A 144,179-nucleotide genomic window follows, 5' to 3' on the forward strand; every position below is an offset into this window, starting at 1 on the left:
AGCTGAACCCCAGAAAATGGGTACCATTGCTCAAATTAAGGATTTCTAGCACGAAAGACTAGACACGTTCCATCTCTACAAGTTAAATTCATGTGGCACGATTTTGCAAAATTGAAACAAAATCACGGGCCATGCTCCCTGAGACACGAGCTTCCTGATGACAAGCAGGGTGCCTGTAGGAGGCTTAAGGGAAGGGAAGGGGAGGCAAGTCCATCACTCTCTCCGTGGAAAATGCCAGAAGCAGAGGGGTACCCACTCCACGTCAACCAAAGAGCAAGTCATGGGAGACCAATTTGATTGCGCTTCCCTGATAGAATTTCAAGAACCGCCAATGCTGAGTGCAATACACATCTTCCAGTAAAAGTTTAACAAAGCATTTGACAATAAGATCTATTAGACTGCAGAACAGACTTCCAGAAGAAGTTGTGGGAGTGATCTCTCTAGGGAACTTTCAAATAAAACCAGACAAGCCATTCGAGGATGCATGTTGCAGAGGACAATTTTCTTTTTAATTTTCTGGCTGTGTTGGATCTTCATTGCCGCATGGCGGATTTTTCTAGTTGCGGAGAGCAGCGGCCACTCTCTAGTTGCCACGTGTGGGTTTCTCGTTGCAGCGGCTTCTCTTGGAGCGGGGCACGGGCTCTAGGCATGTGGGCTCAGTAGTTGTGGCTCTTGGGCTTAGTTGCTCTGAGGCATGCGGAATCCACCAGATCGGGGATCAGACCCGTGTTCCCTGCAATGGCAGGCCGATTCTTAACCCCCTGGACCACCAGAGAGGTCTGGCAGTTTCTTTTCACCTAGTTCCTTAATTTAACTGGACCACTTAACATTTTGGGGGTGAAAATATGATAACCAGTCCTCTTACTAAAAGAAAGAGTGATCAGAAATATGGGTTTGTTGAATACTTTTCAGCTCTTATCCCTTGCTTAAACATAGGAAAGTGGGCTCTTCTCAGATGGCCCCGCTTCCCTGAGATAATGAGAGTCAGGGACCACCAGCCATGCACACAGAAGGCAGAGAGAGATCTCACCAACACCAGCCAAGGCCCAGGCCTCTCCACCAGCTACCAAGCGATTTGGCCATGGGACCGCACGCACCACGCCTTCCACCTGCTGCTTCACGGCCAACCCAACAGGAACATTAGCATTTCCGGGTGCTCTCCATATGAAAATAAATAAGAACTGTCACCATACCTTGACAATTCACACAACAGGCACACAATGTTGTCTGAAGCCCCACAAACACCCCTGTGTCCAGTACGATAAAACATATAACAATACATCATTTTCTATCATCCTTTCCTTTAACCAGCCATACAAATATTTAAAAGTCAGAGCACTCCAACACTGTGTTTGTCTAGGATATAAATACTAATTGCTTCCCTAGTTGCACCCTACTACTTTTGAGGAGGAAAAAATGATTTTTTTTTAAACCTTGCTACAAAATATATGCAGAATTTGTTTTCCAATGAACGCCTAATAAGGCTACCTCTTAAGTCGAGATATGTAAAAAATTGCCCTTTTCACAGCTGATAAAATACAAATTAATCCTTAGAGGATTTAATATGTGCCTATTTATTACTTTCAAATCTGAATGTACCGTGGCAATTAATATGGCTTCCATTAGCCTGTGAGGAAATCAGTAACTTTGCCTTTGAAACTAGAAATAAATGCAATGTTGACCCTGTTTTAAATGCCTCCTACCTGTGTGTGTGCACGAGCCAGTGTTTGCTTTCAAATGTGCTACTCGAGGTGCGGTTTGATGCCCTTCAGAAGATCACGATTGCCACGACGCCTCTGTAGTTATAGCATTGCTTCCAGAATCAATTTGAGTTCCAAAAGCTTTAAATTGCAGTGTCTTCAGGGTATGAAATAATGTTGTTTGTACGCAACTGCAAGTTCAGTTTATTATGAGAAATGAAAACATTTTAAAAATTAAAGAAACATTTTTCTTTGTGTTCACAGTTCATTGTGTTAGTTTAACCCCCACACTTAACCTCCACAGTTCATTTTATAAACTCTCCTTTCGTTTGTTTTTGCATGCATGCAGACTTAACCCTTGATTATCCAGCTCTTTTTTCGAATACCAGTAAATGAAGTTTTTGAGAGGAAATGTGCATTTCTCCCATCTCCTGGAAGTGTGTAATTGGTTGGATACAGAATTATGCAATTACATTTGCAGAAATTTGAGTGTTCCTTACTTCTTAACCCACCTTTCTTAGAAAGTCACTCAGATCTATTTTTAGCCTTCGTTTATATAGCATACGTATTTCAATTTTCTCAATTGTATTCAAAGCCTCTGAGGCCATAACAACTTAAAACATAAGCCAGATTGAAGTTGAAATCTGTGTCATAATTTCATCCAATCGCCTTTCTCTACCAGGCATTTTTCAAAATGAGCTCCACGATTTTTTTCCACCTTGGCCTCAAAATTTTAGTCTACAATTAAGAGTCATTTCATTTTCTTCTTTAAAAAGAAACCCTTCTAATCGTCACAGTGCTTATTCTTTAAGTATCTGGCAATCAGGCCGCTTTGACTTACATTGTTTAAGGCTAGGATGTCTGTTTGATATTCTGCTTTTGTGTATTCATCAGCAAAAGTCTATAGAATTTCCTGTAATGGTCTTGGTTTATTTACAGTTTGGCAGTCGTATTTGTTTAGGCTAAAAGAACGCCTCTGCGGAGTTAAGGCAAGCAGCCCTCTTTGCTCTGAGAATTATGTCACCTCTTCTGTCCCATTTCAGCCCATGGAGCTCTTTGACAGACAGCATGAACAAATCTGCATAAGGAAAAGTAAGTGACAGCTGGGGTCAGACTCTCTCTGTTTAATGACACTGCCAGTTACACATTTTGAATTGTTTAAATATGACTCTACTGCTTCCACAATCATCGTTTCACTGGCTCCACTTTTCATACCCAACAGCCAGGAAACTGACACGTAATTACACACTTGCTGATGGTATCGCCGGTGCCGATAATTAAAACTGCCACCCGAGGATTGCGATTGCTAGTCTACAGCTGGGATGTTGTCAGGAGGCAGCAACTCCTGCAGCTTTTAACGCCGGCTCCGTACAGGTGGACCTCTGGTCCGGGCGCTGGAGAACCGGCCAGCCTCTGCACATCATTTGCAACGTCTCACACAAATGAAGAAAATCTATTAGCAATCCAATAAGTGGAATACAAACGCGATGACCCAAGGGTTAAACTGTCTGCTTGGACTCAGGAGTTGGATCTATTAGATATTGTTCTTTCTCCCTCTCCTCACTGCTATATTTACCAAAAAGATCACCAAATGGTCTCCTACATCTGAGAACAGCCTCCAGTTTTCACCTGCGAGGTTGGAGCAGATGCGAAGACCATATAGCTGGGCTTGAATCTGTGGCTGGACCTGAATAAGGAAATAGGGGAGATTCTGGGGGGGGGCGCAAAAAGGGAGCTTCCCAGATGGCTCAATGGTAAAGAATCCACCTGCCAATGCAGGAGACATTGGTTCGATCTCTGTGTCAGGAAGATCTCCTGGAGAAAGAAAAGGCAACCCACTCTGGTATTCCTGCCTGGAGAATTCCATGGATAGAGGTGCCTGGCAGGCTACAGTCTATGGGGGTCACAAAACAGTTGGACATGACTTAGCGACTGAACAACAACTGGGAAAAAAACTTTAAGCCCTTACAAGTTATTAACTAAAAGTAGATTTAATATCTTGGGAGGCAATGAGACTGAGACAGAAAGAGACTGGGGGGGGGGGGGTGGTGGGGGTGGGGAACTTCAAACTTCCTGGGAACTTATGGGTAATTCACACAGTTCTTCCCAAGAACATGGTCTTGCTGATGGCATAGCGTCTGGTGACTTCCGACATTCCAGTTCTTCCTCCACCCCTGCAAGGACACACAGAAGGGGAAGAAGTGTGAAGAGTGGCTAAAATAATCTAAATAGGGCAGGCAGGGTATGCAAAAGAGACAGGAGCCATCAGGAGAAGAGACGGGCTGCAGGTTTATGAATGCTAAACATTAAAATATTAGAAAAAAATAACTGGAAAAGTTAAAGCTGCCACAGACAAGTGATAATCCAAATTTTAATAGGCCCCGACAGCATGACAGAGGCAGCTTTGCCTAGAATGAACTATATTTATTCAATTCAAAAAATGAGCAATTTATTCATTGTATTAAGCCCTAACCTTATCATCACATGGGTCTATGTGTCTTTTTTTTTTCTAATTTTATTTTATTTTTAAACTTTACATAATTGTATTAGTTTTGCCAAATATCAAAATGAATCCGCCACAGGTATACATGTGTTCCCCATCCCGAACCCTCCTCCCTCCTCCCTCCCCATACCATCCCTCTGGGCCGTCCCAGTGCACCAGCCCCAAGCATCCAGGGTCTATGTGTCTTTCGTGGACTGCCTGCCTTTCAAAATAACCTCCCAGCACGGCTGCCCTGGGAAAAGGAAGAAGAGATGGCTCCCTGCTCCCTGAGCTGGACTCCAGAGGAAGAGTCACAAGGCAGAAGGAAACCAACTCGTGCAGTTTTCCTCCCACCCTCTGTAGGCTGACCTGCCGCCCTGATTTGCTGGACTGAGAGGGCTCAAGGACTTAGGACACTCACGCGAACACCAGAAAGTCCCGGTCAACTGCCCACGCTACTCTGTAACATTAAAGAGAAAGTTGGATTGATTTTGTTTTTAACCTTTTCAAACTACTGCAGGGGCACCGCATCACGTATTTTGGGCTAAGGGAGCTAGAGCTGGACATCTTTATCCCAGACGTCACAGATGTGCTGGGCAGGGCTGTGAGCCGGACGTATTCTAAAAGCACCCATTGTAATCTACTGTAATCTGAAGTATCTTAACATTAATTCCACAAAGATAAACTATGCAATGGAAAACAAAATTGCATGAGCTTTTGAAAAGATATTATTAAATCAAGATAATGTAGAATTTTCCTTTTTTTCTTTAACAGTTTTATTTTTTATATATTTTGGCAGTGCTGGGTCTTCGTTGCTATGCAGGCTTTTCTCTAGTTGTGGCGAGCACTATGCATGGTGTGCAGGAGTCTCGTTTGGGGGCTCCTCTTGTTGCAGAGCTCAGGCTGTAGGACTCAGTAGTTGCGGCTCCCCAGCTTTAGAGCACAGGCTCAGTATTTGTTGCTCTGCAGCCTGCGGGATCTTCTCAGATCGGGGATCGAACCTGTGTCTCCTGCATTGGCAGGCAGACTCTTTACCTCCAGGGAAGCCCAATCATGAACTTTTAAGAGGAAACACAGGTCTTCAGAGGGTTTTTGCTCTTTGGGCTGGATGGACAGCCAGGTTTCAGCTCACGCTTGGAGAGTATTTCTGGCTGCATTTGAGCAGAGCAATCCAATCCACTTTCCCCATTCCCCCTTCAGGTCACAGAGAAGGACATGCCCAGGGAAACCACACAACTTCCCTCCTAAAATCCAACCCTCCTCCCTGCATCTTCCCCTTTAGAGTCCAAAGCCTGCCAGGGATTTTCCAAAGGCAGCGAGCATGGCTGGGAGGCAAGCTCAGCCTTTCCCTGCTCTGAGGTCACCAGCCGGCCTGGCAGTTCTTATCTACAAACCGTGATAATGTTGGCTTTCACAAAGCCTGCCATGAGGATTAATGCAGTCTAACGAATGTGAAGTTCATGGTCAAGCCTCTCAGCAACCGGGTGATCTACTGATGGCTTTGTGGTTTAAGAGAAAGAGTGATGAAACTATCTCCTACACAGCACTTCACAAATTTGTAATTTATATCGATCGTGATTGACTCGGAAAGCTCCTTAAGTTCTTACTAATGGGTGTGTTCTTAAAGTGCTCGCACTAGAAGAATCTCCCTGGTCAGTTCTCAGCTAACACTCAGGAAACAGGGCCACATACGTCACCCAGGACGTTTTCAAAATATTTCCATGCTGCTTACATTTTCACATGGATGTTTATTGCTATAATTATGATGTGTTGTCTTCCTAATACCCAAAATATATCAACGGCCCCAAAATTCAAAATAATCTTCATAATTATATGTTAATATTCACTAAATGAAAAGTAACTTTATTCTGCTTTTAAAATAAAGAGTAACTTTAACACCTATCATTGTTTAAACTTTTAATAAGAAAATGATAACCTATTTCAGCACAATAATTGTTGATAATGAGCAGACTCCAACATAAGCACACATTATACACAATGAATCTGCAACAGATGATTGCTAGCAAGCATCCAAAGAACTATTATAAAGATGAGGATTGTCTGAAACTGATCTGCCAATCTGCCCATCCAAGGTCTTTGATAAAATGATCACAATTAGTGGCCTGAAGGCATCAGGGGGTGAAAAGAGACCAAAACTGCAGAAATAGCATTCAAAATCAGGTTTCCTTACAAAAATAGGTCATGCTGCACTTACTGAGAAACGTGTAAATCCGGCCACTAGTTAGACATTATGAGAAGCAGCAATAAGTGAAATTGGTGACACCACCCTGGGATGTCACTGATAGGGCATTATCCTCACCTGTGGGCTTTCCTCATGGCTTAGTGGGTAAAGAATCTTCATGCAGTGAAGAAGACACAGGAGACCCGGGTCTGATCCCCAGGTCCAGAAGATCCCCTGGAGGAGGAAAATGGTAACCCACTCCAGTATTCTTACATAAAAAATCTCATGGACAGAGGACCCTGGCAGAGAGTAGCACATGACTGAGCGACCTGTGCACTTTTATAGGTGTCTTGCCGCATGGTTGGGCCAAACCAACTCTGCATCCGTGTGAGAGATGCGCTGGACAGCAGGCTGCCCCAGAAGACACCACACTCCATTGACAACTTGGAGTCAGCAGGGACATCCTGAGAACTCTTACAGCAGGAGAAGAGATTTTCCATTTATGCAATAATTACCTGGTGAGCAGTGATACAGACCAGAGGAGGAGTGTGGACGCCCTCTCTGCTGGGGTGAACAAGAGGTCACATCTGAAGACTGATTTATATACACCGTTCACTCCTAGGAAACTGGGGACCTCTGTCTTGATTCCAGCTTGAAGAAAATAATAAAAATCATGAATATTATCAAATCACAGAAGCATACCACTTGTGTTATGCAAAGAAATGGACAGCAGGGTCCTGTTTTCCCACACTAGGGGACAGTAAGCTCTTCATGTGCGTTTTCCAAATGATGGTTGAAATAAAAAAAAAAAAAAAAAACCTTTCTTTGTGATATTAAAATGCCATTAAAAACCACTGTTTGCTTTTAAAAAGCTTACTGAAATGACCTAACAAAACAGAGGGATATATTCAGTATTTTAAATAGCTCAAGCTTATTGCTTTAGAACTAAAATTCCACATGTTATTAAAAAAAAAAAGTTAAAATTTCCCAATAAGACCAAACTGAAGGATAAACAGTTTGTCAGAAATTTGAGTCTTTCCAAATACTTGATGCTTTTTTGCATTATGAGAAAAAGAAATTAATGACATATTTTAGGGGTCATATTTTAAAACCACGTGTAAATGTAGAAACAGCATGACAAAATACTTTTCAGATCCAAAAACAACCAGATACTGGGTTTCACCACTATTTTCCCCAAACTGGAGCATTTAATCTTCTACAGGAATACCTCGGAGGCATTGCGGATTTGGTTCCACACCAGCACAATAAAGCAAATATTGCAACAAAGAGAGTCACACAAATTTTTTGGTTTCCCACTGCCATACTGTAGTCTATTAAGTGTGCAATAGGCTTTTGTCTAAAACAACAATGGACATACTTTCCTTTTAAAATAATGCTGTTAGGGAAAAGGCACCAGTGGCCTTGTTCAATGCAGGATTGCTACAATCTTCAATTTGTAAAAGACACAATGTCTGCAAAGTGCAAAAAAGTGAAGCATTATACTATGAGGTACGGCTGCACTTGGGAGAGACACTAGCTCAGCAACCCAGCATCTAGAGAATCTGGGAGTCCTCAGCGAGAAAAAACTCACTTTCCTTCAACTGTCGGGTTCCACGCTCCACCTGACGAACAAACCTATCGTGGAAGCTCTTGCCATCACTGCTCCATGTTACAAGTGTGCCAGTCACTCAGGCGTGTCTGACTCTTTGCAACCCTGTGGACTGTAGCCCTCCAGGCTCCTCTGTCCATGGGCTTCTCCACACAAGAATACTGGAGTGGGTTGCCATCCCTTCTCTAGAGGATCTTCCCAACCCAGGGATCGAACCCAGGTCTCCCACATTGCAGGTGGACTCTGCCAATTGAGCCACCAGAGAAGCCCATGTTACAAGTGAAGGTATTAATATGGCCTAATCCTAACCAGGAGCAATGAACAGCTCATTCCCAACAACTGAAATTGTAGGTTATGTGCATGCCTTCTCAGTTGCTAAGTCGTATCTGACTATTTGTGACACCATGGACCCCACAGACCCACCAGGCTCCTCTGTCCATGGGATTTCCCAGGCAAGAATACTAGAGTGGGTTGCCAGTTCCTTCTCTGAAGGATCTTGCCAACCCAGGGATCGAACCCAAGTCACCAGCATTAGCAGGTGGGTTCTTTACCACTGAGCCACTAGGGAAGTCCAAAATTGTAATTTAAGATTTTCTAATTCAGAATATAAAAGGCTGAGAGAAGAAACTGTCTAAAGAAACAGCCACCTACTGAAGGCTGAGCCCTCTTTGTTACATATCTTTGTTAATACCACCACCCTCACTGATAGGCACAGAGGAAGTGTCCTGGCTAAAAGAAAACATAACGTTTTATAAATTCCCCGATGGTTCAGCAGGTAAAAGAATCCACCTGCAAGGCAGAAGACAAAGGAGTTGCAGGTTCGATCCCTGGGTCTGGAATATGCCCTGGAGAAGGAAACGGCAACCCACTCCAGTACTCAGGCCTGAAAAAATCCCCTGGACAGAGGAACCTGGCGGGCTACAGTTCAAAGGGCTGCAAAGAGTTGGACATGAATGAGTGACTATGCGTGCATTTTCTTTAACCAAAATCCCAGCCCCTTTGCTCCATCATGGAATTGGGATGATCCCCTGCACTGGAAATCTGGGCCCCTCCGAGCTATAAACAATCAAACAGCAAAGATGGGCCCCAGTGCCCACATTTCAGCCACTCTGAGCTGCAGCTGAGCAAAAATGACACATGCGACTATGCATTTGTGAATTTTATGGGCCTTTCCTTCTTGAATCTGGCAGTCAAAGGAGCCATCCCGCCAAACCAAAGGGCTCCTGGGAAAGGAGACCATGTGTGCATGCGCAGGGAGTCCACAAAGCCCAAGGTCTCGGGTTGGATGAGCGGAGCCGGGTCTCTACTGCACCACGCTGAGCTCTCCCAGCTCCGGCCCGTCCAGCGGCCGGCGTGCTGGCCTCTGAGGGGCACAGAGACCAAGGCAGCCACCTTCTGCCTGCCCAGCTGGTCCTGGGATGGGTCGGCCCCAGATAGAGACCCCCCCGCGTGTGAACAATTAAGAGCAAGGGTAACAGAGAACAACAAACACCCCCTCGTCTGTAGGAAAGGAGGAGACGAGAAAAGGGAAGATGTGAGGCCTTTACCCGCGACCCACCCGCCCCGTGGTCAAGCTGTGAATCCTGGGCGGGCAGTGCCTCCCGCTGGGCTTCCCAGGTGGCACTAGTGGTAAAGAACCCGCCTGCCAATGCAGGAGACGTAAGAGATGCGGGTTTGATCCCTGGGTCAGGAAGATCCCTTGGAGGAGGGCAGGCAACCCACTCCTGTATTCTTGCCTGGAGAATCCCATGGACAGAGGAGCCTGGTCGGCTACAGTCCATGGGGTCACAAAGAGCCGGACACGACTGATGCCCTCCTGCCAGGATGCAGGGAAGCCGCCAAGGTTCTAAAAAGGGACCACCCACCGGCCTTGAGTTATTAGAGGCTTTCTTTTTCTAAACTGAGATGGGGGTCCCTGGCTGGGGGTGAGGTGGGCCCAGCCCATTGGCTCCTGCCCCAGCCCTCGCAGGGACTCCTCCTGTTGGCATTAACACTTCTTTCCTGGGGCAGCAACCCTGGCAGGCAGGGTCATTCAGGGGCAGGGATAGGAAAGCAGGAGGGAAATGGGAGGGGGACCATCAGAGCCAAGCCCAGTGCATGCTTGTTCCCAGCAAGGGACTCTGTGATGAGACAACCAGGGCCCCGGCCTGAGGGCTCCAGGTGGGATTCAGTGGCAGAGGCAAGCTGAGGGCCTGAAGAGGCAGTGGCTGTGTGCCCAGGGACCCCTGCGCTGGGCCTGCCTGTCCCCCAGCTCAGGGGTACTACCAGGAGAGAAGCATGACCCAAGAGCTGCTTCTCTGGGGACCCCAGGCCCCTCCTGGTGTCCCGCATGGACCACCAGCGATGAGCAGGAGCCCCATTAGAGGCTCCAGAGCAGACTTCTCCCCTAAGTGGCATTTCCGAGCAGCATTTAGACACCACCCGAAACAGTTTCCTTATGAAACCCAGCTGTGCTCTCCAGAACCAGAGATTCTGGAACAACAGGGACATTTTCTCAGAAGGAAAGTGAAATCGCTCAGTCGTGTCCAGCTCTTAGCGACCCCATGGATTGTAACATACAAGGCTCCTCCGTCCATGGGATTCTCCAGGCAAGGGTACTGGAGTGGGCTGCCGTTTGCTTCTCCAGAGGACCTTTCCAACCCAGGAATCGAACCCAGGTCTCCCACATTGCAGGCAGATGCTTTACCGTCTGAGCCACCAGGGAGTTTAATTATATTTAACATGGTGAGCGCAGTGGCCACTTTGCAGGGAAAGACAGTCCACCCCATTTACCAACAGGAGACGCAAGTCAGAAGCTGGCAGAGCTGGTATTTCAGAGGGTCTGTCTCTTAGGGCCGAGCTTTCTTCACTTGACTCATCTTTTCCTTTCCCCTCAAATAAACTCCATCAAGGTCATCTTTGAAGGAGCAGGGTGCGCCTGCAGCCCCGGCTGGCCTGAGAATTCTGGCAGCATCGCCTCCGCCACAGATGAAGCACCACACGCAGGCAAAGAGCTCTGCCTCTCACCGCCAGCTGCCCTTGAATTAAGGCATGCTCACCCTCATGCTGGCTTTAACCAGATTCTGGCCCCAGGACTCACTCCCCAAAAAGAATTACAACAGGAGGACAAAGTGTCCACGGGATTCTGCTCTTTAAGCCCCTTGTAGAAATTTTGTTGTCGTTGTTGTTCAGTAGTTAACGCATGTCCGACTCTTTGCGACCCCATGGACTGCAGCATGCCAGGCTTCCCTGTCCTTCACCATCTCCCAGAGTTTACTCAAACTCATTTCCATTGAGTCGATGATGCCATCCAACCATCTCATGCTCTGTCGGCCCCTTCTCCTCCTGCCCTCAGTCTTTCCCAGCAAGAGGGCTTTAGCACAAAATAAATCACAATAAATGCAAGGAGGTGTGATCTCAGTCACAAGGAGTGAGGTTTTCTCTTGAATTCTTTGCACCATGATTAACATCTATAAGAACAACAAAGCGTGGATGTGAAGATATTCCACTGAACAGTGGTGCAGGCCAAGGAAACAGTGGAAGGATTGCACAGCTGGCTATGAAGGAAGCTTAGACTTAAGGAAGGAAAAGAGACTGTGTTCCCAGATTCGGTATTTCACACACTGACCGGGCAGCAGAAGTTGGTGGGCCTTCTCCTCACATCCTTCTCCCCAAAAGCGGGGTTTTGTTAGAAGAAACAAACAAAAGTCCCTTTTCTAAAGATGGCTCAGAGTCCCAGACATCTGAAGTTTCCCCTCCTAGTCCTCTCCGGCTGGCCCGCGGCCCCACCGAGACCTGGACGAATCACTGAGGCAGAGAAATCTATGTCCTGAGGTCTCAGACCTGGCCAGCCTCCTCCTTCTCCCTCCTTAACCCACCTCCCGATCTCCTCCACAGGCTTTAGCCATGGAAAACTGCCTTGGGAAAAGTTTTGAAGCTCCTTCATACTATGGTGAAAATAGCTTACATTTTCCCAAATGCATTTACATTTTGGAGGGTGGCAAAATTTTAAGCTAAAGAAGTATGCCCCTAAAATTCAGGGCAACAGTCAGGAGAACATCAAGGCTGTATATTGTCACCCTGCTTATTTAACAGAGTATGCAGAGTACATCATGCAAAATGCCAGGCTGGATGAAGCACAAGCTGGAATCAAGATTGCTGGGAGAAATATCAATAGCCTCAGATATGCAGATGACATCACCCTTATGAAAGAAAGTGAAGAACTAAAGAGCCTCTTGATGAAAGTGAAAGAGGAGAGTGAAAAAGTTGGCTTAAAGCTCAACATTCAGAAAACTAAGATCATGGCATCCGGTCCCATCACTTCATGGCAAATAGATGGGGAAACAGTCGCTAACTTTATTTTCTTGGGCTCCAAAATCACTGCAGATGGTGACTGCAGCAATGAAATTAAAAGACGCTTATTCCTTAGAAGGAAAGTTATGACCAACCAAGATGCATATTAAAAAGCAGAGACATTACTTTGTCAACAAAGATCTGTCTAGTCAAGACTATGGTTTTTCCAGTACTCATGTATAGATGTGGGAGTTGTACTATAAAGAAAGCTGAGCACCAAAGAATTGATGCTTTTGAACTGTGGTGTTGGAGAAGACTCTTAAGAGTCCCTTGGACTGCAAGGAGATCCAACCAGTCCATTCTAAAGGAAATCAGTCTTGGGTGTTCATTGGAAGAACTGATGTTGAAGCCGAAACTCCAGTACTTTGGCCACCTCATGCGAAGAGCTGACTCATTGGAAAAGACCCTGATGCTGGGAAAGATTGAAGGCAGGAGGAGAAGGGGACGACAGAGGATGAGATGATTGGATGGCATCACCGACTCAATGGGCATGAGTTTGAGTAAACTCCAGGAGTTGGTGATGGACAGGGAGGCCTGGTATGCTGTAGTCCATGGGGTCACAGAGTCGGACACGATTGAGCAACTGAACTGAACTGAACTGAAGCAAGTCAGACTTTACTTCATTTACCTGTAATCCACCCAAATGCTCCCAAAAACTCCGTGAAGAAGTGATACTCAGAAGAGACACAGAGGTGGCTGCGATGACCCTGAGGGGCAAAGACGAAGAAAAAGGCTCTGTGACAGGGTCTTCTGCTCTGCCCCAGGCCCTCTCGGAAAGCGTGGCTCACCTTCCAGTGTTCCTGCCACACCCTGGCAGCCCCCAATCCCATGGATCTGCGCTGACCCCTGAAGCTGAAAGACATTGTTTCAAATGCAAAAAGGCCGTCACTTCTGCAGTATTGATTGCCAGCTGCCAGCGTCCGCTTCCCTCAGCCAAACACTGAGTGAGTGACTCTAGTCACAGGCGGTCACGGCCCAGTGGACAAGGGGACAGGGCCTCTGGCTGCAGGCTGGACGCCTGCTGGACAGCAGCAAGTGCCTGCACATCTGGGGGGAGGGCGATCCCGGCCACGGCATGGCACTGCTGGCACCGCCATCTCCCTCCCACGGCTGCTGGAGTCGGGGGTCCCTGTGCACCCCTCCCCAGGATCTCATCCTGAGCTGGGCAAGGCTGAGCTCACCCCGGGTGCTCAGACAGAAGCTGTGGCAACAGCACAAAAGCAAGATCCAGGACCACACCCCCAGCTGACATGGGCTCAGGGAAGACAAGGCAAGGATCTGCCCCGCTGCTCAGGCAGCAAGACCAGCCTGGGGCTACCATGCGCTGGCCCAGGGGATGGTCCCCAAGGCTCGCGGGCTCCCCCAGGGCCAGCAGGAGGTGCTCTGGCTGCCAGAGTACTGATGGGGATGCTCTCACTCTGCCCTGATCCCTCTGGGTCCTGTCACTCATAATCAGGCCCAAATAGTCCCCAGAGAAGCCAGGTTCCGCACAGCCCGGGCCAGCCCTGCCTGTGGTGATTCTCAGACCATGGCACTTACCTGCCCAGGTGCACTCTGCTTTTTCAAGGCCTGTGTGCTCTTCACAACAGAATGTACACTGGTTGCCCTAAATAAAGTGAGAGGCTGAGCATATAGACAGACAAGGGCCAGACGACAGCGGAACTCTGACCCCTGACCCCAGCCGTGGCCAGCCCAGGAAGCCAAACCAGCCACAGTTACATCCCGTGGGATGCTCGGTCTCCAGGGAGCTGCCTCCAGTTTCCGCAGACCAGCAGCCTCACACCTGGAGCCCCCGTGGAGCCCCCGCCCTTTTTCCACCATAAAGCTTTTCCGCTCCTCCTCCTGTGAGTCTCTGCCAAACACGAATGATGGTGGCTGAGCCCCTTGCTAGAGCGAAGTGTGGTCTCTGTTCTTGTTTGAGTGGTCTTCATTTACTTCCAAAAAGGACATGCAAGGACTCAGATAATTCACTTTACTCTCTATCTTAAGAGGATGAGAGGACAAATCCCAAACTCAGAGGAAGTGTTTGCAAATTACATATGTGATAAAGTCCTCTAACCCGAATACAAAAAGATCTCTCAAAACTCAACTGTAAGTAAACAAATAACTCAATAAAAATGGACCAGAAACGTGAACACATACTTCATCAAAGACAACATAGAAATGAAAATAAACAGGCAAACAGATACTCCACATCATTAACTGTCAGGGAAATACAAATTAAAACTACTCTACAGCTATTGGGCTTCCCAGGACGCGCCAGTGGTAAAGAACCTGCCTGCCAGTGCAGGAGACCTGAGAGACACAGGTTCAATACCCAGGTCGGGAAGATCCCCTGGAGGAGGGCATGTCAACCACTCTAGTATTCTTGTCTGGAGAATCCCATGGACAGGGGAGCCTGGCAGGCTACAGCCCGTGGGATCGCAAAGAGTCAGACATGACTGAAGTGACTTAGCATGCATGCATACAGCTGTTAGAATAGCCGAAATTAAAAAAAAAAATGCTGATAATACCACCTATGGGTGGGATTGGAAGTCTGATATGTCACTCGTGGGAATGCAAAACTTCACCCACTTTGGAGAATAAGTTCATAGTTTCTGATAAATTTAAACATGCACTTACCATATGACCCAACAGCCTCAATTCTAGGTTTTTGCCCAAGAAAAATGAAAACAATGTTCACACACACAAAAAAAATCTGTACCCTGATTGCTTGGAGAAACGTATGATTGTTGTTTCCAGTTGTTTCCCAACTGGAAAACAACTGATCCGTCCAAATAATAATAAAACAGCTACTGATAATGCAACCGCAATGGAGGTATCTCAGACGCCAGGGAAAGAAGCCAGACCCGGAGGCCATCCTTATACATTCCTGCACGATTCCATTTATACGATGTTCTGGAAAAGGCAGAACCATGGGGCAGAGAACAGAATGGGAGCTGGCAGGGGACGGGGCACAAAAAGATTTATGACAAAGAGGCGGCAGGAGGGAGTTTTGAGGGGGTCCATGGAACAGATCTGGGTCTCAATCATGGTAGTGCCATGACTGCAAGCATTTGTCACAAGTCAGAATGGTCCAACACAGGAAAGAGTTTTACCGTGTATAAGTTTAAAAGGAAATATGACATTAAAACACTCCTATCAACATAGCTTTCATGTGAGCTCAGTTGCCAAGTCCTGCCTCTGTGACCCTGTGGACTGCAGCCCTCCAGGCTCCTCTGTCCATGGGATTTCCCAGGCAAGAGCACTGGAGCAGGTTGCTATTTCCTTCTCCAGGGGATCTTCCTGACTCAGGAATCGAACCCACATGTTCTGCATTGGCAGGCGGGTTCTTTACTGCTGAGCCACCAGGGAAGCCCAACTTAGCTTTTGGGATGCTCATTCCCAGCAAGGTTTTGAAGCGCAATCCCAGAGCTCTGTAGTCACACGCTGCATGTTTTATGCTAAAATGCCATTAGTAAGTCACTCAAACCACTAAATGCAAAAATGGAAAAAAAACAATAAGCACAACCGCGTCCCGTCAGCGTCCTATCCCATCTTTACCACCACCCTGCAGAACATGCTAGAGCTTATTGATTTATTTGTATTTAGAACACTTGTTGTTTTCTGATGACAAAGGTAATATAGACTCACTGTAAAAACATTGAAAGAGGAAGATACAAATAACATCAACTGTACCGTTACAAACTGACCTAACATAATCTTTTTTACAAAATCCTTCTTTTCTTGAATGAAGTCATTATTACCACTAATGAAACACTAAGGATCACTCACCACAAATAGAAAGCATCTATAAGAACATGATTTAAATAAAATAGTTTATATTTTAAAAGGTTAACATTTTAAATGAAATATGGGTAATGATAAATCTAAATAAGCCCCTAAAACATACCGTAAAGTAATGTCCTTGGTGAAAGGCGTGGGCTTCTCCACCATCAGTGATGAATGATGGGCTGCTCGGCATCCTGTAGGCTCTCCAAGGGGTGGGCTCAGCCCCACCTACCCCCAGGGGGACTTGTGGAAACAGGTGTGGAGTGGTGCCACCCCCTCCCACATTTCCAGTCCTGTAGGCCTGGGGCAAAGTTCGAGAAGTGTTGAGGCAATCTGAGCATGGGTTGGAAAAGAATTTCCAGATACAGCATTGCAGAAAGGAGTGAGTTGATCAAGAACAGAAATAAAGTGGGCATTGAGAGCACAGCAGACTGACAACCCCTGACAGACCAGGGAAAGTCAACAGTTTTTGTGGATTAGGAGCCAGTTTTTATAGCCTCAAGACAAAGAAAACTCCTGCTGGAAGATTGGCATTAGGTGATTGGTTAGAGCGATGTAGGGTGAGCACTGGAGTGTACATCTTTGCCTACTCTGGGGTCAGGAAGCTTGTTAGTGATGATCAGGGGGCTTTTGGCAAGGTTACAGAGGGGCTCAGTCAGCTGGCTCTGCTGCTGGCCCCTTGGTGCAAGACCTCACACCTGTGACCTTGGGGCAGGACTCAATAAGAAGCTGCACTTTTAATAAATTCTCACACGTGGTGGCAGCTGGTGGTCTAAGAACTTTGAAAATCCCTGCTTTGAGATGAATTTCTGTCTTCTAGATGATTCCAGTTTCAGACTGAATGCAAGTTAGTACCAAGACAATCAATTTCCAGTTTTGCATTCTTAGAAATGGTTAACCGTCTCACCTTGGTCAGGTTGGACACCGAGATTGAAATCTTAACCCAGATGATGTAAGGAACTTTGGGTTTTAGGCGACCTCCAGAGTCTGCTCTTCTGAATAACGATTAGCCACATCCTGGAGGTGATGAGAGTTTGTTCTTTGTCCCACTCACCACTCCCTTCGAGTCGGGGACAGTACTCGTGAATACCTTTTAACAAGTCTTTCAAGTGCGTCTTCATCACATTCGAAATACTTCTAGTGGGATCTTCAGATGAGTTCACCACCGGGTCATCTGAACCAGGAAAAGACTCCGCCACCGGCCACAGGCACCTCCTCCTGTCCCACACGTGGAATACTGATGTCAGCTTAAGGCGCCTTCTCAGGATGAGTGTGCATTGTCCACATGAGCTAATATGTCTGGGAGATATGCTAACTTGCAAAGCCAGCTGTAATCGTGCATCTCACAGTTTGGAGATTTCATCCAGAAAGCTCTTGACATACATGTATAGAGTGGGGAATTTTTAAGAAAAGGCCAAGAAGTCTCAGTATTAAAGAGGAGTTGTCTATAGTCAGTGCCGTCTGGCCAGTGGCCTCCTCTTACCACGACTGACTTTCAATGACTTTGCTGCACTCTTCTCTCCAGTGCCCACTCCCACCGGGTCTCCCTGTGGGCTTCATGGAGGAGGCGTCACACCAGAGCATCCTTTCCATGTCTGTGGATCAGAGAGAAGACTGAGACCTGCTCCTGGCATCTAAAGGGGAGCACCCTACTAGAGCTTCACCCTAAGTGAGAATCACTAAAACACCATCATCAGTGAAATATGGTCATTACATAATTTTTCTAAATTCATTACAATACACAGGACTATTAACATATCTTTTGAGCTCTTCACATGTTAAACTCTATTTCACACCATCAGTGGTGGGCAGCAAATCCTCATAGAATTACATTAAAATATGCATGCTTCCGAATAAGAGCAAGCATGATATTCAGGAGTAGCCAGGTCACTGACAAAGATAAAAATGACCCCAGGAGAAGAAAACCTAATGAAGTCATTATAATCGTGTTAGAGAACATTCCATAAAGATGTTCATTTCCACGTTTGTTTGTAATGGATTTGGTCCCTACATTCCTTTGTACATTCTGAGTAATAAGTGATAAATGGATGGATGAATAGAAGGAAGAAGGAGGGAGGGGAGGATGGATGGGTGGATGGATTTGGATGGTGGATGGGTGGGTGATGAGTGGACAGGAGAAAAGGAAAGGAGGGAGGAAGGAAGATGAAGCAGAACCATCATCACCTCTAGAAGCAGGTGGACCTCTCCTGTTTGATCGCCATATGACATGGATCAAGTCATTTTTGTTGAGTTTCAATTTCCCCAATGTTAACAAAACATACAATAATTATAGACCCAATGCCCCGCTGAGGTTTTCCTGAGAACCATACTGAGTAATAAAAAGGAAGGATTATTAAGATATTCAATGGCTTAATTTCTTTTCTTATTTTTTTTATGTAAACTTTGCCTAATGTGAACTCAGCTTTGTCCAATGTTCACAAATGATTCACTACCATATTTAATCCAAGCCACTAGTCAGCATGACAATTTTAGAGAAAAAAAAATCAACCCTAAGGTGACAATAGCTATCGTTTTATGAGGACACCTTTGGTGGCATACAGTGTTCAAAGTGCTTAACTGGTACTGACTTATTTAGTCCACAAACAACACTTTGAAGTATGTTATTGCTAAGTGGCTTCAGTCGTGTCCAACTCTTTGCATCCCCATGGACTGTAGCCCACCAGGCTCCTCTGTCCTTGGGATTCTGTCAGCAAAAATACTGGAGTAGGTTGCTGTGCCCTCCTCCAGGGGATCTTCCCGACTCAGGGATCAGACCTGGGTCTGTTACGCATCTTCTGCACTGGCAGGCGAGTTCTTCACCAGCAGCGTCATCTGCACCATCTTCCATGAAGGACTGAGACACAACCATGTTAAGCAACGTGCCCTCGGTCCCAGTTAGTAACCTCAGAGCCAGGCGCACACCCAGCAATCTGGCCATCGGGAGAATGCAGCGCCACAAGCTCATATTCGGGGTCACGCCGACCAGGATGGAGGACCAGATCTGTAGGACACAAAGCATAACCTCATTTAGACTGTAACCTCCTCTCTCATCTGTGAAATGGGCATATTATCTATATTGCACAATTTTATTGATTAAATGAGATACACATGTAACTTGGTTAACACTTCATGTAGCACCTAACAGCTAAAAAACAGTTTGAATTTTGTTTTGATATTTTTAACAAGCCAATCAGTCCCCTAAATACTGAGCACAGGCAAACCTGTGTGTGTGAACACACACCCAGTCCATCTGTTGTTGAATAAAACTTTGGGAAACTGCTAGAAATTCTGTGTGTACATGTGTGTGAGTGTACGCATGTATCTGTGCATGTGTGAGTACAGGCTTGTGTTGTGCATGTATGTATCAATGTGTGCATGTGAGTGTGTACGTGAGTATATGCAAGTGTGTGTGCATGCGTGTGCATGTGTGTGTGCACGTGTGAATACCGGCATGTGTGGTGCATGTATGTATCAATGTATGCATGTGAGTGTGTACGTGTGTGAGCATATGCAAGTGCATATGCACGTGTGTGCGTGTGTGTGTGTGCATGAATATGTGTGCACGTGTGCCTGTGTGCAGTTTTCTCCAGCTGAGCTACTATCATCACCAAGAAGAAACTTTGAAACCAAAATAAAGATGCAAATTCACTTTTGCAGCTGTGTCAGGAATTTAAATAAAATGTGTTCCATGTTCAGAGAAGAGTCTGAACGGCCTGAAAGCTCTGAATGGAGGGCTGAGGCAGCCTTTTCTCAACTCTTAGCCCACTTCTGCCTGTCAAACTCACCCAAACTGCTCTTGGGGGCTTTTACTGGACTGATGACTCCCGTTTAACGTCTCCAGCAGGTGCGGTCACCAATGAGCAGCCTCCTACACCCGGATGCACTCCCGCTCCCAGTTCAGGCCAGCACAGCGACACCCAGATGCACGCCTGCTCCCAGTTCAGGCCGGCACAGTGACACCCGGATGCACGCCCGCTCCCAGTTCAGCCATCACAGTGACACCCAGATGCACGCCCGCTCCCAGTTCAGCCATCACAGTGACACCCGGATGCACGCCCGCTCCCAGTTCAGGCCGGCACAGCGAGGAGGCCCATGCTTTGCCCCACATGGTCACGTGGGGGTGGGCACCCAGCTGCAGTCCCAGGCTTTCCAGCCGTGTCCTCTTACATGCTGGTTTCACTGCTGCTGTAATTAATCACACAAACCACTGGGCCAAGCAACACAATGGATCCATTTTACAGTCCTATCAGGTTAGAAGCCTTGCACGGGTCTTGCTTAGCTAGAATGGGGATGTCGGCAGGGTTGGGCTCCTTCCTTGCCTTTACCAGCTTCCAGAAGCCACCTTCATTCCTTGGCTCATGGCCCTGAGCTCTGTCTTCAAGGTCAGCAACAGTGGATGGAGTCCTTCTCAAGCTGTGCCACTCTGACCATCTCTTCTGCCTCCCTCTTCCACTTTTACTTTAAAAGTGGTTATCTGGGCCCACCTGGATAATCCAAGATGCTCTCCCTATTTTAAGATCAGCTGATTAGCAACCTTAATTCCATCTGCAACATTAATTCCCCTTCACCATGTAACAATAACATATTCCCGGGTTCCATCTTTGGGGGCCATTACACTGCCAGTAAGAATTTACCCACCTCCTTCAGGTCTTCCTCCTCCCACAACTCTACCTCAAGCTGGAGCTATTCTCAGGGGGAAAGTCTAACACCTAAGAAACACATAACAAAGCGGGTTTGATTACCTCTTCTTGGAGTATCTGCTCTTCACACCATGTTTATGATGAACACTTGGAACCAAATGTTAAGCAAAAGGAATGAATCCTTAACTGTAGGGTTAAGGGTTGTTGTTGTTGTTAAGTCACAACTCTTTCCCAACCCCATGGACTGTAGTCAAGCAGGCTCCTCTGTCCATGGGATATCCCAGGCAAGAATCTTGGAGTCAATTGCCATTTCCTAGGGGGTCTTCCTGGCATATGGATCAAATCTGCATCTCCTTCACTGGCAGGCAGATTCTTTACCACTGAACCATCAGGGAAGCCCAGAGTTAATGGCGGTAGTGTCCTAAAAGAGCGGTGGGCCTTCAGGGTTGAGTGTCCTGAGATCAGAGCCTGCACCGACTTCCCCTGTCATTGATTCATTGTTTCATTCAACCAGTATCTCCTGAGCACCCACAACCTGCAGGATACACTCGGTATTCCATGGAGTGAGAGTCAAATAAGAGGGTGGTCGTCCACCCACGCAATAGCCTGTGGGGAGAAGGGAACATGGACTGGCCCTGAAGTGGAGCCAGGCAGACAGCAGGTCCCTCCACTGCTCCTTAGCGCACCCACAGCCGGGCAGCCACGCCTGCTATGAAACAGGCACGTGGGGATCTGTTTGAAACTGAAATCGCTCAATTGTGTCCGACTCTTTGCAACCCCATGGACTGTAGCCTACCAGGCTCCTCGGTCCATGGAATTTTCCAGGCAAGAGTACTGGTGTTCTGTTTAACTGCTGACAATTCTTTCTACTCCACAGCCTTAACCCATGACTAAGACCACTGGGCACCATCTGCCTGATGTCATAGAGATAAGCCCAGTGACAAACTTTTCATTCACTTAGGCCCTCATAAGGCCAAACATTGCTAAGAAGGATAAGGAATGGGAATGGAGACACCTCAGCACAGAGGACCTCAGGGCTCGAGAGGACTAGCGCATGCTTCAGAATCCAATCCCAGTAGGAAGGCGACCTCCAGAAAGTTTCCTGGGGCACAGAATGGAGATACTAATACCCAGGTAACAGGGTTGTTGTGAAGATTAAATTGAAGGATAACAGATGTAAAGCAATTGTCACCTAGTAGGTATCCATTAAATGTTCATTTTCTCTGCCTCCAGCAGTTACTCACAAATTATCAGCATTTGCTGAGTCCTGAAATACCAGCGAGGTACTCAAAACAAATCATTAAAAACACTATGCTCATGCTGGCTGGAACTTCTTTCCAATTTTAACAAAACCATCTAAGACGCACACAGGGACATATGGATCAAACAAGAGGGGCAGCTGAGCTGGGAGCAGCTCCATCACTGGGTCCCACCCAAAGTCACCTGGACTTCACCCAGCTTTTTCAAAGTTGCACCAATAAAGAGGGGGAAAGTCAGGGTTTCCTTTAGCGGGGCCCAACAAGATCGTCCCCCCTGGAAGATAAGAGGGAAAGTGAAAGTGAAGATAGTTGCCCAGTCATGTCCGACTCTTTGCCATCCTATGGACTCTAGCCCACCAGGCTCCACTGTCCATGGGATTCTCCAGGCAAAAATACTAGACTGGGTTGCCATTCCCTTCTCCAGGGGATCTTCAGACCCAAGGATCGACCCAGGTCTCCTACATTGCAGGCAGATTCTTCACTGTCTGAGCCACAGATGAGCAGCACTCTTCAATAAAGATCTGACAATGACCCAAGTGAAAACAGAAGTGTCAGTGAAAAGGCCAAAAAAGGACATGCTTTCAAAGAATTGCTCCAAAGACAAGGGGAAAAAATCTTCCAGGAAAATGCTGCATTATATTCTCAGATGAATTTAAGAGAAAATGGAATATGGAAGAAATACTTGGGAGAAGAATTATAAGGGATAAAAGAGAATATCACAAAATAGAGATGCATGAAGAATAGCAGAAGGGGATAAACTTTAAGATAATAGGACTGTTACAGGAGTGAAAACCTCAACTAAAGCAGCAGGAATCTGAACAGACAGTGCCAAGCCTGTGGAACCTTCACAGAATGATGTGGAAAGATGGAGAGTCACCAGGAGAAGGCGACGCATGTGAAAGACATCAGGTTCCAATTTAGACTCGGTTCTAACACAGATGCAGTTGCTTCATTCATTCTCCACGTAGCTACTCATCTGTCCCTTCTAAAATCCTTGCATAACTAAATTCTGACTCCGTGAAGACTCCGTTCCAACCCCAGACATAAGCAGTGAGGAAGCTGCCAGCTCCCTAAAACTGTTTATAACAAAGAGGAGGAAGAAGCAAGAAAATGAATCAAGCGCAGAGACTGTCAACTGCTATAAACAAAACCAACCAGAGGAAGGAGAGAGACAGGGACTGGGAGGAGAGGACCCCAAAGGGACAGGACCTGAAGCGGAAGATAATCATCCCAACATACCATGGAAGGGACGTCCCTAAACTAAGGAAAGACCAGAACCCCAAATCCAGGGCAAATAACGATACGAGAATATGAACACTGATGTTTCTGGAGAAAGTAATTAAATTTCAATAATAAATAAATAAGTAACTCTTAAGGACAGGAATCAGAACAAGGAAATCAACTAATAAAGATAAGTTCCTGGACCATCCAAGATTGTGCACAGGTTCAGAGCCAGCGACCCACAGAACAACTCAGGCTGCACTGATCCCAGAGCCTCAGCTGCAGGGGAGAGGGCCTCTTTAAAGAGCAGAGTTCCCAAGACCACATATCCGGAACTTCTGAGTCATTAGGATAAACTTGCTGGTCTATAGGAAACAAATATTTCTGACGTTGCTAAGGCCAGCGGTGTGGAGGGTGGTCCCACCGAAAATCACACTTTGAGATACACTGGTCTCCAAAGTTTAGGGGGATGAAACATGACTCCAAGGATTCACACTCAGCAAATTTGCTTGTGTCTATACTGCATAGAAAACTGTTGATTATAACATACATGAGTCCTTTGTGGAAAAATCTAGGAAAACAAGTAAGGAAATTAGGAGTGAGGATATGAACTGGAGGTGAGTATTGCATATATTTAAATACAGAATCAAGATAAAGTGATCACAAGAATTATGGGGATAAAAGAGAAAGTACATATGGGTATATTTTAATCAACAAAATTATAACAAACTAACAATAATCCAGAGCTAGGGAGGAAAAAGAAAATACAAAGAAATATTTCCCTATGTATCTTGGGTTGGGACAAATCAATATTGTTTTAAATTGATCAAACAAGAGATAGAAATCTCAGCAATTTTTTTTAAGTTACAAAAGTGACCACCATAAAACTAAAAAGAAACTTAACCTTTTCAAGTACTAGACAGACTCTCCTTCTTATCTAGATTTTTCTCTCTGTCTCTCTCACACACTCAGATTGTGTGAGCAAAAGGCAGAACATAAAGGAAGCATGAAAATAGGAGCAATAGCAGAGTCACGTATAACCTCTTATGTCAACTGGATGAATTCACCACCTAAAAAACATTTTATATTAAACTTCAAACATACCCTGTAAGAAACATAATGATGGGAAGTAAAAGTATGCTAACAAAAAGAATATTAATGGTGAGTAAAGCAGCTTTCAGGGCTTCCCTGGTGGCTCAGACGGTAAAGAATCTGCCTGCAACGTGGGAGACCCAGGTTCAGTTCCTGGGTTGAGAAGACCCCCTGGAGAAGGGAACGGCTACCCACTCCAGTACTGGTAGAATTCCATGGACAAAGGAGCCTGGTGGGCTATAGTCCACGGAGTCGCAGAGAGCTGGACACAACTGAGTGACTAACACAGCAGTTTTCAAAGCAAGACACCCTGAAAGACTTCACCTCACGGTGAACGCACATGGCCCCAGGATGCTCTCAGCAATGCCTGGGGCTCCATCACTCCCCCTTCCTCACCGCCTTCAAAGTGCTTTCTACCTCGGTGAACTGTCAAACGTCCTGTTTACTTGTGGTTTCTTGTCTGTGGTGTGTATTGATACAAAAGTAAACTGGGCGAGGGTGGATGGGTTGTCTTCCTGATCCCTGTTGCCTAGAACAGCACATGGATGATGCCCATGAAATATTTTTTGCAAAATATAAATAAAGGATATGATTTCAATTACCATTTACATGATTTGATGCAAGAAAATCTATCAGCCTTTGGTCAGTAGATCAAAGAGAAGGCTGTGAGAAACAGAGCCATGAAGACAGTTTATAAAATTGAAAGTTCTTCTCTGATTTAAAAAAAGCTGAATAGAGGACTTCCTGGTGGTCCGGTGGTTAAGACTGCAGCGTCCAGGGCAAGGGGTGTGGGTTCAGTCCCTGGCCAGGGAGCTAAGACCACGTGTGCACATCCAAAAACCAAAAACCAAAGCATAGAAGCAACACTGTAACAAATTCAATAAAGATGTAAAAAACGGTCCACATCAAAAACACTTTTTAAAAAAGACAATAGATTATATTCCTCCTTCAATGGTGCACACACACACACACACACACACACCCCCAAGTCAAAAGGCAATGAATACCTAAGGGTGACATTTGGGAGCCAATATCACTTATTCAGCATAAGAAATGACTTGTGTGTTCTTAAGTGCTTCTGTCTTTCTGGAGGAAGATAGAAATATACAGGTTTAAAGAGCTGAAGTAATCATCACAATAACAGAAAATGAATGTTTACAAACCAAGAGAGCAGAGGAAAAAACGCTACAAATCAGAGAGAAGGTAAAGAATGAGAAAGAAAAAGGAAATTGTAATTATAAATTTTTATTTACTCATTACTATTTATTATAAATTATAAAAATATTTTAAATGACCAATAAGAAAGAACACATGAAATCGTTGGGGATACAGCTACAGTGGTATTGGGAGATAAAAGAGAGAGTTGAATACGTGTTTTAAAACTGAAGAAGAATCACCTAAATCTCCAACTCAAGAAGCTGGATAGGAACAAGAGAATAAGCCAAACAGGTGGGAGGAAGGGCACTGCCGGAGAGCACAATTTAGTAAACAGAAAGCTTTGGTACGCAACACCAGGCTTCGTCTCTAGCCGTTCCCTTCTCCAGGGGGTCTTCTCAACCCAGGAATTGAACCTGGGTATCCCACGTTGCAGGCAGATTCTTTACCGTCTGAGCCACCAGGGAAGGCCTGAAAGCTGCTTTACTCATCATTAGTATTTTTTGTTAGCATACTTTTACTTCCCATCATTATGTTTCTTACAGGGTATATTTGAAGTTTAATTTAATATAAAATGCTTTTTAGGTGGTGAATTCATCCAGTTGACATAAGACGTTATACGTGATTCTGTTATTGCTCCGACATGGGTTTCTTTGATTCCAGTTTTACAGATGAGAAGACTGGTTTAAAGCCTGTGTGTCACGTGACTGCTGACAAAGCTAGCATCGAACGAGTCTTTTTGTATACAAAATATGCTCAGAAGCAGTATCCTTTGTCTTGCTTTCCTTTTGTTTGCGAAAGAGGAAAATTGGAAACAACTTCAACATCTATGAGTAGAGGAAAAGTTAAACAAAGTTGTTTCTGGAGTACAAGGCAGGCTTCATTTTCATCAGCTTGAAGGTATGGGTAGAAATGAAAAGAAAACGTCCGAGATATATCAGGTGAGAAGAGCAGGCACAGGGTATGTAAGACCCGGTTCCTCTTATGTATGGGCCCTGAGCACAGTTGCGACGGGAGAGAGGAAAGTGCTTGTCACACACCCTCGGGGGAGAGGAGCCAGACACGTGAGAAAGGGCTGGTTGGTGGCAGGGAGGGGCGGGTTTTAATTTAGCCTATTTTGTACTCTTCGCTTCCTTTTATAATGAGCATGGCTTTCTTTTATAGTTTTTTTTAAACTAATTTTGAAATAAAGAATAAACATTTCCTGGATACTTCCCCAGGATATGAGTCTGTTCCAACAGATCCACACCCGAATCAGGAGCGCTGGCAACATTCTGACAATAGGGTTTCTAGAAAGAGGGAGGGGGGGGAACGACTTCAAGATGTGATGCTTCCTCGTCAACAAGGGGCAACCAGAGCTGAACTCCTGGCTTGTGATTGGCGGGCGGGCCCTGCCATATGGGTTCTGGCTGGGGTGAAAGAAAGGCAACTGGAGACAGGCTGCTTCCGGGGCTTCAGCTGGGAGCACAAGTCCTATTTTGACAGGATATTGTGCCAGACTTCTCCCACCCTCATCACTCATTTTCAGCAAGACCATGCCCCACTGCCCACCCCACCCCCAGCTCAAGGAACAAGAGGCAGGGTCACCGCCAGGTACAAGGATCTTGTGTTCTCCTGCTTGGTGTGCTCCCCACTCCTCAGGAGAAATTCTAACCCAAAGACAGGTCTATGTTCCCCCTTGAAATGTGGGGAGCTGCAAAGGGAAAGGTGCAGAATTATATGGGATAGTTCCGCACACACAGTCACCCTTCACTGGGGAGGGAGATTTTCAAAAGAATTAGCCTAGAAACTTCTTGAAGGTGAAAGGGTAATGCTTTGCGGGAACCATCCAACCCGATCTGCTGTGGCATTTTTACAAAAGAAATTAGGATTTCATCACACGGGGCTCGTGAGAACATCCGCTGTGTTTCAACACCGCCTTCCTAACATAAACATCAGCCACGCGGTCATTTGCCTGTTTGTGAATTTCCATTATGGATAATTGAAGAACAAACCCCAGTCCAGTTAGGGAAGATATACGGCTCCTTATCGGAGGACTGTAGATGTTCCTCTTAACAGTGTACAGACACGGAGATTAAATTTCAGAGAGAGATTTATTTTGTGCTATTGTCCTGTTATTCACCAGAGGATTGTGCAATGCAAGTAATCTGATCAGAATAATGCATAGGGACATATTTTCAGAAAACCAATAATTGTGGTAACATTGAGCTCTGCAAGGTGCCAAAATAAAGTCCAGAATGGCTCTCACTCTTTCCCCCCAATTCCTTAATCATCGCGTCATGAGATGGTGCAATGTTGTCCATTACAGCACAAGCTGGCGGAAATCACTGCCGGACGTTTAGAGATTTATTGTAATTTGAGATCTATAGCCCTTCTCTAGATCTAAAATCAAAATGATATTTTATAGACAAGCCCTCGCAGGGTTTTACAGCTTTTTTATCTTAAGAATTCTTTGTCCTTGGCTAGGTACCACAGGTTGTTTTTTTTTTTTAATGACATTCTGAAGCAGTTAAGTCGAACAATAGAAAAATTACTAAAATTGGCTGTATTTAAACTCTGTTTACTTCTTTAACCTTTTGACTCACCTACATAAAAGGTAATCTTTCAAGAACAAGCCCCAAACAGAATCATTGCCTCTCTGCTTTCCCCAAGTCCTTATGGAATAAACAGAATCTGTAATAAGATCCCTTTAACCATTTTTTATTCTGCTCATATTTGCAATGATTTTATAACAGATGGCCGGTTGGCCTCACTCACATTATCACAATCAGTGCATCTTGGGATTAAAAACCATTTAGGGCTCAAGTCTTGAAAGAGACCCCACTTCAGATGCACAGCGGTGCCATGACTATTAGGCTTTGTTTCATTTTATTGTCCTCAGCTTTCCTGGCTCCACTAAGAAGCGGGGGAGACAGCCCTTGTTCTTACACAGGGAGCAACGTGCTCACCACCACGGAAAGTGGCATCAGATGAGACTGCAAGAGCGGCAGGAAGCTAACACATGAGCCCTTGATGGCCAACATCCCCATTTCATCATGAGAAGGTCTCACCCTACGTGCCTCTCTAGAGACTTTTCCTGGAAATACTTTCTTTACAAACACTGACTAGTGTCTGAATTGCTCAAGAACAAATTTGGTGAGTTGCTGAAAAACTGCATTAAGAAGAGCACGGCAATCTAAGAAGTGGCTTAGAAGCTGAATCATGGGCGAAGTTGCAGGCAATTGTGGCGAGGTCCGTTCAGCTGCCCGTGGATGGATGCTAAGTGTGAGTGGGTCCCAGCAGGAGGTGCTGCCCACCCACCTCCACTGGGGTGGCCCACTTGGTAGAGCAGGGTGGCCTTCACCCTGGGCGGGTGCATGCTCAGTCATGTCTGACTCTCAGAGACTCTGTGGACACCAGAGAGGACACCCACCAGGCTCCTCTGTCCAGAGGATTTCTCAGGCAAGAATACTGGAGTGTGCTGTGCCAGGCCCTCCTCGAGGGGATCTTCCCAACCCAGGGATCACTGCTGAGCAGAGAAGGTTATTTACAGCCACACGAGCTCTCCTTCCAGGATCCGCTAGCGTGAAGCAGAGACTGTGCACTCCCTCCTGTCCAGCCACATTTCCCCAAGCTCAAACACACAAAGAGCTCTGCAGAAACGGAATGCTGGATAAGACCTTAAGGAACTCCTTTTGTTGTTACTCACCAAGTAGAGTACACATCCCAAAGATGACTGGGCTTGGAAGCTAAGGTAAACTTGAATTTGATCAAGATCAGAGGATACTTTAATAAGCTCTAATCCTGGTTTTCTGTGCCTACCTAAGAAGGACTCCACCACTTGTAAACAGTTAATAGAGAAGGAAAGAATTCCATCTGGGAAGTCAGTATTAGTTTTCAGTTTATCTGTGAAAACAGGAAATGGGTGGTTTCTGGAGAAACACATGCCTTCTCCATTGTTAAGAATAGTAATCCAGTCTATCTCAGTAATAAATCACATTACCACCTTATATTTATATATTGTTTGACAGTCATTTCCTTATTTCTGTTTCTTAGCCATGTGAACAATGTACATATCATCATCATTATTTTAGATGATAAAACTGAAGCTATGCAAAAATATTTAATTCATTTCCATTAAAATTAGAAATAAAGCAAAGATGTCTAGTAACACCATGTTCTTTTTATTATTGTTCCAATAGATTTTTCCCAATGCAGTACCGTGTGAAAAATGAACTATTATAAATGACAAAAATCTTTATTTGCAAGAAATATATGCATAGAAACTCTTAGAATTAATTCAAGTTTTAAGTAAAGTAGCCAGAAACAAGTTAAATAGAGAAAAATTAATTTCTAAGTTATTAGAACCCCAGAATGGGAGAAGTTACTTTCTTAATAGCAAACAAAATATAAAATACAAGGACAAATCCCAGCAAGAATTGAACAGAATTTGCAACAGGAAAACCACAAATATTTCCTGAGAGACAGTAAAACATTTTATAGAAATAGATCATGGTCATTGATGGGAAGATGGAATACAGTAAAACTGGATATTTTCCCCAATCAGTTTAAAAGAGGAATACGAATGCAGTCGCGATCCCAGAGGGCATTGCTACGGCACCTGACAAAGTCCTTCCAAATTTATTTCAAAAATAAACAACAAGGAAGAACTAACACATTATTGGAAGAGGAGAAGAAGAATGTGGGGAAAACATTCCATGTCATAAAGGCTTAGTTAACTAATGACTTTTTCATCTAAAAGGAAAAATTTTAAAACATGGGAAACAGACATTTAATAAATAGGGTCAGGAAAATGCCTGTGTATGTAAAAAAAAAAATGACATAAGTTACAGGCACACTTCATATGGTATAAAAAATAAATTCCAGATGGGTTTCAGTGAACCCAGTAAGAAAATTTAAAAATAAATATGCAAGTATTTTAAATAATTATATATATATAGATATCTTTCCCTTGTGGCTCAGTGATAAAGAATCCCTGTGCCAATGCAGGAGACAGGTTCAATCTCTGAGTTGGGCGGTTCCCCTGGGGAAGGAAATGGCAACCCACTTCAATATTCATGCCTGGGGAATTCCATGGACAGAGGACCCGGGGGGCTACAGTTAATGGGGTCCCAAAGAGTCGGATAAAAGAGTCGGATACAAGAGTCGGATACAACTTAGCAACTAAAGCAATAATAACCAAAGACTATACATTTATATTTGCTGTAAATTCCATGAGGGTAGAATCTTGTCTGTCTTTCTCAATGAAGGAATGATTGAGAAAACACAAAACAATGGGGGAGAGCAAAGAAAATGTGGATTGCTGTGACGAGTTAAAACATTTTTAAAATAGAAGGCAAATGAATGTGGGAAAAGATTGCAAATAATATGATCAGAGCTTAATAGTCTTAACATAGAGAGATTTTATTTGACATCACCAAATGGTCGACACTGAAATCAGACTGATTATATTCTTTGCAGCCAAAGATGGAGAAGCTCTATACAGTCAGCAAAAACAAGACCGGGAGGTGACTGTGGCTCAGATCATGAACTCCTTATTGCCAAATTCAGACTGAAATTGAAGAAAGTGGGGAAAACCACTAGACCATTCAGGTATGACCTAAATCAAATCCCTTATGATTATACAGTGGAAGTCAGAAATAGATTTCAGGGACGAGATTTGATAGACAGAGTGCCTGATGAACTATGGATGGAGGTTCATGACATGGTACAGGAGACAGAAATCAAGACCATCCTCAAGAAAAAGAAATGAAAAAGAGCAAAATGGCTGTCTGAGGAAGCCTTACAAATAGCAGTGAAAAGAAGGGAAGTGAAAAGCAAAGGAGAAAAGGAAAGATATTCCCATTTGAATGCAGAGTTCCAAAGAATAGCAAGGAGAGATAAGAAAGCCTTCCTCAGCGATCAGTGCAAAGAAATAGAGGAAAACAATAGAATGGGAAACACTAGAGATCTCTTCAAGAAAATTAGACATACCAAGGGAACATTTCATGCAAAGATGGGCTAAATAAAGGACAGAAATGGTAGGGACCTAACAGAAGCAGAAGATATTAAGAAGAGGTGGCAAGAATACACAGAACTGTACAAAAAAGATCTTCATGACCAAGATAATCACGATGGTGTGATCGCTCACCTGGAGCCAGACATCCTGGAATGTGAAGTCAAGTGGGCCTTAGGAAGCATCACTACCAACAAAGCTAGTGGAGGTGATGGAATTCCAGTTGAGCTATTTCAAATCCTGAAAGATGACGCTGTGAAAGTGCTGCACTCAATATGCCAGCACATTTGGAAAACTCAGCAGTGGCCACAGGACTGGAAGAGGTCAGTTTTCATTCCAATCCCAAAGAAAGGCAATGCCGAAGAATGCTCAAACTACCACGCAATTGCACTCATCTCACACGCTAGTAAAGTAATGCTTAAAATTCTCCAAGCCAGGCTTCAGCAATACGTGAACTGTGAACTTCCAGATGTTCAAGCTGGATTTAGAAAATGCAGAGGAACCAGACATCAAATTGCCATCATTGCTGGATCATTGAAAAAGCAAGAGAGTTCTGGAAAAACATCTATTTCTCCTTTACTGACTATGCCAAAGCCTTTGATTGTGTGGATCACAAGAAACTGTGGAAAATTCTCAAAGAGATGGGAATACCAGACCACCTGACCTGCCTCTTGAGAAATTTGTATGCAGGTCAAGAAGCAACAGTTAGAACTGGACATGGAACAACAGACTGGTTCCAAACAGGAAAAGGAGTACGTCAAGGCTGTATATTGTCACCCTGCTTATTTAACTTATATGCAGAGTACATCATAAGAAATGCTGGGCTGGAAGAAGCACAATAACTGATCAGATATGCAGATGACACCACACCTATGGCAGAAAGCAAAGAAGAACTAAAGAGCCTCTTGATGAAAGTGAAAGAGCAGAGTGAAAAAGTTGGCTTAAGGCTCAACATTCAGAAAATGAAGATCATGGCATCTGGTCCCATCACTTCATGGCAAATAGATGGGGAAACAGTGGACACAGTGGCTGACTTTATTTTTCTGGGCTCCAAAATCACTGCAGATGGTGATTGCAGCCATGAAATTAAAAGACACTTACTCCTTGGAAGGACAGTTATGACCAAATTAGATGGCATATTAAAAAGCAGAGACATTACTTTGCCAACAAAGGTCCATCTAGTCAAGCCTATGGTTTTTCCAGTGGTCATGTATGGATGTGAGAGTTGGACTATAAAGAAGGCTGAATGCCAAAGAATTGATGCTTTTGAACTGTGGTGTTGGAGAAGACTATTGAGAGTCCCTTGGACTGCAAGGAGATCCAACCAGTCCATCCTAAAGGAGATCAGTCCTGGGTGTTTATTGGAAGGACTGATGTTAAGCTGAAACTCCAATACTTTGGCCACCTGATGGGAAGAGCTGACTCATTTGAAAAGACCCTGATGCTGGGAAAGATTGAAGGCAGGAGGGGAAGGGGATGACAGAGGATGAGATGGTTGGATGACATCACTGACTCGATGGACATGGGTTTGGGTGGACTCTGGGAGTTCGTGATGGACAGGGAAGCCTGGCGTGCTGCGGTTCATGGGGCACAAAGAATGGGACACGACTGAGGGACTGAACTGAACTGAAGAAAAAGACAATTTGAGAAAAGTGGAGAACATTTCAAAGTGTAGCTCAGGAGAGCTAGGAGTGAACCAGCTGTGACTGTCCTGCAGCTCTGGGTGCACTGTGGTCAGGGACATAATTTACAATAACCTTCATCTGGGCTGGATTTTCTCCAGCAGCCCAGACAGAGAAGCATCGATCTAAAGACACTTTCAACACTTTTACATCATCATTACTTTGGGTCGGTATTGCCTTACCAAGATTCCTCTATAGAGATACATTTCCAGTAGGTTTGATAAAATCTTTACCAAAAAAAAGAATTACTTGCTAATTTGGCTCACAAAAATAAAATAGAAAAGTTTCACTTTTCCGTGAGAATTAATCGATTTATCTTATGCATACGTAAAACATTACAAGAATGATAAAAAAATCTATTCGCTGTCAATTTATATCGTTTAGCCACCAAGAAAAAAATCTATTGCAAAAGTTTCCAAACACACATGAACAAACATGTGTGCACACATATTATAAAGGAAGCCAAACACGCAATCTGACTTCTCAAAACCTGGACACTCTCTTCATGGGTGTACACTACCTTTGTCTTCAAGCATCAAGAAGGAAGACAAAGCCACTTAAAGTGAAAACTGAAAGTTGCTCAGTCGTGTCCAACTCTTTGTGATCCCATGGACACAAAGAGTCCATGGAATTCTCAAGAGTTAATGAAAATTGATGATAGAAGGGAGTCAGGAAACAATAAAAAATTAAATAGACTGTTTTTATAGGAAATTTTTAGGGAAAATTAAAAATATACAATGAAATAGATTAACAGATCCCCTGGAGGAGGCCATGGCAACCCACTCCAGTATTCTTGCCTGGAGAATCCCCATGGACAGAGTAGCCTGGTGGGCTACAGTCCATGGGGTCACAAAGAGTTAGACACGACTGAATGACTTAGTGTACGCAAATGGTGCAATTTTGAAAAAGGAAAGCATGATGCTAATAACAATAATATGAACCAAAAATTCTAAAGTATGTCAACAAAGTATAGGAGATGGAGGAACTGAAATCCTAAAAGCATATCTAGTCATATTTGCGGAGAAGGAAATGGCAACCATTCCAGTATTCTTGCCTAGAGAATTCTGTGGACAGAGGAGCCTGGTGGGTTGCTGTCCATGGGATCGCACAGAGTCAGACATGACTGAAGCAACTTAACATGCATGCATGCATTGGAGAAGGAAATGGCAACCCACTCCAGTATTCTTGCCTGGAGAATCCCAGGGACAGAGGAGCCTGGTGGGCTGCCGTCTATGGGGTCGCACGGAGTCAGACACGACTGAAGCGACTTAGCAGCAGCAGTCATATTTGAGGAAGCTGAAACTTAGACCAAAGAAAAAACAGAAAGAACATTCAAAATAAGGAATTATATTTTATATAAAATCACAGTCCTTTTGACTAATAGTATAAACTCACACACACTGAACAAAATATCAGAACATATACAACAGTATATATATATATATTTATATGTATGTGTGTATACACACATATATAACACAGAATGTATAAAACAGTATATATGTATATGTATATAGAAGAATGTATGAAATATATAAAACAAAAACAGAAAAAAACCAGTTTGTTCACAGAGGGTGAGATTTTAAGTTAACTCTTAAAACTTAAACAGTGAAAAGTAAATAGAGAAAGAAGATTAAAATATCAACTTAAAAGCATGATTGAAAAGGCGTAACTGAGCTTTGCCCACAACGAAGAAAGAATCCGTGCATCTTTCAGATACTTGTGGAATACTTATTTTTAAATTTTCCCCTAGTTTTAGTGCTTAAAGAAAATTCAGTAGATTTCAAAAAGTGAAACTCACAGGGACCACATTCTCTGAATCCAAAGCAATAAAACTAGAAACCAATAACCAAAGAATGGCCCCAAAACATCCCTACTCAGAAACATGGACCAAGAACCTCTGAATAACTTATGAATGCAAGGGAAAATAAAACTGAAATTAAAGCTGCTTAATAATGAGAGTATTCCATGTTGAAATACGTGAGCACAGGCAAAGCAGTCCTCAGAGGAAAATTTACAACTTTAATGGATTTTCAGAAAATAGGAAAGACTAAAAGTAAATTAGCTAAGCATTTAATTCAAGAAGTTAGAAAAATAACAACAACAAAAAAATAACCTCAAGTAAATATGAGGAAATAATTACCGACAAAAGACAGAAGCGCTCATTTCTAGTTTCACATAATTCCATTGAAAACAGCAAAATCGATGAGTAATTTTAGACTCTTTAAGTGCCTGAAACACTTGTCAGTATTGTGAGACATACAGGTGATCAACAGGCACATGAAAAGAGACTCTGCATCTTTAATTATCAGAGAAACCACAACAAGACGTGACACCTCCCACCATGCGCGCTTGTGTGTTCCGTCAATTCAGTCGTGTCCGACTCCGTGAAAATAGCCGCCAGGCTCCCTTGCGCATGGGATTCTCCAGGCAAAAATGCTGGAGTGGGTTGTCACGCCCTCCTCTAGGGGATCTGCCCAACCCAGGGATGGAACCTGCATCTCTTGCATCTTCTGCATTGCAGGTGGTTTCTTTACTGCTGAGCCACTAGGGAAGCCCAATTCTCACAATGGTTATTGTTAAAAAGACAACAAATAAAAAGCGCTGGTGAGGATGTGGAGAAAAGGAAACTCTGTACACTGTTGGTAGAAATGCGAATTGGTGTGACCGCTATGGAAAAATATGGAGCCTCCTTCAGTTCAGATCAGTTCAGTCGCTCAGTCGTGGTGGACTCTTTGCAACCACATGGACTGCAGCACGCCAGTATTCCTTGTCGATCACTAACTCCAGGAGATTACTCAAACTCAAGTCTATTGAGTTGGTGATGCCATCCAACCATCTCATCCTCTGTCGTCCCCTTCTCCTCCCACCTTCAATCTTTCCCAGCATCAGGGTGTTTTCAAGTGAGTCAGGTCTTTGCATCAGGTGTCCAAAATATTGGATTATTGGCCAAAGTATTGGAGTTTCAGCTTCGGCATCCTTAAAAAACTTAAAATTGAACTACCATATGATCCAGCTATTCCACTCCTGGGTAAATATCTGAAGAAAACAAAAATGCTTCAAATAACTCAAATAAATACATGCACCCCAATGTTCAGAGAAGTATCATTTACAATTGCCAAGACTTAGAAGCAAACTAAGAGTCCAACAAGAGACAAATGGATAAAGAAGATGTGATATTTAGATATGTCTGTGTGTGTATAAAATATATATATAATGGAATATTACTTGGCTGTTTAAAAAATGAAAATCTGCCATCTGCAATGGCATGAAGAGACTGGGAAAGAATTACGCTTAGTGAAATATATCAGACCAAGAAAAACAAACACAGCATGATATTTCTTACATGTGGAATTTGAAAAAATAAAAGAAACCAGTGAATATAATGAAAAATGACTCACAGATAGAGGACAGACTAGTGGTTAGCAGAGGGGAGAGGGGAGGACGGATGAACAAAATAAGAGTGGGGCCTAAAGTGCAAACAGACATGTGTAACGCACACTACAGGGATCTGTCGCGCAGCACAGGGAACACGACCAGCACTGTGCAACAGCTGTAAGTGGAGTGTAAACTTCAAAACCTGCGTGTCACTGTGCTGTACACCTGAACCTATATAATACTGTAAATCAATTAGACCTCACTTTTTAAGTAAAATTTTTTTAATTTTGGATATTAGTATAAAATTAAATTAAAATAAAATATTTACTTTGAAATCATTATTGACCCAGATAACCACTATGGTGTGATTACCCACCTAGAGCCAGACATCCTAGGATGTGAAGTCAAGTGGGCCTTAGGAAGCATCACTATGAACAAAGCTGGTGGTGGTGATGGAATTCCAGTTGAGCTATTTCAAATCCTAAAAGATGATGCTATGAAAGTGCTGCACTCAATATGTCAGAAAATTTGGAAAACTCAGCAGTGGCCACAGGACTGGAAAAGGTCAGTTTTCATTCCAATCCCAAAGAAAGGCAATGCCAAAGAATGCTCAAACTACCGCACAATTGCACTCATCTCACACGCTAGTAAAGTAATGCTCAAAATTCTCCAAGCCAGGGTCAGCAATATGTGAACCATGAACTTCCAGATGTTCAAGCTGATTTTAGAAAAGGCAGAGGAACCAGACACCAAATTGCCAACATCCGCTGGATCATCGAAAAAGCAAGAGAGTTCCAGAAAAGCATCTATTTCTGCTTTATTGACTATGCCAAAGCCTTTGACTGTGTGGATCACAATAAACTGTGGAAAATTCTGAAAGAGATGGGAATACCAGACCACCTGACCTGCCTCCTGAGAAATCTGTATGCAGGTCAGGAAGCAACAGTTAGAACTGGACATGGAACAACAGACTGGTTTCAAACTGGGAAAAGAGTATGTCAAGACTGTATATTGTCACCCTGCTTATTTGACTTATATGCAGAGTACATCATGAGAAACGCTGGGCTGGAAGAAGCACAAGCTGGAATCAAGATCGCCGGGACAAATATCAATAACCTCAGATATGCAGATGATACCACCCTTATGGCAGAAAGTGAAGAGGAACAAAAAAGCCTCTTGATGAAAATGAAAGAGGAGAGTGAAAAAGTTGGCTTAAAGCTCAACATTCAGAAAACCAAGATCATGGCATTTGGTCCCATCACTTCATGGCAAATAGACGGGGAAACAGTGGAAACAGTGTCAGACTTTATTTTGGGGGGCTCCAAAATCACTGCAGATGGTGATTGCAGCCATGAAATTAAAAGACGCTTACCCCTTGAAGGAAAGTTATGACCAACCTAGATAGCATATTCAAAAGCAGAGACATTACTTTGCCAACGAAGGTCCGTCTGGTCAAGGCTATGGTTTTTCCTGTGGTCATGTATGGATGTGAGAGTTGGACTGTGAAGAAGGCTGAGCGACGAAGAATTGATGCTTTTGAACTGTGGTGTTGGAGAAGACTCTTGAGAGTCCCTTGGACTGCAAGGAGACCCAACCAGTCCATTCTAAAGAAGATCAGTCCAGAGTGTTCTTTGGAAGGACTGATGCTAAAGCTGAAACTCCAGTACTTTGGCCACCTCATGCGAAGAGTTGACTCATTGGAAAAGACTCTGATGCTGGGGGCAGGAGGAGAAGGGGACGACAGAGGATGAGATGGCTGGATGGCATCACCGACTCGATGGACATGAGTCTGAGTGAACTCCGGGTGTTGGTGATGGACAGGGAGGCCTGGCGTGCTGTAATTCATGGGGTCGCAAAGAGTCAGACACGACTGAGCGTCTGAACTGAACTGAACTGAACGGAAGGCTCCACAATTGCCTGTAGAAATGCAGAAAACCAGAATACACCAATACCCACAAAAGAAATAAAAAAGTAACCCAAGATATGCACCCCACCCTCACCAGCTGGACCCAGTCTCCTAGGTACAGAAGTTTCCTGGGCTATTTAAACTGCCCCTCGGACAGAGGAGATAAGTGTCTGACACCTGTATTTTCATGAGTACTTCTTGGTATTATTTGTTCCTTTCTGGCTTTTTGACTTGTAATATAAGTCACTTGCCTCCATTTTTGGGGATAGAGCTAAATAATGGTATGACTTTCCTCTGCGTTTTGCGAGCTGTATCCCGTGGACCCGAAACACTTAAGGTTTCCTTAGGACGGTTTTAGAAATTCGGCAAGTTTGTTTATTTCCCCTTGACCCGAGAGTTGTTAATAGACGGTTTTGTTTTTCCAGGTGGAAATGCCTTTTGTTTTTTTATTTTCTTATTAATTCTTAGTTTTATTGCATTTAGTCAGTGAGGGTAGCTGGTAATATTTATATTTTGGGGACTTTACTGAGGTTTTCTTTATGGCCTAATAGATGGTCATTTTTTAAATGAATGTGTACTTGGAAAGAAGGCATGCTGTCTATTACAGGGATACAAAATTTGAAATATATCCACAGAGTCTTCCTTACTGGCTGTGTTGTTTGGTCTTTGATGTAATAAGGCAGATAAGTATTTCCCACGCTGATTCTTTTGGCATCGTGATCTGTCTAGGACTGAAAGGGTAAGTTGCCCTCCTGCATATGTCTGTCTTTACGTCCTGCTCCTGGGAACCTCTGTTCATGTTTTCTCTCCTCTCCTATGGTTTCTGTTACACGACAGTCACTTCTGTGTAAGCTAACGCATAGACACTAATAAGTTTTACATCTTCATTGTGAAATGTGGCCGTTAGCATTATAAAATATCCTCTTTTTTTCATTTAAGTTTTATGGGCCCAAATTCTACCTTGTCAAATTGCAACACCTGCTTTCTTTCAATCAGTGTTTGTATTACTGGACTTTTATTTTTTTTCTCAGTTACTTTGATTTAGGCATATCTCCCAGATACAGCTTTGAGTTGTGTTATGCTTTTGAGCCAATCAAATGTAATTTTTTAAATGAGTGAGTTACGTTTATTGATATAACAGTATGTTCAGCTTGGTTCCTTCATATCTCATGTAATATAACACATACACATGTTTATATGTATGTAGGTATGTGTATATTATGTATATTATGATCACACACGTGCATATTTAGTCTTTCACTATGGGGTCCTTTTCTGTGCTATTCTGACATTATTTACCAGAATTGGTATTTAAAAAAGTTTATATTTTCCTTCTCGTGTTTCTCCTGTTACCTTTGCATGCTAGTCCGGTCTCCTCTTTCTTCAATCAGCCAGTCTCAGTATGCTGCTAAGCTGGTCTCAGTATAGCCAGATACAAATAAACCAAACTGAGTATCAGGTTTGCATTAGACTCTAAGGTCTATATTTTAGATTAAAAAAAAAAAACAAACCATCTCTTAAGCATCTAAATGATGCATAGCCAGTTGTGGACTGTAGGCCACCACGCTTCTCTGTCCATGGGACCCTCCAGCAAAAATACTGGAGTGGGCTGCCATGCCCTCCTCCAGGGGATTTTCCTGACCAGAGATCGAACCCATGTCTCCTACATCTTCTGTGTTGACAGGCGAGTTCTTTACCAGTAGCACCACCTGGAAAGCCCTCCTCCATCCATGGGAGAAGAGAGAAAAGCAGATCGTTTTGCATATGGTAAAATTTCTCCCAGATTCCTGATTAAGAATGGGTCTCAGTTATGGGAATAGACTCTTACTGGTAACTCGTAGCTCTGTTTCTTTTCTGCTCCTCTTCCCTGACCAGTGAATTGTTAGATGATGTGCTCAGTCTCAGTCGTGTCTGACACTTTGCAACCCCATGGACTGTAGCCTGCCAGGCTCCTGTCTCCATGGGATTTCCCAGGCAAGAAGACTGGAGAGGGTTGCCACGTCCTCCTCCAATACTCCTAATACACATGATAATATAAGGTGCTACGGCTTGATTTGTCAGTTGCAAGTAATATTTTACTCTTAGCTAATACCTACCCGGTAATCAGTGAGCTGATCTACCCTCCTCTTTCCCCTCACGTTTTTGCTTAAATCTTTTCTATATCGTCAGAACACACAGCACAGGGCAAATTTGTCGTCCTAGACTCATCTTTCAGTCTTAGTCCTGCAGTTAAATACCTTCAGTTCTTTCTGAAACACTTTAGGCTGAGTCTTTTCTAATTGCTTTCTGGTTGTCTAAGGCCCATTCTCATGCAGACTCCCCCGGAAGGGCTCACAGGAATGCTTTCCTTGAGTTCTTGAATGTCCCCTGCAGTTTCTCCATGGTCTTTGTACTTGAAGGAAAGCTGGGCTGCTCACAAAATGCTCCCATCACACTTCCTTTTCTTGACTGTCTTTAAAAGGTTGCTTTCTTGCGTGAAGTGTTTCTGTTGGGAAGACTGACACCACCCTCACTGTTTTTCTATTACTAGTTATTTTGACATGTTGCCTGGATTCTCAAAGAACATTTTCTTTACTTTTTGAAGACCAGTAGCCTTCCTGGGATACACCTAAGGCTTTTCTATTGTCAGCTACAAATTGGCACTTGCCATGGGTGCCAGCCATCTGCCTCTGCAAGAATTAAATCACGGGCTGCTGCAGCTGCTGACCTTCAATGCCCCCTGAAGGAGTTCCGAGTGGAGAGCAGGAATGAGGCACTCTGTGCTCTGCAAAACCTGGCAGAAGAGGTCCTCAGATCATTGGATATTTTCAGAAACCGATTTTATGAGTCCAATTCTTGTATTGCCTCAAATCTAGAAAAGCACTAAAATCTTTCACGGTGATGATTGTTTCTCGTGACTAGCAGGAGCTTCACAAGACCAGCAGAAACTTTCTAACAAATAACAAATAATGTGCTTGATTGCATGAATTCCCCTTCACCAAAATCACGTGTATACTGTCCTTCCCCCCTACCTCTTTGGAGCAGTCTCTCAGAGCCCTCTGAGGTGCTGTGTCCCGGGATGCAGTCCTCATTTTGCTCCCGATAAAATTTTAACTCACAGCTCTCACACTGTGCATTTTTTAAGTCGGTTTGCTCATGTGTAAAACGCCTTTTTCAGTACAGAGACTGAAGTTGCCCTTTTTCTCCAGAAATCATGACCGGCTCAAACATGGCTTCTGTGTGGCCACGTCCTATCTCCACGTCGAGCCTGGTGCTGAGATGTGTCTCACTCCGGTTCTGGGTTTCCTATGGCGCTGCAGTCCTTACCTCCAGGACAGTGTCGTCGCCTGTCGACATTCACAGGGGAGGCTCCCTCCACGCTGCCTGAGCCGTGTCCCCCCGCCCCCGACCCCAGTGTGTCTGCCCTGCTCAGCTCGGCTTCTGACCCCACATTCGCCCTCAGAGTGAGGCTCTGTCCCTCACAGCCTGTCTTCCAGTCATCTGAGAGGCCCAAGTCACCTCTGCAGCCCCAGCGCCCTCCTGCACAACAGTCTCCACTCTCCAGCAGCTCCAGCTGAGAACGGGGCTTCCCAGCCTGGCCAGGTGCAGCCACGCTTGCACATTCAGAGTGAGGCGCTTGACTGGGGGGATACTGTGGTTTCCACCAGCGACAGATGCAGGCCCTCAGTGCCTTTGCTTCCCGGCACCGGCTGGCCAGGACTGATCCCGGGCCGCCTTGGCTGAGGGTGGTGTGGCCACACCTTTCCGCATTCTGGGCTCTGCCAGAGCTTCACCTAGTTTTGGTAGCCTGCAGGGTCACATCCTTCGCTACCCTATTTTGTTTGGGTTGTAGAAAGCATCTTGAGGAGACTCAAATCCATAGTCTAATGCCACAGTCTAATAGATTTGTTAATGTTGATAGATTGAATTATGCGCTAAAAAAGTTTTAATATTTCATAGTTTACTTAAGAAAATACAGAAAAAATGACATATAGCAATAACCATATTCAATCTTCCACCCAGAACCTAGTATGTTCTTTTATTCATTCAAATCTTATTTTTATCTTTCTTGGCAAAATTTTGCAGTTTTGTTTCTTTTGGTTCTATATTAGTCTTCATAATATTTTTCCTAGGTTAGTATTTTATTCTAGTGCTGCTTTGTGAACAGAATACTAGTTACGTTTTGCATTAATGTGCTAACTGCTTATAGATCACATCTAAGGTTATTATTGATTTTTGTATACTTATTTAGGAACAACATACTTTTATGTTTCCTTGGCTAGATAAAAGATAAAATAGATTTTTAACACAAATATTAGGATCAAACATGTTTATTTGTTGAAATGAAATGTCAATGGGGAATTTAGAGAGTATGATTTTAATGACCAATTTTCAAATCAAAAGATCTCTTTAATGGCTTATGGTCGTAGTCATAGATAAATCACAACTGATTTAATCAGTAGAATTTAATCAGGAGAAATATGCAAGGATTTGATCCGCAGGTCTGAAATATCTTTCAAAGTGACATAATTCTTTGTAATAACACATTGTTCTTAGAGCAAGATCTTGTAAATGGCCCCTTTGGAGATGTTCTGAGAAATTGTATCTGTTTATAATCTGGTATTGGAATTTGAACAGAAGTTTGAATATTAGAAAAAGAAACTCCTTGGAAAAATCACCCAGTAGAGTTTTTGTAACAAAAATTCTGCGAATCAAATAATGAAAACACACTTTGGACCATCTGAGTGACCTCTGTCTGTCTAAATAGGAAAGGCCCAGTGGAGACGACTGTGCCTCTCTTTGTCCAACTTTCTGAGAATCGTCCTGGGAGCACAGATACAGCCGGCTCCGCAGGCTCGTCTTCGGGGAAGTTCGGGAGATCTGAGAATAGCAGTTCCCAGGCAAAGAGAAGCTGATTCTGGGGTGGAAAGAAGAAGGAAAGTTAAGGTGGCACCAAGAGGAAAGAGTGGGGACGGAGAGGAAAGAGCGGGGACAGGAGAGGAAAGAGCAGGGACAGGAGAGGAGACAAAGCAAGGCCACTGTGGACCCCAACTTCGGGTACAAAGTCAGCAGTGAGAGCCGCTGAGATGGGATACCCCCGCCAGCCACAGCCCTGCTCTGTCTCCATGGCAAGGGACCTCAGGAGTGAATAAGGCTGTCGGAATGACCCCCACAGCAACAGCTGTCAGCAAACCACCCTGGGAGTTCGGCTCTTGGGGATCATCTTGACAGAAGCGACTCCAAAGGTCTCTGCTGCATGTGTGGCTCCTCTTAGGCTAAGAACACAATCACCTAAACTTGGATTAACCCTTATTTTTGCAAGGTGAGTCCCAAGGACAGAGGAGCCTGGTAGGCTACAGTCCATGGGGTCACACAACAGTCAGACACGATTTAGCGACTAAACCACTGCCACAACCCTCGTGAATTACACAGTGGACAGTGAGCTTCCTCAACTATAGAGTGAAAAGTTTAGACTGGATGACTGTTCCTAGCCTGTTTCAACTCCAACATTCCATAAGGCTCTGGAACCCACAGTGGAAGTTCACACTGGCAAATGCATTCACCTGACAATTACATATTCAGTACAAACCAGCTCCCAATGCAGGATGCAAGCCAGCTGAAGAAGCATACGCAGAAAAGGGGGTAAGGGCTGCAAAGGGGCACAAGCTTTCTTTCTGGGGAGATGGAAATGTGCTAAAGATGGTGATAGTTGCACAATTCTCTAAAAACACTAACAAATCTTGAACTGGGTAATTAAAATGAGCAAATTTTATAGCATGTATGTCTCAATAAATCCATTTTTAAAAAGAAAAAACGACTTCTCCAGTGGTCCAGTGGTTGAGAATCCCCCTGCCAATGCAGGGGACACGGGTTCAATCCCTGTTGAGGAAGAGTCCGCCTGCTGTGGGGCAGTAGCCCTGGGTTCTAGAGTCCACATGCCGTGACTACTGAAGCCCACACACCCTGGGCCCCTTGATCCACCACAAGAAAAGTCACTGCAACAAGAAGCCCATGCACCACAACAAACAATAGCCCCCTTACCATAACTAGGGGAAGACCGCACGCAGCAACGCAGACCCAACACAGCCGATGAATGAAGGGAGAACTAGCGTGGCCTGGCCTGGTTCTATAACGCTCCCAGAAGGAAAACCAAGAGAGGCACGGTGGGGAGTCGGGTGTGACAGCAAAGTGCCGGGGTCCAGCCCCAGCTGATCCAGGGTATTCGAAGGGGAGACAGCTTCGGCGACTAGTTAAATATTCATCAAAGATATAAAGAGTAATAGAATGAGGACAGCTCAGTAGGAAAATTCAGTGGAGAAAAGAGGCTGAGTAGCTTGGTTTACATGGGAGACCAATAAAACTTCAAGACAAGAAGCTTGCACTACTTACGTAGGCCGCAGGCGTCCTTCCATTCTCCCGAAGGAGAGGAGACACTGAGGCCTCCTCGGTCGGATCTTAGAAGCCCAGGCATAATTAGTAAGCATGGCGGGTTCCGCGCTCCAGATGGAGACTCAACCAGAGTGAGAGAGCGAGAGCGACATGGGGAGACCAGTATTTCGAGGAACTGATCCCAATTCTTTATTTTCCATGGTCTACTTTTATACACTGAGATGTTATGCAAAAGTCACGCGGGGTCAGCAGTCCTGACTTTTATCAAAGGCAGGTGCTTCATACAAATGTATACAGAGGTCTTAGGGGTGTTACATCATCTTCTGGCCAGGGGGGCCTGCTGACAATTTATGACCCTCTCCTTGTGACAACAGTCAGTCAACCAGGACACTTATTTCTCCAGGGGTGATTATTCTTAAAACAGACACCACCCAAATAAAGTTACATTCCTATAGGGTGACGGTGTAGTGGGTTTTAGTTAAGGAAAGAATTTACTTAACCTAAGGTCTAACGTGATTAATATCAAAGGTTAATACTTATTTCTTCTATATATTCATTAATGTGTGTAAGGGCAGGGGATGTGGAGACTTAGCAACAAACATTGGCTCAACAAATGAAAAACCCTTCACCAATACAATTTCTAATCAGCCCATTGTACTTATACTAATAGTTTTCTAACTTTTCTAAGGAACCTGTTTTTAGAAGGTTTAAAGCATCTCGTGCCTCTCACGGTTGGGAGGCTGTGAGCAATCACATGTGGCCGGACAAGCCTGTCAGGCAGGCTAGAGAACCATCAGAGGAGTTTGTATGTTGAAACACTCCTATCATGCCCAGGAATTATTATTAACTGGAGCTCTAAGTTAACTCCTTCTCTGAAAGAGGTGGTGGGGGACAGCCCCCTGTAAAGTCAGAGGTGTAAGTGAGAACACAAAGTAGTAAAGTAGGCAGGCTCTGGTTATGGGGGTAGATGCTCGAGGATTTCCAGGGGGACTTCTGAGGCTCGATCCCACCTTTTCGTATGTCAAGCTTCCTTCCTCATGACCTTTGCCACGGGTGGAGTACCACATGGTCCTGCCCACAGCTCAACCTGAGAAGTACCAGCAGGGCCCTGATTCAGTGAGGACTCAGCATCACCCGATCATCCTTTTCCTTCAGCCTCACTCTCTTCCTCTGTGTCAAGGCCTGTGTGGACACTGCCTGGCGAGACAGAAGCTGACATCTGCCTGTGGGCTGGGCCTCGACCCAGGCTGGCAATCATCCAAGAAACCGTCCAAGGTAAGAGGCAATTTCTCTCCTCTACTTCCCTCGCATCCCCCAGGAAAATGATACCAGGAAGGCACCTCCCCTCTGAGGGCAGGATGATGCAGGGATCCTAAGATGGCTCCTCATTACAATGTTTGCAATTATTTCATATTTTGATTTTCATAATAACTCTTCCTGGTTGTGTTGACCAGAGGGAACTTTTATTCCCCAAAGTGCCCATGTCAAATTTGCCATTATCTCCCAGGAAAAAAAAAAAAAATCAAATGGAAAAGCTTTTAAAAAGAGATAAAGTTTACTCATTGGAAATTAGAAATGAATATTTATTGTCAGATCTCTGTCTAGATTAAAACCTTTCATTTAACACCAGTTGAAAGTGTAAACTATTCACATGTTTACATTTCGGTGACTTCTGTTCTCTAATGATTCCATTTTCTAGACTGTGTTACTGGTAAGATAATGAAATGCCTCATCAGCTTGGAGCATTAAGCAAACAACTAACTTCAACTTTTTGAACAATGAATAAAAAAATAGAGTGGGCCCTAACAACTTATTTTCAGTTTAATGCAATAGACAGCTAACTTCCCAAAATGTAGTAATTAAAGAGAGGACTGCCAACAGCAATGGAGATGCATTCCAGTTTCCCATACACATGCAAGGGGGCCATGAGAACACATTCACTGCTCTCACACAAATCATGATTTTTGGCAAGATTCAACTTTACCAGAAGGGAAGGGAATAGGAAAAAAAAAAAGAGAGAGAACACAGTATTCTCCACTTCTCCAGCCAGAAAAGTTGAGCTCTTGCTGTTTGAATGACATTAAAAAATTGTTCACTCCATCCTTCTGTCTTAGGTTATTACCTAAGAAAATGTTATCATTAATAAAATAATCCTTCATCTGTTTATGGTGCTTAAAGGTTACAAAACACTTACACATGTGTTATCCCATTCAAGTGATGCACTCTTTCTGGAACACAGAAAGCTGAATATGCCTGGAGATAAATGAACATACATCTTGAAAGTCAAGATTTTATAAAACAAATCTGTTTTCTGAAACTTTCCATGAGAATGTTTTACAGACCCTTCAAAAGCACCGTTTTATCCATACATTTAAGTGCTAATAATCTATGACCTAGAACTATTTTATCCATCCCTCTATTTTGTAAGTCCCTAAGTCCATGGAAAGGACGTGTTTTTCTGTTGTCATTACGCCAAGCATGCCTGCTGGCCTTGAAGGAGTCAGAGAAATGCTTTCTTTAGAATTACAAAAGGCATTGCGGTTAAAGAATTAAGACATAACACCTATCTGCAAAATATTTACAATCTAATAGGGAAAACAAAATATTCCTAAAACGGAAACTAACAAAACCGATGACTAGGAGTGACTCAGTGCTGAGGGAACACACTAGAAGCATCCCCTGAAGAAGAAGCCCTGATTACCTGGATGAGCAGCGCCTGGAAGGTTGAGGGTTGTTCCGAGGAAGTAAGGAGGGGAGATGCTCTCGCCCCTGCAGGAGACCCTCAGGGCAAGAAGGCGCCCGACATCTACGGGTTGGAGAGCAGAGCCTAGTCCAGGTGGACCATACATTTTGAGCAAAAGGGGTCGTAAAGAATAAAGGTGCCCATAGGTTGGGCCAGATTGTGAACAGCCATGAATTATAGGCTCCAGTTTTTATTTGATCTTGCAGTGAATCAGGAATCAAAAAAAAAAAAAAGGAAATAACCTTTTTAAGCGATATTTTAGCACAATGAATCTGACAATGATGTCTGAGATGAATTGAATGAGAAGGAAGTTTGGGAAGAGGATACCAGTTGTGACAGCCTTCTAATAATTTCAGCATCAGGTGACTGAGACCCCCACTCAGCCAGCGGCAGTCAGAGAATGAGGAGAGATGTGTGGGCAAGGTGTGCACACACACGCGGAGCCACGAGGCCAGGCTGGCGGGGGTGGAGGAGGCCCGCAGGGGAACTGACCGAAGATCCAACGCAGGCGACTCGGAAATAAACGATGGAGCAGGGGGCTGGCTTGCCTGGAGGAGATGAGGCTTCGGGGGCCATTGCTGATCTGAAGGGACAGCCCAACTCTGGGGTAGAAAGGTGCAGGGCAGCGCTCCAGAGGAGACGGGACAGGCTGGGCTGTCGTTAACCACTGATGCCACCTGCACAGAAAAACTGCCAGGCAATGTCCACAACCCGCCCCTAGGGCAGCCACGGACTCCCCGAGCCACTTCTGAGCTTGCTGTCCACACACAGAGCAGGGCCGTCTATCATATTTGCTGTTTGTGTGGTTACTTCTGGTCTTTGCCGTATCTTTGCAAAGATGAGGTCTCACACTTAGCATTACAGAACCCAATCAGGTCGGAGCCAGGAGGAGAGGCCATTCCAATTGTCTTGCATTAAGCCCATTTCATCAGGGAGGCAGAGCTAGAACAAGGACACTTGGCCAGTTGAGTTTTCAAGCATGCCCAGCCCTGCTCTGGGGCTCTCTCCCCTTATACTACTCTGTCTCGTATTTGGGGTGGCCAGGGTATGTAATTTCAGAATTGTTGTAAGGCGATTTGGAAATTTTTATGAGGAAGTCAAGAAAGCAGAACATCTTGGTGGTGTATCGTTCACCAAGAAGGAAACTGCTATTTTTGGACAAGAACTATCTCTAAAGATATAACTGGGTCCACAGGGAACTGCCTCCCACTTCCTTACGCTGACCCTTTGAATTAAGACCGGGGTCGCCCACAAGGTTGGCTTGGGAAAAGGAGCCTGGGTGCCTTTCCATGAACCTCTTCCCTCTTCTCACCGGGGTCATGACCCCTTGTTCCTTCCAGGTCGTAATCCTGCCTTGTTGCTCCTCCCTGGACAGAAATCCCCTTGCTTCCTTCCTCCCAGCTAGGGCGACCCTATGTCCTAATTTGTCAAAGACACTCTTGCTTTTTTTACCCAGTATTCCAGTGTTATTATAAACACAGCCTTTTGCACTCTCAAAACGTCTGGTGTGGATAATAAAATAAAAGACTACCACTTATAGCATATGCCCCCAAAGGTTAAATGTTTGTTAGCTTGTCTAACCAAGAAATTCATAGTAGATATTTTTTCTGCTGCCAGGTCAGCACCCACCCCTGCCCACTGGCCAGTCTGATGGTCTTAGTGGGGACCTCCACCCAACCACGTGGGTCACACAGTAAGTGGAGCCTACTCATTCAAGCCAATAAACATCCTTTATAATGACTCTAGGTCAAGCTGGCCTACCAAAGAGAACCCTACTAACACAAAATGCCTTGGGTACTCACCAGCTTTGATTCCCCACTGCTTCTGGCACTTACCCAGATTTGCAGTTTCATATCGTAACTTCCGTTAGGCCGCTTCTATACACCAGAGTGAATTTCTGTTCTTAACTTTGCTGATTTTTCCTTTCAAATAGTTTCCTACGCTGTCTCATGGCCACCGTCCATCAAAACATAACTTGCTTCACAAACGGGTATGTCCATTCATTCAACAAATATTTACCATATTCCAACGGAACTCTTTGTAATCTAGGAAATACAATAATAAATGAGATGGGCAAGGTTCCTATTTCCATATAAATCTAGAAGGGAAATCTGATTTAAATATATTATTAAGTTACAAGTGTGATCAGAGCTACAAGGAAAAACATCCGAAGTTGTGTGATGGTAAGCATCACCTCCTTTTTGGTGGGGAAGAGGATCAGAGACGTAAAAACTGGGGAGAAATTAGCTTGGAACAAAGGGTGAATGAGGAAGGCATTCAAGAGGAAAGGAGCTCCCGGCACAGCGATGGGGAGATGGGGACCACATCACGACATCAGAGGCATGTAGCGAAGAAAGGAGGGTGGCCAAGGTGTCACAAGGCCAGTGTACGTGGGCAGCAGCAGTCAGGAGACCCAGCTGGAGGCCTGGGCACAGCTGAGTGATGGCAGCAGGGCTGGCAAAATCCAGCCCCCTGGAAACACGCTGAGGATGGAGGCATTCAGCCTTCCAGACGCCTCACCGCCCGGGACAGCTACAAAGGTGGCAAGCGTGATTCCCAGCTGGAGGGCGAACCTGAGCAGAGATGAGGGAGTCAGAAGAAGAGGAGGTGACCGGGGCAAGTCATGAGCTCTGTTCTGACATCTTCAGGACATCGGTGAGGCATCTCCAGGCAATGTGGATAGGATGCTGACATGTGTGTCTGCATCTCGGACACTGTGAACTGGGGGCCAGCAGCTTGTAGACAGGGGAAGCCCTGGGCTTGGATAAGGTTACTCGGGAGCATCTGTGGAAAGAAAAGAGGAAACAGGCCTGAGCACCTTCAATGTTCTAGTAAGGAGGCTGAGAGGTGGAGAAGGACCAGGGAAGAGCTCCGAGGCCAAGTGCTGGAGAAGAGCAGGCTGAGGGTGTCCACTGGGCGCCCCCAGACTCTGCAGGAGAGACTAGGAACTCAGCAGGAGGGACTAGGGACTCAGCAGGAGGGACACCTGAGAAGGAGTGGAGGTGGGATGGGGCCGAAACGTGTGAAGACATGGAACCCCAAGTCCATCGGCAGACGAATGGATAAAGGGGTGGTACATGCAAAACGGAACACTCCTCAGCCATTACAAGGAAATAATGCCACTGCAGAGGCATAGATGAGGCGAAGTAAATGAAATAAGTCTGACAGAGAAAGACAAACTTCATGTGATATCACTTCTACGTGGAATCTAAAAAAATGATATAAATGAACTTATTTGCAAAACAGAAATAAACCCACAGACACAGAAAACAAACTTACGGTTATCAAAGGGTCTACTGGGGTGAGGGGTAAATTAGGAGCTTGGGATTAATATATACACACTACTGTATATGAGATAGATAAACAGCAAGGACCTACCATGTAACACGGGAACTGTACTCAATACCTGGTAATAACCTCTAATGGAAAAGACTAGACAGATGAGAGATAACTGAATTACAACACTGTAAATCTCATATACTTCAAAATTTTTAATGGTTTTTTTAAAAGGGAAAAAAAAACAAAAAGATTGGAATGTTTGAGAGATCCCAAGATTAGCTGCAAAGAGGGCAGAAAGAGGATGCAGGATTTAGGGAGGGTCATTTTGTTTTTGGAGAAGGAAATGGCAACCTACTCTAGTGTTCTTGCCTGGAGAATTCCATGGACAGAGGAGCCTGACGAGCTGCAGTCCATGGGGTCACAGATAGTCAGACACGACTGAGTGACTAACACACACATTTTGTTTTAACACGTGGCTGTGTGGATGGGAGAGGGAGTCTTTTAAATGGAAGGAAATAAGAGTGTGTTTGAGTACTGATGGGAACGATCTAGAGAGTTGAAGAAATAGAAAAGAAGGACTAAGTTTGTGTTTTCACTAAAAAGGTAGAGAAGATTTGACTCAGAATCTTGGATGGGAGGGTTGTTTATTAACGCCCTTATTAAAGGGTCAGGGATATGTAACAGTCACCGAGCAGGCTTTTTAGAGAGTAATTTCCACTTTTTCTCAGCTCTGTGACCACTTTAAATATTTAGAGTAATTTTACCACTGACTCAGGCTATTCCCATTACTACTTTGTTATTTGCATCACACTTAGAAGTAAGAAGCTTTTAAAAACACGACCTCATTCGATACAATAACTCAAGGAAAACACCCTGGGCTTCTGGCACCAACTCTGGTCCTGCAGCTGATCCTGGGTCCATGGGCTCCTACCCGCCTGCCACAGGGCAAAGGTCAACGCAGAGAATGAAAACATGCAGTCCATGGATGCTCCACACTCCGAACACCCATTTCATACCACTGTGATATATGTGTATTCATAAGCACACGTAAATAAATAAATAAAGCATGTTGATGAGGAGAGCGGTTGTATCAGATAAAACAAGGGAAACTTTGTTACCAAGGGGACCATCAGTCATGGTGGTGGAGCCATCGGCTCAGGCTCCGGGGAGGGCACAGGGGGATTTCAGCTTTGCTGGAAGCCAGTGTGGATGAGAAGCAGTCCAAGGATCTGTCAGTGAGATTACAGTGAAACTAAACAAAAGTTATTATTATTTTTTTTCTTTTTGTCTGCACTTTGGAAAACTATTTACACAACTTTTTCTAGATCCAAAAGCAGTTTGGGTATTTAATGTTAATCTGCATCACGGTATAAAAATAGTATTTCAATCAGTAAACAATGCATAAAGATGTATATATTGTGTTATATGTCTGTATAAATTTTATTGTCATGAACATGCTTCCTCTGAGAAAGAAAAAAACAGCACTTGAGGCTTTCAGTGTGTTTTTTTGTTTTGTTTTTTTTAACACTTGAACAAAATAGTTTCATTTATTTTTTTAATTTTATTTTATTTTTAAACTTTACAATATTGTATTAGTTTTGCCAAATATCTAAATGAATCCGCCACAGGTATACCTGTGTTCCCCATCCTGAGCCCTCCTCCCTCCTCCCTCCCCATACCCTTTCAGTGTGTTTTTTAATGTTTCTGAGTAGATATTCATTCTTTGATCCTGACTATTCAGCTGACCTGTAAAGTACCTGAAAGTCCCTTAATACAGAGACGTCTCTTGATTTTTATTTTTTCGGTCATGTCCATGTTCCTTTGTGGGTGAGTTGGGTGATTTGGGCTATGTTTAATCAACTGATAGGGCTTAGTGCAAAAATCAATTAAAGGCAGCCCCCAAACCGATGGATTGCTATGTTAGCGTGGTTTTTCATTAAATAGAGACGGTGACTTTGTAAGGAGTCAAATGAACTCCTCTGCTGTGCAAAGCAGGTCTCACTGACTGAACGTTCACCCTGTCACACCATCTCTCTCCTCCTCCTGGAAAGAAACCCATTTACTTGGCACAATAACTAAACCAATGTTTTACCCTCACACGCGCAGCACTCACTTTTTAATTTAGAAGAATCTTGAAAAACACGAAGCAGCAGAATTTTGGCACGCTCCTCAGAACGCACACAAATAAATCTTTTTCAGCAAATCTCCAAGGGTTTTAGGCAAAACTTCGTGAATGCCAGAGCAGAAAGCTAAAAACAATTTTGGGTTTGTTTGTTGAGCCAAAAAAGTGGACATCATGTCCAAAGTACAATTTAAAGCATTATGTTTTTGTATTAAAGAATCCACTAATGTGCATTTCCAACCCAAGAATTTGTCTGCAGAGTTTCCCAGGCATGGGCTGCTTTTCCAAGTTTTAACTCTTAACAGAGAAACCCAAAGCAGGCGGGCTCCAGGAGATAGCAGTGTTTCTGCGGCAGACCTTGGACTAAACAAGTGGGTCGTGTGTCCGAGGGCACCGCACTCAGGCTTTTCTCTGAGATGATCTAAAGCAGCGGAAACTACCGCCATGGGCACGATTTTCTTTCCGCCCGACTCTCCGTGACCTGTTTCTTCGTGTGACCAGGGGCGAGCACCATCGTGCAGGACGGGACATTAAACCTAATATAAATTCAATAAATATTTGTTGAACCAAAAAATATAAAAGCAGAGATAACAAGCTGTGCTTGCCACTTTTTTTCACTGCTCACCGAGGTCCGAGTGACATACAAAAAGCTGTAGATAATTTAATGTTTACAACTTGATGTACTTGGAGACAACACAACACTGTACACTTAAAAATCTGTGACGAGGATAAATCTCATGTTGGGTACTTGCTTTTCACGATTAATAGAACTTTTCCTTCTCTGCTGTCCACAGTCTACCTGAGCCTCCCTCCTGGCTCCAGCACCGCTACAGCCCCTTCTGAAGTCTGACCTGCCCGCAGAGGGCAGACTCTTGGTGGGCTTCGTCTCCACATCCCTCACTGTCAAGTCCGTGGCACTGAGTACCATGGGCACACCTGGAAGGCACTCAGCAAAGGCTTTGAGTCAATAATCCCATTATTCTAATTTTCCACTTGCACTGGCCAGCACTAGGTGGGAAGGCACAGCCATGTCTAACAAACGCGTTTAAACCCCTCCCTTCGGTGCTTCTGGAAGAATGCAGGCACTCGTGCAAGTACTTTAAGCCTAAGCACCAGGAGGGACCTCCCTCACGCATTTGTGTAACGTGCAGCGGCCACACTTGCCCACTCAGGTCTTTATGTGAACATCTGGTTTTCTGCTGCGAGCCTCCCTGTGGCTGGATGGAAGCCACTTTGAAACCTGGAAGCCATGCTTGATGTTCTCTAATTACCTTTTCCCCTCAAACAGGAATAAAATGGAGTGTAAGAAAACTTGGCAATGACTCGCTCTGTGCATCGCTCTGATAATTCATAATAGCCCAATCTCATCAGTTCTATTTAACGTACATCAAAGAAAGTCTTGATGCTTCAAGGAGAAGCACATCACACACCAAGCTGACTGGTTTCATTTCAAAGCCATTCCTGTTGCAAAAGCTTGATCACAATCTGTAGGGCTGTGGCACCGCGTAGCCCTGAGCTGCCACCCCTGTCTCCCTTCTCCATGCCCCGTCCTGCTCCCTGCAGTCCAGCCACGCCAGTACAGTCTGCTCATCCAACACTCATCCTCTCTGCCCCCGAAGCACACCAGCCCACTATGTTCCTCACCTGACCACACTCCCACCAACCACTACCAGGTTTAACCTACCAACTTGAGAGTTCAGCTCAAGGGCAACTGGCTCCAACAAATGATTCCTTACACCTACTCAAGGTCAAGTTTTTCTGCTGTACATTCCTGTAAAATCAATCACTTCTATTATCTCATTGCACTTGTCTTTCTAGCTTATAATCGTGTTGCATATATTACTGAGATTATTTCACCAATATCTAATGATAGCAAAAGTCTCACAGGAGCATGTCCATGCGTATCTTCTCCCACAAAGGAGATATTCAAATATTTATTGAATTAATGCATGACAAAAGAATAAATGAATGGACAATAAATAAATCTCACAACCTACTTTGTCCTCTAGAAGCCTCACTTTCTCACTCATCACAATACATTTCATACATTCTTTCCTCTCTTCAAACTTCTGACGTTTTTTCCTCCACTGTCCACCCCTGCTGATGATCTTACCACATGCTCCATGGAGAATACAGGGACCAAACTCAAGTCTGTCATCTTCCCACCACCAATCCTATAATCCAATAAATATTCACTCCCACCTAGTCTTCAAAACAGATGGAACAAGCAGGAAAAAATAAAGCAAAATGGCAGCCCTGAATCCAACTACGTAATAGCTACAATAAATGTAAATGGACTAAAATCTCCAACTAAAAAGCAGACTGGGAATGAAAAAGCACCAAGACTCAACTATATTGTGGCTAGAATAGATGTGTTTTTATCTCTCTTTAAAGAGAAGAAGATATAAAGACACAAGCAGCTGAAAATAAAAATAGGTAAACACGAACCATATGATAGTAAACACAAAAAAGATGAACCGACTACATCAGGCAAAGTATCCTTCACTGTATGTTACTTAGTAACATCTGTAAATAGACTCTAAGAAAAGTAATATTACCAGAGACTAAGGAGAACATTTTATAATGATAAAAGTGTCAGCATATCAGAAATACGTAATAATTATAAAGTTGCACGCTCCCAATAACAGCACTTTAAAATATATGAAGCAAAAATTGTGAGAAAAAAAGAGAAAAATAGGCAAGTCAACAATTTCAGTTGAAGGTATCAACAACCTCCTGTCAGTGATCCACAGAACAACTAAACAAAACACCAGTGAATAATAGATCTCACAAGATAAACCACAGAGTGTCATGATGAAAAGCGACTTTCAACTGTATATAGAATTTTCATCAACAGAAACCACATACTGGGGTACAAACAAGCCTTGACACATATGAAAAAGCATCACATACAGTATATGTTTTCACAACAGTGGAATTACAGTGACATGTAAAACCATGTAAGATAGCTTTTTAAAGCCTCAAATATTTGAAAATTGAGCACTACACTTCTATAAAACCTGTGGATCTAAGAAGAAACCAAATGGAAAACTAGAAAACGTTTCAAATTAAATGACAAATAAAATGCAACATACCAAATTTGTAGTTTATAGCCAAGGAAAAAATAAGGAGACCATTTCTAGCTTAAAATGTTGGTATTAGAACAAACTTTAAATGGGATTTAAATCAAGTTTCTATGTTAAAATCAAGTTTCTATGTTACAAAGGTAAAATCAAGTTTCTATGTTAAAAGTTTCTATGTTAAAATCAAGTTTCTTTCTTTCTTTCTTTCTCTCTTCAATGTTAAAAACCTATACAAGTTGAGTAACCTAAAATTAAAGTAAATCAAAAGAAAAAATTCTAAAGAAAAGCATAAAAATCAATAAAATGGAAAACAGAAAAAGCTACAAAGAGAACTAACAAAGTTAAAAACTGATCCTTTGAAAAGATTAATAAAATTGATAAACCCTTCACAAGATTGATCAAGGAAAGAAAAAAGAGAAAGCTAGTTAGCCTTCAGTTCAGTTTAGTCGCTCAGTCGTGTCCGACTCTTTGCGACCCCATGAATCACAGCACACCAGGCCTCCCTGTCCATCACCAACTCCCGGAATTCACTCAAACTCATGTCTATCGAGTTGGTGATGCCATCCAGCCATCTCATCCTCTGTCGTCCCCTTCTCCTCCTGCCCCCAATCCCTCCCAGCATCAGAGTCTTTTCCAATGAGTCAACTCTTTGCATGAGGTGGCCAAAGTATTGGTGTTTCAGCTTTAGCATCATTCCTTCCAATGAACACCCAGGGCTGATCTCCTTTAGGATGGACTGGTTGGGTCTCCTTGCAGTCCAAGGGACTCTCAAGAGTCTTCTCCAGCACCACAGTTCAAAAGCATCAATTCTTCAGTGCTCAGCTTTCTTCACAGTCCAATTCTCACATCCATACATGACCACTGTTAAAACCATAGCCTTGACTAGACGGACCTTTGTTGGCAAAGTAATATCTCTGCTTTTTAATATGCTCTCTAGGTTGGTCATAACTTTCCTTCCAAGAAGTAAGCCCTAGCAGTAATAAAAGAAGAAACATAATAAAAATGCTGCAGACATTACAGGAATAATAAGGGAATGGTATAAACAACTTTCTATTTATTTTTTTTTAATTTAAAAAATTTTATGTTTAATTGGAGCATAATTGCTTTACAATATTGTGTTGGTTTCTGTCATACAGCCATATGAATCAGCCATAGGTATACGTATGTCCCCTCCCTCTTGTACCTCTCTCCCACTTCCCACCCCACGCTACCCCTCTAGTTGTCATGGAGTAACAGTTTGAGCTCCCTGAGTCGTACACGAAATTCCCACTGCCTATCTGTTTTACATGTGGTAATGTGTATGTCTGGGCTTCCCTAGAAGCTCAGCTGGTTAAGGTGAGCAGGAGACTCTGGTTCAATTCCTGGGTGGGAAGATTCCCCTGGAGAAGGGATAGGCTATCCCCTCCTGTACTCTTGGGCTTCCCTGGTGGCTCAGACAGTAAAGAATCCGTCTGCAATGCGGGAGATCTGAGTTTGATGCCTGGGCTTGGAAGGTCCCCTGGAGGAGGGCATGGCAACCCACTCCAGTAGCTTGCCTGGAGAATCCCCATGGACAGAGGAGCCTGGTGGGTTACAATCCGTAGGGTCCCAAAGAGTCGGATACGACTGAACAACTAAGCTCAGCGCAGCACAACATGTATGTCTCCATGCTGCTCTCTCAATCCATCCCACCCTCTCCTTCCCCCACTGTGCCCATGGGTCTGTTCTCTGTGTCTGCATCTCCATTGCTGCCCTGCAAACAGGTTCATCAGTATCATTTTCTAGATTCCATATATATGCATTAATATACAATACGCTAAGTTAGTTAAGTGTTAGTCACTTAGTTGCGTCTGACTCTCTGTGACCCCATGGACTGTAGCCCACCAGGCTTCTCTGTCCATGGGATTCTCCAGGCAAAAATACTGGAGTGGGTAGCCATTCCCTTCTCCGGGGGATCTTCCCAACCCAGCAATTGAACCTGAGTCGCCTGCACTGCAGGCAGATTCTTTACTTATCTGAGCCACGAGGGAAGCCTGTTAATATATGATATTTGTTTCCCAAAACTGAAACTAACACTAAGTGAAAAAGAAATTCTGAAGAGCTTGTTTCAATCAAAGAAAGTAAATTCATATTAAGAAAACTCCCTAAAATGAAAATGAGGCATAGGCATCACAAAGTAAATTATTAGCCAACATCCTCATTAATAAATATGAAAAGTTCTTGAAAAAAGAGGACTTCCCTGGTGGATCAGACGGTAAAGCATCTGTCTGCAATGCTGGAGACCCAGATTCGATCCCTGGGTCGGGAAGATCCCATGGAGAAGGAAATGGCAACCCACTCCAGTACTCTTGCCTGGAAAATCCCATGGACAGAGGAGCCTGGTAGGCTACAGTCCATGGGGTCACAAAGAGTTGGACACGACTGAGCGACTTGACTTTACTTACTGGGAAAGATTGAAGGCAGGGGAAGAAGTGGATGACAGAGAATGAGATGGTGGGATGGCATCACTGACTCGATGGACATGAGTTTGAGCAAGTTCCAGGTGTTGGTGATGGCCAGGGAAGCCTGATTTGCTGCAGTCCGTGGGGTCGCAAAGAGTCGGACAGGACTGAGTGACTGAACTGCACTGAACTGGAGGTGTGGTGGCTGAAAGCAGATCAGCAGTTGCTTGAGACGGAGAGGGGTGTATAAGGGTGGCAGTAGGAAGGAGGAAGAAAAGATGACACAGGTGTGCAATAAACTCAGGAGTGATGGGAGTGTCTGTTATCTTTTTTTGGGCCGTGGGTGGTATCCAGGATCTTAGTTCCCTGACAAGGGATCAAGCCCAAGCCCCCTGAAGTGGAAGCACAGAGACTTAACTAGCAGGAAAGTCCTATGTTCATTATCTTGATCATGATGGGTGTTGACTACACAAGTGTATACAGATGTCAAAAGTTTCAAAAGTTCAATATATGCAATTTGATGTCAGTTACAACTCTATAAAGTTTTTTAATCAATTACTATTCTACATTTTAGCAAGAACAATTAGAAACTGAAACTTAAAAATATAATTCCATTTACAATAGCTTCCAAAATGTTTAATATTTGGGAGTAAGTTTAACAAAACACATGAAGAACCTCTGTACTTAAAACTACAAAATTTTGCTGTGAGAAATTTTTTAAAAACCCAAATATTTGGAAAAATACATCATGGTCATGTATTAAAAGAATCAATATTATTAAGATATATTCTCTGTAAATTCACTTATAGATTCAGTGTAATCCTATTCATGTTCCCCCAGTCTTTTTTATGGAAATCGACAAGATGATTCGAAAATTTATATGGAAATGCAAAGGGCCTAGAAAAGTCCAGACAATGTTGAAAAAGCAAAATCAGGCTGAGGACTTTACTATCTGAATTCCAGGTTTACTATGAGGCTTCAGGAAGCCTGACAGTGTAGTACTGGTACAGAAGCAGACAGATGGAGGAAGCAGAATACAGAAACAGATGAAATGCCTATGGTCAACAGACTTTTCACAAGCACACCAGACAACTCAGAAGGAGAGTTAAATTCAGCAAATTGTAATGGAACAACTGACATCCACATAGAAAAAAATTTATTTTGAACCCCCATGCTTCTGCACAGCATAACAAAAAAATTTCAAAATGAATCACAGACCTATATATCTTTGTATACCACAGATCTATAAAGCTTTTAGAAGAAAATATAAGAGAATATTGTTGCAACCTACAGGCAAAGATTTATTAGACAGAGCCCAAAAAGCAAGAGCCATGAAGAGAAAAATGATGAATTAGACTTACCCAAATTAAAAACTGATGCTCATCAAAAGACACCACTAAAATGAATAGGCAAACCACAAATACTTGCAAAACATTTGTCTGACAAAGGCCATATTCGAAATACACAATGACTCCTACAATTCAATACTAGAAAGACGAATAGTCCAACTAAATTAAAATATGGGCAAAATAATAATTGAATCGACATTTCACAAGCAGAGCAGTATGAATGGTCAGTAACCGCACAAACCAGCGCTCGGCACATCTTGTCATCGAGGAAGTGCAAATTAAAACCGCTATGTGATATCAGTACATGCCCTGCTGCTGCTGCTGCTAAGTCGCTTCAGTCGTGTCCAACTCTGCGCGACCCCATAGACGGAAGCCCACCAGGCTCCCCCGTCCCTGGGATTCTCCAGGCAAGAACACTGGAGTGGGTTGCCATTTCCTCCTCCAATGCATGAAAGTGAAAAGTGAAAGGGAAGTCGCTCAGTCATGTCTGACTCTTAGCGACCGCATGGACTGCAGCCCACCAGGCTTCTCCGTCCATGGGATTTTCCAGGCAAGAGTACTGGAGTGGGGTGCCATTGCTTTCTCCGACTACATGCCCTAGAATGGTGAAAATTAATAAGACTGATAAAACCAAATACTGACCAGGAAATGGAGCAACGGGAACTTTGGGTGAAACAGAAAATATTACAACCACTTTGGAAAAGTTTCAACAGATTTATTTATAAAGTTAAACCTACTCTGTGCATTTGTCTAAGAGAAATTAAAATCTATGTCCCAAAAAAGTGTAGAAGAATATTCATAGCAGCTTCATTACAGTGACCAGAAGTGACAATCTCCACAAATGACTGCATCTGTTTGTCAAAATTGTACAGTTAAGTGTGTGTGTTTCGATGTCTGTAAATGTCAACGTAAAGAGGAACCATAAGATTTAGAGGTCACCAAGATGGCGGGGTAGGAGATCCCAGCCTCCATCCTCACACAAAGAATCTAAAAAGGATGAAATCATAGGAACAGAGACTAGATTGATGGTTACCAGGGGCCGCAGGCAGGGAAATGTGGAGATGTTGGTCAAAGGGTACATACATTCCAGAATAATAATGTACGCATGGCGACTGTAGCTAACAATACTGTAGTCGCCAAGTTATGCCGTTACACTGTTCTGTACACTTACAGGTTGCTCAGAGAGTAGATCATAAACGGTCTCACTGTACCCACAAAATGGTAATTATGTGAGACAAAGGATGTGTTACCTAACCTTACTGTGGCAAACATTTCGCTGCATGCATCCGATAATCACACTGTACACCTTAAATTTTTCACGTAACTCAACCCTCTGTACTGTCTTCTCTGGAAAAATGTCTCTTCAGGTCTTCTGCCAATTTTGTTTAATCGGGTTGTTTGTTTTCTTGGTATTTTTGTTGTTTCAGCTGTTTATGCATTTTGGTTACTAACCCTTTAGCTGCCATATCATTTGCAAATACGTTCTTTCATTCAATAGATTGTCTTTTGTTGTTGCTGATGGTTTCCTTTGTGTGCAAAAGCTTTCAAGTTAGATTATGTCTCATTTGTTTATTTTTTGCTTTTTTTTTTCCTTATTTTAGAGACAGATCAAAAATATTGCTAGAATTTATGTCGAAGTGTGTTATTCCTGTGTTCTTTTCTAGGAATTTTCTAGTTTCAGATCATGACTTTAGGTCTTTAAGCTGTTTCAAGTTTGTTTTTGTATATGATGTGATCAAACATTCTAATCTTATTATTCTACGTGTAGCTGTCTGGTTTTCCCAGCACTAGTTACTGAAGAGACTGTCTTTTCCCTACTGTATACGCTTGCCTTTGTTAGGTTAACTAATCATGCATGCGTGTTAAGTCACTTCAGTCTTGTCCAATTCTTTGTGACCCTGTGGACTGCAGCCCACCAGGCTCCTCTGTCCATGGTAATCCTACAGGCAAGAATACTGGAATGGGTTGCCATGCCCTCCTCCAGGGGATCTTCCCAACCCAGGGGCTGAACCTCCATCTTCAGCATCTCCCGCATTGGCAGGCAGGTTCTTTACCACTAACGCCACCTGGGAAGCTCTAATTACTCACAGGTGAGTGGGTTTATTTCTGGGCTCTCTTTCCTTCCATCGATCTACATGTCTGCTTTTTGTGCCAGTATCATGCTGTTTTGATTACTGTATCTTTGTAGTGTAGTCTGAAGTCAGAGAGCGAGCAGAGTCAGTACTAGTGATTAGGGACGCGATGTCAGTATTAGTAATTAGGGATGCAATGTATTAGTATCTGAAAAGAAGCCACCAGCAGGCAGACAACAGAAAGCTCTGGAACCACAAGAGCACATAGTGTTTCTTCTGAGTCATTCAGTGCTTCAAAGAATTATTAAGGAATGACCCCAGACCACATCTGCTGCCAGCAAATTTGTCAAGTGGTAGAGAGAAATTGGAGACTTCCACATGCTAAGGTTGAAAAAAAAAATAAAGCATTTTTCTCTCTCCTTTGCCTAAGTATCATTTCAGTTCAGCTCAGTTGCTCAGTCGTGTCCGCTTCTTTGTAACCCCATGGACTGCAGCTTGCCAGGCCTTCCTGTCCATCAACAACTCCCGGAGTTTACTCAAACTCATGTCCATTGAGTCAGTGATACCATCCAACCATCTCATCCTCTGTCGTCCCCTTCTCCTCCTGCCCTCAATCTTTCCCAGCATCAGGCTCTTTTCAAATGAGTCAGCTCTTTGCATCAGGTGGCCAAAGTACTAGAGTCTCAGCACAGCAATAATAACTTTACTGTTAAAATTCTAGCAGGAAAAAGAATTCCTAGAAGCCCACATCTAACCTCTAACTTTTTTCCCCACTGAAATATTTATTGCTACAATGTAAATTTTTAGAAAAACAGTTTTTGGGGGAGAATGCCATTATTCTATCATAGCAGAGGAGAATACACTTAAAATGAAGCAAAACAGACTCCAGGCTACACAATACAAGTGAAAATGCAGCTGCTCACACGCTATCAGGAAGGAAAGTAAACAAGGCTACAAGTTGCCACTGGTCTTGGTCACTGGAAGCAGGGTCTCTGTGGCCTGGGTGGAGCATGCAGGTTTTTTTTTTCTGTCCCTGGTAGGTAAGCAGAGTCCCACCTCACACCTAGTGATGATACCTGGGGGTTTCTGAGCTGCCAAGTAAGTGGGCCTTCATCACACAAACAGAAGTTTTCCCTGATTCCTGAAGGGAGGGGGGTAGTTTAGGACCATGGGGCACTCGGGCGCGTGGGCCTAACCTGGTCTCCCAGGGAAATCAGCAGAGAAAGATTCTGGAGCCTGGGAGAGAGCCCTCTGGAATTCAGAAAACACTGGGTTGTCCTTACTGATGGATGATAACTGGATTAGATGCTCCCCAATTAAATGAGATGAGCACCAACCCTCAGGCTTCGAGCCAGGCAAGACTTGTCTAGAAATCCACTTTTCCAATCTAGCTTTAACAAGAAAAGAAATTTATAAATGGAGATGTCAAAACAATTGTAAAGGAAAATGTCAAATGGAAATTTAGATAATTCTGCTCCTTTAGTGGGAGTTCTAAAGCTACAGATAACACAGCCAAAGCAAAGAGGGCTGGAGCCAAAGTGGACTTCACCGAGATGAGTCATTACTGCAATTTCCAGATCCACCACTCATCCGGGAAAGGCTCGTCACGGAAAAAAGCTCTGCGCACACAGCTGGGCCCTTGGGGTCTACACAGCCCTTGCCCAGCGGTACGTGCTGTGGTCTGAACTATCAGAATGTCTGCACACTCCAGGACAGGTGACACGTGCCATGATCAAAGCCAGCAGAAGAAAGTAAAGCACGGGGCAGACAAGGCAACGCGTCCTCCCAGAAGGGCTGATGGCAATCAGGCGCTAATGAGAGCGTCCAGGTGACTAGGAGTGACATCCCAGGAATATCCGTCCCGAGAAGAGGCCTGAAATGATGAAATTACAGCCTTGGTGGTTGAAGGGAGGACAAATTGGGAGCTTCTTACTTCTCAAGTGTGTCAAACACAAGTTAATAACCAGCAGGGCCACACGTATCTTCACCACCACTGGCCATTACCTCCCCGACGTGCTGTCATTCACGCTGCGTCCACAGTGATTACGCTGTTGAACCCAGCAAGTTATTGTACGAGGAGTCCAACCTCAAGGACACGTCATTTTTTTTTTTTTTAACAGATGCACAAACAGTAGGTCTACATGGCAGCAGTTCCAATATCTGGGAACCGCAGAGACTTGATAATTGAAAATTAGCCTAAAATGTGCAAATAGAAGATAAATGAGGTTAATCTAAACTTGCCCACCATCCTCCTACTTGTTAACCCTGCGACGGGCAGGTCACTCGGCTCCTCAGAGAGGCTGAGGTGGCTCATCTATGAAACGCACCCCTGACACCCGACGGCTGGACCTGGGGCCTCCTGGAGTCCCTTCAGCTGTTCCCTCACTGAGCAGTTATTGTGCCAGGAGCCGGGAGGGGACACAGATGGAACAAGGAGACTTTGTTCCCATCTCCAAGGATCTTACCACCCAACTGGGGCGAACAGATGGTAATAACTATAACAAAGCAGGAACGAGAAATCTAATACAATAGAGAAACAAAATACTAAAGAAATACAAAGAGCCAAGAGATATTAATCCCATATGGCCCATAGGGGCAGTGGCATGAAAGAGGTGGCATGTGAGCTGACGGTTTTAGGAAGGAAGGAGCAAGGGCCCTCACTAGGATGAAAGCAGTAACATGGAGCAGGAGCAACGGGTCCGGTCCGGGATATTCTAGAAAGCCAGGGCGGGCCGGCCTTGATGGGAGGTGGACAGACCACATTCCCTGGCTCCCCGTTCTTAAGCAAATTATTTTCAGCTCAGGGTCTTAACTCCTTAGAATCCACAACTTTGCAAATCAGCTTAGGACAGACAAGCTGAATTAACTCAAAGTAACGTGAAAGTGAAGTCGCTCAGTCGTGTCCAACTCTTTGTGACTCCATGGACTGTAGCCTAACAGGCTCCTCCATCCATGGGATTTTCCAGGCAAGAGTACTGGAGTGGGGTGCCGTTTCCTTCTCCAGGGGATCTTCCTGAGCCAGGGATCGAACCCAGGTCTCCTGCATTGTAGGCAGACGCTTTACCATCTGAGCCACCAGGGAAGTTTGTGCTTTATTTCAGTAATAGTTGTAAACACAGAATTATAAAATAGGTATATAACTAATAAATATAAGTAATTATATATATATATGTGTAAAGTAATATACGTATATGCATAGGTAGATAACTGCTAAAGAATTTAAGAGTAATGAACTCAGGCAATTTAAACTATTTTCTCATGATACTTTAGATGTTTTTATCGGTGTGTAATACTTGAGATTGGAAGATGGGGGACAAAAGGAAAATTCGATGATGACTGTCAGCATTTCAATAAGAAATCATCTCACAGATGATGATGGTAAAAACAATCTTTGAATTATTTGATAGTGAAATATTTGCTTTATTCTAATTTTTCACAGTGCTTCCCATTCTAGAAAAAGAGGACCAATGAGACCTATGATAAAATGAATAAATGGAAAGTCTGCTGGAGTAGAAAGAATAATAATAATAACAAGCAAACAAAAAAAAAGTGCAGTGCTGCAAAGCTGCTGTGCTGCAAACCTACCCTAAAGGAGGCAGAGGGCAGGCAGAGGGTGGGGAGGGGAGTGATAAGCCTCTCTAGAGACCCTCTCTAGAACCATGCAACAGCTCCACCCATTAAGATGAGCACAACTGAAGTCATCTCAGAATGTGATCCAGATGCTTAAAGAGAGGCTTCCTGTCGCCATACTTGTTTCATCTTCATATGACCAGAGGGTCGGCATGGAGACCAACTAAACTCGATCCATGGCCTCATCTAGCAGAAGCAGTGCAAACGAGGAGAAATTAAAAGCAAAGACCCTTCTGTTGAATACTGAAGAGAAATTTCTAGCATCCAAGATTCCTTTCAAGGGAGCAGGACTTTGCAGATGGAGATGTTCAGATAAAGGCTGGACACAATAGATGGTATTTCTCAAGCATTGTCCTGGGTTCTTTACAAATATTAATATATTTAATTTTTATAAAGCCATATGAGGCGAGGACTTTTCTTATTCTGTATTCAAATGAGAAGGGCTTCCCAGGAGGTGCGTTGGTAAAGAATCCTCCTGCCAACGAAGGAGACACAAGAGACACCAGGGTCAACCTCTGTGTCGGGAAGACCCGCTGGGAAAGGAAACAAAAACCAACTTTAGTGTCCTGCCTGGGAAATCCCGTGAACAGAGGAGCCTGGTGGATTACAGTCCATGGGGTCGCGACTTGTCGGACACAACTGAGCATGTGCACAGACGCAGACGATGAGAAAGCTAAGCCCAGAGATCACGTGACCTTCCTAAAGACAGCCAAGTAGGAGGCCACACGGACTGTCCAGCTCCGGTGGCCACACCTGTGATCAGTCTACTGCTGCAGAGCACCCTGCAGAGTCAAACCAGGGACAGACAGTTGACATAAATCAAAGCCAAGACCACGTGAGTCTACAGAAGGATCACAATAGGACCACACGACTCAGGTGTGTTCAGCCCTGTACTTGGGCCTGAGGAATACTCAGAAGAAAAAAAAAGGACAATTCCTTGTATTCATGGGGTCTAGTCAGACTGAAATAGTATGCACACACATATAGAAATCAGATGTCTTGTTTTCTAACAAAAGAGAGTTCTGATCCTATTCCACACCCAGGCTCCAACCACCACCAGACATGACCCTCCCACTGCTGCAAGCACTGCAGAAGCCTGAGGCCCTGGTGATGACTCCTGGAGGCGGAGCTCGGACCACTCACGTGATAACCGCATCCATGTTTCCTGTAGGAAACTGCTTACATGAGGTTCCCCGCCCCACAGGACGCTCCTGAGTGAATCAGACAGATTCCTGACTGGAATTGAATACCCCAAATCTCTACTCCACGCGCCTGAGATTCCCCCATTAGATATTCACTCCTTTGAGTTTTGAGAAATTTGAGAACTGTCCCTCTTCCTTTAAAATAAATAAAGCTGGAAAAATGCGATATCTTAAAGTATGGAAGTGTTTTAAGGGAATTAATTGGTTAAATCTCCATTTGAGCAACTGTTTGAAAGAATGGCACTAGAGAGAAAGAAGTCCTAATGGGCAACCAGAGGATGAGCCAGAGAAAGCCAAAGGGCGCCTATCTTAACCAGGTCCAGCCTGCGGGCTTCACAGTCCACTTGCTCTGTGAGATGCCACATGGCAACCTTCCCTTTGTGCATCGTAACAATCGCTGGTCACTGGCCAAGGAATCTGCTTCAGGTGCTGCACTCAGCCGTGACTCTAAGTGGACCGGCGGGCATCAATCGAAGGCTCGGTCCTCAAAAGGAGTCCTTCGTCCAGGCTCTTTCTTCGTGACAAAGCCACTGACTTTGCCAGGCATTTTTTGAAGCCAAAGGTGCAGCTCCACCCTTCTTTATCCAATTCCTCCTGCTAATTCCCACAGTCAGAAATGCCTCAGCGCTCGTTCAAGAGCGTCCAGGGAAGCACCACGCTGAGGAAGAGTATTTCACTCCAGCGTGAAGCAAGTTTGCCTTTGTCTCTTGTTTAAGCAAATAAAGCAGATTTGCCCACTCGTGTTCCCTTTCACCTTCCCTACGAGTGGGAAGTGGGGTGAATACAGGCCCAATGCAGTGCCCAAGCTGCTGCAAGCCTTCAGCAGACGTCTCTGCCACAGAACTGCCTGGGACACTTGCCGCATGGGACTCAGATTTCATGTCGGGGACCCAGGCACAGGAGAAGCGGCAGCTCCCCCTCTGTGTCCTTCTCCACAGACAGAGGGGGAGCAACAACCACAAGGGTTCTTGTGTATTTACTCAGCACCTACCCTTACTGTGACCTGGATAATCCACAGATTTTATGTAAATAGAAAGTAACTGAGAAACAGAACAAGAAAGTCTTAGAGGGTTGTAGATCATATACTGAACAGAGTGATCAGATAATTGTCTGCCATATGACAACTGCACTTATTCGTTTACAAACTAATTTTGTTTGTGATCAGGACAATTGACATTATATTATTTTTTAGTGAGAAAATCTGGGGGGGAATACAGGGAAAAGGGGGAATTTTATATAAGAAAAGCAATCAAAAATTTTAAGTACTGTGAGATGAAAAGCATCTCCTGAAATGTCCAGCCAGGGTTGAAATCCCGAGACCCAAGGGCCTTTGATTCCCGCTCAGAGTTGGCGAGAGAACTCATCCTTCACGCGAAGTTGAGGGCTGGAGGCAGCAGAGCCCTGATTCTTCCCACCCCCACCCCCACCCCCACCTCTCCCTGCATCTTCAAGGCAGCAAGGAGCAATGGCTAAAAGCACAGGCCCTGGGCCTGTCCGGCACCGCCTCCTGGGCACTGTCGAGGGGGTGCAGAGCAGCAGGCCATGTGCCAGCCACAGAGGGCAGGGTCCTTGCCGCCATCTGGACCAGAAGGTCCCCTGTGTGCAAAGCCGCACATGCCTTTTCATGAAGACAGGTTTCCCTTGGAGGTCAGACCTTCGATTTTTCCATAAGTAACACAATGAATTATGACAAACCTAGACGGCGTATTAAAAAGCAGAGACATCACTTTGCTGACAAAGGTCCGTAGAGTCAAACCTATGATTTTCTAGTAGTCACGTATGGATGTTAGAGTTGGACCATAAAGGAGGCTGAAGAACTGATGCTTTCAAAATGTGGTGCTAGATAAGACTCTTGAGAGTCCCTTGGACAGCAAGGAGATCCAACCAGTCAATCCTAAAGGAAATCAACCTTGAATATTCATTGGAAGGACTGCTGCTGAAGCAGAAGCTCCAATACTTTGGCCACCTGATGTGAAGAGCTGACTCATTGGCAAAGACCCTGACGCTGGGAAAGATTGAAGGCGGGAGGAGAAGGGGCCGACAGAGGATGAGGTGGTTGGATGGCATCACCAAATCGATGGACATGAATTTGAGCAAACTCTGGGAGATAGCAGAGGACAGGGGAGCCCAGCGTGCTGCAGTCCATGGGCTCACAGAGTCGGACACGACTGAGCGACTGAGCAGCAACAAGAACACAGTGAACTTGGTATGTCCTACTCATTGCCCAGACCAGAAAGCGTCCCACCAGGCACAGAAAGCGGGAGCTGACTGCTCTCGGTGGAGTTTCCTAATGAGCAGAGCAGCCAACCCACACCTAGCCTCCCCTTGCAATCGAGGGCTCAGTGAGACCCCATGGGCAAGAGCTGTAAGAGGAAGCCTGCTGCCAGGAACAGGGAGAGGGGCACCAAGGAAGATTTTGTTTTCTGATGAGAGGCAGGCAGTTGCTGGGCCAGCCCCACCCCAGTTCTTCCACTTTGGAAGCCAGAGTGGTTCCAGAACATCTCACAAGCAGTCGACAACCACGGGTCCCTAAGTAAAGAGGGCACTTAGAGTGGAGGCGAAAGAAGGATTAGGGTTTCCTGGTGGCAATAGCAGGCTACGCCAGCAAAGCTAGAGCCCCCACTTCTACACCCCATAGCTGGGTGATCAATGCCTTTCTTGCTTAAATCACTCCGTTATCTCTAGCTGTAAGCATTCCCGATATACCAGCCAGTCTAAGAGCTTGTGTGCATTTTCCATCAGAAAACAATGAAATCTTGATGACTTATGTTAATTAACTGTGTAGTTGTCAGTTACCATTCTACCAATAAATAAATAACAAAAGCAAGAAGTGAGGATCCCTTTAGAAGGAATGCAGGCCTATGCTTTACCCAGTGACCTCGCACTATATTTTGCTAAAATCCAGGAAACAAAGCCTAGATTTTTAAACCTGAAGTTTTCAAGTCCTGTTTCTCTCTTTATATACCAAACATGTACAAAAATATGTACATGTTTTGAGACATTTATACATTTGTATACAAATGTATACATATGTATAAATGTACATATTATAAGACATACTTGTGCCTCTGAGAAAAGGTGAGGTGATGTACCACCTGCAGTTTTCAAGTCTTTGCTAGTTTCCCATGATTCTGTACATTTTCAGGGATTGGTATTTGTAGCAGAGCACCCTTATTACTAATAACATCACCTTAAAATTATACAGAGCTTTACTCGCTATAGCACTTTTATATGTACTGTATTTTTTAAATGTCTGTAAACTACAAAGGGGTTGGTATTTCTTTGATTGAGTGCAGAACAGAGTATGTGAAGACTCAGGAAAACTAGAAGAAAATCATTCATATTCTTTACAGGCATATACAAGATAAGACAACAGGTTAGAAAGGAAGAAGGATGGGAAAATGAAAAAGGAGCTAGATATGAGAATAAAATAATAATACAAACTGAAATGCAATAACTCAACTTAAATGTGCTTTAGAAGTTGTAAAAAAAAAAAGTCATATGGAACGTGCACGAAATTTGATTAATAACATGGAGGATAAACTGGAGAGGCTCCACAATGAAAAGAGGAAAAGGATGACCACAGCCAAGAGAGTGACAGAGAAAACTGCAGTTGCAAAGAGAGTAACGAGCCAATGTTCACAACTCAACGTCCAAAAGGGTCAAATGTAAGAGCTCAGTGATTGATCATATCCTGGAAAATAAGTCAAATCTCAACGAAGTTTGAAATCATTGATTGAAATCATTCAGAGGATATCCTCTGACTGTAGGAAAAAGCATTCTAGAAATAAATAACAGAAATATAACCAAAGAGTCCGCAAGTATTTGGAAGCTCAGCAATATGCTTCTAAATAACCAATGAATCAAATCACAAATTACAGTGGAAATTATAAAATATTTTGTATTAAAGGATAATAAAAATGCAATAAAACACAACGCGTGGGATGCAGCTAAGGGCAAGCTTACAGGGAAATTAATAGCCTAAACACTTGCATAAGAAAATAAAAGAGGCTTAAATGCAAGACTGAATTATCTATTTTGTATAGTTATAAAAAGAAAAGTAAATTAAACCCACATAAAATAAAACAAATTAAGAAAGATACTTTAAAATGTATTATAAATGGACACATCAGTCAAGACGGTGCAGTAAGAAGACGTGAAACTCACCTCACCACACAAACACACCCAAATACATCTGGAAGTGGAGCAATTCTCACTGAAAATTAACTGCAGACTGGCAGAAAGACTCCTGTACAATCAAGGTTGTACGAAAGATCCACAAGTAATCTGGTAGGAAAGGAAGAAAAGTGATCAGGTAGGAACCTGAGCCCCTGGGGTGGAAAGGGAAATTACACGGGGCGGAGAACCGCCCCGGGGCGTGAGCAGTAAGCAGACTGGGCATCCCAGTCCCGGGAGTCCTGCAAGGGAGCGACCAGCCCCACCGTCAGACTGGAGGACCGCCGAGCCTGACGGGAGGCCAGGGCAGGCTGGACCCCGCTCGTGAGGAGCAAACACTCTCACTTGCCCCCAGGGCAGGGCAGAGAGAGCTTTCATGGGACTTTCTCAGCAAGCATGCTGGCCTACTGAATGGGAGAAAATATTTGCAAATGATATGACATATAAGAAGCTAATATCCAAAATACAGAAACAGAAACAGCTCATATAATCCAATATCACAAAAACAAACAGCCTAATCTAAAAAAAAGCGGCAGAAGACCTGAATATTTTCCACACACGCATGCAGCCGGGTAACAGGCATATGAAAAGACGCTCAACACTGCTTATTATTAGAGAAACGCAAGCCAAAGCAATTAGATATCACCTCACACCCGTCAGAATGACCATCACTGAAAAGCCTACAAACAGTAAATGCTGGAGTGGATGTGGATAAAAGGGAACTCCTGTGCATTGTGGGTGAAAACACAAATTGGTGCAACTGCTATGCCAAAACCCTAGGACGGTTCTCAAAAAACTAAAAGTAGAACTACAGGGGAGCCTGGTGGGCTGCCGTCCGTGGGGTCGCACAGAGTCGGACGCAACTGAAGCGACTGAGCAGCAGCAGCAGCAGCAGCAGAACTACCATAGGATCCAGCCATTCCACTCCGGGGCATACAGCCAGAAAAAAAAAAGGAAACACTAATTCAAAAAGATACATGCACCCCAATGTTCATAGATGTTTTATTTACAATAGCCGAGGTATGGAAACATCTAGAGTGTCCAGTAACTGATGAACGGATAAGGAGTGTGTGTGTGTGTGTGTGTGTGTGTGTGTGTGTGTGTGTGTATCCCACTGTATATAGTAGAATATTGCTTAGGCATAAAAAAGAATGAAACTTTGCCAGGTGCAACAACATGGATGGATGTAGAGAGAATTATGCTTCAGTGAAATAAGTAGTGAAATAAGTCAGAAAGGCAAAAACTGTATGATATTACTTATATGTGGACTCAAGAATCAACAAACAAATGCTTATAACAAAATAGAAACAGAATCACAGTTACCACTTGCGAGAAACAAACCAGTGGTTTCCAGTGGGAAGAGGGAAAGGGGGTGGAAGAAGATACAGATAAGGGAGTAAAAGATACAGATCACTGTTTATAAAATACATGAGCAGAAGGATGTATCATATAGCACAGGGAGTTATACTCATTATTTTATAACTTTTAAGGGCATATAGCCTATAAAAATGCTGAATCATTATACTGTACACCTGAAACTAATATAATACTGTGAATCCACTGCACTTCAATAAAATAAATAAAATAAAACATAAAACAAATGAACAGGAGAGAAAAATCAAGGCCAAAATGGCTCTTCTAGAATCTAAGGCCACTGAAACTCTTTAAAAGCAGTGTTCTAAGGAAAAAAGAAATGGAGAGAGAAGGGAGGCAGGGGAGAACTTCTGATTATCAAAATGAAGAATTAAAAAATTCTTCTACAGATATTAAAAATAGGATGAGAGGATATTATAAATAATTTCATGAAGATCAATTTGAAAATTATTAAATAGAAAAATTCCTTTTAAAATGAAGTTTAGAAACTGATTTTAAAAAGGAAACAGAAATACGTGTAATTCTACATTTATTTTAAAACTTCTAATTTTAAATTTAAATCCTCCCCTAAAAACATCTCCTGGCCCAGATGGTTTCCTTAATGAATTCTTCTTAATATTTTGGGGCATAATGGCACACATCTTAGAGAGACTTTTCCAAAAGCTAGATAAGATGAAACACTTTCCAACTCTTCTTCTGAGACCACTTTGACCTTGATTCCAAAACCTGAAAAAGACATTATAAGAAATAAAACCTATGGGCCAACTGTTTCCATGAACATAGCCACAGAAATACTAAACAAAATATTAGCACAAATAATTCAGTAAAATGCCGAAAGGAAAATGCATGAAGCCTAAATTCAAGGAATGTATGGAGTTAAAGTCAACGGATGGGCTTCAGCCTCCCCTCTCCCTCCCTGACCAGTTCAGCCCTATAGCTGTTGGTAGGTCAGGGCAGGCCTGTGGTGGAGGGTAGGAGTCCTGAGGTGGGCTGGACAGGGCTGCAGAGGAGGGTCTGCCTTGAGGGCAGCCTGGAGCACAGGCAGGGTGAGAGTGCACCCACGCAGGGGAGGGAGTGATGGCCAACACGGAGATCCAGAGAATCTTAGGGACCAAATGAAGAAACGTACGAAGAGGAACAGACACACGTGTTCTCACACGGCTGGAGAAGAGGGTTACGAACATGGAAATGGAGAAAACAGAACCCTGAGATGCTGGGTTCGAATGGGATGCATCAGAGTGAACCAGCAGCTTTCAATAGATAGTAGAACTATGCAGATTGTATATACATGGCTTCCCTGGTGGCTCAGATGGTAATGAATTCGCCTGCAATGCAGGAGGCCCAGGTTTGACCCCTACGTTGGGAAGATTCCCCTGGAGGAGGAAATGGCAACCCACTCCAATATTCTTGCCTAGAGAATTCTATGGACAGAGGATCCTGGGGGCTATAGTCCCTAGGGTCTCAAAGAATCAGACACGACTGAGTGACTAACACACACGTACGGATGATAAAAGCAATAGATGGATAAACAGATGGATTAAAATAAATATAAATGTAAATGAATGCATCTGCATATACTTGGGAGTGTACACACAGACATACACACACATGCAAACATATACATACGTATCTTCAGTGTACATTTGTCTCCTAGCTCTGCTTGGGAGGGCTTGCTGGTAGCAACACCCCAACAGCAAAAAGCACATCAAGCCAAGGACCAGAGCTTCTAAACCACTAAGGGAGATGAGAAGTCCCTGGAGAAATGGCTAGGTCTTGAGCAGAAAAAGCATAAGATGAGCCTGCAACCACCATGCCAGAAAGCAAGAAAGTGCTCCAAGAAGAGTGGGGCCAGCAGACACCAGGCCAGAGTGAACGAGCCCTCACTGCGCAGACCGCGTTCAACGTGAGCACTGAGGTGACTAGTGATGATAGCAGGTTATGGTCCACTGAGAATAGCAGAAAGTCCTGAGTTCTTTCAGAAACTAATTAAGGAATCCATGTAAAACTTGATGAAGAACAAGATACACATGGTTCCAAAGTATTTATACCCCCCCCCATAAAAACGCTTATCAATTACAGAGGAGAAGTTAGTAAGTTTACAATGGGGAAAGCTGGCAGGCACCACCTTAATCAAGCACTCAGAGTAAACATCATTAATTATGAAACAAACTGGAGTTATGTGCCACCTGATAGCATACAACGAGATCACAGCAGTATTCCTGTGAAGGACAGAACCTCAATCTATTTATAAGGAAGCAGACAAATCCAGACTGGAGGACACTCCTGGAATCAAATGACTTGTCATCTTCCAAAGTATCAAAGTCACAGAGTCCGGGGAAGACCAGGGGCTGTTCTAGAACAAAGGAGATGAGCAGACAGGCAACGAAATGTAGCATGTGGTCCTGAAAGGCATCTTTGCTACAAGGTATTACTAAACAACTCGGGAAGCCTGAACAGTCTGAGGATTGGACGCTGTGATGCAGCCCATCAGAGCCAGCGTGTTGATTTGCATGGTTACATAGAAGAACTTCCCTGTTATAGAAATATACCCTAAAAACAGTCAGGGATGGTGGAGGGACATGTGGGTAACTTACTCTCAGAAGGCTTAGAAAAAGCAAGTTCCTTGTACTCTACTTCCAAGTTTTCTGTAAGTTTGTTATTGTCTCAAAATTGTTCCAATTTTAGATAAATCACATTATATACACATAAATATACACATAGATGCCTCATGCTACTTTCTCCTTTACTTTGTTGATGTGGTGAAAAATACACAGTACATCTGCGCGCGTGTGTGTGTGTGTGTATTATTCATGATATAAATAAAATACAGAAGCACAGAACACACTTATTTCAAGATGCAGAAAAAGTATTTGACAAAATTTTACATGAATTCATAACTTTAAAAAAAAAACTCATCGGAGAGACCTGCAGCTTCTGCCCTGAGTTGAGAGAGCTGCAAGGAGCATTGTTCTCACCCTTTCAGCAACAAAGGGGCAGACTGACTTCAAACCCACAAGGTCCCAGGGCAGAATCACAGAGCAAGCACAGGGCTAAAGCCTAGGGTGGCACCTTGTCTGCAGGGAGAGGAGAGGTGCCAGCCTGACTCCGCCCCCTGGGCCACACTGTGGGGATGGATTGGTGAGGGTCTTTGTACAGACTGGCAGGCTGGTGGAAGTGTGACAGTTCCAGCGGGGTACACAGCTCGGGGGGTACGCATCTTCTCATAGACTTTTTCTTCCCACAGAAACAACTCGCTCAACAAGCTCTTACAAACGCCCATTGTGTACAAACCTGGGTCAAGAGAACAGTGGAAATGCAAAGGAACAAGGAACTCTTCAGGATCTTTCTCTTCTGTGTCCACTAGGAACAGTTTCCATTCACTGCGGGAAGGGTACAAGCTGCCCCCGTAACATTGGGGAAACCTCTGCACTCGAGGAAAGAAAGGGCTTCCCCAGTGGCTCGGCAGTAAGAAATCCACCTGCATTGCAGGAGCCTCAGATGTGGATTTGATCCCTGGCTCGGGAACATCCCCTGGAAGAGGGCACAGCAACCCTCACCAGTATTTTTGCCTGGAGAATTCTATGGACAGAGGAGCCTCACGGGCTACACTACATGGGGTCGCAAAGAGTTGGACATGACCAAAGCGACTTAGCACGCACAGAGAAAGAAAACAGATAAATAAAAACCCACTCCTTGGGGAAGGGTAGGATTGTACAGCATGGCCCCAGTTAGAGCAGAGAGGGCCAGGAGAGTGAAGCCACACTCCCGAGACCCAGGGACACGGTGTACACCTCAGACAGGCTCCATCAGGACAAACGGCTGCCAACAATGCGAATAATTCAGAGTCATCTCAGTGGATGCAGAAAAAGACTTGAGAAATGCAACATATATTCTTGGCAAATATTCTCAGCAAACTAGGTGTAAAAGAGAACTTCCTTAAACTAATAAAGAGCGTTTTGTTCTTGTTGTTTGTTGTGTAGTGGCAAGTCATGTCCACCTCCTTTGCGACCCCATGGACTGTAGCCCGCCAGGCTCCTCTGTCCATGGGATTCTCCAGGCAAGAATACTGGAGTGGGTTGCCATTTCCTTCTTCAGGGGATCTTTCCAACACAGGGATCAAACTCTAGTCTCCTGCTTGGCAGACAGATTCTTCATCATTTAGCCACCAGAGCATCAACCCTACAGAGAATATGGTGAAAAACTGTTATTGGTTGAAGCATATGGAGCTGCCAAGATTCAGTTCTAAAATGGTGATTTCATATGACTCGATCTACTATTTTGGTTTTGCGTAAGTGTTTATAGATTCTTTTGGATTAATTCGGTTCAAAACATACGATGCAAAATAATGACAAAACCTTTTTTTTCCTTTCCAGTTCTTATACTTAAATTTTCTTCACTGCTACTGCTGTGACTAGGACTTCCAGTACAATGTTAAATGGAAGTACTGATGGTGTTACTTTCACGATTATAACTGGAAAATGTTCACTATTTCACCATTAAGTATGACTTATATAATTGGGTCTTTTGATTCATGAGAAATGATTTAATTTTTTGAGATATAATCCAATGCTGTCATTTTTACTTGTTGCTAAAGTTGTTCAGGTTTAACCATTGAGAGCTTTTTCAAGTTGGTACCTGTGCCCTTTGATGCGGCCCATTCCCGTCTTCCTCCCTTCCTTGAGTACTTCCTTTCTTACATGATCCTTCTGGTTCATCTTGGATTTTCTCTGCCCAACCCCTGGCATCAACTACTTCAACCAATAAAAGTCAAATGCATTTCAATACACAAAGAAAATAATTGGTAAATGAAAATGTAAAATATGCTACTTAAAATAGCATCAAAAATCATGACATCATTAAGGAGTAAATCTAACACAAACATAACAAGATTTCTGCACTGAAAACTTATGAAACTTTATTAAGAGAAAATTTAAAAGACCTGTGCAAATGAGAGCTATAATTTTGACTATTCAGTATTATAAAGTAATTAATTATCCCTGAATTGACCTATATGTTCAATGAAATTCCAATCAAAATCATAACTCTTTCTGTGTAGAAATTGACAAGCTGATGCAAATATTTATTTGGAAAGGCAGAAAGCTAAGGAAAGTCAAAACAGTCATGCAGAAGAAAAGCAAAGCTGGCAGACGCAGCCTCTTCGCTATGAAGACTTTTTATAAAACCACCTTACCTGATACAGTGTACTGTTAGCACATGGGTAAACAATAGAATAATGAACCAGAACCGAGAGTGCAGAAACAGACTCGTCTATGGTTACTGACTTTATGGCAGAGATGACAGCAAAAGTGGGAAGAATGGTCTGTTCAATGGGTACCACTGTATCACCTGCATCTCTGTACAGAAAAAAATAAATCCTTACGCATAGCTCATACCTCACACCACACAGGAAAAAAATCATTTCCAAGTAGTCTTTAGATGTAAGTGTGAAACATGAAACAACAAATCTAGAAAACAGCACAGAAGAATATCTTCAAGATTTTACAGCAGGAAAATATTTCTTCAGCAGATACAACAAAACCCTCAACTTTAAAGAAAAAATTAATGAGCTGAACAACAGTAAACTAGCAACATGAAAATCTTGTTCATTAGAAAGATAATATTGAGTATTTATGAAACTCCTACAGCTCTCATCATACCTAATGACAGAAGATTTGATGATAGTATCAAAAACATGTAATATTTAGGTAGAATTTAACAAAATATGTGCGAGGCTCATTCAATGATAACTATATATTGCCACCAAGGAATTAAAGAATAAACAGAGAGATATGTACTATGTCCATGAATTGGAAGTCTCATTATTATTAAAAATGCAATTCCTTCCAGCTTAAAGTATAAATTCAGTGCAGTACCAATCAAAATCCCAGGAGGTCTTTTCTGTACAAATTGATCAGTTGATTCTAAAATTCATGTGGAAATCCAAACAATCTAGATGAGTCTTGTATAAAAAAGAACAACGCAAGGACTTGCCTTCGCTAAGGATTTACAGAGAAGGAGTCACTGGGCTCTGCAGGCGGACAGGCACACAGGGCAGGGGGACAGAACAGAGAGCAGAACCAGGTCCACACAGAGGTGGCCAGCATGCATTAACAAAGAGGAAAAGATGATTCCATGGAGGGAAAAACAACCTTTTCAAACAATGGTGCCAGAACAAATGGATACGCACATGGTCAGAATGGTCCCGGGCTTCCCTGCTGGCTCGGGGCAAAGAACCCGCCTGCAAACGCAGGAGACTCGAGTTCAATCCCTGGCTCAGGAAGATCCCCTGAAGAAGGAAATGGCAACCCACTCCAATATTCTTGCCTGGGAAATCCTGTGGACAGAGGAACCTGGCAGGCTACAGTCCATGGGGTCTCAAAAGCGCTGAACGCGAGTTGGCAACTAAACAGCAACAGGAATGATCCCTTGCTCTTGTTTAATGCCATAAGCAAAATTAGCTCAAAGTGGATCATATCGCAAACATTTTCAAACTTGAGGAAGGCAAAACTTTTATAGTTAGGACACAAAAGTCACAAACAGTGAAACAAAATGCTAATAAATTAGACTTAACCAAAATGTAAAATGTCTGCTCTTCTAAAGTCCCCATTAACAACATGAAAAGGCAAACCAAAGACTGAGAGAAAATATTTGCCAAAAAAAAAAAAAAATGTGATAAAGAACTTATATCCAGAATGCATAAAGAAAGTTTTCATGCTAAGTCACTTCAGTCATGTCTGACTCTTTGCAACCCTATGGACTGTAGCCTACCAGGCTTCTCTGTCCATGGGAATTTCTAGGCAAGAATACTGGAGTGGGCTGTCAGGCCCTCCTCCAGGGGATCTTGCCGACCCAGCGATGGAACTCAAGTCTCACTATCTTCTGCATTGGCAGGCGGGCTCTTTACTACCAGCTCCGCCTGGGAAGCCCCAAAGAACCCTTAGAACTCAATAACAAAAAGCCTTCCTTAGAAACTTGACAGAAGCAGTACAGAAAACTTCTCAAATGTACAAGCAGTTAGAAAGTGTATTACTTACAAAACTTGGAGAAAAAGACATTCAAAGACATCATCCATCAGACTAAAAGAATCAAAACGCAGGACTAAAATCATACTATAAAAGTACTACTGGGATAAACAATAAAACCTAATCATCACAGAAGTAAAGGTATATTTACAAAAGAATGTAATTTTGAAGACCCAAATACAAGAATAATTTAATAATAAACTTGTTCTAAAAGCTCATAACATAAAACAACAGGAAGTAGCTGGAAGAGGCGGGGAGAATTTAAAGTGTTAATCCCCTCATCTCTTATGAGGCATGTCAACAGACACAAAGTAAGCAAATTGACCAAACACACCAAAGGACCTGAAAACATTTATCATCTTTAGCCGGAACTTTTACTTGCAGGAATTTGTCTTAAGGAAATAACGATGTGCCAAAAATACACAAACGTTGATTGCAGCATTATTTTATGATAGAAAAAATTGGAAGGATTCTAAATGCCCAACAATGTGTGTCAGATGAAAGAACTATGCATATTCACTCATGAGATACTGATTTTCATTAAGTGGTAGGTGGACAAAGAATATTTAAATATTTAATGATGAGGCAAGAATTTCATTATCACTCAGGTATTTTTCTGTCATTCTGGTTACAATCAAGAATTTTGCTGCTTTGTGATTTTTTATTATTAACAGGATTTATTTGGCATTATCTCTGACTTTTTCTTATTTCTTTTCCTAAGTTTTCTGCTTCTTTCAAACACTCTTATGTGGAATACTTCATTTTAGCTTTATCTCCATCAAAAAAAAACTATTCAATGATTTAAATACTAGTGACTTTGCTTCTTAAAATGGCAGTATTCATAATTTATTTTTAAAATGAAAAATAAGGATGCCATCACTTAGAAATGAGTTGGTTTGCAACACCAATGCATATAAATTCAGTGCTTAGTGTCAAACATGACATTACAGTTGTATTTTTGTCTCAATAATTTATAGGTCTGACAGACTTAAATAAAACACTAATTACAACAAAGTATAGTAATTGCATGATATAAAGAACTAAAAAATTTTACCAACTCTAAGAAGCCTGTATTTCTGAAAGGAAGCACACACACACTAGTAGATTAATTCAAACAGGACCTCCCACACATATATTTTCGATAAGAACTCATCTGATCTAGTTATAATATATTCTCCACCACAAATGTGAGCCAAACCCATAATTCATTTATTTCAAGTATGTGAATGCTCCGCCTTCTGGCTCACAGTCAAGCCTCTCAGAAACCCTTGCCTGGGAGGCACAAGGTCTTCCTCCCTGCCTGGGAGCAAACCATTCCTTCAGCCATGGCTCACACAGGCTCGTCGTGGACCGTTCCAGCAACTCTTAAACTAGTCCCCGAAGAGCTGAAGCCAGCAGCTGTTCACGGGCTGACGACAGTGCAGAGAGAGCGGCAGGGTGCTGGGGGGTTCGGGGAGGGCATCTCCCCTCCCAGCCTGGGCGATGCCCACGCAATGGAATTCCATGGACCACATTCCACCTCGTTAACTCTGCTTGGTACCTCGTGGAGCCAGCAGCCCATAGCCAAAACTTTTTGGCAAGATCCTCAGTGGGTTAAGTTCTAATGCAGTCTGCATCACCAAATTAGACAGCATCGCAAAAATATAGAAAACATTTCAGATGAACAGATGATTTCCCAGTCATCCACCCCTCCCACTTTACGCTGTTGGGCAGGACCATTTATTACACACCTCAGCTCTTTCTGAAAACCACTCCAATGTTGCCAGCTCCCAGAGCTTCTTTCTGGCACTCACTCAAGACTTTCTTCCTCCTTCCCTTACAAATATTTCCCGAGTTTTCATTAGAAACAGATTACGAGGGATCTGCTTATTTCAGAGGAAACTTCTCCCTGTCACACACAATGAGCTTTACAGTTATGCCTTATTGAAGATGAACCTGCTCCCCCTTCAAGTTTAATGCTGAGACACTTGAGGAACCATCTCTCCCCACCACGGACCAACGTGCTCCTGTCTTTCTTTGGATTCACCAAGGCAAACCCTCGTTTATCACACCTCCTACGAAGGAAAATTGGATTAGATCAAGTCACCTTCAATCACGCACATGAGAAGTGAGGAAACCAAACATTTGTCCAAAAAAAAATCAAAAAACGGAATGTCTGCTGTAGCCACGTGTGTGCCAGGCACGCACCCTGACGCTGTGCCAGCTTCCAGCTATGACAGGAATTCCAGCTCACCACTGACGGCCCTGGATGGGGTGCAAGAGCCTGCACTTCATGCTGTCCTTGGAAAATCAGCAAAGCACTGCATTCAGAATTCAGGCTTTATAAGAAATTACACAGCTGTTGTTCATAGAAAGGATATGTTTTTAAGCAATTGTTTTCCTTAGTATTTCATTATCAGTGTGCGTCTCAGCGCATTTAATGTGAGTGCTGTCCCGCACAGCTTCTACTGGAGGCTCCGTTTGTCTGTCTTCCCTGGCCTCGGGGAAGTTCATGGAAACTCACATCTGTGAAAGCCCAGGACACAAACTGTGCACTGGAGCTGGCGTTCAAGCCTAACTCAGCAAAGAATCATTTCAGTGTGTTTGGAAACAACATTCTGACTGTGGAGTTTCACTAAGCATCACGCTAAACTTCTCACCGCATGAAAAACGCCTTCTCTGGCAGGTGATGACATGACCCTGGGGAGATAAGTGGTTCTGCTCTCAGACTCACCCGTCTTCAAATCCTCACTGTGTGCAGAGCAGGTGGACGTCACCTTAAAACTGCTGTGTCACGGGGCTTTGCTGGTGGCTCTGTGGTCAAGTCTGCCCGCCAGCGCAGAGGACCTGGGTTCTGTCTTGGTCCTGGAAGATCCCGTGTGCCGTGGGACGACCAAGCCTGGGCACCACAGCTATTGAGCCAGCACTCTGGAGCCCAGGAGGCACAAGTACTGAAGCCTGAGTGCATGGAACCTGTGCTCCTCCATAAGAGAAGCAACCTGCTCTCCACAACTAGAGTAGCCCCCGCTTACCACAGCTGGAGAAGGCCCACACGCAGCAACAGAGGCCCGGGCATGGCAACAGAGGCCCGCACACCGCAACGGAGGCCCAGTGAAGCCATATATAAATAAATCTTAAAAAAAAAAAGTGCTAGGTCAGTAGGCGTTTTCCCTGCAGCTAGCAAAGAGGGATGACGTCACAATAACTTAAGGAAGGGAACAGCCCTCGGCCACCTTGGCTGGGGCCCAGCCTGCCCACCACGAGGCCCTCTGAACAACCAGGCTGGGCCCAGAAGCCACACACTTGCACGCTCTGAAGAGCGTCAATCCTAGGACACCTACAACATGTCTCCTTCTGGGAGGTCCACGTGAACCTCCCCAGGTCAAAGAAGGTCTTTTTCTAAAGAGTCAGTCCACTTAACAATAACAGAAACTAGACCTTTTTCTTTTTTGCCTCTTGGAGTTAAGAGTGCTATATATCATTTCGCATGGGGCTTCTGAGATATTTGAACAAGACTGCAGAATTCACGTAACCATTAACCTACAACTGTTCAACAACGACCCACAAGCTCAAAGACTTGGAGAGGCCTTGAACTTCATGTCAAGTCTTCTGCATACCACTTCTTTCTAGTTAAAAATTAGAAGAAGGGAAAAAAAAAGGTTGGCCTATTGACTCAATAATAAAAATTGGATCACATCTTAAACTAGAGATCATCTGTGTTTGCATTCCCAGATTCTTTATCAGTAATATGTTGATACATGCTTGAAAATTTATTAGAGGCTGTAAAACAAATCATTAAGCAGAGAACAGTTCTGAGCCCTGGCGCTCTCTGACCCTTTGTAACCCTGTTATAGTACCGAAGTGTTTCTAACAAACAAAAGAGAAATTAGCTCTTTTGTTCTCAGGACTGTCAAGCAGGTTAGTTCATCTAACATAGTCCTTTATTAATAAATGGCACAGATTTTCATGCTAGCGTAGCTAAAGCAAATCACATCATCTTCTGAAAAAGACATACCTATTATTTTTCAGTGATATATTGCTTTGCAGTTGTAGCCAAAACAATCTAATAAGCACTATTAGATAAAGGATTCTGAATATGAATGTATTGAATTTGTAGTGGAAGAAAATGAACATATTGCAGCATTTACGTCAGATTGGGTTAAGCGTGGGCATCTCTTTCTCCTTAATAAATGCAGATCGAAAGACTTCTTTTATGTAAAAAATAATAACACAAATTTCAGCAATATGAAATAACACAACCACTTTGTAATGTTAGGAGGAAATCAGTCGGCCGTGTGCTGCACAGAATATAAATTATTTTAGGAGGGCAAACAGATCCTGGGACGCTGTCTCCCATACATTTATATTCATAAAGGGTTCGAAACGCCTAGAACAATAGCAGCGATCTATTTGCTATAAAGCATCCCGCATTTGCCGTGTCACTTATGACAGCTTTGATAGACATGTACTGTGTAAGAAAAATATCTCCAAGCACTCGACTCGTGTAATAAATTGATTAAACTTCTCTTCAACCAATTGTTTTTGTCTTAACTTCCTCTTCAGCCATCACCTGAAGAAGACTGCGCTTGTTTCCAAAAGACGACGTAGAAGGAGACAGTTTAATCGAGGCCTTCACGTTTGAGCACTGTCAGAATTTCCCCTCAAATGATAAATGATTGTATAATGCAACAGTCTACCGCTAGGGCTGAATTATATTAGCCATCAGTGTTCAAAACCCATTTGAAACTTAATTGTGCTGTGATCGTGCTATCCCCCAGTCAGCAGAACAGCAGGTTTATAAAAATCATCTCCTATGATTGTTAAACGCTTTCCTAATGAAGCTGATGATCACAACACTTTGCAATAAACGCTTCTGTCAAGATGTCACAAATGCCTGATACTGGCCTCCACAGTGAGCAAGTGCTTCTGTGATTTGGGTTTATCTTCACTGCACGGAATTCAACAGATCGGTCTGCATATGGAAGATAATCTCCATAAAAAGGCAAAGTGCCGTATATTAAAATGGGATTATCAACTAGCACATGACCATGCCACTGTGTAATTATATAGTACACCATGCGTAGATGTGAACAATCATACAAGAAAATAATTGAGGGCCATAAAACTTAATTCAGAAAAATCAATAGAATATAAAAGCCATCAGATAAGGCCTCTTAAGAAATCGATCAAGGCTTGTACAAAGTCATAATGTGTTTTCCTAAGAGAAAAGGAGCTAAATGAAGCAGAGAAACCTACATAATATTCTACAAGTAGGTTTCTAGAGGTGCTTGTATATTGAAGAGGGAAGAAGAATGGGAAATGCAATTACTTTTTACATTCTAGAGCCACGTGGACCTGGAGCAAAAGGAATGTATGTTAAATACTGCAACGGAAAGGGCTGTTAGAGCAATTATTCCTTTTTGATCATTTATCTATATTTGTGTCTTTTTGTATCTCTCTAGAGTCTAAAAAAGCTATTAGGCTCTGCTCATTGCAACTTTATGTATCTTTATATGTTGTACACTCCATCTGAAACACTCCGAGATTTAAATATTGGGATAACAGGAGCGGACCGCAGGGTGAGAAGTCTATAAGGAAGTGGTCTCCCCACACTCATGAGCCCCCCGGAGCCTAGCGGCGGCTGTAAGTGTCACCCCGTCATTCTTTCTACGGAATTCAGCCACATAATTCGACCAGAACAGTGTGCTAAGCCAAAACTGTTTTCATTACGGAGAGAAAAAAAAGTTTATAAATGAAACATATTTTCCTAAGGGAATACGGCACTATTGGGATATATCCCTAAGGACCTGGAGAAATAAGGGAAAATACACACTACTTTTGAAATATTCCCACCAAAACTCCGCACAATAGTACATTAGCCAGAGCTCTGCGGTTTATTTTGTATGAAAACAAATAACAAAAGCTCATGTAACCTATAGGTGAAATGGATCCCTAATCCCCCAGAGCTCACAAGCTGGCTTCCAGAGGAAACAAATAACTTTTTGTGAAACAGTTAATGTTGCCTTTTTTTAAAAGGAGAGAGGGTAGGGAAAAAAAAAAAAACTTTGCTTCATTTTTTTCCTAGCCCAAATTAGGCATTGCAGGTTTTCAGGGCCTCATGGTTACATTAGCTAAATGCAGCTGGATTTATTGCATGTGCTTTTAAAGGGATGTATATTTACAATTTAGTTGAAAGAATCTCTAATAGGTTCACAGTTTGGGAGAGGGGAGCACAAAGGGTCTTATGTAAAGATAGCCATATGAAGAAATGTACATGTTATCACCGTAATTTATGAAAACAGAAACTCAGATTATTTACTTCAAAGTTTGTTTTCATGTATTTAGAATTTGAGTGGAACCAGCTGCTTTTTCAACTTCTAAAGTCATGTTGTTATAACCCTGTTCAAAAGGGTGATTGTACTGTATTTCTTTAAACAACTTAAGAGGTATTAATTACAAGAGGAAAAGAAAATACTGTAAGTGTCTCTTCTGCTTTGTGAGTCAAACTATAAGCTCAACAGCCGTGTGCATCTCTGAAGGACCCACACCACACGTGCTCAGGGAGCCGGGGCCACAGACACACCCGCAAAATCGCCGTCATAGTCGTCACCAAAACGCTCTTGGAACCTGTGGCCCACCTAAGACAGTGCACAGATGGGGGGTAAGAATGAAGAACGCAGGAGCCTGAGGAAAGCCCATCACTCACACCGGCTTCTACCCAGCAAATGTGGATCAGATCCACACGCTGGGTGTCCCCGACCCTGATCAAGAAAACCCCACCACTGCTCCTTGGCTCCCCAGGCCAGGGGCTTTCATATCAGCCTACATCCCTGCAAGTGACGTGGCCTTCAATTACAGACAAGGAGGTTCTTCTGTGCCCATTTAACAACGCAGATGAGTTCTTTTTTGCCTTTGCACACTGTCCATGCGAAGAGACGACTCGTTAGAAAAGACTCTGACGCTAGGAAAGATTGAAGGCAAAAGGAGAAGGCGATGGCAGAGCAGGAGATGGTTAGACAGCATCACCAACTCAGTGGACAAGAATCTGAGCAAACTCCGTGAGACAGTGGAGTACAGAGGAGCCTGGCGTGCTGCAGTCCATGAGGTCGCATTGTCAGACACAACTTAGCGACTGACCCACAACAAATGAGTTCTACTCCACTGGATGATAGCAAGTTTTTTCCAAAAAGCTGAAAATCTATGACCTCGTCTCTTTTGCCATTAATCCTACTATGAGGGTGAGGCGGTGCAGGGTCAGCAGGTAAGCAGGTACCTGCTCTAATCAGCACCTACATTCAGAAGTCAGAAATTACAATGCAGACAAAGTAAGGGAGTGGTGACTTATTTCTAAGACAGAATCTTTACAGCAGAATTAAGCATGGAATTCCCTGGAAAATCTAATTCCCATCTGGTCATTAAAATGACTGGCTATGAAAATGTGTCCACAACCTCTCGGAAGCCCTATAAATGCATGCGTATTTTATCCCATCCATCAGGCTAGTGAAAGTCAGTCATGTCCAACTCTTTGTGACCTCATGGACTATATATATATATATATATATATATGGAATTCTCCAGTCCAGAATATTGGAGTGGGTCACCTTCCCTTTTCCAAGGGATCTTCCCAACCCAGGGATCAAACCCAGGTCTCCCACATTGCAGGCAGGTTCTTTACCAGCTGAGCCACAAGGGAAGCCCAAGAATACTGGAGGGGATAGCCTATCCCTTCTCCCGCAGATCTTCCCGACCCAGGAATCGAACTGGGGTCTCCGGCATTGCAGGTGGATTCTTCATCAACTGAGCTACCAGGGAAGCCTCATAGCTTCCCTCAAGCTAGGTCAGGTCTCAATTATGAGAAAGCACGAGCACTGGCCTGGTGGGGCTCTTTGCAGTGCTAAGGAAGATCATTCCACAAGCCCGCAGAGCCCCTGATGCAGCCCCCACCGTGGAACAGCTGTGCCTGGAAGTCCTCTCTCATCCACTGGCTGAGCCTGGTCACACCTGCTCCTGAGAGCTGAGAGCTGCTGCCAGACAGGTGAGCCCAAGTCCAAGCGGGTCGAGTATTTCTGGGGGCAGGAAGTCTGGCTCCAAGACGTCCTCTCCCTCAGGGCCCTCATCTCAAGTGCTTTTCTGGGGCTTCCAAGAGAACGCCTCACTACTGTGCTCCAGAGCGGGGGAAAAATACAAGAAATTGTAGTTTTCTTTATTTTCTCTAATCGTTCCCCGTTGTTTTAAAACACACATAATATATTGAGGCAACAGCACAGGTATGTAATTGATAAATAAAATAGGCTTGGGCTGGGGTGGGGGGTCCCTGCTCAGAATTTTGCAGTGGAAATTCTTGATCAAAAAGATCAGAGACCATGTATCCCAGATTTGGGTTGGACTTATTCATAAAAATGGATGGCTGACTTAACCCACCCAGGACTTTTGTATTTTCATGAAGATAATTGTAAAGTCAAAGGGGCTCTACCTAGAGGGTCTGTAGTAGACAGTAAAAGTTCCGAGGGCAGAGACCTGGGCTGGGAAAGACGACTACCCCGTGTAAAGGCAGGACTCCCCCCGGGGTGCCTGCTGACTCTGAGGCACTTTCTCATTGGTTCCCTGCCTTCTTCTACAGCCAGAGAATTAAAAAAAAAAAAAAGGTAAAAGTCTAGGAGTCCTCTCCCCATGCAGCCTGCCCTGATGCCAGCTTCTGGAGAGGAGGGTCAGCTAACAAGGGCACTGCAGCGGCGTCCGACTCCGCATCCTTCACAGGTTAGGGATTTCTCAACAAAGGGCTGCAGGGCTGAGTTCAGACTGCGCTCTCCTGTGCTGCCTGGGCCTCAGGGTGCCTGCCCCCCGCACCGCCAACATCACTGCCACTTACTGAGGCCCTACTATGTGCAGAGCATACGACGTGGGGTTGACACATAATGAACGGGAGATGCAAACCCCGCCCTCACGTTTGTTTATGATCTCGTGGCAGACGAAGAAATACATGCAGCTTATGAAAGCAAGTGAAAGGTGGTCAGACAGGCGTTGGAGGGTGGCAGGAAAGCTGGGTGCGGAGAAAGCGGTCCTCAGGCTGCACAGTGGAATGCCCCCGTCCCCAAAGTTACGCCAGAAAATTCACTTACTCAACAAATTCAGTTATTTTTTTCACCAATAAAACCATTTCGTCTCATCATTAGAAAATGCATGCAAACTAGTCTATTTGGATTAAAGTTGGGAAATTTAGATACCAAAAACTGATAAAAATTGAGTTACCTGAAAAAATCACTTAGAAGATGCTTATTAGTGAAAAGAACGTTTTTCAAAGTATTAAAATGTGCTAATCCTTTTTATTACAAACCAAATGACTTTCTGAGGCAGCAGAACTAAATGATCTGAAAATCAAACATGGATGGCATGTCCAAAACTTCTTTTGTTCTTAGCACGTGTGAACGTTTCACAAACAACGTTATTTCATGGTTCCAAAGAGAAAGTGTGAGATTCTGGAAGGAAATTAACCGTGAGCATGAGAGGGTTCAGGCCTGTGCTGTTGTCTGAGACACCTCCACCAGCTACAAAAATATTCGTTCCTTAAACCAAAATATGTGTAAGAGAAGAAAACAACATGATGAAAGCCAAGTGCTGTGTGGGAAAACAGAGCTGGTAGAGGAAAAAAAGAAACACTGTCCACACTTCAAATTTAAAGAAGGGAAAATGCCTCAAGAAGTATTAATAGACGACTTGAAAGTGGAGAGTGAAAAAGTTGGCTTAAAGCTCAACATTCAGGAAATGAAGATCATGGCATCCGGTCCCCTCACTTCATGGGAAATAGATGGGGAAACAGTGGAAACAGTGTCAGATTTTATTTTTCTGGGCTCCAAAATCACTACAGATGGTGACTGCAGCCATGAAATTAAAAGACGCTTGCTCCTTGGAAGGAAAGTTATGACCAACCTAGATAGCATATTCAAAAGCAGAGACATTACTTTGCCAACAAAGGTTCATCTAGTCAAGGCTATGGTTTTTCCTGTGGTCATGTATGGATGTGAGAGTTGGACTGTGAAGAAGGCTGAGTGCCAAAGAATTGATGCTTTTGAACTGTGGTGTTGGAGAAGACTCTTGAGAGTCCCTTGGACTGCAAGGAGATCCAACAAGTCCATTCTGAAGGAGATCAGCCCTGGGATTTCTTTGGAAGGAATGATGCTAAAGCTGAAACTCCAGTACTTTGGCCACCTCATGGGAAGAGTTGACTCATTGGAAAAGACTCTGATGCTGGGAGGGGTTGGGGGCAGGAGGAGGAGGGGATGACAGAGGATGAGATGGCTGGATGGCATCACTGACTCGATGGATGTGAGTCTGAATGAACTCCGGGAGTTGGTGATGGACAGGGAGGCCTGGCGTGCTGCGATTCATGGGGTCGCAAAGAGTCGGACACGACTGAGCGACTGATCTGATCTGATCTGATCTGATTCACAATGATTCCAGTTGTAAACGATGGGGTCTCAGCTGGTGCGAGCGGGTGTAGGGCCATCAGAGTGGCTTTGGGGCAAATTAAAAGCCAGGTACCAAGGATTCTTACTTAAAGGGGCCTCCTGATGCCCTCAGGGCAACTCTGCTCATCTACTTCTTTGGAATGAGATAAACCTTGGGGTGTATCCCATGAAGGCAAGGTTGGTTTTAACATCTGAAGATCAGTATGGTTCACCATACCAACAAATTAAAAAGGGAAAAGCATGAGATCATCTCAAAACTCAGAAAAAAGCATTTGACAAGGTCTAATATCCATTACTGATAAAAGCTCTCATCAAAGCAGGAATAGAACCTTATAAACCTGAAAAAGAGCATCTCAGAAAAACCAAGAGTCAACATCATGGTCAGCGATGAGAGGCTGAATTCTTTCCCCCATGATCAGTATTGAGAGATGTACACCCAGACTTCCGTTCGATACTGTACTAGAGGTTCTTCCCAGGGTAGTAAGGCAAGGGAAGAATAAATAAGTAAAAGGCATCTGTGTTGAAAGGAAAGAGGCAAAACTCTCTATCTGCAGATTATTTGAGCACCTAGGTAGAAAATCTAGATCATACCAAACATTCCTGTAATTAATATGTGATTTTAGGACAGTTGTACAATCAAAACTGGAAAATCGATTGTATGTCAACATACTAGTAACAATCAGAATTTAAAATAAAAATAAAAGCATCATTTACAATAGCACCAAAATATATGAAATATGTATGGATAAATCTGACAAAAGATTGCAAGACCTGTACACTGAAAGCTGTAAAATACTGGCTGAAAGAAATTAAGACTCAAATAAATGTAGAAATGTAATCCATTCATGGGTCAGAAGACTCCATATTGTTAAGATACCAGCTGTCACCAAAATGAACTATAAATTCAACACAAACTCAACCGAAATTCCCACATGTTTTTGGTGGGGACGAATGAGATAATACTAAAATTTATGTGGAAATGCGCAAGACGTAAAATAGCCAAAACGACCCTGAAAAATAAGATTAGAGGACTAACTGACTCCGGGGGTTATTTTAAAGCCGCAGAAGTCAAGCTGGTGGAGTACTGTCATAAAGACTGACAAGTAGATTGATGCCACCGAGCCCAGAAACACATCTACACATATGTGGACAATTAATCTGCTACAAATTGGCAAAGACAGATCAATGGAGGAAGAATAGCCATATGCACCTCAAACAAAGAAGAACTCAAAATGGAGAAAAAGTCTAAATGAAACAACTAAAACCATAAAACTTGAATAAAACTCAGGAGGAAACTTGGGGCATGTTGAGTTAGAAAAAGATTTGGGTTTCATTCCAGACCACTACAATAAAGCAAATGTTGTAATAAAAAAAAAGAGAGAAAGATTTCTTAGAGACTATATGGAAAGTATGATCCATAAAAAGAATGCAAAGAGCTGACCTGTTGGAAAAGACCCCGATGCTTGGAAAGACTGAAGGCAGGAGGAGAAGGGGCAGCAGAGGATGAGATGGTTTGATGGCATCACCGACTTCAATGGACATGAGATTGAGCAAACCCTAGCAGATAGTGGAGGACAGAGGAGCCTAGCGTGCTGCAGTCCATGGGGTCGCAAAGGGTCAGACGTGACTCAGCAGCTGAACAAGGACATGAAAAGAAACTGACGGTATAATAATCACTTTACTGCAGACCTGAAACTAACACAGTATTGTAACTCAAGTACATTTCAGCTTAAAAGAAGAAACTGATCAAACACACGTAAGGAAACTTAAAAGCTTCAACTCTGCCAAAACAGATGCGTATATCAACACATAAATATGGAATCTAGGAAGATGGAATTGATAAACTTATATGAAGGGCAGCAGTGGAAACACGGACAGAGTTGACAGACTTATCACACAGTGTGAGAAGGAGAGGATGAGATAAGCTGAGAGTGGCACAGAGCCACGTATATCACTGCATGTAAAATAGATAGCCAGTGCGAATCTACTTTCATGACCCTGGGAGCTCAAATCCAGCGCTCTGCGACAAGACAGAGGGGTGGGATGGGGTAGGAGGTAGGAGGGAGGTTCAAAAGGAGGGGACATGTGTATACCTATGGTTGATTCATGTAGATGCATGGCTGAAGCCAACGCAATATGATAAAGCAATTATTCTCCAATTAAAAATACATAAATTTATATTTTTAAAAAAACTCAGCTGAATTAAAAAAAAAAAAAAGCCTCTACTCTGCTAAAGCCACTCTTAAGTAAATGATAGGACAAGCCATAGATTGAGAAAAAACATTTACGAAGCGTATATCTGATAAAGAGCCTTATCAGTTATACACAAAGTACTCTAAAAATTCAGCAATAAGGAAAAAACAACTCAATTTCTGAAACTAGACAAAATATTTGAAAAGACACTCCATCAAAGATACACTTTTGAGAAATAAGCACATGAAAAACAGCTTTACACAATTAGTCATTGGCAAAATGCAAATTAAAGCCACAGTAACTCACTATTACAAGCATATTAGCATATTTAAGTGTTCAAAGACTGACCACACCAAGGCTAGATGCTGAAACGATCCTTCACCGCTGGTGGAAATGGAAATTGTTACAAGCACTCTGGAAAAGTCTGGCAGCTTCAAAAGTACACCTCCCAACTGACTCAGCCATTCCACTGCTGATTATTTGCCCAAAGAAAGCATCTCGACTCTTACTCTTAAGACGTGCTCAGTCGTGTCTGACTCTTTGTGATCCCATGGACTGTAGCCGCCCAGACTCTTCTGTCCATGGGATTCTCCAGGCAAGAATACTGGAGTGGGTTGCCATGCCCTCCTCCAGGGGGTCTTCTTGACCCAGCCGTTGAACCCAGGTCTCCTGGACTGCAGGCAGATCCTTTGCCATCTGAGCACCAGGGAAGTCCTATGTCCATATAAAACTTGTGCATAAATGTTCACAGAAGTTTATTTATAATAGCTATAAACTTGAAACAATCCAAATTTCCATTCTCACGTTAGTAAATGAATTGTGGCACATTCATTGGATGAAACACTATACAGCAACAAAAATGAATAGACTGTGTTTTAAACAAAAAGGAACTATTGCTATATATGCAACATGGATGGATCTCAAAATAATAATGCTGAGTAAAAGAGGTCAAAGGAGTAAAGCGTGCACACAGTGTGATCCCATGCATGAAAATTCCAGCAAATGTGAACGGACACACAGTGACAGACAGCAGATCGGAGCTTGCCTGGGAAGCACGCATCTAGGTGGAGGCATTTTGGGGTGACACTTTGGTTATACAAGGCTATATATTGTCACCCTGCTTGTTGAAGCTATTTACAGGTGAACTTATATACATCATGCAAAATGCTGGGCTGGGTGAAGCACAAGCTGAAATCAAGATTGCTGAGAGAAATATCAATAACCTCAGATATGCAGATGACACCACCGTCATGGCAAAAAGCGAAGAAGAACTAAAGAGCCTCTTGATGAAAGTGCAAGAGGAGAGTGAAAAAAAAAGAGCTGTCTTAAAACTCAATGTTCAGAAAACTAAAATCATAGCATTCGGTCCCACCACTTCATGGCAAATAGATGGGGAAACAATGGAAACAATGACAGGCTTTCTTTTCTTGGGCTCCAAAATCACTGCAGATGGTTAATGCAGCCATGAAATTAAAAGATGCTTGCTTCTTGGAAGAAAAGTTATGACCAACCTAGAAAGCATATTAAAAAGCAGAGACATTATTTTGCCAATAAAGGTCCGTCTAGTCAAAGCTATGGTTTTTCCAGTAGTCATGTATGGATATAAGAGTTGGACCATGAAGAAAGCTGAATTGATACTTTTGAACTGTGGTGTTGGAAAAGACTCTTGAGAGTTCTTTGGACAGCAAGGACTCAAACCAGTCAATCCTAAAGGAAATCAGTCCTGAATACTCATTGGAAGGACTAATGCTGAAGCTGAAACTCCAATACTTTGGCCACATGATGTGAAGAACTGACTCATTGGAAAAGACCCTGATGCTGGGAAAGATTGAAGGTGGGAGGAGAAGGGGACGACAGAGGATGAGATGGTTATATGGCATCACCGACTCGATGGACATGAGTTTGAGTAAACTCTGGGAGTTGGTGATGGACAGGGAGGCCTGGCGTGCTGCAGTCCGTGGGGTCACAAAGACTCAGACACGACTGAGCAACTGAATTGAACTGAACTTTGGGGCAGAATATATATATTCATTACCTTGATCATGGTGAAGATTCACAGGCACACAGATGTCAAAGATGATCAGATTTTATACTTGAAATGTGTACCATTTATTGTATGCCAATCACACATCAGTTAAAAATACAAACCACTTTGGATAGTGGGTGTCAGAGGACAGTAGGCTCCCAACGAGTGTTGGTTACCATTACGATTTTTATTTTTTCACCAGATGTTTTTTCACAAGGTGAATTGCCTGGCATGATGACTTTCTATTGATTTGACTTTTTTAAAGAGTACTTTGAAAATGGAGAAAATGAATCCACTGTAGTTTAAAGGTATTTCCTCCAGACATCCCAACTTTTGTCTTTCACTTTGTCTTCCTGCCACAAATGTGCTTAGACACACAGTCTTACCCAGAATGTTTCCTGACTTTCAAGTCAAATTTTTAAAATGAGGAATTTTATTTTAAACCTTTAGTTTTGTCTACTTTGACCAGTCTTACTAAAGTATGATTTGTATGGAAGAAATTTCACCCATCCTAATCTTACGGGTGGATGAGGTTTGGCAGTTGCACACCATCATGTTACCAGCATATTTCAACCCAAAGAGTTCTCTAGTGCCTTTTTGCAGTCATACTCTCCCCAGTCCCTGCTCCTGACACAACTTGCTTTTTGACCATATCTTCCCTGGAATTTCATGTAAATGACTTCATATTAGTGTTTGTGGAATACATAGTCTTCCTTTGTACCTGACTTCTTCCACTCAGCACAGGCTGTTGAGGTGCAGCCTCACTTCTGGGGAGTGTCAGCGATAACTTCCTTTTTGCTGCCATGCTGCATCTATGGAGGGAGCACACCAGGAATTTGTGGATCCACTCACCTCTTGAAGAGCATTTGGTTCTTTCCAGCATAGCGCATGTGTATTTCCTATTATGAATGATGTTGCCATGAACATCCACGGATAAGTTATCTGCAGGCACATGTGTTTTCAATCTCTTTCCTAAGAGTGGGATTTCTGGGTTGTATGTTTAATTGAATAAGACCTTGCTGAACTGTTTTCCAAAGTTGCAATCTCCACCAGCCATAGAGTAGCATTCCGGCTGCTCCTCACCTTTGCCCACAGTTAGTATCATCAGTGTTTTACATTTAAGCCATTTCAGTCGGTGGGCAGTGGTTCTGTCCTGTCCCTTGTCAGAAGGTATCCATGATTAAAGTGTCTCAACCTATGCCAGCTTTCTTTCCTAAGATCAAGATTTTAGTCCTAAAATGCCCTTTATCCAATAATTAAACTAGCTGAGGCTTCCAAAGCAGCGGCGATTACAACATGAGAGCATGCCTCCTCACGCACTCGTCATATTTTTAATGAAAGATTTGGAATATAAATCGAGCTTTTGTAATAAACCATAATGACTTGAGTGTTTTTAGCTAGGAAGGCAAATAAGGATTTAATCATTAAATGAAAAGTATAATATTTCAGGCATTTTATCCTACAGGCTTTTGCTCCAGTAATATCAAAATAAGGACAAGGGAGAAAGAAAAAAAGATGCTCAGGATTAAAATCACACGAATACTTCTGTAATGGTGGATGCGGCACATTTTATTAAACTCAAATCCATAGCTGAGTCCAAACGGGGTGCAGACGAGGAGATGCTGGAGCTGGGTCACAGGTCAGCGTGGAGCCAGGTCACAGGTCAGCGCGGAGCCGGGTCACGGGGCTGCATGGAAACGCAGCACCTCCAGAGTCATTCCTGCATGGGAACCGGGCTTCCCAGGCCTTTCCCCATGTGTGTGGTGGTGCAGGGGCCAGACAACATAATCCTTTACGTATAAATACATGCACACATACATGCACACCAGCACTCAGGAGTGAGTAATTGGATTTGGATTAGAATAGATTTGAGTATTAATTCGGTACTTAACTTCATTATATAGGTGCTCTATCAAATAAGAAAATGTTATCAAACAGTATCATTAAAAGCCCATTGCAGGCACGCTCCTTGCCCCGAGGCACCTCAGCGGACAGAAATCATCGGTGGTCTCTGCTGCCACAGCCCAGCTGAAATGAGGACTGCGGCCATGGCCGTGGCCGTGGCCGTGCCAGGCGCCCCCTCCCTGCCCCCAGCCCCGCAGGCGGGCAGCCGCCGTGCCATCAGCAGAGCAGCCAGCACGTGGTCCAGGTCTGACTCCAGACCAGGCTGATTCCCAGAGGCCTTCCTATCTCCCTCTCTGGACCGTCAACTCGGCTAATCTACTTTCTGCCGATCCAGTTAAACGGATTTCCCTTGTATTTGTTGTCCATATCCTTTCATGTTCTTGACTCATAGATAATTTCCCAAAATGACTGGCATAACCCAGCATGGGGATTTAGAGGCATAGTCTCAATCTAAACTCACTTTCGTGCTCATCTTTCCTGGAAAACATCTTAGAATCCTTCATTTTAGTAATTCCGTCTGGAGATGCTCACTGACAAGAAAGAAACAGTGTGGTCACTTTTATTTCTCCGAAAGATGGCAGAAATATTCTACCACAAGTTCTGAATGCACAGTATAAACTTCTTGCCATTATGACTCAAAAACTAAGGATTCTTCATATTTTTCCTAGAAATGCAAGCTTTTATCTGAAGCCACATATAAACAATACACTTTTCTTGCCTATCTTACACATGGCAAGAATTATATAGTCCTACCTGGTCATTGCTTTGGGGGTACTGTTTCAAGAATAGTGGAGTTTATTTTCCAGAATTTGAAAAGTATGCTAGGGTTCTTGCTGTTTGAAGTGTTAAGGCAAAGGGAGAAGGGGTAAATTCTCTCTAATTCCCAGTGTTTCTTCATTTTACATAATCAACCAAAAATATTAACCACAGGGCCTTTAGCATCAGTGAGCACTACGGGTTTGGCTGTGTATTTTACAAGACATCCGGAAATACCTGTGAATGAATGTCATTCCCTCAAAAGACTCCCTGAGAAGAATCAACATATAGGCATTGTTTGCAGAAATGGGGAAATAACCAGGATCTGGCCTTTTTCCAAAGAGACCCCCTATTAATATATACCTGTGCACATTTTTATCAAGAGGAACTAATAAGACGATAGCGGGGAAGCAAAGTTAGCTATTAGATAGCAATCCTCCTGCCAAGAGCCATAATCTGACACAGACTGAGCTGGGCGTAGCAGTCCATTAATGGCTCGCGGCTCACACAATAATGACCTGCTAACCTGACGTGGTGTTGCTCTCACATTTTGCTGTCCCCTGGGATGCTACTGTCACCGTGTTATCTATTGCCTGCCTCCCCATCAAAGAAAAAAGCAGAGCGGAAATGTATGGACGCGTCCAGCTCCGTAGTTCATTGCACACCAACCCTGGCAAGTGAAGGAACAATAGATTTATAAGTTTATCCTACATTAAGCCAAACGCGCCTGACTGCACTGTAAATTACTAAATAATAAACCAGGTGGCATAAGATCCTGACTTGGACAGAATATAAAAATCTATCAACCTGTAAAATACAATAACCATAAATGTGCTATGTCGCTCATGGCTCAGGTAAACCGTCTACCGCCAGGATGCAGGGCGTCGGCGAGAAAACCGCAACAAAGACCCGGACACGGGAAACTTGGCTCCACGCTCTTTCGTGCTCTCTGTCGGCCGAGGAAAGATCGCTGAGCTAAAACACTTGAGCGTGTGTTGGGTTTGTTGAATTTCTTTGTCTGGAATTGGCCACTGCCCTTGAGGAGGAGCGGTCCCCACACAGCTCCGGGCTGGAGTCTTCCAAGATGACTCGAGGCTGCTTCAGGGTTGCTCCGTGGCTGAACTTCACATTCAAATGAGCCTGAGACATGCCGCGCTGGCTGGAAAGCAGAAAACGCAGAAAGACAGCCTTCAGATGATAGATACTTTACTCCTGAGAAAAATATCTTAAAACTGGGTTAACTCAGTAAACCCTCGTCCTGAATTCCACACCTCACCGGTTGTCACAGAAATAAAATGAAGATTAAACCAACCGGGCTGGCACTTCCTTCCCAGCCCCCTGCGAGAGGGATTCCATTTGAAACAAATCGGAGGGGGAAAAAAATTAATTTCATTTCAGTGAAAGATTCCAAAATGATCCCATAAATTGCGATTCCAAAACATTCAAAGCTAATTAATTCCTTTTTAGGAGATTTTCAATGAGCAAGCCAGGTTAAGTTTATATGATTTACAAACAGTGTTTACATTCATGGAGGTGCAACTAATTGCTACATGGTTTGACATCATTACAGGAAAATGCTGGGGGATGCAGACAGTTTAATTAGGGGTGGTTTCAAGTTCACTACATGATTACCATCACAGAGCTCTTCTAATATGCTTATACAGTACAGTGGTGCTGAAAAGTGATTACACTCTGCCTGCTGCCTGCTGAAATTCTGAATGAAAAATGATAATCTCGTATAAAGGGCTGTGTTCTCACAGTTCACCTTCCTTTCTGGATCACACTCACCTGCTTCTTCTCAGGCCCATCTCTTCGCCTTTCTCAGGTCAGCAGCGTGGCGGCTGCGTGCAGGTGTTTACTGTATCCTACGAGCTCCTCAGAGGCTTCCAAAGGATGCTGGAAACCTTAGGAGCCTATTTTTACCATCCCCGTGTTTCGGGCACAATCCCAGCGATGTTTGTAAATCACTTAGTTCCAAAGTACAACTCACTCTCCATTTCAGTCAATAAAACTGGCCACTCGTTTTGCCAGGTTTAATTTTTAACATTTCACTCAAGTTTCTGTCCTCCACCATCCGTTTAAGCTGCTCACAGCAGTAGTAGCACTCCGCAGCCCTGGAAGCTGGGAGGGGCCTAGGACTCGGGGTCTTGAGACCCCAGAACATCTGGGCTTTAATGAATCCTGTCACCAACACAGAAGGACCAGCAACTTGTGTTTCAAACATCGAGCACCACACTTACTTCTAACAAATATAGAAGAACCAAACACATGGAAGATTCTAGAATCCACAGGAATGCACCCCCCCCCCAAATCCGTAAGCCTCTCCTGCCCTACAGACTTACAATTTAGTTCTGGCATCATTTCCTTTGGGGCTAAAAAGAAGATAAGTTCAAACAATGCTGCAAAAGTGATTGAAACCAAAAATCTGATGACTCCAAGCTTTTTACCATACACACATTTCTACATTTCACCTGAAGCCCTTGCAAAACACTTTATGTTTAACTGTTATCTATTTTGGATTCTGGCAATTCAGTTTGAAAGATGAATAAATGAAATAAGATTCCCCAAAGCAAATGGTTTTACAGCGTAATTAACACCTCAAGGGGGTACCCTGGGTTTTCGCAGGAATTTCAAACACAGACATCAGAGAAAAAATTTTTCAACAAACCTCGCCTTATTGGTGTCTGGGTTAATGAAAGAGATTCCCGAAGCTGACCACCCCTGGACACGTCCACGCTTCAGAGCTGGAGGATGGACAGAGTATGGAAAACGAGCCGTGACCACACGGTTTCAGCGTCTGGGTCCGACAGGAGACAGGACTCCTGGGACAGCAAGCCCTGGGGGGGCGGGGAGGCGCCTGCTCTTCAGGGGCTGACTCCACTGTTCGGGGAGTAAATTCACCTTTCTCAGGCACAATGGCCAACTTATCTCTTCAAAATCAAATAACCAATTTCTAATTAACTTTAACTTGGGCATGGCACCAAACATTCCATATCTCTATTAATAAGCAGACTGATAAATTCCAAACTTAAAACTCTGAAGTTGCCACATGTGATTAAAGCACTAAGAATTCATTTCAAAACCTGTGCCCCTTATCTCCACAGACCATGGAGCAACATCTTCCAACCCAACTCTCTGCTCTTGAGGCATCACTCAACAGGCCTTTCTCTGAAAGCTCCATTTTCCTCTCCCCTTTGCTCCTGGCTGAAGCTTCCTCTTCCTGATGCACGGGGCTCTTCCTGCATTGCTCCCTCCCCTAACCCTAACCCTAACCCCGTCAGGTCTCTGAAAATGATACCTGAAAATACACACCTGAACAAAACAGGTAAGCTTGCAAACAGGCACATCAGCTCCATCGCGAGGATCCCAGGAGGGGCTGTAGCTTTAGTCCCTGTGCTTAAAGGCGGACTCAGCACTGACCAGTGCTCAGGGCACAGTGCAGACCATCACTGAGGCAATCCTTAGCCTCAAGCTTCAGCTTTGACTGTGAGCAAATTCCAGGCCTTGGAGATGAGTGATGCGGGTGTTCAGGGCACAGACCAAACAAGCAGCCCCAGAGCCCTGGTGCCAGCGTGTGGTCCCCATCCTCCACTGCTGCCTGCTTGCCCCCCAAGGACTCACTTCTCCCCCCACTGCCTCTGATTCCCATGTCTCTCCAAACCCACCAAGCCCCTCACACTGCAGACACTTAATACCCTGTCGTTGCATTAATCACCTTCATGGACACCGATACACCGAACACCGTACCTCGGCTTCCCTGGTGGCTCTAATGGTAAAGAATCTGCCTGCAGTTCAGGCGACCTGGGTTCAATCCCTGGGTTGGGAAGATCCCCTGGAGAAGGGAATGGCAACCCACTCCAGTATTCTCACGTGGAGAAGTCCATGGACAGAGGAGACTGGGGGCTACAGTCCGTGGGGCTGCAAAGGATTGGACGTGACTGAGCGATTAACAGTTTCACCTTTCACACTGTACCTGAGCCAAGCTGAGTCACAAGAGACCAAGCAGAAAGCTCACGAAAGTCCATGAGGGCACACAGGAAGCAAGATTATTGTAAATAAAACAACCGCCGCAGTTTCCAAACAATGAAAACTCGCATCTCTTATAAAGTGCAGTCCGGGCCACCCTCTGACTCTCAGAGCATTCACACACCACAAGTTAGAAAATCCTGACATTCGTGGGGGACATGCTCAAAATCTTCACCAACCCCCACCCAGGGACATAATTCCATCAAGCTAACTTGAAGTCAGTGCCCAACCAGGCACGGAGACCCCCCAACTTCTGCGGACACTCAGTCCTTGTAGCAGTGGTCTCTACACTGGAGAAGCTCTCTCATTATCTCCTGGGTCACCTTTTCTCACCCCAGGAGATCCCCTGAAGTTCTCCCCCCTGTGTTGGGCCTGGGGCACCATGCCACATTTCACTCCCAACTTCATCCAGAATTCCATCTTGACTGTGATTCCTCACTTTCTCCATTTTCTTTTCATTTCCAGCATTAACAAATGGCTTTTGAAGGGGGGAGGTGTGGGGATGGTGGGGGTGGGGTAGAAAATACTTCGTCATGAGAAAAAACGAGTCTGTCATTTTCAAGAATAAGTGAGTCCACAAAGATGGGAGAACTGCAAAGCTACATCGTAAAGCTGCTGCTTTATCCAGGCTTATCCATTCTATAGTTACTGCATAGCAAATCCATTTCATGGCAGACAAAGCCCAAATGTAAGGCTCAGCAAGATTACAAGTGCTTCTGTGTCAGGAACCTTCCGGGTCACCTACAGATAGCCAAACTACAAGGTTGAGTCATGGACTCCGGTGGTCTGCTGAATCAGGTCCCGAAACTAGTCCCATGGGCCACTAAACCCACCCGTTTGGTCCGTTTAACAGGACAAAAAGAGTTCCAAGTTCACCGTATCCTTCTAATTGGCATATGACCCTGGTCCATTAACATCGAGTACCGCAGACCCCAGCTCAGATTCCCAGACACTGTGAAGAATATTAGTTAGGAAGCTCTTGACTGCAAGTAGCAGAAAACTCCAACTGAACTGCCTGTGGCAAAGGGGAACTTCATTTCACGGCAAGACCTCCTGAAACAGCCTGTGAGTGAGTGAAATGAAAGTCACTGTCATGCCCAGCACTTTCCAACCCCATGGACAGTAGCTTGCCAGGCTCCTCTGTCCGTGGGATTTCCCAGGCAAGAGCACTGATTAATTCAACAAACCGAGCACCAGCCTATCTTTCCTCTTCCCCTCTGCCGTCTCAGCCTGGCTCCTTCCCTGGCCTGTTCAGTTTCGGGCACCAGAGGCAGGCAGCCTGACCCCCAGCAGGAAAAGAACAGTCACATTCCTCAAGTCTCTTTGCTAGTAATTCAGACCTTTCACAGGAGCCCCTCAGATTCTGACTGGCCAGAATTGCATCACCTGCCCTCCCCTAAACCAGTCACTGGCCAGGAGAATAGAACCATCATGATTGGCTTAGACCACATCTCAGCATTTGTAAACTAAACTTGAGGAAATCAACTGAGTGGGTCCCAAATCCTGTTCTTAAATTGAAATTTGAGCTCAAATGTAGATACAAATATTCCCATCTATTTACCTGTGTGTTAAGCTGTGATGTAAGATGGATTTCTTATTGTGACCGACAGTCCAAATAGTTTAAGAAGCATTGGCTTAATCAGCTCAGTAAAAGTGTTAGTCAGGTCTGACTCTCTGCGACCCCATGGACTGTAACCTGCCAGGCTCCTCTGTCCATGGGATTCTCCAGGCAAGAATACTGGAATGGGTTGCCATGCCCTCCTCCAGGGAATCTTCCTGACCCAGGGATCAAACCTTATGTCTCCTGCATTGGCAGGCAGATTCTGAAGCACTTGCCACGTATGACAGAAAAGACCCGGACAAGACGGGGTTGGATAAGGAAGAAAAAGCTGGGGAACCGCCGTTGGCAGAGACTCCAAGCACTGAGTGAAGAGGAATGGCTTGCAGGTGAAGGGAGACAATAGCCATGTGTACAGAGAACCGCGTGTACAGAAAACCACATGTGCAGAGAACCGCATGTGCAGAGAACCACGTGTGCAGAGAACCGTGTATACAGAAAACCGTATGTGCAGAGAACCGCATGTGCAGAGAACCGCGTGTACAGAAAACCACATATGCAGAGAACCGCGTGTGCACAGAACCGCGTGTGCAGAAGGCAAATGGGTGCAGAGCCAGGGGAACGGTTCCGGTGCCCCCAGGCGCCTGCAGGTCCCATGTCATGTGACACAGACACATTTCCGCCAAGAATGACTGGCAGATACGGCAGAGTGTGGATTACAGGCCAAGAGAGGCACAGACGGGGAAGTGGGTCAAGAGGGAAGTTATCCCTATGGCCGGTTCATGTTGAGGCGTGGCAGAAACCAACACAATACTGTAAAGCAATTATCCCCCCATTAAAAATAAATCCACTTTAAAAAAAGAAAGGCACAGATGATTTAATTTAAAAGCTAGAGGCAGCATCTACAAGAAGCTTTACCATCTGATGAGCAAATGAGCAGATCCTCCCCAACCGCAGAGGGCTTTGACTGACCTCCTGTGACGGGCCGCAGGATACTGCTGGGCTTTGACTGGCCTCCTGTGACGGGCCGCAGGATACTCCTGCAGCCTCCACGCTGCCCTGAACGCAGTGTGACCAGAGGGACGGACACGTGAGGGCTGTCATCACCAAGATGCCTCCTGCCTTCAACCACTGTCTTCTTAACCTGACGTCAGGAAATTCATATTTAGTGAAGAAGGAAATGACTTTGGGTCTGTATCATTCAAATCCTTAAGGATTATTGGCTAATTAGGAGCATAGTAATGTAAATTTGCCTTGTGTCAGGTCTTCAGGAACAGTAAAATAACATAATTAAGCAGTGAACAAAGCAGATCATTTAAGCCGCTCTTCACTGCAAATGTATATGGTGGTGAAACGTATGCATCGGCCTGGAAACTAGAAAAACATGATCCGCACTGCAAGGGGCCAGGGATTGTTTCTAATGAGATGTGTGGAGCTATGTAAATTTGATTTAAACATAAGTGCTATTTCTTTTATGAAAGCTTTCATAGAAAAATTCCATTAGATAATTATATAATTCATTTAAAGGATACAAGAGTTGTTCTTTTTGAAAAAAAAAAAAACTGAATTGCTTTTAAATAAGCAAAGTAAAAAACCAAATGAAAACTTTCTAGAACTGGAAACCCTAATAAAATCAGAAAATAAAATTTTAAATGGCATTTCCTAACTTTGACTTCTCTCTGGACCTGTGGTTACATGTGCAAAATTCCACATAAAAATGGAAAGCTTCAGCTGAAACCATTGACTCTAAATGGCCCGGTTAATCCTGATTCTGAGAATAGAATCCCACAATTTGAGGGGGCAGATGCTCTTACTGCTGAAAAAAGTGTTACCTTTGTGCTCAAACACCTGTGTGAAGGCAATTGTGAAAACCCCAGTGAATTCTGAAAGGCTTGGAAGAGGTTCAAAGTCAATTCGAAAACTTTCTATTCTGTTCCGCTCATCTGCAGGATGGGAGATAATGTCTGGTTTGGCCCACCTGACTATGGGTAACAACCTGCTGGTTTCAGCCGCAGGGGTCCTGGGTGAGAAGTGGATCTAAATTAACCTCCCTGATCTGATGATCTAATGCAGTGACGCGCCTTCTGCCACCACCGCTCCCGCAGCTCCCACCGATGGTTCCAAAAATCCAGGTCAATTTTTCATTTCCACTAGTGCTGTGGATGTGAGAGAAGGGCAAGAAGTGAAACAGCAAAAGAAGAAAGGGGGTGAAGAGGTGGAGACCAAGAATAAAGAAAGCGAGGAGATGGACTTCCGAGATGCTTAGACGGGGAGGCACTCAGAGAGGGGGAGCAGAGTCCACACCTGGAGGGCGGACTGGGCAGCGGAAGAAGGGAAGAGCAAGGACGCCTGGCTTATTCAAGCAGATATGCTAAATGAAACTGTTCCCAGACCTGGCCTGCAGAAGCCAGGGCACACGTCCATCAGCCAGGCGGCCAGAAGCACTCAAAACCCCGCTCCTGACGAAATACGGCCCAGCATCCCTTCAACAACACGGGCTTTGCCAGGAAGAAAGCTGCTGGTCGGCTGCAGTGCCAAAGAGAGAGAAAATAGAACATCAAGTGCATCCCAACGTCAGCTAAGTTTCCTTCTGCTTCCAACCCAGGTGAGCTCCAGAAAGCGGCCACTCCAAAGCCAGTATCCGTGCAGCCACAAAACCCCGCCTTGCCCCCGGTCTGATTTATCACCACTGCTTTCTATTATAATTCAAGTACCTCCAGGGCCCTTTCCAAGATGAATACAGGATTACAAAGTGGATCGTTGTACCTCATACCTTCTCTTCTCCCAAATCACATCCAGTGGCAATCCAGCCTCAGGAATGTGCTCTCCAATTCGGCGCCAGGGTCTAAACCTGTCTACCCATGGCCCACAGTCAGCTCTCTTGGAAATGCCATTCTGCATGTATCACTTGAAATAAGTCCTTCAAAGAAGCAGTGAAGAGCCTCCCCTGAGCTGGCAAGCACCTATTCACTTTTTGGGGGGAGCCAACGACCATGCCTTTATTAGGCTGTGCCAAAGGGCTCGTTTATAAATCTCCAAACACAAAATAGTAGAGAAAGCTCCTCCGTGGTGGCCCGTTAACTCATTATTGCCCAGAGTAAACAGCTTGTGAGCCGTCATTAGAGAGTTTAATGTAAATCTTACTGCACTGACTTTTAAACTCCAAAGATGAACACACCGCACGGGTGATGTGGAGTAAATCCAATGCCGTATGATTTTTGAGAATTCGGATTGACATCTGTGCTTTAGACCTTTCCTAACATAAATTTTGCCTTAGAAGATATTTACCTTCCTTTGAAAAGTGGGTCACGATATTCTCTTGTCACCAGGTGATCAGAAGAACCAAAGAAAACAGTCATTAAGTTGACAGAAAGTCCCATACATCCGCGTCAGTTAAAAGGAAAAAAATCACCCAGATCTTCTTCGTGCCACTTTTCAGGATTCCTGACATCTGTCATAAAACTCGGGCCATATGTCTTTTCCTTCCATTAAGGAGACTCATCACATAACCAGTGCTAAGGTTCTGTCAAGAAGAATTATTGACTTATAAGCATATCTTCCCCCACCCTGCTAATGATTTCCACAAACACATCCACTGATCATCTTTTTTCTGTGCTTGCCAGAAATTACTGGGAGACCCAGGGGGGCATTTGAGGTCCTGTGCTTAGGGATTTACCAGGTAATGTTAATGAGACGCACAACCGTACTTATTTCAGGATTTATTTACTTGGTGTGGAGTGTTCTGGTTGCATGAGCCTTGTTGAACTGGCGCTGGAAAGAGAAGGTGGGAAGGAGGGAGGCAGAAGGGGAGAGGGCGGGGACAGGGGAGCAGCCCGAAGCCCCCTGTAAAGCAGCAGCACAAGCACCGTTTCCTGCCTCTTCTACAGGGGCTGCATTCGTCTGCCCTCGCGTTGTCAGGTTGACAAGAGGAGAAAAAAAATTAACCAAAAGCCAAATCAAATAAATGTGCAACTCATAAATTCTGCAGCTAAAAATTTACCCCTGAGGGATCGCAGCAACGCACCGTGGAAGGCTCCCCGCTCCTGCCCTCATAAAGGCGAATGATAAGTGAAGCTTCCCTCCTCGGCACCAGGAGGCCGGGTCTAGAGGAACAGCGCCAGGCCGGCTTCCTCCTCCCCTAGTTAACGAATTTATTCCCGTCGTTGGTGGGTGGGCATGGAGCTGCTGTCCTCCGACGTGTCAGCATCCCCAGGCCCATGTTGCTAAGCAACGCGTGCATGGACCGGGCTGACTGGCCATGGACCAGCCTCCGGGTGTCTGCTCCTGGGGCGGCTGCTCCCGCGTGGCAGGCAGTGTGGGAGCTGGAGGAGCATGAACTGCTGAGGCCTGCCAGCCACTTGGTTTTTTGACTCTGAGTTTAGGTATGTCATTCCAAGCAAAACTTGTTCTAACGAGCATCATTCTTTCTTCCAAGTATGCAACCAAAAAACGAAGAGAAACCTCGTTTGAGGGAAAGCTGGTCTCTTCCCTTCCACAGATCAAATCTCCCTGAGGCCGAAAACAAGGTTTTCAAGGTGAAAAACGTTTGTGCCAACACTTAAAGCACATGGCCCTGTCCTGCCTCCAGTACTTCAGTTCTACCTGGACTGCATCTGGCGCGCGTTAGTGTTTGAGAACATTAGCCAGTAGCCAGGGCCCCAGATGTAGATGACCTGCGATAAAGACTCAGCAAAATAATAGGGTTTTTCTTGCCACTCCGATTGTCCAGGAGAATTATATTCTTCTTTTGGCAAAACTCACGGACCTTTATCTGCAGAGCACCATCTTGTGGCAGGCAGTACTGATCCTTGTGCCCCGACTCCTAAAACAAGGGCAGGGCAAGGAGACCAGGAAGCCATACACAGCGCATCCTCCACAACTTGGGTATTTTTTAACCAGAGAGCAACAGAGATAAAAAGCGATCACAGCAATTAAAAAGTCAAAGAGGTGGGCAATCCGTTCAATATGTTTCTAGATGATTCATCCAAATTCAAACTTGATTCATAGATTAGTGAAAATGCAACATATGTATATTCACCAAACCTTCTGTCACAAAGGGGAAAAGAAAAGCCCAACGTTTTTATAACCATCAAAAATAGCCAGCCAGAGTGCTCATAGAGGGTTTTTTTGTTTTTGGTCAAATTGCCAAGAAACAGTCACATACTGTTGCTCTCAATTTTCACTTGCAGCAATATTTCATACAAGACGTTTGTAAACTAAGCACAGCAAGTAAAATTTTCAATGCAAGACGTTTAAATGTGTTTCTGCTAACTGAATACAAAATGGAGTCTTTGCCACTTCTTTGAGATGAAAGTACGGTGCCAGCATCACACCTCACAACTAACTGGAACTATGAATTCAATACATCTGTTTTTCTGTTAAACTCACATAGGTAAAATTGCTTTCTATCAGCAAATGTATTTGACTTACAGAATACTTACTTTTTAACTATGCATTTGAGTGTAGCCAACGAAATTCCCAACATACCCTAACCTCGACTGCAGTGTTTTGTAACAGCGCTTTAGAATGGCAACGCAAAGAGTTGCTGCTGCTACAATTTAGGTTAGATCGTGGATTGTAAGAAAACTAATCCTTCGGTAATGCAGGAAGCAGCCCTGGAAGGCGACAACAGCTTTTAAGAAACAGACTATGTTTTTATGTTTTTAAAGTAAGAACAAACGAGTCACTGTCAAAAAATGTTTCTTGTGAATAATTATTTGCTATCAACACTCTGTTAAATTAGGATTTTCTCCTTCTGAATGGGTGATAAAAGAATTGATTAGCTGTCACTTCTAGGTGCTGAGTGACACCTATCTGAGTTAGAAGGACTGCTTTTTGCTGTTTTGTTTCCATAACTGTAGGCATTTTGACTAACGTTCTATTCTGAGTCTTTTTGGCTGAAATCCTGAGGCTGCATTCTAGAAAATACACACACAGGAATTGTTCTGTCCAAAAAGAGACACCCTTGGATCTGCAGTGCCCTTATTTCATATCACAGAAGAGTCGGTCAATAAATCAACTAAAGGTAAGAGTAAAATCTGTAATAACCCGTTGCCACTTCTTCCTCCTCCCACCTCGCAGCACATAAAACTCGGTGTCAAAAGGTCTCACATCACAAGAATTAATCAAAAGACTCTTAAAATACTCTACGCACCCACTTCTGATGACTAATTTGGCTTCCCTATGGCGAAGCACTAATTTTTTATCTCAATCAATTGGTACAATATTCTTTTCCATCAATCACAGTGGGTGCAGAACAGTAAAATTCCACTCTTCTGTAAGAATAAAGCAAAATTCAGCCAAAAAGGAAAAAAAAAATAGTTCCGTAGCAAGGAAAGCTTGCCGCAACAATGGAAGACAAAGAGAGAGTGGGGAGGGGGGTGGGGGAGATGAGCGGCAGACGCTCCAGAGGACCCAGGGGAAGCCTTACAGATAGCTCCACCAGAGCAGAAGGAATCTCAGAAGCATCACAAGGCCAAATGCAGCTGAGAGAAAGAGCCAATCAGAAAGTCAACAAGGTGGCTGGGCCACATGGATCTGATGGGCTGCCTGGGAACCACTACTGCCTCGACGGGGAGGACCGCTGCGGGCAGGAGGAGAGAGTGAGCTTTTCTTTCCCAGGAAAGGACAGGGAAATGCCGAGAATGGCTGAGAAAACACAGCCTTTGTGGGGAGGAAAAGAAAGGAATTGCAAAAGTGAACTCAGGCTCCTGGAAGAAGCCAGGAAAAGGCTGGAGCTGCCAGATGGTGGGGATGTGAGCGGTGACGAGAGAGAGCAGAGAGCGAAGAGCAGGGTCCACCACACCCACCCCTGTACCCGCCGGGCAGAACCTGCAGGTGGGAAGCCCAGCCTCCCCCAACCTAGCGTGGGGCCAGTGCTGTGCTTAGTCATTCAATTGTGTCTGACTCTTGCGACCCCATGGACTGCAGCCCATCAGGCTCCTCTGTCCATGGGATTATCCAGGCAAGAATACTGGAGGGAGTTGCCATGCCCTCCTCCAGGGGATCTTCCCAACCCAGGGATCGAACTCAGGTCTGCCACATTGCAGGCAGATTCTTTACCATCTGAGCCACCAGGGAAGCCCATATTGGCCCCACTTCACCCTCCTCTTCACGCCTACTGCTGTCTTGCCCGACTGGCTCCTGGTCCAGTCAACCTTCTGCAGGCCTTGACTGAAGGCATAGCAGCATGGAATATCCCCCAGCCCTGGGGCCCTGCCATCTTCTAAAAGTGACGGCGGCGTGCTTCACTGGCTACGAGGAGGAATAAGACACTGGTGGCTGGGGACACATCGCTCCCCACTGGCTTCTCCAGACGTCAGGGCCACGACCTTATGCTCCTTTTAAAGGGCCAGGTACTTCAGTGCCTGCTCCCAAAGTGGAACCAGAAACCCAGCTCCTTCCAGCAACGGACAAAGCAAATAGAAGCAATTCACTGATATTGCGTGAAGCCTATGTAAGACAGGTAAAGCTTAAAATAGGGAGGAATAGGTTGGATCAAAACTTTTTGTTGGAAAAGCCTGATCACACTACTGTATCCCTGCACTGGACCACCATTCATAACACAAAGGGCAAGCAGATGGTTTTGCTTCCCGAGCAGGGCACATGGAAATGCTGTGGCACCGCGGCTCTGAAGAGTCCCCTAAATTCACATCAGCTCATTTTATCCTGGAAGCACCCTGCTGGGAGGCCTCTGATGTCCATTTTAAAGCTGCGAAAACTGAGGCTCAGCCACTATTCACAGTAGCCAGGACATGGGAGTACCCTAAATGCCCATCCACAGAGGAATGGATAAAGAAGATGTGGTACAGATACACAAGGAATATTACTCAGCCATAAAGAGGAATGAAATTGTGCCGTCTGCAACAACATGGATGGGCACGGAGATTGTCATAGTGAGTGAAGCAAGTCAGACAGAGACAGATACCATATGAGCCCATCTATATGTAAAATCGAAACAGACGGTACGAATAATGAACTTGTTTACAAAACAGAAATAGAGTCACAGATGCAGAAAACAAACTCTGGTTACTGGGGCAGGGAAGCGGGGAGGGTTAAACTGGGGGATTGGGTTGACATACAGACGCTACTATATGTAAAGTAGGTAACTGATAAGGACCTGCTGAATAGCACAGAGAACGCTACTGTGTCCTCTGTCAAGACCCAAATGGAAAAAGAATCTGAAAAAGAGTGGATATATGTATGACTGATTCACTTCGGTGTGCATCTGAAACTAACGCAGCAGTGTAAATCTACTATACTCTGATTTTTTTTTTTTTTTTGAAAGCTGAGGCTCAGCAAGGTCAGGGGTCACATGCTAAGGTGGACGAACGCCATAGCTGACATGTGACCTCGAATCCAGGTGCCACCGGAAACTGTGTTCAGCCAATGGCTGGGATCTGAGGTCCTGATGGAAGCTGAAAGGAGGGAAGCCCTTCTGTGTCAAGGTGAGCACTCTAGCGTTGCCAGAGTTGGCCCTTGAAAGATGCTCAGGAAAATCTGGATCTCAGATCAACAGCAAATAATGTTTACTATAGGTATGTGAGACATACTTAAGCAAAAAAAATATTCATTGTTTATCTAAAAGGCACGTTTAACTGGGTGCTTGGTATTTTAGCTGGCATCACTAGTGAAGGCAAATGTTAATTCCTCCAACTCCACTTCTGACCAGGAGAGAAAGTCCTGGGGACAGATGAAAAACGCCCAATGACGTGCCCTTCCCAGAGGCCAGCACTGCAGGGCATTTCATCTTTTTTCTGAAGCTCTTTCTCCCATTATCTCATCAAGTCCTTCCTATAGAACTAGAGCATGGGCATCATTATCTCCACATCATGGACAAAGGAAGCTGTGATGAGTTTGGAGCAACTTGGAAAACTGAGCAGCAGAGCCAGGGCACAAGCCCCCTGACGTGAGTCCAGGGCTCTCTGCTTACAATGAGAAATTAGAAATGCTACAGGTGAACCTATTCCCAGAACAGAAACAGAGACACGGACATAGAGAACAAATATAAGGACACCGAGGGGAAAAGGAGGGGTGGGAGGAAATGGGAGACTGGAGTTGGCATATACACAAAATTAATCCTATATGTAAAATAAGTAAATAATGAGATCCTACTGGACAGTGCAGGGAACGCTACTCTGTGCTGACCTAAAAGGGAAGGAAATCCAACCAATGGGGATGTATGCACACGTGCTGCTGATTCCCTCTGCTGTGCAGTAGAAACTAACACGATATTGTAAAGCAACTGTACTCCAGTAAACTTTAAAAATAAAATGAGAAATTAAACCTCGACCAATCTTCAGCCATTGAACGGACACTCCTTAGCTCCTTTTAAGAGCCAGCGCTGCAAATTCACTTTCATGTTTTGAATCTAGCAGCGTGAAAATGCGTCCTGGCAAGGTGATTCCAGCATCCTGAGCGCAGCCTGGGGCGCACGCACCGGAGCTGAGGCACACTGAGCTCACACACGGAGCGCGGGACCCAGCACTCTTCCGAAAGCCCCAGACGCTTTGGCTAGAAGTGATTTGGGGGAAAAAGTCTTCAAATGAGATGGGTTCATTATTCTCATTTTCATGTTCCAGATCTATTAATTTAGCCTCTGAAGTAATCTTTGTCCAGGGTGCATAACTGTATCAAATACCCCTGCCATCAAAGCTTTATTTCCTTGAAAAGGCAAAGATAATATGGGCTGGGTATTCTTTCGCTACACATAATTCATTTAAGGCAGAAATGTTCTCAAATGGCTTCTTTTTTTTTTTACCGCTCTCCAAGTTTACGGGCACCCTGATCCAAGAAGATGAAAATTACCACTGGGAGAAGGGGCCAAGGCTGCTCCCTCCCAGGACACAAACACCAAGATTTCAGTTCCCTGATACTTTTATTTTGCTGCTAATAAAACTGGGTGGTTAAACCTCCATGGTAGAGTATGAATATAACACCAGAGTTAAGCTTTAACACCAGGAAAAACTCTATTAAAATGTTGCCCCAGAGACTGTAAATTTGAATTCTGGCGCTGCTAAGTCAGGTTGGACCTGAAAACTAAGACGAGGAAGTTCCTAAGTCCTGCAGAACAGGCCACACAGAAGGAATTTTTTTTCCTTAGACTAATTTCCTTGTAGAGGAGAAGAATATAAAAGTAAGAAAGGCCTCAAAATTCTGAGCCGACTTGGGAGAAGATTATTTCTTCCAGTCCCCAGCTGCTCCTGTGCTTGGCCTGGGGCAGGTGAGCTCCACGAACAGGACAGACGGAACAGAGACAAAGAGAAGGAAGACGGATGGAATTTTCCAATTTGAACCAATAGGTATTTCGCTGGGAGAGCTGTTTTCAGGAGAGCGCGATCTAGTTTAGGGAGAAGCAGACGACATTCAGCACAGCCCTGGCCTGAGGCACGGCATTCCTGGGTTTCTAGAACCAGCCCTACCCCGGGCACACCAGCATCTAACCTTCTAGTCCCAGTCCCTTCGCCCACCAAATGCAAGTGATAGCCCAAGGTGATTAAGAGGGTCACAATTTCAAAAAGCAGACATATTTATTAAAATGTCTGGGGAATCTTAACATGCCTAAGAAAAAGTTGTTTATGAATAGAGCAAATGGTCTGAATTCAGTGTTTGCAGAATTAATTTAATAATGCTCAGAATTTCCTTTAAAAATAGACTAGGGAGAAAAAGTCAGTTACTCACTTTTATCAATAACCATCAGTTAAAAACTTTATTTGGAAAAAACAGTATTTGTAATACCAACAAAATGTCAATTATTATAATACACAAAAAAATTAAGACTAGGTTAGCATTTTATATAGCAAGCTTGATAGCACCAAAACTAGTTAAAATCTGAGAACTGGTAAAAATGCTGCAGACACCCTGGGACAAACACGAAAACTTATTAGTTGTTGTTCTTATTCTTACCTAAGACTAAGAACAAATTAGAAGGCAGGTGGTAACTGACAGCTAGGTTATCAAATTTCTGGTCTTTGACTGAAGGCACCAGCACCATTCACGTTACAGCATGCTTGCAGAATGACTGTTCAATATACGTTTTACTAACGCAATCAATGAATTTAGCAGAGACGTGTTCAAGAAGAGAGTATTTGAGGATTAGGAGCAGGTTTTAGAAATGAAATGGAGGATAAGCTAACAAATCTATCAGAAATAAGATCAACAACTTAAAATTTAAACCGATCTTGAGCATATATTTGAACTTGGATATGCAGAAATGGTACACATGTCCCTGAGGTTCAGTGATACACTCCGAGGATCAACAGCCCTATAGACAGTTAAATTACTCAGGAAGCCAGGGAATTTATCAAACATGAATTTCAAAGTGGATTCTGGCCTCCAGGAGAAATGGAAGTGCCCATTAATGTACATACAAAATAAATGTTGTCTGCAAGCTCTTTACACTATTTATATTTTGGCCACAAATTGGCTAAAGATTTTTAATTTACACAAACTGTGACAGAGCCCTGTCTTTTTGACAGAAGTAATCTGGGTCCAAGTTGCGCAAAACTATTTGCTAAATACTAAAAATGTAACCGTTGCCGTGACAGGTATAACACAAGGAAATCATGTGCCCTGCTTCACATCTCTTGGTACATTATTTATAACCAACTCCAATTTAAGAATGTTAACATTAAATAGATTTCACACATGGAGGAAATTCGTACAAACCCGTCATATATTATGAATGAAAATTAAAACAGTTCTGCAAAATTTGTTAAAGCGCATGGGCTAGAATCAGAGGAACACCGAAATATGCAATAGTCCTAAGAAAGTTAGACGGTATTTAGCTCATAACCTCAATATTTATTTTATCGATCAAAAGAAATGTTAACTTCATCTACTGTTGACAGATAATTTATCAAAAAATGTTTTAAATAAGAGAATATTTCATAGCGAAGGTGGCTCGGGAAATTAGTCACTGGCCTTTGGGCCTGAGCTGTCCCCAAGGAGTGGTGGAACATCATTTGTGGGAAGCCCGAGCCCCAACCCAGGGGAGGAAGGGAGGGAGACAGGCGGGGCTGGGGTGCAGAAGCTTCACTCTGCACAGCAGCTCCGCACACCCCGCCAGTTCCTTGTCCAAGAAAAGTTGGGGCCTGAAAGGATGAGACTCCCCCCTCTGTAAGACTCCTCTCTCCATGTCCCAAGCCCTTGAAAATGTCCTCAAGAGTCCTCAGCCTGCACACACTTTGGTCCCTCTCAGAACAAATCAGGGTTTCTCTAGTGGCTCAGTGCCAAAGCAGGAGACACGGGTTCGATCCCTGGGTCAGGAAGATCCCCTGGTGAAGGAAATGGCATCCACTCCAGTATTCTTGCCTGGAGAATCCCATGGACAGAGGAGCCTGGCGGCCTACAGTCCCTGGGGTTGCAAAGCGTTAACTGAGCTAAACAGCAACAGCAAACAACAGAGCAAACCAGGCCAACTTTTCTCCTTTGTTCAGCAGTTTCCATTGTTTTCTGTAAACTGAGTCCTTCTAATTGAAAATCATTGCTTGCCCTCTAATCCCATAGCTGCCACCCAATAGCCGACTGACTGACAAGGGCACAAGCCCCATGGGTTCCTTCCAGCCCCAGACCATTCACAGCTGATGGTGCCCAGTAGGAGGAAGTGCTCTGACCTAATATCCACATTCCCATTGCCTGCGTCTCCTGGTGCTTTGACGGTCTCTCCGGAGGGCCTTAGAATGCCACCCTCCTACACACAGATGAGAGAGAAAATGAGGCCAAGTCTTAGGGCCTCACTTTCCAGTGAGCGTGGAACAAGACGATTTTCTTGGTGCTCTGGAAGGTTCCTCCCTACCTGACAGTCCTGGGAATTGTATGCCTTTTTAACATTCACATCTAGCTCCCTCCGGCACGTGAACGTACAAAGCAGCACCCCTTTTTAAAAGGGAGACAGAGATTCACGTGCACCACCACGAGACGCTGGAAGCTGTGACGGGGGCCGTCAGAGACCTGCCTGCCACACGCCGTGGAGCGCAGCCACGACCAGTTCACTGTGGGCTCTGCGGTGCGCGTCAGGACTGGGGGCCTTCCTGGCTCTCGTTTTCGCCAGACTTTCAGATGACCCTTCCCCGGGGCGGTCTAGACCAGACAGGGCAGCAGGCATTGGGCAGGGCCAGGTGGGGCCTGAGCACACGGTCCATCCGCAGAGCCCAGGGCGCCCATGTGATTAGTCACCTGGATCCCCCCTGCCCCCATGGCCTCATTTTACCTCGATCACCTGTCTGAAGGCTCCATCTCCAAACACAGTCACGCTCAGAGGTGCTGGCCGAACTTGAACTAGGGAGCGGGGGTGGGGGATTCCATTCAGCCCATATCACACACCCACACCCACCTGGCTTCCTGCTCCCTTTCTGGAAGCTTGTTTATGCTACAGACTGTCCATCACCAAACTGGCTTCTCTCCATCAGAACCAGCCTCTGCCCAGCTAGGACCAGGGCTAATGCCACAGCTGCAAGAGGAACTGGAGGGAATTCCACCCAAAATGATCACGACAGCCTGGTGTGGCTTGTCTCACCACACAAAGACCGCTCGCAGGCCCTGGAGTCTTTGATCCTCCACCCTGCCCCATGAGCGAGGCTGGGGAGGTATTAATCAATGAATACAGATTAATTTATGAGATGACGAGATGCCGAGTAAGTTGCCCAAGGTCACACGGCTAATTACGGCCCAAGTCTTGAGACGCCAAGAACATACTCCTTCCACTCCTCCCCGTGATCCCCTCTGCAATCAGGGAACGCCTGGAATACGATTTCACAGCAGTTCCTTCAAGTTAAAATGCGTTTATCATCTTGCCTAAGTTATGACCCCAGCCTTCCCACCAGAAGATCGTATCACAATAAAAAACACACATTGTGCAGGTGGCTAACATGATTTATTAAATTTTCTCAATTTCATGTATTAGGAAGTTCCTCCACATGGGAAAATTTTCTTAATATTGAAAACATATGTACATAGGACAAAGCTCGGGGAAAAAAATGGTTTATTATAATACATCACACATAATAAATGTTTTTTTAACAAAGTCTGCATGAACTTTCCACATTAATCAAAAGTGAATGCTGCATGGTTCTGTATAATTAACCAGGAAGTCATATTACAAGTGATAAATATCACAGACAATAAAGCGAAGTGAACGAATATTGACCTTAAATGCTCATTAATAATGCAAGATTTTTGATGGTCCACGATGCAATTATGACTCAGTTAATTGAAGGGTCAAGTTTCCTAAAGATTAATAATTAGACTTACAGTGGCCTGTTCATCAGAGGTTTAATAAAGGCTACAGCAGACCCCCTCAAGCTCCCAAAATACTGAATCTGAACCTCAGTCCTTGGACTTCCTGGTGTCCTTGCAAAGCGATGGACTCAGAAAGGGAAATGCATTCCATGTGGAGAGAGAGCCCCTGAGATGGTTTGGCTGTCACTAGAAAAGAGTGCTTAGGACTCAGGACAAACACTTGAACCTTGACTTTGAGAGTGAGAGGCCACCTCAGCCGCATCCAGAGGGGAGCAGCTGGACAGCCCTCGAGCCAACATCTGTCCACCTCTGGAAGCAGCTTCCGGCTGGCTCACCCTCCAGCGTGGACCCTGCCCCCAGAAGTGGTGTCTTAGGCAACTCGGAAAGATCACAAAGGCGCCTAAAGAGATGCACAAAATCACTCTGTATTTACGAGATGTGCTCTGCTGCTTCAGCCGACAGCACTCAACCGCCAGCCCTTGAGCCTCCTGAGCCTAGACGCCCCCTCCCTCCTCACTGCTCCCCTCGCCCCCATCCATTCCTCAAAGCTCAGCTGAGCCCACACCTGCAGCACAATCCAATTGGCCTCATCATGTCCTTGACGGTTGCCCAGCAGTCACCGGGGGATGGCAGGCGTGCTCTCAGCTTCCCTTTCCCTCCGCACACACTGATCACAGAAGCCTCACTTGTCTATCCGCCACTCACCTGGGCCTGGGGCCCCACCCACAGCGGGTGTAAAGATATGCCTACTGAACAGGAGGTGTGGATGGGGCATGAGCTCTCGGTCCCGGCCTCCTCCAGAGCTGCAGGGCCAGGGAGAGTGGGCGGCAAAGGAACGGGAGCCTCGGGGTCATGAAGGTCAAGAGGAGTCAAGTGTAGGGGGCCTTGAGAGCCATACCTACCCCCCTCGGAGATGGGCCCCCAGGAAGATGGGCCCCTACAGAGATGGGCCCCCCGGGAGGTGGGCCCCCCTGGGAGATGCACCCCCAGGAGATGGGCCCCTGGGAGACAGGTCCCTGGGAGACGGGCTCCCACAGAGATGGGCTCCCCAGGAGATGGGCCCCCTGGGAGATGGGACCCATAGGGAGATGAGCCCCCAAGGAGATGGGCCCCCAGGGAGATGGGTCCCACAGGGAGATGGGCCCCTAGGAGATGAGCCCCCAAGGAGATGGGCCTCCAGGGAGATGGGCCCCTACAGAGATTTCCCCCTGGGAAATGGGTCCACAGGGAGATGGGCCCCCAGGGAAATGGGGCCCCCAGAAAACGGGTCTCCAGGGAGATGGGCCCCTACAGAGATGGGCCCCCCCTGGAAATGGGTGCCCACGGAGATGGGGCCCCAGGAAGAGCAGAGACTGCCCAATTTGATGAATCACAGACAGTTACAGGCATTGCTTGCTTGCGTGCTAAGTCACTTCAGTTGTGTCCGACTCTTTGCAACCCCATGGACTGTAGCCCACCAGGCTCCTCTCTCCATGGGATTCCCCAGGCAAGAATACAGGAGTGGGTTGCCGTACCCTCCTCCAAGGGATCATCCCACCGAGGGATCAAACCCACATCTCTTATGTCTCCTGCGATGGCAGGCGGGCTCTTCATCACTAGGGCCACCTGGGAAGCCCAGGTGATGAGTCACAGACAGCTCAGGGCATTAGGACTGCACGAAACTGGAAGCGACCTGAGTGTCCAAGGGTAGGAGACTGGTTTCCTAATTACGGCAGGTGCACTTGGTGAAATATCACAGAATCGTGCTCTCTATCAAACAGCACAACCTTGTGAGAGACCAGGCGGACCAAGGACAGACAGATGCAAACCCGCTAACGGCGGTTACTTGACCATTTCTGCTTTTCTGTATGTTCCCAACTATCGAAAATGAATATATAACATATGCGGGGCAGGGGCCGTATGGGGGTGGAGGGGGTATGCTGGGATGTGGCCTTGGCTCGGTCTTGGCAACAGAATCACTATAAAAATGCAGGCGGCTCCGTGGGGTTGCAAAGAGTCGGACATGACTGAGCGAGTATTCAGTATTCAGAGCACATGCTCTGAGCCAAAGTGTATTTGGCCACAAAGGATCCAGAGGACAGGCCATGCCAGAACCACCCCCAGGCCCCCTGCAGGATTTGAACAGCCACTCCGAGAGCCCAGGAAATACAGGCATCTCGCGGAGGGCACAGCAGAGTGCTCGAGTCCAGGTCTGAGGCCTCCTTCCCCGATGCTTCTCGCTCTCCAGCCCCACTGTCTTTACCTGGACCCCAGAAACCAGCCGGCGGTCCCGAGGTGAGCACCGGGGTGACCTTCTGTCTCCACTCACCTGCCTCCCCATCACCCTTCCCCCAGGGCGCCCACACACCTCTCTCCAGATGGAGCTCAAAGCCCCTCCCCGAGTACCAGCCCCACACACCGCTGCCGCGCTGGGGACCTCAGGTCTCCGTTGAGGTGTAGCTGGAAGCAGTGGCCCAGAGGTGAAAATCCCTCATCCCGTGACCAGTCCCTCGGGCTGGCCAGTCACCTTTATTTACAGTTTCTATAAAAAGGACCTGCTGTGAATTTTCACCTGGCCCTTGTGCGCCCACTAATGAGATCTCGTCTCCTCTGGACACATCTCTACCTTTGGGGGGCTGGCGACCACAGCCCACCCTGAAAAGGTGGCGGTGCTTTGCAGAAGCCTTCACGGGGCAGAAGAGACCAAGGGGAGCCTCAGGGTGCAGATGTGGACCCCTCTTTGGTGGCACAGGAGGGCTCCGTGCCCATCAGCAGGATCAGATTTCCAGCCCAAAGCCAACCAGAATAAATGGCATCCCGCAGCACTATAGTTTATGTGTTGTTTTTTATTTCCTTTACTTGTCTTTCAGTGTAAACAGTCCATGTTGTTCTAAGAGGTCAGTTTTATGGGCCGGAGCACCACCAAACTATTTAGGTTTAAAATGACACTACTGTTTAAGACCCAGTAATTTCCAGAACCCGTGATTTACTGCTGTGGCGCTCCATAAGGCTCATTTCAGACCTCCGAGAAGAACTAGTCAAAGTGTTAAATAAACATGAAGTCTGCGCCTTGTTTTCTTTCCAAAAGTGCAAACACTGCTCCTCTAATGATTAAATACTGCTTACCATACAACCGAGTGACGATTTCACAGTTGCTTCTTTCCCTTGGCTTCATCTTACGTATTAATTATTTTGTGTTCAGACAAAGACTTTAATTAGGAGTCATAAAGGGTTTCTGAAGAGTGAATAAGTAGTTCCATCCGCATGAAACTGATAATAAACAGACATTTCTAAAACAAGGAGCTGCCCATGTGAAAGCCTTAACTAAGCCTGAATCTATTAACCACAAACTAAACTCGGCCTCATAAAATATTGTTTGGGGATGTTACATGACAGTAAAAATGATTCAGATCGCCTTTAGGTCCTTAAAGAGGAAATAAATTCATTGAACTTTGGTGGATATTAAAGGTTGAAACTTGCCTATGAATGTGAAAAATTCAACCAATGTTATCTTAAGCTCCAAACACTGTTACTAAAAATTGTTTGATTCTTTGAAATGACAGTACAAAAGCAAAACAAAAAAATCAAATATAATGGATATTTAAGGAGCCCTTGGTTACAATGAATCTGGAAAACAATGAAACAGAGAAGGTTAATTCTGCCCATTAGGCTAAAATTCTGCTCTCTGCTCCCTGTAACAGAAACCACATTATCTACAATGTCCCTCCATGAAGGTTCTGAGAGGCAATGCCTCCTGCCGGAAAGGGCTTTTCTTAGCTGTCTGTATCCAGAAGGTCCAGGTTTAAACATCCAAGCAGCTTCCCTTCTCATCTTGCAAGATACTCTTATGAGACGCCTGGCATGTTTGCCGCTGCCCGCATGCCTGCAGTGAGGGTCTGTGGGTGCGTATCTGCCTGTTCTTGCAAGATGCTCTTACGAGACGCCTGGCACCTTTGCTGCCATCCGCATGCCTGCATGAGGGTCTGCGGGTGTGTATGTGCCTGTCCTCTCAGCTGTACTTGGCTTGCTTGCCTTGAGCCTGGCACCGTCTACTTTGCCATCACTGCGAAGGGGCTACTTTCTGGCACCATGAATCCTTAGGTCTGAGCTCATCCTTAAACAGTGTCCTGCCCATGGTGCTGGGAGAGGCGGGTTGTCTCCTACTTGACCCTTAGGACTCAGCACCCGTCCCAGGGGACGGCCCAGCCTCCCTCTAACTCTGTGTCCTCTGCGTGTGCATTTCAATCACAGAAGCCAGAAAACAAGCTAGCAGTGACCAGTGGGGATGGGGAGGCGGGGACGGGAAGGATGCGGAAGGAGAGAGAGGCACAAACCACCGCAAACAGCACGAACACGCTGCAAGTGTGAGCTGTGCAACGCAGGGGCCGCGCCAGGGCTGCATAACAGCTGTAAAGGGAGGTGCTTTTAGCTACTGTCATGTCCGACTCTAGCCCACAAGGCTCCTCTGTCCGTAGAATTCTCCAGGGAAGAATACTGGAGTGGCTTGCCATTTCCTTCTCCAGGAGTCTTCTTGACCCAGGAATCGAACCCACATCTCCTGCATTGCAGGTGGATTCTTTACCTCTGAGCCACCAGGGAAGCCCTTAAATGGATTATAATCTACAAAAAATATTGGATCACTATGTTGTACACCTGAAACCAAATAGTGTAATATATTATATTGAAGTATAGTTGATTTATATAAAATCGACAAAAGTCTATATATTTATATAAAATATTTTATACAATTTATATAGAAATATAATCATATCAACTATAGTTGATTTATATATAATATATAAATAAATATATATATGAATATATAAATCAAGTATACTTCAATTTAAAACAATAAAATAGGCAGAGAACTTGAATAGACATTTTAATAAAGACAATGTACAAGTAGCCAACAGGTACGAGCACTTCACATCACTAGTCATCAGGGAATCGCAAATCAAAGCCACAGTGAGACATCACCTCACACCTGTTACAAGGGTCATCATCAAAAAACAAGAGATAGACACGGATGAAGACATAAAGGAAAGGGAACCCTCGTCCACTGCTGGCCAGAATGTAAACTGACATGTTCCCACTGTGGGGAACAGGATGGAGGCTTCTCAAAAGTTAGAAATACTCTACCACGTGATCTGGCAATCCTGGTCTGGGCACGTATTCTACGGAGATGAAACCACGGTCTCAAAGGGCTGTCTGCACCCCTGCGTTCACTGCAGGGGCACACGCAACAGCCGAGACGTGGGGACGGCCAGAGTGTCCATTCATCACCACACGGACAGATACAGAGAGTATGATACGTGTAGCACAATGGAATAATGTTAAGCCATTAAAAGGGAACCTTGCCTTTTGTGACAACATAAACCAGATGGTATTCTGCTGAGTGAAATGAGCCAGACGGAGAAAGACCAGTACTCTACGCTGTATGACATCAGTGCTGTGAAAGCTGTCAGTCGTGTCCACCTCTTTGCAACTCCATGGACTGTACAACCCATGGAATTCTCCAGGCCAGAATACTGGAGTGGGTAGCCTTTCCCTTCTCCAGGGGATCTTCCCAACCCAGGAATCAAATTGGGGTCTCCTGCATTGCAGACAGATTCTTTATCAACTGAGCTATCAGGAAAGCCCATATAAGTACTCTGGGGAATCTTAAAAAAAAAAAAGGCTGATTTCATATACAATGAATAGAATGATGATTGTCCAGGGCTGGGGGAATGAGGAAACAGGGAGACGTAACTGAAAGTGTGTACCTTCTGACTTATAAGAGTAAGTTCTGAGGATCCAGCATACAGAATGGTGACTGATTACCAGTAATGTATAATTATCTGGGAACTGGTGATTATTCTGCCATGCACATGTATATCAGATCATGTTATATACTTTATTGGCAAATAAAATTGTATGTATTTAAAACTGAGGGGAAAAAAACACAGATAAATTGGCATTAAAAAAAAAAAAGGCTACATCTCCAGGCCCTGGCCATATGGACAACTGTAGTTTTACACACTAAGTCACCAAAGATGTGAGCAAGAGAAGAATGTTGATACTTTGAACTCTGCCGGTAGGTTCTTCCCATGGATGAGAATTTCCCAGAAGCCCCTGCTAAGGACCACTACACTCATCCTTTGGGCACAGTCAGCCACTGGAGGTGATTAAACCAGCTGTTGTCATTGTGTATTCTCTAAGTCGTGTCTGACTCCTTGTGACCCCATGGACTGTAGCCCACCAGGCTTCTCTATCTATGGGATTTCCCAGTCAAGAATACTGGAGCGGGATTAAACCACTGACTGTCACACAGATATACTCAACTGTATGCAAAGACAGGCTTATTGGGAAAAAAAGCTCCAGACGTGGCGTGAAAAGCTGGGGTTCCAATCCCAGGCAGCTGCTCCCCTAGTGGTGCCTAAGACAAATTATAGAACCTCAGAACCATCGTCTCTATGAACCAACTAAAATCTCCATCCTGGGGCCACCAGCAGGACTAAACGTGCTACTTGTCAAGTTGCTTCAGTCACGTATGACTTTCTGTGACCCCATGGACTGTAACCCACCAGGTTCCTCTGGCCACTGAATTCTCCAAGAAGGAAAACTGGAGTTGGTTGCCATGCCCTCCTCCAGGGGATCTTCCTGACCCAGGGATCGAATCTGCATCTCCTGTAGCTTCTGCATTTCGGGCAAATTCTTTACCGCTGAGATACCAGGGAAGCCCTAAAGTACTAAATGAGGTGATATCAAAAAGTACCTCCCAGAGCCTGACCCCACCAACGTCTGCTTCCTCAAATTCTCAGGGCAGATTATCTGCTCACAATTTAATCAGTAAAGGAATATTGCTCCATTTGTAGGAATGCCTCCTATAGAAACCACCTCACAAGTGTCCCAGAGAATAAGTAAAGATGTCCTTGGCCTTACAAACGTGGAAAACTGGAAAAACCCTAAACAGCCACCTGGAGAAGTGCAGAAAAGAGAAAACCACACTGCATCCGTGCTGGGCGGGCCACAGGGTGTCAGCAAGAGAGCTCCTGGGGAGTAACATCCCAGGGGAGGGCGGAAGGACGTTCACAAAGCCAGGTGTGGAGTAAGATGTAATTTATTCAGAAAGACAGACAGACAACAACACAGAAAATAGGTACTTACTTCTCATTTTTACACTATTGTTGTAGGAATTTTCCATTAAAATGTAAAGCCAAGAGAAAACTTCCCACAGTCAAACAAAGATCTTTGCACCTGCCCTCATCTAACAGAGGGAGAATGAAGCCAACGCACCATCACTGTGCTGATGCACCAAGGTGAGGGGAGACGGAGAGAGAGTGAATGAGAAAACCACACACCAAACGCCAGGTCAGGACACGCTCTGCTCACGTGGAGCTGCGAGACATGGTTAATTGTGCGCCACTGTCTTCTCCGTGTCCATGAGATGTTTCGGGTTGTGGCTAAGCCCCAGTGACAGCTAGCACATAGGAATTCAAAGGAGCCAAGCGTGACATGACACAGGCCTAATTAGGAACTCGGAATAGAGACCAAAAAAAAAAAAAAAAAAAAGGATAATATACAGTGGCGAATATAGTCAGAAACTGCCAGCCGCCAAATGTTTGCACTTGGATTTCATCTCCAGTTGGGTGAAGATGCCCGTGGAGCCCAGAACACTGGAATAAAACTCCATGTGGTTCCACTTTTATGGGTGAATCTGAAACCAGGTGGTTCTGGAGAGAGAGTTCCCACAGCCCGTGCCCTCCTGCGGTTCCCTGGATGCTTAGAATGTTTTCCTAAAACGAAATTACAAACATGAATCTCTCATATGCAAGCAAACTTTCATACCAAGTATGCCAATTACAGGCTTGTCATTTTCTCTCTGTAAACCCCAATTTTTAGCCATAAAAAATGTGCTTACAATACAACATTTTGAGCTCAAAAGAATCAATTGTTTCAAGGGGGAAGGGCCAGTGGCGGGGGTACTTGCAAATATCTTCTTAACTTCCTTAAGGGAAAATGATCTTTCAAAAAGGAACCATTACTGGTTTTGGTCAGAATTCAGTGATCCTCTGCCCTCATTTTATTTCCAAATTTTTGTAAACGTTAAGGCATCAGTGAATCTTTTCTAAAATTATGGGAAGGGGGTCTCCTGGAGATGGAAAGAGAAGGAGTAAGTGCCTATAGAAGGAAGCAAGGATTTTATAAAATAAGCTACATAAGGAGATGCATGCACTGGCTCCCACAGAACTGGGAGTGTGTTGATGATAAATAAGTCTATCCCCTCGAGCTCAGCATCTTCTGGGACCTGTTTTTCCACACGCAGGCACAATGGCGTTGGGCAAACAATTGGTTTTGAGGGCAAAACAGTTGGCTTTGAAGCCAAACTTGGAACCGTCTGTCGTCAGGAGTATTAAGTCATGTTCTTAGCCTTATTTCAATAGAGGGTTTTTTTTGCGTGGTTTAATATAGCTATACCCTTTTCTAGCAGCCACATGCTCTAACTCTGACACATGTGAAGATAGAAGATCTTCAGGGAAATGTAGGATCAAGAGCCATAAGACACTGGGTTACAGTTCATGAGGATTTGCAATTTAAGCATATGACGACTGAAAATGGGATGGAGAGGCATGGGGAAATGTATCTTTCAGCGCCTACATCTGCAAGTAGGTTAATTAAGTCACCAACGCTCAGCAGAGAAGAGTGTAAAACACCGTGATGGAGTGAACTCTTCTCCAGGGTTACACGATTTACAACTGCACCATCCGCCGAGGAGGAGCAGTCCTTCCGAAGAGATGGCTCCAGGCACTCGGCTCGCCCTGCAGAGGAGGAGGAGGGCAGAGGACAGGGCAGCGACAGTGCCCTGTGTCCGCCGCCAAGCCCCGTGCTGCCTTCGCTCAGCCCCCTAGGCAGTGGTGGCAGCCCACCCGGGAGCAGCGTGCACATCTCCACGAGGCGGGCAATGGGAAGGGCACCCATAGCATCCCAGGGGGGTCTCGGACACAGAGGGGAGCTGGCTTCCGCCCAGCCCTGAGCATTTTTTGCCCTGAAGGAGAAAACCCCCCTTCCAGCTGGTGCCCACACAGCCTGATGGGTGGCACCCAGCCCCAGAACCCGGAGTCTGAATACAATACACACAGCCCTAGGGTGTCGGCTGCGCTCAGAGTTTCTGCTTCCAATTAAAGCGCCTAACTTGGTCTTCAGCTGCTGCACTTGGAATAAGGCGAAAGGATGCATGCATACCCACCCCCCCACCAGTGTGTCCTCTGAAATCTTCCCAGTTTAATCTACCCCAATTCCTGCCCTCAGGGGTCCCAACTAACCCCCAGAAGCCAGGGACAAGGGCCACAGAGCTCTCCCCTAAAAGCCTTACTCCCTAGAAAGGGGCAAAGGGGGTTGAAACATAAAATGGTTAAGACTCAACAAATACTCAGCAATCTCTTTCTTTTAGAAAAACACCTTCTATCTGCTCTTCTTGGAGAGGGGCGCCCCGTTTGGTCTCCCTGGCAGTACCCCAATCCTTTCTCTTGGATGCTGCGGTTGTCTGGAAAAGGTCTCCCCCCGTCAAAAGCCCCACATCCCGCCCCTGGAACCTGTGAACGCAATCTTACATGGTGAAATGGACTTTGCAAGTGTGACTAAATTAAGGACCTTGAAACAGGGAGATTATCCTGGATGATCTAGGTGGGCCCTAAATGACACCACAAGGGTCCTCTAAGAGGGGGGCAGAGGGAGATTTGACAGGGACAGAGGAGGAGGAGGAGGCCGTATGGACACACAGGCAGAGGATGGACTGATGTGGCCACGAGCCTAGGAACGCCGGCCGCCACCTGCAGCTGGAAGAGACCAGGAAGGTCCTCCCCCAGAGCCCCCGGAGGGAGTGCAGCCTGCCCACACCCTGACTTCATCCCAGGGATGCTGACCTAGACTTCCGGCCTCCAGACTGTTAGAGAATAAATTCTTGCTCTGTTAAGCCACCCAGTTCATGATAATCTGTTGTAGCAGGCACAGGAGGCTCTTACGGAGGCCACGATATAAACAGTTTTACAAAAAGGTAGAACTCAGTGCCCTGCAGGCTGTTGCCAAGAATGGAGAGAATGCTCCAGGTCTGCCCACTTTGAGTTGGCAAGATGCCTTGCTGCAGGGCCAGAAATAAACGCACACCCCTCTGAGAAACCCCAGCACCTCCCAGTTCATGGGCCAGAGAAGCTGAAGCTACCCTGTGGGAAAGAACAGAAAGCCAGCACCTTCTGCTGTGGTTTTCAGCACAATACAGAGAGTCCTTTGCCCACAATCCCCTCCAGCATTCCTCACCCCACTGCAGCCTCACTCTAGCTTGGCTTTTTCTCCGGAGAACTCAAAGTGATGTCAGGATGTCTGCATCAGACTCTTCAGAATTTAGAGAATGAAGCATCCAGCTCATTATGAAGAGGGAAACAGGAGCCCCACAAATACATAAGCCAGGGCACAGGGTCACCTTCACACAGACAGCACTTCTCAAACTTCCACGGTTCATGCAGATCACCTGGAAATCTTGTTAAAAAGGCAGGATCTCGTTCAGGAGGCATGGGGAGTGGCCTGCAGAGGCTGCTACCATCCCCCACCCCACCCCTAGACCTCATCTCGAGCAGCAGGACAGCAGGACACTTCCACTTGTGCCCACAGAACAAATTCAAAATGTGTGCATTCAGTGAATGAAATGTCAGAGAAGAAGACCCGCAGAGTGAAACCCCAGAGCCAGTGTGGCAGGGGAGTTCCAGGGATGGATTCCTGCAAAGGTGTTTACATTCACATGTTTTCTCCCAAAAGCTGGACAAAGAAGTAAAAATGATCATCAGGATTACAGCAATGAAAGTGTCAAAATTAGACTCTGTTTTTCCTACAGAAAGAACTTGAATATGAAACTCTACTTGGAAGACAGATTTGCCTCAAGAGATCGTATTGCCAACCTCTGCTGGATCATCAAAAAAGCAAGAGAGTTCCGGAAAAACAACTATTTCTGCTTGATTGACTATGCCAAAGCCTTTGACTGTGTGGATCACAATAAACTGTGGAAAATTCTGAAAGAGATGGGAATGCCAGACCACCTGACCTGCCTCTTGAGAAACCTGTATGCAGGTCAGGAAGCAACAGTTAGAACTGGACATGGAACAACAGACTGGTTCCAAATAGGAAAAGGAGTACGTCAAGGCTGTATATTGTCACCCTGCTTATTTAACTTATATGCAGAGTACATCATGAGAAACGCTGGCTGGATGAAGCACAGGCTGGAATCAAGATTGCCGGGAGAAATGTCAATAACCTCAGATATGCAGATGACACCACCTTTATGGCAGAAAGTGAAGAAGTACTAAAGAGCCTCTTGATGAAAGTGAAAGAGGAGAGTGAAAAAGTTGGCTTAAGGCTCAACATTCAGAAAACTAAGATCATGGCATCTGGTCCCATCACTTCATGGCAAATAGATGGGGAAACAGTGGAAACAGTGGCTGACTTTATTTTTCTGGGCTCCAAAATTACTGCAGGTGGTGATTGCAGCCATGAAATTAAAAGACACTTACTCCTTGGGAGGAAAGTTATGACCAACCTAGACAGCATATTGAAAAGCAGAGACATTACTTTGCCAACAAAGGTCCATCTAGTCAAGGCTATGGTTTTTCCACTGGTCATGGATGGATGTGAGAGTTGGACTGTGAAGAAAGCTGAGCACCGAAGAATTGATGCTTTTGATCTGTGGTGTTGGAGAAGACTCTTGAGAGTCCCTTGAAGTGCAAGGAGATCCAACCATCCTAAAGGAGATCAGCCCTGGGTGTTCATTGGAAGGACGATGCTGAAGCTGAAATTCCAATACTCTGGCCACCTGATGTGAAGAGCTGACTCATTTGAAAAGACCCTGATGCTGGGAATGATTGAGGGCAGGAGAAGAAGGGGACAACAGAGGATGAGATGGCTGGATGGCATCACCGACTCAATGGACATGAGTTTGGGTGAATTCCAGGAGTTGGTGATGGACAGGGAGGCCTGGCATGCAGCGATTCATGGGGTCGCAAAGACTTGGATACAACCGAGCAACTGAACTGAACTGAACTGAACTTGAAAGACAAAGTCAACAACACAAATGTTGAGCAAATAAAGAATGAATACGCCTCTCACGGGCTACGAGTTGCCTGTTGCAAGGAACTAAATAAAAGGGTATGTTAATGCTCCAGACAAAAGCAGAACAGCACAGTCTCCTTGAATTCAAGACAAACACCGGATGAGTGTGAACGGAGCTGAACTACAAGATTGTCAGGGTCGGGGCAGCGTCAGGCTAGGGGGCTCCATACATGGAAGCAGGAAGCAGCATCCAGGAGTTAGACTCCAGCAGTGCAGAAGGGACTACAGAGCTTCATCAGAGGCAGATTAACTGAGCCAAAATCACTGCTGTTGAGGCAGAGGACGGAGTGGGACCTCACCTCTCCTTTTACTCACAAAAGGAAGCTGAAAAGGAGATCAAAATCAAATCTTGCCCCTCTCTGGCTTCATGACTGATCAGCAACACACCCACCACCAGAGCAGAGCGGAAGTTCCAGTGCTGCTAGAGATATGTGTGCAGGCAGCCGCCACAGCACTAGGGAGGGAGCAGAGGAGAGAGAGGATATGACCGCAAGCCACAAACACAAATGCTCCCACTCAGAGAGAGCCCACACACCGAAATTGCAAAACACATACAACAGAGCTCACGCCACAAAAGACAATAATAGACAACAGCATGAATTCATTCCAGATACAATGAAGTCCATAGGAGAGCCTAGCAAAAGCCTGAACTATTTTTAAAATGTTAAAGGGATAAATAAAACATCTACTGTATTCATAAACAATTTAAAATTATGAACAAGAGGAATAAATGAAATAAGAATAGATGTAAATGAGACAGAACCAATGATAACATCTTATAAATGAAATATAAAGCCACTAAAAAGTTTTAATTTACCAGATGGGATAAACTATCAAGAATACAGTCCAGAGTAGAATGTAAGAGTAGAATGGAAGACAGAGCTGAGGACCCCACCAAGTGCAGAGAGCGGCAACAATTTGTTTTAATGTTTGAAAACCTGTTATGAAGCAGGGAGAAAAAACCGAGAAGCTCCAATATGCAGCAAATTGAAATTCTTAGAATTGAGAATAGGAAAGAAGTGACATTTGAAAACTTAAAATAAATAATGGATAAGAATTTTACAGAATTGGAGAAAGACATAAGTCCTCAGATTGCAAGAGTGTCAGAATAAATAAAAATAATCTATGCCTAGATGGTGTAATGAAATACAGAATATTAAAAATGAGGAGACAACCTCAAAATCTTCAAGAGAAAAAGGGATTGCCTATAAAAGAATGGTAAGTACAATAGCAATAGATTTCTCAGCAGCAACAAGAGATTTCAGAAGGCAATGAAGTAACATCTTTAAAGTAAATGAGGGGAAAGATATAACCTTAAGGGATTTTAAACCAATCAAACTATCAATCAAGACTGAAAACAATGAACCACAAAAACAAACTAGTCATGAAAAAATGGGCAAAGCACTTGACATTTCTCCAAAGAAGAAATACAAACGGACAATTAGCACATGAAAAGATACTCGGTGTCATTAATCACCAGGGAAATGTAAATCGAGACCACAGTGAGACAGTCCTTTACATTCATCAGGATGGTTATTAATTAAAAAAAAAAAAAAAAAAACAGAAATAACAAGTGTTGAGGATGTGGAGAAACAAACACTTGTGCCTTGATGTTGTAAATGGAAAATAGTGCAGCCACTGTGGAAGACCATATGACAGCATCTCAAAAAATTAAACAGCAAAGTACCAGATGACCCAGCAGTTCCCTCCAGAGCGTACACACACCGAACAGAACTGAAAGCAGGGACTTAGATATGTGCACACTCATGTTTATAGCAGCCTTATTAGCAACAGCCAAAAGGCAGAAGCAGTGCAAATGTCAATTGATGTATGAATGGATAAACAAAATTTGGTATATCCATGCAATAGAATATTCAATTCAGTTCAGTTCAGTCACTCAGTCGTGTCCGACTCTTTGCAACCCCATGAACCACAGCACGCCAGGCTTCCCTGTCCATCACCAACTCCCGGAGTCCACCCAAACCAGTGTCCATCGAGTCGGTGATGCCATCCAGCCATCTCATAGAAGCTAAATAAGCAGAGTGACAATATACGGTCTTTATGTACTCCTTTCCCAATTTGAAACCAGTCCATTGTCCACGTCCAGTTCTAACTGTTGCTTCTTGACCTGCATACAGATTTCTCAGGAGGCAGTCTTTATTGTGGTCAAAAGAAATAAAATAGAAATACTGTGCAACTCTAGTCTTCATTACAAAAATTTTAGTTAAATATCTTAAAATTTTAAGGATAATCACAAAAAGAATGGTGATACCATCTGTAGCTTAGCAGAGGGGAGAAACTTTCTCATATAACTTTTAATGAACTTTCAAAGTAATGAAAGAAGGAAGGAAAGAACAAAAGACAGAAGGTGGGAGGGAGGGAGGGAGGGAGGAACTGAAAAGAAAGAAACTGTTCCTAACAGAAAATAAAATAAGATGGTAAATATAAGACCAAACATTTTTGTTAATTACAACAAATACTAATGGATTAAATGTACCTATTAAAAGATGTTATCTGATTGGATTTTTAAGAAATCTAGGTATATACCACTTCTGAGAAACACCCATAAGACAAAGTCACACAGATAAATTGAAAATAAATAAAAAACAAAATACACATATATTATCCAAAGGTAAGAGAGTTATATTAATAGAAAATAAAATGCAATTTAAGCCAAAAAAGCATTAAATGCTATAAAAAATAACACTATATCATAGGGAAAAAATTTATCAAGAAGATATCAACAACTATAAACTGTACCCTTCAACAACGTAACTCCAAAACATAGCAAGTCCCAACTGGTAACATCATAAGGATAAATTAATAAACCCACTATTACAATATTTGCAAACTATGAACTACAAATCATAAGGAAGTCCCTTAAACTGACAAAAGACACTTTCTCAACATCTACTACATAAATCACACAAACATCAGATAAGACCAGAAGGTCTCCTTAAAATTGAGGTCAAGACAAGGCTGCTTGCTATACTAGTTACATTTAAATTTTTCTGAACATTCTATCCAATGCAATAAAAAAAAAATTAAGTTTTAGAAACAGCAAAAGAAGAGACAATCGAATAGCCTATTTATCTACAGATAAATATTAGAAACAGTGACCGTTTTGCATGGTTGCTATGCTGTGCTTAGTCGCTCAGTCATATTCGACTCTTTGTGACCCCATGGACAGTAGCCCACCACATATGACTAGATATCAGATTATGGCAGGCAGAATAATGGTCCCCAAAAGTGTCCATCCCTCATTTCCAACACCTGTGGATATGCTACCTTACATGGCAAAAACAACTTTGCAGATATGATTAAGATTAAAGATCTGGAGATGGAGAAATGACCCTGGATTATCCAAAGTAGGCCCAATCTAATCCCATGGTCCTTAAAAGTGGAGATGTGATAATTGAAGGAAGGTCAGAGAGATGTAATACTGCTTCCATTTGAAGAGATGTAAGACCGTATGAAATTAAAAGACGCTTACTCCTTGGAAGGAAAGTTATGACCAACCTAGATAGCATATTTAAAAGCAGAGACATTACTTTGCCAACAAAGGTCCATCTAGTCAAGGCTATGGTTTTTCCTGTGGTCATGTATGGATGTGAGAGTTGGACTGTGAAGAAGGCTGAGCGCCGAAGAATTGATGCTTTTGAACTGTGGTGTTGGAGAAGACTCTTGAGAGTCCCTTGGACTGCAAGGAGATCCAACCAGTCCATCCTGAAGCAGATCAGTCCTGGGTGTTCATTGGAAGGAATGATGCTAAAGCTGAAACTCCAGTACTTTGGCCACCTCATGCGAAGAGTTGACTCATTGGAAAAGATTCTGATGCTGGGAGGGATTGAGGGCAGGAGGAGAAGGGGACTGAACTGAACTGAAGACCGTATACCTAGGAATGTGAGTGACCTCCAGAGAGTGGGAAAAGGCAAAGGAAACAGACACGCCCTCAAGCTTCCAGAAAGGACCCCAATCCTACTGACATCTTTAATTTATCCCAGTGAGATCTGTCAACAAAGCTGCACAAAAGTAAATTTATACTGTTTTAAGATTCTACACTTGTGCTATTTTTAAAACAGCAGCAGTAGATAATCATACAAAAATGAAAAAATAAAAGTCAACAGCAAGTCCATCACCAGACAACCAACTATACAGCATAATTGTTAAAGTTCCCATTCACAGTGACAATATGAAAGGTTTTTAGATCTAAACCTAAAATACACACACACACACACACACACACACACATATATATATATGAGAAGAGAACTACATATTATTAAAATATGTAAAACAAGACCAGAATAAATGAGAAGACATATTACAGACATGAATTTGAACATTTTATGTCATAAATATGTCAGATCTGCCAAAAGGAATTTATAAGGTGAATGTAACTACAATACCAACAGGATTTTTTAATATAACTTTACAAGCTTATCTTAAAATTCAAATAATAAAGCAAAGGGTCAAGAACAGTCAAGAGAATGTTGAACAAAATTAACGGTGGGAGAAGATGTCAAGGCTATTATAAAATGACATTAGAGAAGACAAAAAAATTCTTACTATAGAGAAAATGAAAGACTAATGCAACAGAATGAAAGTTAAAAATTATACTCATAGAGAATATTTCTGTTCATATGAAATTTAAAGAAAGGCAAAGCTAAATATTATGTTGTGAAAGGATACATATACATGTGGAAAACAGTAAAGAAAACCAGAGGATCAACTATCATCAGGATTGGGAGGAAGGAGGGAAGGGGTAAGATCAGGAACATCCTGATATATTGTCAATGTTCTGTGTCATAACCACAGCTGATTGTTTATTATTTCACTTTATTATGCTTTATTATCTTCTTATAATCCTTAATTTTGTGTGTGTGTTTATAGATCCTTCTTCTTTTGGTAAATTTTACAATAAAAATATTTTAATGACGATAGTGAAATGTTGGACTATTCCATCAATGAGGCTGTGACAACTGGTTATCCATAAGACAAATTTAAAACGAGATCCCTACTTTACTCTCCACATTCAACTGTATCACAGACGGATTTAAGCCCAAATTGTGAAAACCGAATTTCACCATTTTCATACTAACATTCAGTAGGATGTCTTTAGTCTTTACAACAAAGAAAGGTTTCTTAAACAAACATACAAAGCCTAAGATCTTCCCTGGTGGCTCAGTGGTGAAGAGTCCGCCTGCCAATGCAGGAGACATGGGTTCGATCCCTGATCTGGGAAGATCCCACACGTCATGGAGCAAAAAGCCCGTGCACCACAACTACCAATCCTGTGCTCTAGATCCCAGGGACTGCAACTTCTGAAGCCCGCACGCCCCAGAGCCAGTGCTCTGCAACAAGAGAAGTCACTGCGATGAGAAGACCTCACGTTGCCACCAGAGAGTAGCCAGGTTCACCAGGACTAAAGAAAACCCTGACAGCAACAAAACCCAGCACAGCCAAAAACAGCATGAGATGTAAATTAAAAGAGTAATCAGTTGACAGTATTGATAGTAAGATGTCTGCACATCAAAAGACACAGTAAAACAAATAAATGAAAAATAAACAGTGGAAAAACAAGCCATAAGCTGGAAGAAAATATCTACAATGTGCATAATAATGCATAAGTTATTATATGCAAACATACATATTTTTGAAGTCTTTCTAATCAATAAGATAAAAACAGACATTCCAACATAAAAACAGCCAAGTAACAGGAATAGGCAGTTTGCAGAAGAGGAAACTAAATGGCCAATAACAGATAAGATGCTCTGCCTCCTGCATAATCGGTCATCAAATCACCAATCTATGCCCACCAGCCCGGCAAACATTTTCAAATTTGGCCATTACAGCTATGTCAAGTATAAAAAGAAAAACGAGGGATCTTCACACCTGCTTGTGTGTGCGTGTGTGTGTGTGTGTGTGTGTGTATTAGTTGCTCAGTCACGTCCAACTCTTTATGACCCCATGGACTGTAGCCCGCCAGGTTCCTCTGTAGTGGTAATGTACAATCGAACACAATTTTGGAAAGTGATTTGGGAATATCTGACAATATTAGAAACACCAGTGCCTTATGCCTTGGTGTCTTGGTACAAATTCTTGCTCACACGTATAAGAGTCTGAATGAGACAAGTGTGAGAATGTCTACAGCCATGTTACTGGTTCTAAGGAAAAACAGGAACTAAGCTAAATGTCTACTAAAAAGCTAATGTGTAAATTGTGCTAATTCCTACAATGAGAGAACACAGGCAGACAAAATAAATGAACTAGAATTGAATGTGAAACCTCAAAAATATAATGCTGAGTGGAAAAAAATAAAGATCTATATAGTATGATACCATTTATTTTTTAAAATCTGCAAGCCATTAATATAGATAACATTTACTGATATATAAATGGGCTTCCCAGGTGACGCTAGTGGTAAAGAACCTGCCTGCCATTGCAGGAGACATGAGACACAGGTTTGATCCCTGGGTCAGGAGGACCCCCTGGAGGAGGGCATGGCAGCCCACTCCAGTATTCTTGCCTGGAGAATCCCAAGGACAGAGGAGCCTGGCCAGCTACAGTCCACGGGGTCACAAAGAGTCAGACAGGACTGAAGCAACTTAGCACACATATATGACACATAAAATGTTGTAAAAGTATAAAAATATGTATAGAAATGATAGACAATAAATGCATATGGGGGGCTACCTCTGGAATGCAGGGAGGGGTTGGGGTCACAGAGAGGAACACAGGGGCCCTTCACTTCATCTACACTGTTAAGATTTTATAAGGATGGTGGGTATATAGGCACAAGTCTATTATTGCCTATTTTCTTAGAATGCTCAAAATATTTCCTAATTTTAAAAAATTATTTTCATAAAGATAACTGCAGTCCCTCTGCAGGGGATATTTGCCTAGAGCTGGGAGCATCTGCTTGCTCCCAAGGCTATGAATTTGCACAGGTGTCTAGGAACCACTAAGACACATCCTACCACTGAGAATATGACCCACAGTTCTGATAAGACATCAACTAACTTCACGCCACAACCGGGACTAGAAAGTAGGTAAGATGATACAAATTTTTCTCTAAAAACAGAAGGAAATGTTACTGTTAATAAAGCAATCCAAATGTAATGAATATTTATAGGTGGTGAAACCCAAACTGCCAAAACAATCTGATTAATACTACAAGGGGACAGCGAAGCCTGGTAACCTTTTATGATAAATTATAGGCTGTGCGTCAGTGGTCAGGCAGCTGGCAGAGGGGGATTCTCGGTCTCTAGTTCCCTCCTTTCGAAGGACTTCATATGAAGAATGACGGACAGAGGTGCAAGGGGAGCGGGGGAGCCACCTGGACGCGTCAGGGTTCAGGGAAGGTGTAGGAAGTTCCAGAACTGGGGTCTGCTCTGCTCTGGATTGCTGTCAGTGGGAGAATTAGACGGACTTAGGAGAGGTCCACCTGGGATAAAAATGCAGTCACTGTGAAGAAATCTGCAGTTAGATGGCTTCGGCCTCAACTGTACAGAATTCCACACTTGCAGCTCCTCTGCCTCCTGCCCGTCTTCCAGAGAAGAGAGCCCGCATCCCATCCAGCGCTGACACCTAGAAAATAGATGGTCTTCGGGTGATATGCATGTTTTAACCCCCGTGAACATTAATGGGAGTTTTGTGTACGTATTGATTGCCAAAGAAGCCTAAAGTTTAAAGCATTAATTCTGAATTCCAAGATGTTTGTCAATTCCTCCTAGACCTTTAGTCCTCATCAGCACTTGGTATTTTGAACTCCTTTTACTCTGCATATTTTAAAAGAGGAAATTTAGGAGCTTATCTGATCTGATCTATGTCTCCAAGCCCAGGCCCTTAACGGGTACGTCGATACACATCCATATTTAGGCCGAGATGAATGGGCACGGCACGCATGTGCATCGACAGCGGGGCCGGGCATCCGTCACAGAGACTGTGGGGGCAGACGCGTCAGGTCCCCGGCCCCCACCCGATACGGCTGGAGATGCTCACAATATATCAATAATGATCTGCGTCCAAACACTTCTCAGGGAGATCACACGAGCCAGGGGACAGAGAGATTTTCCCAGGCCCATATTCTCCTCCCCTTGCTTTTGCTTTGCAGACCCCCAGATGTGACCTGCCCTGGTCCCATCCTGAAATATGGAAGCTCGTGTCTCTAGAGGTCACTGGCCACAGCAGTTTCCAGGTTGAGAGTGAAGCGAGGTTCGGGGACGTAGCCGACTTCAAAAGCTCTGGTTTTGGGGTGCAGTGGGCAGCTTTCTTGGACCATTTCCTGGCCAGGCTCTCTTACATTTCCTGGCAGACTGGGGGCTGTTTGCCCTTCCAGACCCCCTCGCCACCCTCTGCAGCTCCCTCTGCGGCTCCCTCTGCGGCACCCTCTGCAGCTCTCATCAGCCTGGCTTTTCTCCTGGCCTTGTGCCTTCCGAGTCCTTCCCCACAGGGACCCCTCCATCTGCCATCCACCTCCAGCTTGGGGTCCACACGGAGTGGCCCATCCTGCTTCTGCACCGAAGCTCCTCCACCTTCTACCCAGATGGCCCCTGGAGAGCTGGGGATGCTCTGGGAGGTTCCATTTCTCACCTCCCAAATGCCAAGAGAGGGCAGAGTACCCTCTTGGGGTGCTGGGCAGGGCTGACCCCACATCTCACACACGGACAACGCACAAAGCCAGCTGGATCTTCCTCTTCTGACACCTTCACAGAATCTGCGTGTTGGAGCCAGGGAGGTGGAAAAATAGAAGCAGAAAAGAACAGACACTAATCAAAGTTTATGAATCACACAGACCTGGCGAAGGGGGTGTGGCCTGCAGGTCTGCACCCACCCTGAGTGATGAACCCCACAAAGCAAAGCCAGGCTCAGCAAACAAACACATGAGGTTGCCCAGTCAGACTTGAGCTTTAGATACACAAGGAATAATCTGCGTGTGAAAGGTGCTCAGTCATGTCCTACTCTTTGGAATCCCATGGACTGCAGTCTGCCAGGCTCCTCTGTCCATGGACTTACCCAGGACAGAAAACTGGAGTGGGTAGCTGATCCCTTCTCCAGGGGATCCTCCCAACCCAGGGATCAAGCCCAGGTCTCCCACACTGCAGGCATATCCTTTACTCTCTGAGCCACCAGGGAAGCCCAATTAGACTTGAATTTTAGATACACAAGGAATAATCTGCTTATTAAAAAAAAAAAAAAAAGCTTTAGTAAACTCAGAGCGAAAAATTGCTAAAAATAAAAGATCCATAGGGAAGATGAGCGACAGGGCAGGCTCCTCCCTGATGGGAATACAGGCCTCGCAGGACCGCCTTCCCCCGTGACAAGCTGACTTCAGGGGTGGGGTCACTGGGAGACCTGGCTGCCTGCTCAGGGAAGGACCCACACCACACACTCATGTAAAACAGCACATTCTGCATATTCGAGCAGGGGTTTTTTTTAAATCATCAGTAAGAACGAGGCTGAAAACCCTCAGTTTTATTGTGCACTGGTATTTGTGGGGGAATTTGAGAAGCACAGGAGTGCAGTCTCCTCCTGAGCACAGCATCTGAACTTAGCTACTTGGAACCCAATTAATACCGGAAGAGATGCCTGGTTCTCAGAAGAGTCTCGTCATCAGTTGTGGGGACAGACTCGTCACCTACGGAGACTAGAAGAAAACCTCAGTTACATCCAGAAGGACTTCTACCTTTGGGGACATCCTATAAACAAAAACACAAAGGCTTGAACGGGCCCCTACTTCTTTTACTTATTACCACTGGGCTAGATGGAGGGATGCATGGCAAGAGTTCACAGACCCCCTCCCAGGACACACCCCAGGGCAGCATGGCAAGCTATGTCCACAGGTCAAGGCCAGCCTACTGCCCGTATCCTATGCAGTTTTACTTTTTTTAATGGTTGAAAAATTCCAAATGAGAATAACATTTTGTGATGTGAAAATTATGTGAAATTCCAATTTATGTGTTGCTAATAAAGTTTTATTGAGACACAGCTACACACACTGGTGTGTAACTACACACACTCTGATTGCTTCTGAGCTGCCAGGGCAGAGTTGAGTAATTGTAACTGAGACTGTGGTGCCTGCAAAGACAAAAACCGTCTGACCCCTTCCAGGAAAAGTTGGCCATATGAAAACAAAACTATCACACGATGTAGCAAGTGCCCGGAGAGGGAGGCGGGCCGCCACTGGAGGACTGAGCTTTGGATTCTTACAGATGCTCCCCAGGGGCGCAAGTGAAGATGCTGAGAAACAGCCTTTGTTGACGCTGACGGAGCTTTGCTGGGGGACAGGTTGATGAGACACACCTCTGACCACTTACCAGGGCAGAATATCCACTTACATAGACACGTAATGCTTTGTGATCACTGATTTTTGCAGAGAAAGAAAGCCTCATCCATAATGGCTCTGTATTTTAACGACGGGCCAAACTCTGGGCAAGGGACAAGGCTTCAAAATATTAAAATGAAATTTTCCAACTTGAGTCATCCATCAGGATGCTCAAGTCTCCCTGCCTTTAAAAGCCCTGCAAGGGGCAGCAAAGGAGGTGCAGACGAAAAGAAGAGACTTGCGGACTCCGTGGGGGGAGGAGAGGGGGGGATGGTTTGAGAGAATAGCATTGAAACATACATTCCCATATGTAAACAGAGAGTCATTGGGAATTTGATGCATGAAGCAGGGCAACCAGAGCCGGTGCTCCGGGACAACCGGAGGGACGGGGTGGGGAGGGGGGTGCGGGGTGGGGGGGACACATGTAGGCCCATGGCCGACGCACACTGGTGTACAGCGAAACCACCACAGCGTCGTAAAGCGACAAATCCCTGCACAAAGTGCCCAGCTAGCTCAGCCCGTAGAACATGAGACTCTTAGAAGCCCTACACAGACATTCTTCCCTCTTCCCCCTGCGTCTTTAACATCCCTACTAGACCCTTCCACGAGTCTTCAAAAACCCCCAACCAAAAGCTCCCCTGGACCCCACAGCTCGTCCAGGTGCCCTCCCGATCTTGCCCTTCACCTTAAAATCAAACTCCTCCCAAGTCACCCTCCTGTAGTGTCTACATCACCCAGCCTCCCTTGCCCTCTGCCTGGTTCTCCCACCACCTCTCTGAGTGAACTCTGATCACCTCCCACTTCCATGTCAAATGGGCTCTGCAAAGCCTCCTCCTCCAAGTCCCTTGGCTGTATCCAGCTACCAAGCTCCCCTCCCCTTCCTCCCCTTCCTTCCTCCTGTGACTCCACGCTTCTTGATTTTCTGCCTACCTCCTTGGTTTCTCACCCAACTCGGTCTCTCCTCTTTCTCTCTTAAATATCTGAGCCTCTTGAGACCCTCTCCACTCTCACCCTGTCCTATCTCCCCACATGACCTGGCCCCTGCCTTTGGCTTTAAGTTCCAGCTCTGTTATTAGCATTGGCTAATGAAAACCCAGCTCGTGAGAGCAAGACTTTTTCCTTATTCATAAAGCGTCAGCCAGATCTGGCTTCCCCCAGCCCCGCTGGGGAATTAGATTGTTGCCCTCCTCTGAAAACCTTCAAGAAATCCCTTCACGGATGTAAACATTCTTATCTTCCACTGGTGGTCTCTCCATCTTTGTCTTTGCCCATTGGGGTTAGAGCATCTTCATTTTGGCAGCTGATGAAGGTTCCATAGTAGATGCTCAATAAATGCGTATGGACTCAAGAGAGGGACTTGATGATAAAGTGCTTGTTGCATAAGGGCTTATATACCCAAACTTAAACAGAACTTCCAAAGGATGATTTCTGTGATCTCATTAAAGATCTGTGTCTCATTAAAATCTTAAGACATATTCGTGATGTAAACAGCGATTCTGACAACATTCAAGGCCGCATGAGCCAAGTACAGAGGATGCTTCTGTTTGCTGGAGTCCTGGCTCTGCAGTCTACCGGCCGTGCGACTCTGGGAAAGTGTCCAAGTGTGTCTGAGCTTCAGGCTCCTGGGCTACTGGATGGGGACAAAAATAACTCCCCCTTGAGGTTTTTATGAAAGATAACTCACATAATTCATGTCAAGGGCTCAGGGCAGCACGGGGCACATAATAAGCATGGGAAACATGAGAGTGCAAACACATTCTCCAGGAAAACTAAAATAAAGGCAACAGTAGGAAAGCTAAAAGGGGGAAACTCAACAAAGACACTGCCACACACCCAGACAAGGACAAAAGCGGCTTCACAAAATACAGGAAACGCCAAGAGGCTTTTCTAATTCCCACTAAGTAGCCGTGGCTCACCCCACCTTCACGCTGACCCGACAATAAAACCAGGAGACGGACGAACGCTGTGTTATAACCCAGTCATCCTATATCAGGCTTCTATTATATGTAGTGTTCCAGGGGACACGCGGCTTAACCTGTGGTAAATTTAAATCTGTTTGATGACTTGTATTACAACAAGCTCCTACCATAAATACGAGTTCTCGGGAGAGGAGGCAGCCCCGTGTGCCATCACTATGTCACTCGTACGGATAACCCACAGCAGAAACAAGATGAAGCGGATCAGTGGACTGTTCATCAAGCGTGCGTGTCTTCATTCCAGGCAGCTGGACACCAACCAGGACGACGTCAAGGCCTTGTCCTGCTGACAGAGGGCAAATTCCCACCGATCCAGGCTACAGGCAGGCCTCCCACCCTCAACCCTTCCCCTCCAAGCAGAGAAAACCACCATCTCCAAGCCTCCTGGGCTGCGGTCTGCCTAAACCTAGGGTGGTCCTCAAGGGGAGCCACCTCACCTGCCCCTCCTAACAGGTCAGTAGGACAACAGGATCAGGACACCAAAGTGAGGACCTCGGACTTCGCCCAGGCCTTGGGACCCCTGCAGCACCCATAAATTTAGGCGTAAATCTCTCAGAACCCATGACAGACAAGCCCCCGCCACAGCTATGCAGTTACTGTGGGTGGCAGACCTTCCAAGGAGGTTCCTTTGAATTACAGGAATCTGATTAGAAGCTTCTGACCTCTTGAATTTGCAAGGCAGAAATCTCTTGAAAATTCAATACTCTTATTAATGCTAGCTCTGCAAAAAGAAAAATAAAAAGCACCTACATGCAGACAGACAGACAGACAGACGTGTATGTAAATGTCTGTGTTCAAGGATGTGACACCCATCTTACCAGGAGAATGCGTATCCTCCCAGGAGCGGCTGAGCGCACAGAAGGAGCCGCCCTGCTGGTCTTGGCCGCAGGCTCTGCAGAGGAAGTTTTAGCATTCTTCCATCCCAGAGGAGGACAGGATGAAAGCAAGAAGCAGGCAAACAGAACTCAAATGTACTTCTCTGTGTGTACACCCAACCTGTACACACAGAGGTTGTACAGTGCACACACTGAGTCTGTGTACCAGTCTGGGATGCCATCCAACCATCTCCTCCTCCTCGCCAGCTTCTCCGTGAGCCCCCAGTCTTTCCCAGCGTGGGTATCGGTATCGGAGAGCACAGAAAGGGGTGGGACTAAAAACAAGGGGTGTGGCCAACGAAGGGGTGGAGCTCATGACAGGAGCTTCACCGAAGGGCGAGGTCAGGAAAAAATGACCAGGTTAATGTAGGGACGAGGGTTCCCCTGGTGACTCTGTCATGTGGTAAAGCATCTGCCTGCAACGCAGGAAACCATCTACAGTGCAGGAGACACAGGTTCGATCCCTGGGTGGGGAAGATCCCCTGCAGGAGGGCATGGCAACCCACTCTTGTATTCTTGCCTGGAGAATCCCATGGACAGAGGAGCCTGGCGGGCTACAGTCCATGGGGTCACAGAAGAGTGGGACAAGACTTAGCAACTAAATCACCACCACTGCAATGTAGGGAGGAGGCGCAAGGCCAAGGAAGTATTCTATCGATTGGCGGCGGGGGGGGGTCTCATTTTTTAATTAAAAAAAATTAATGAGAAAAATTTAAAGCCCTGAGAAGATCACTAAGCCACCTGGTGCCACCACGTCATTTGGCTCCAATTTCCTTTTCCTGGATAAGCCCCACGTGCAGACGCATTCTGAATTCCAGGTGTGGGGGGCCCCTGCCTCCTGCCCGGCAGGGTCCGCTGGGAGGGCTCGGCATCCAGGAACTCGGGTCTCGCCTGCCTCCTCTGCGTCGCGTCGGTTTATGTTATGTAAGCCGTGCGGGTTCAAGGGTGTCTCTCTAGCACGGCTTACTGGGGACTGCATTTTCTCTGGGGTGCGCAGTGAGCTCTACATCAAAGCCTGATTGAGCAGAAAATATGTGCTAATGTTCACAGCAGTACTCTATTATAGCATAAGTGTGCTTGTAAATATTCACTACATGTTATTACGCCATTTGAACCAAGAATATTGGGAGGTGAAAGGTCGGCCCAATGCTCTCTCCGGAGGCAGCAGTTTTGAATATAACCAAATGGGATAATGGTCAGAAATACCCAGAGGGGGCAATGTACCGCATCGTAAAGAATTGTGCTGTGAGTTTTAAGTTTTCAGGACAACAAAGATGCCAACGCGATGGCTCATAAGCAGTCATTATTAATGGAATGACAAGGCTAATGTTACGCAGAACGTCTTCGAGACAATAAATCTTGTCCCTGTGCCATTAGTACTCCTTACAACTGCAAATAGCAGTTAGGTTATAACCTAACATGGCAGAATTTTATCCTCTCAATCTCTAATGTATTTTATAATGCTGTTAAAGTCAGGAATCGCAACTGTTTAAGCTCACTTAATCTAGGAGAAGTTTAAACACGAATTTTAAATGCAAAAAACCGCTTTGATATTAGTTTTTCTTAATTAAATAGGAGATCTTTATAAGAAGTAGATCTTTTTAAACATGCATCAGCCTGTAGCAGATAAGCATTGTTGAATTTTAAATGCCACACTTTTTTCAAGCTCAACTTTGCCTGTTGTGGTAAGGTTTTATTTATGGGTTGTTGGGTTGTTTGTGTTTGTTTTGGGTTTTTTTTTTTTTTAAGAAAAGGATTATCTTCATGGGACAACCAGGTTTTACGTGTATTTGTTAAACTTGCTTTGCATTCAAGCTCCTCTTGGCTACTTGACCAAGCTTTTAAACATATATCATATATATGTGTATGTATGTGTGTATATATATACAAAGGAAACCATATATATATATAACCTAGAAAACTGCTACTGCTGAACCTATTTGCAGGGAAGGAATGGGGACGCAGATGTAGAGAATGGACTTGTGAGCACATCGCGGGAGGGAGAGAGTGGGACAAATGGAGAGAGTAGCATCAACATATCCGCCCTACCAAGCAGAGCTGGGAGACGCCAGGGAAGCCAGTCTGGGGCTCTGTGATGACGGGGCGGGGCGGGAGGGGAGGGGGAGGGGGAGGGGGAGGGGGAGGGGCGGGGCGGGGGGAGATGGGGGAGAGGTGGGGTCCAGGCTCAGATTCTGGTCCTCTGAGTGTCCGTATGCCTCTGGATCCAACTGTTTCCCATCACGTGCCAAGAGATGTCAGCAATCTTTATACTGTAAAGTCCCTTTTAGATCCATGCAGCTGCATCGTATTAATCAGTGCTAACCAAATGCCGCTTTCAGTCAGCTCAGTTCAGTTCAGTCACTCAGTTGTGTCCGACTCTGCAACCCCATGGACTGCAGCACGCCAGGCCTTCCTGCCCATCACCAACTCCCGGAGCTTACTCAAACTCATGCCCATTGAGTCGGTGATGCCATCCAACCATCTCATCCTCTGTCATC

General features: G+C 44.4%; 1 long non-coding RNA gene across 1 annotated transcript; it reads right to left on the minus strand.

Moving 5' to 3' along the window:
* Nucleotides 1-97,493: 97,493 nt before the first annotated feature.
* Nucleotides 97,494-100,498, minus strand: LOC139180015 (uncharacterized). The gene is made up of 3 exons (XR_011564343.1): nucleotides 100,318-100,498; nucleotides 98,359-100,073; nucleotides 97,494-97,729 (listed from the first exon to the last, which is right to left on the minus strand). It is a non-coding gene; the product is annotated as an uncharacterized lncRNA (long non-coding RNA).
* Between the last annotated feature and the right edge of the window lie 43,681 nt (nucleotides 100,499-144,179).

The sequence above is a fragment of the Bos indicus genome, chromosome 26 (genome assembly GCF_029378745.1).
Source record: "Bos indicus isolate NIAB-ARS_2022 breed Sahiwal x Tharparkar chromosome 26, NIAB-ARS_B.indTharparkar_mat_pri_1.0, whole genome shotgun sequence".
Taxonomy (NCBI): Eukaryota; Metazoa; Chordata; class Mammalia; order Artiodactyla; family Bovidae; genus Bos; species Bos indicus.